At 28.7% G+C, this 121,896-nt stretch overlaps 2 protein-coding genes and 4 long non-coding RNA genes across 9 annotated transcripts; 5 read left to right on the top strand and 1 right to left on the bottom strand.

The window, feature by feature from the left end:
• The first annotated feature begins 2,166 nt into the window (after positions 1-2,166).
• Positions 2,167-2,983, top strand: LOC136077716 (uncharacterized). The gene is made up of 2 exons (XR_010637210.1): positions 2,167-2,254; positions 2,719-2,983. It is a non-coding gene; the product is annotated as an uncharacterized LOC136077716 (long non-coding RNA).
• Positions 2,984-10,536: 7,553 nt separating this feature from the next.
• Positions 10,537-13,063, top strand: LOC136078116 (uncharacterized). 4 transcript variants are annotated; one of them, XR_010637533.1, is made up of 7 exons: positions 10,537-10,675; positions 11,440-11,476; positions 11,975-11,998; positions 12,118-12,269; positions 12,412-12,435; positions 12,533-12,574; positions 12,804-13,063. It is a non-coding gene; the product is annotated as an uncharacterized LOC136078116 (long non-coding RNA). The 4 variants fall into 4 exon arrangements; XR_010637531.1 differs by having other exon boundaries at positions 10,538-10,791; XR_010637532.1 differs by having other exon boundaries at positions 10,538-10,801.
• Positions 13,064-15,836: 2,773 nt separating this feature from the next.
• On the bottom strand, positions 15,837-35,100 carry LOC136078115 (uncharacterized). The gene is made up of 4 exons (XR_010637529.1): positions 34,785-35,100; positions 18,537-18,570; positions 17,153-17,415; positions 15,837-17,068 (listed from the first exon to the last, which is right to left on the bottom strand). It is a non-coding gene; the product is annotated as an uncharacterized LOC136078115 (long non-coding RNA).
• Positions 22,082-47,784, top strand: LOC100213985 (protein SSUH2 homolog). The gene is made up of 8 exons (XM_065793000.1): positions 22,082-22,635; positions 37,423-37,519; positions 38,782-38,905; positions 39,007-39,189; positions 39,417-39,479; positions 46,684-46,910; positions 47,114-47,321; positions 47,402-47,784. Exons 1-8 carry the CDS (start codon positions 22,287-22,289, stop codon positions 47,546-47,548), a joined length of 1,398 nt encoding a protein of 465 aa, XP_065649072.1. The 5' UTR covers positions 22,082-22,286; the 3' UTR covers positions 47,549-47,784.
• A 4,554-nt stretch (positions 47,785-52,338) lies between these two features.
• Positions 52,339-89,334, top strand: LOC100198489 (uncharacterized). Its single transcript, XM_065792999.1, has 5 exons — positions 52,339-52,614; positions 54,272-54,548; positions 65,878-65,916; positions 73,032-73,142; positions 89,161-89,334. The coding sequence occupies exons 1-5, from the start codon at positions 52,499-52,501 to the stop codon at positions 89,254-89,256; spliced, it is 639 nt and encodes a 212-aa protein (XP_065649071.1). The 5' UTR covers positions 52,339-52,498; the 3' UTR covers positions 89,257-89,334.
• Positions 89,335-94,423: 5,089 nt separating this feature from the next.
• LOC136078114 (uncharacterized) lies at positions 94,424-99,941 on the top strand. Its single transcript, XR_010637528.1, has 4 exons — positions 94,424-94,571; positions 94,774-94,857; positions 94,950-95,141; positions 95,924-99,941. It is a non-coding gene; the product is annotated as an uncharacterized LOC136078114 (long non-coding RNA).
• The last annotated feature ends 21,955 nt before the right edge of the window (positions 99,942-121,896 follow it).

Below are 121,896 nucleotides of genomic sequence, written 5' to 3'. Positions count from 1 at the left end.
CTAGCAACACTTTATTATATGATCTGATTGACATCAAAACTTCAAAAAGGTTAAACTAAAATGCTCTTAGATTTTTAATTTATTCTAAAATTGCAAGGAACCTTCTACTACTTTATTTTAATTTGGAAATATCTACTAGGAAATTACTACTATTATTCTCTGTGACAAGGGTATGTTACAAAAATGTTATTGTATCGGGAAGTTGCTGTTTTTGGAAAACCAATGATATAAGTTCTTTTTCGAAAATGATTATAATATAGATATAAATCAATGTAATAAACATCTTTCCATGTTATTGACGCATTTCCGATCGACATGGAAAGACTTGTATTTAAAGAATCTCCACGAATATCATAAATCTTCCAAAGTTAACGCCTCAGCTCTAATTAAAAATTACGATACAGTTTTATTAGACGATTCCCATAGGAATTGTCTAATAAAACTGTATCAAAGGAACTTTCTACTATTTTTTTTCCTTAACTTCTACTAGGAACTATTGTTCCCTTTGACAAGGTGTATGTTACAAAAATGTTATTGTATCAGAAAGTTGCTGTTTTGGGAAAACCATTGATATAAATTCTCTTTCGAAAAGTATTTTAGATGTTATGATAGCTTGTAATACAAGTTATATGTTTGATTTTGAAATTTTGTTTTGAAATTTTGTCAGTATAATGTTTTATTTTTTTAAACTTTGGTCAATATCTCAAATCATTTGAAATAGGTGGGTTAGAATGTCCTTTTAACAATACTGTTCAATGGCTTTTCTTCAATTTGATTAAAGATAAAGTTTATTTGAATTCCATATTCAATACTTTTATGCTTTAATGCATTTCTTAATTGAAATTGAGTGTTATCGTCACAATATACTTTCCTATACCCAAATCAAACAAAGAACTATGTTGTTTTAAAGAAAGAACGACCAAATTAAGTTTATCTTGTTAGGTTGACATTTATTCATTGACACTTTTGTTTTTATTAATTGCTGACATTTGTTGATAGTATCGTTGTTAATTGTAATATGCCTGGAGTTTGATATTTTGGGATTTTAAAAGCATTCCTTATTTATTTAAAGCAATATATTTTTATTGAAACGTTTATTTACTATTTTTTATTTGATTTGAAACCTGTTTCTTTTTTTCATTATTTGACGAAAAGTTTATTTAATGAAGTAATGAAGTATATTATTAAAAATATGAAAATATTTATAAATTGTTTTTATAAATTTATATAAATCGTTGAAGTGTTTATTTTGATTTTCATATATTTTATAAGGTAAGCCATTAAATAAAGTATGTGTTTTAAAACAAATTGTGATTAAATAAAAAAAATTGAATTTTAAACAAATTTAGCTTAAATTTGTCGTTTTTATTTTCAAATATCAACCTCCAATTTTTTTGCAGACCAAAACATTTTAACAACCACAAATATTTTGTTAATTTAAATATATAGATAAATTTATATGATAATGTTTTGTGTATTATTCGGCATAAATACATTGACTGGCAATAGGAATACCAAGAACTAAATTTAAATACATCGACTGAGAATAAGGGTTCGTTAAGGGTTTTAGTCTTGATTAAAAGTCATAAAAAACTATTATTTCGTTAAAAAGTATTTAGTTTAACTAGATAATTTTAACGTCGCGTAAATCAGGTAACGTTCTTCCGCTCTAAACGGACGAAAAAAGAAAGCAGTGTTAGGGGACCTCATGTATCACTACAAGCCACTGTACATACAAGGCTAGCGCAAATGGTGTGTGATTCCCTCCCCCTACCTTCCATCAATGAATTTTATTTCATTATGTCTGCAAATTTAGCTCTTTTAAACCAGCAAATCGGCATATGTAGATCATATAGTACAATCGGCAAACTTGGACTTTTCGTACTGTCGGCAAATGTGAAAAGCGAGGACTTTTTTTTTTTTTTAGACCAAAAAATATTTTTTGGCATTTTTGCTACAGTCAATAAAAATCCTGGATCCGCCCCTGTGTCTAGTGTGCATAATCCAGAATCTTTTGTATATAACTAGTCTAATGGCATAATACTTTGTAGAACTTTATATTTGTTATGTAACAAACCAATAACTCTCTCCACGTGTACACGAACAGAAGCGATTTTTCGGATTGATTCTACATCTAAACAAGATAATTTTAGTTTCCCTTTCGTAAATCCTGAAATCTTCAATTCCCTACAATAAAAGCCAACACTATCGGCAATGTTAAAACCTCTATCAGCTAAAACAATACCTCCTGGAAGTATGTTTTTTAAATGTGATGTGATAGCCCATAAGCGCAAGGAGTGAGTGTGTTTAGCTTTCTATTCACCCGATTTGAAAGTGAACAAAAACATAACAAGACCATACGAGATGACCAAACGGTACATGCTAATGCACTACACCATCACACCTGTAGTCTCTAAAACAGTCACACAGTCTCTAAAATCAGTTTATCAAATATTTGTTCTTTATTATATACTTTTGTTCATAATCTTTTTTTGACCTTATCCTTGTATATTTATTCAGATTTGTGTTATTATGTGTGAATGAGACCGCATATTTGTGGGTAGCATAACAGCGCGAAAATTTTCCACAAAAATACGTATTAGCGTATTTTTATAACAAATGTATTCTTGGTTTGTATGTACAGAACTATACTACTAGATAAGTTTAGACACATCACGAGCTCATGAGGTTTTTTGTTTCTTTTTTGTTTCTATCTAGTTTTCTTGATCGGTAGTGGGACGTCAGAGCGAAAAGTTTAGAAGCGAAAGAACGTAAGAGCGAAAAGTTTTAAAGCGAAAGAACGTTAAAGCGAAAAGTTTAAAAGCGAAAACCGGAAATCGAGTATCGTGATAATTCAGCAACAACAACATCAAAACAACATCAACAACAACAATGTTATTATTGAGATAATTTTTTGTGATTTTGTTATTATTTCAATGTTATATTATAGATTATTTGGCGTTTGAATTTTATTTTTTTTAAACTGTTTTATATTTTTTATTTATTAGTCATCGTTTAGAATTATTTATATATTTGGTATTCTAGCTGAGAGTTACAGTTACAGTTAGAGTTTATTAGATTAAATAAATAAAAAAAATTATTGTATATAGTTTAGAATTATTTATTTATTTGGTATTTTAGCTGAGAGTAATAGTTACAGTGCGACAAAAAGGTATAAAATCTTCCATAAAAGTATTTTTGCACTACAAGTTATCTGATAAAAAATAGACTTGCATAATTTCTTATTGATAATATTTCATTTTAATTTCTTTTTTGATATTTATACATTACATTTCAAGCAAAAGATTGTTTCTGTGTTTAAATAAAAATTATTCTTAAAATTAAAAAGATGCAAATTAATAGTGTTTTTATTTTGATTAGGTATGGTGAGTTAGGCTGTTTACCCTTGATGCTTTTAGAAATGATTAGATAGTTAAACCTCAAGAATTGATGTTTAAATTTTTAGTCATAAACTAAAAGCCAGGGCAAATACATCAACACAACATATTTAAAAAAGAGACATATGAAGGTTAGTTTTTAATATAAATTATTATCAAGTAGATAATAATATCTACAAATATTTCTATTTATGTAAATTAAGTTGATCACTTGTGCTTATGCTTATGATCTATTATAAGAAATAATGTTCTCTTTATAAAATTATTTTTAAACTAATGTATGCACTGACTATTTTAGTCCTAAAGTTGATATTTTCTCTTGCTATTTGATATATTTGTGGATTGGTTAGGTTACATACAGTGAAGAAAATAGAATTAGCCTCACCATGTACTGATTCAATGTTTTGTAAATCTGTAAGCAACTTTGTGCGGTGCATCTTTTGTATCCAAACACATATAATTATTGTTACAAACAACAACTTTTTAGATTATAATATACCATAATTAAATTGCGGTACATTTGATAAAAACATAAAGTGTATAATACTTGATATTTGCGGTAACAAATAGAATTAGCCTCATTAATAATTATTTTCAGTTTACTTGTATATTTTGATCTGGTAATACGCATTGGTGACTTATTTTTTTATTATTATTTGTAAATTAAACAAAGACTGTGAAACCAGTGCTCATAAAGTTTTTAATATTTGGTTTTTAATACCATAATTTGAAATGGAAGTTACTGAAAGAGAAAAGATGAAGATTGTAGAGCAAGATATCGATTGACGGACGACTTAAAAGATTGCAAATTATATGAATCAGGAAAGCAAGATGAAGAAAGCGAATTCCAAAGAACTGATGTTCGAGGAAAAAAACTAGACGAATAAGCGTTTTTGGAGAACTTAGGAACAGTCACAGAAAAAGGATGACTCTTAATTGAATGACGAGTAACACGAGAATGAATTTTAGTAGATGGCACAAGAGACGCTAGCTCCTTAGAGCAGTGCCCATTATAGTATTTGTAGAAAAGAGAAAGAGAAACAACATTACGATGATGTGATAATGGTTGGAGGTTGGCTGCAAGAGCAGGTCTAACTATGTTTACAATGCGTTTTTGCACCTTGTCTAAAAGAGAAAGGGCATTATTAGAAGATCCGCCCCAGATATGGCAACAGTATTCCATACAAGGCCGGATTTAAGATTTATATAGAGAGAGAATAGAATCCAGAGTAAGAAAGTGACGAGCTCGATAAAGAGATGCAACCTTAGCAAATGCTAATTTTGCAACTGATTTGATATATGGTTTCCAAGAAAGATTGGAAGTAAGAGTTAATCCTAGAAGATGAAGAGTAGGTGACTCATTGAGTACATCACCGTTCATAAATATAGGAAGATCTAATCTATTGCGATAACGATTGCCTGAAAAAAATTGAGTTTTATCTGAATTAAAGTTCACCAGCCACTGTGAGCCCCATGATGTAGCAGAAGTGAGATTCTTTTCAAGCTCAAATGCCCCCTCCAAGCAATCAGAGGGTGTTGGTTTCTTATCACGGCAAGAATAAATGGTAGTATTATCAACAAACAATGCCACCTTAGATGTGATAATATCTGGAAGATCGTTAATGTAAATTAAAAAGAGTATAGGGCCAAGGATAGAACCTTGAGGAACCCCTGAAGTTATAGAATAAGAAGAAGAGTGTTGTCCATCGAGGACAACTTTTATGCTACGATTGGAAAGGAAGGATTCAATGATCTTAAAGATGTTGCCGGATACACCATAAGAAGAAAGCTTATGGAGAAGACCAGCATGCCAAACTTTATTAAAAGCTTTTGAAATGTCAAGAGCGATGGCCTTAACCTTTCCACCTTCATCTAATGCACGATAAAACCTGTCAGTTATTACTGTTAGCAAATCAGCTGTATAACGAGAAGATCGAAATCTATATTGATGGTCAGAAAGTAAGTGATTAGATTCAAGATGAGAAATTAAGTGTTTGTTAATTAAAGATTCAAAAACCTTGTTTATGATAGGAAGAAGACTTATGGGACGGTATTTAGACGAATCAGATCGCTCTCCAGAATTTTTGAAGACAGGGATAACAGATGCCGCTTTCCAGCAGGCTGAAAAAAACAAGACTCTGATAAGCACTTGTTGAATAGTTTTGAGAGTATAGACGACAGCTCCGGAGAACACTTCTGCAAGACAATAACAGGTATGTTGTCTGGGCCACAAGCTGTAGAAGAGTCTAGGCAGGAAATCACTTTAGATACAGATGCTGGAGTGATATGAATGTCAAGCAATGGATCAACCTGTTTGTTGGCAATATCAGGTAGAACGCAACTAGTGGAATCAAGAGATGATATTGATGAAAAGTTTTTAGCAAACAGTTCGGCTTTGTCTTTAGGTGAGGTGACAAAGTCTGAACCAAACAAGAGAGGTGGAATTAAAGATTTGCCCTTATTATTGATATTATTAAAGATTCTCCAGAAGTCACGAGAGCCTAATTTTTGAGATGAGATACGAGATTTCATGATCTGAGAATAGCAGGTTTTGGCGTTAGACAAAACCTTTTTACAGTTGTTTTTAGCAGTAATAAACAGACGTCTGTTTTCTGGAGAATTGTTTTGCTGATAAATATGGAAGTAACGGTTTCGATTGGCAATCGCAGCAGCACAGTGTGAGGAAAACCATGGAGGAGAGTGAGGCTTGACCTGGAATTGTCGAGAGGGAATAAAAGATTCCATGCCAGCCTGAATCCACGAAGTTATGTAAGAAGCACATTTGTCGACAGGAAGACGAAAGATTTCTACCCAAAGGCCATCACGAAGAAAATCACGGAAAGAATCCCAGTCAGCTTTACTGTAGTTGTAAAAGGTACAATAATAGGGGTATTCAGGTGATGAAGAAGAATGAGATATTAGTTTTAGAGAGATCAAACTGTGATCAGAGGAACCTAAGGGTGAATGCGGAGAAACTGAGCACTGACGAGGATCAGAAACAAGAGATAAGTCGAGTAGAGAAGGTAAATGATTAGGGTTGTCAGGAAAGCGAGTTGGAAAGTTGACTATTTTAGTTAGGGATTGAGAAAGGCAAAAGTTGTGGGCTTTAATGCCTGCAGAGTCACTGACACTAAAGCCAAGCCATTCAGAGTGGTGAGCATTAAAGTCACCGACAACAACTATATTGACTGATGGATAAAGAGAGAGGGCTTGGTCAATATGATCAGAAATAACATCAAAAAGAGTGCAGTCTTGAGATGAACGAGAGCGATATAGAACAAAGAGAAAGGCAATAGAGTGAAGTGGTGCTAAACGAAAGCACATGAATAGTCTGTGGATTCATACCTAGTTTCACGACAAACGGGTGAATTCTTACGAATGTAAATGTCTAGGCCAAGCATGTGACTATTGGAGTCTTTACGAATTAAAGGAAGATAACCATCAACACTAAGATCACAAGATGGGACAGCCGAACCCAAATTAGTCTCACAAAGAGCAAGTAGGTCTGGTGGACTTTGCAAGAGATAAGACTCAACAGAAGAAAAGTTACTTCGAAGACCACGAATATTAGTGAATGATAGGTTTAGAGAACTTGGTGATGATGATTTTTTGTGTTTTATAGTTTTTCGTACTTTATTCATTTTTAAATTAGATTGAAGAACTTGTCTCAAAGCATAGATAGTACTCAGAACACCGTTTAATAGCCCAAAGCAATTGCCTCATTACTACTAATAAACCCTAAGCCGTAACAAAGGGCTCCAAATGTGGCCTCCGCAATGCACACCAAAAGTACAAACAGGGACACCATCCATGCGCACTGGCACTGTTAATACTTTGATATTTTTCAGCTGTTGATGGAATCAGCATCTCTGAGAGCTACCACAGAGTTTGGGAAACCTGGCTACCAGCCGGCCTCAGAACCATAAAACCATAAAAATAGAGCTGTACCCTCATTAGGAGATAATAGAATAAGTTGCCTAGTCATAAAAACAGAGACACAAGCATTGAGTCAAGAAGATCTAGCATTTAACATCCTAAACTGGAAATAATGTATTAAAAATACATCTGCGCCAGCCTAATAGATGAAGAAGGGGTGCGAGGCTGGTCAACAGATAGAATCTGTTTACCCCTTAAGTCTTTGCCTAGGAGGCCTTCTACAAGACAGTAGCCGAGAGCATTTAACATCTGGCTAAGATGAGTATTTTTATTGAGACACTATCTCTAGCCTTTACTCAACCAAGAGCCCCAAGGCAGGGGGTGTTTTAAATCGGAGTTGGCATCTCCTAGCCTTTGCCTAAAAAGGCGTATCCTACAAAGCAGCAGGACATGAAGCAGATTGTACTGGGTTACATGTTACCAGTAGCAGGATAACCTGATCTGACATCTGATCTGACATCTGACAAGTGGTGGCAAACGTAAAATTGATAATCATACTAAATGAGTTATTGTATGTTGGGCTGCTGCTCAGCACATGACTGCATCTAAAATTTGTGCTGATTTACAATTACCTGTATCTGTTCAATGTGTTAGACAAATCTTACATGAAGATTCAAACACAGTTTGGAAAAAGCGTAAACCAAAACCAAAACTTACTGCTCGTTATAAAGAAGTTAGATTACAATTTGCAAAAGAACACATGTCTTGGCAGGAAGAGTGGCATCAAGTTTCTCTAGTGATGAAAAAAGTTCAATCTAGATGGTCCTAATAGCGATTAACATTACTGGCACGATCTTCGAAAAGAGAAAGAAACTTGGATAAGTTGTAACTTTGGTGGTGAAACTGTTATGGTTTTGGGGGCTTTTTCCTTTGCTGGAAAACTCCCACTGGCATGGATTTCAACAAATATCAGTTCACAGGACTACATTGACTTATTAGAAATAAATTTGCTTGAGCATGGTGAGGAATTGATGGGTGAAAATTTAACTTTTCAACAAGATAATGCTGCTATCCATAATATAAAACTTACAAAAACTTGGTTTAGAGAAAAAAATATTCAGATAATGGAATGGCCTGCATGTAGTCCAGATCTTAACTTAATTAAAAATCTATGGGGAATACTTTCTAGAAAGGTTTATGAAAATGGTAAGCAATTTGAATCCACCTTGGAGCTGAAAACTCATATCAGACAAGCTTGGAATGAAATACCTATAGAAACTATCCAAAATCCTATGACTAGTATTTTTCAAGTATATCATATTTTGAAGTCATTAAAAAATCAGGAAGCAATACTAAATATTAAATGAGCGAAAAAACAAAATATTTTCTGTATTTTCTTGTATATAATGTAGATGAGGCTAGTTTTATTTTCTCCACAAATTGAATACTTTTAATTTTTTTTCCATTTGTAATTAATTAAACATACCAATTTATAAACTTTTTAGTTGTAGTATAAGATAATAAAAAATAAAGTAGACTTAATAATTGTCTCACTGCCATTTTTGTTAAATTAAAACAAAAAATAAAGGTGAGGCTGATTCTATTTTCTCCGCTGTATTGTTCTTTGCTGATTTTTTACAAAAATATTGTAGATGTATGTTTTTGAAGTTCTATGTTTTTTTTAAGTGTACTTTTTGGTTATATGTTGATAGATTTTAATGTTCTTAAGTAAATCTGCTTTATTTTGCGTTTAATTTTGAGATTTCTTGCAGTCAGTAATAATGCGCTTTGAATATGCAATGTGGTTTTTTGGAGTCTTTTAATCAGGTGAATGAGCTAAAGCACTGTCATTATTGGTCTGTGTTTATTTCTACATTTAAGCCAATTTTTATGTAAAGAAGAAGAGGTTAAAAAACTAGTTGATATTTTAATTCATATGTTTAATAAATTATTCTTGTTCAGAACAGAAGTGTCAAAACTTATTATATTGTATTAAAGCTTCTAAACTTATAAACCTTTTTTTAAATTAGCTTTATACAAAAAAATAAATAGAACATAGAAAAAAAAAAGTGTTTACAATAAAGAACCCTTGAAGTATAAATGCCAAATTCGTAGTGTGCAAAGACCTTTTGCTTGTAACAATTGTGCTAAAATTCAGCCTTTGAATATAATGTCAATTTATGATATGTTTTTAAATGTATAAGCATACATCAATGCAAACATCTCTATAAGTATCTATAAATATCTTATCTCTATAAGTCCTAAATCCATTCTTGAATGGAACACTTTCGCCATATCTTGGGCGGATCTTCTAGTAATGCCCTTTCTCTTTTAGACAAGGTGCAAAAATGAATTGTTTTTGCACCTTGACCTGCTCTTGCAGCAAACAAGGAGCTGCTCTTGAAGCAACCTCCAACTATTATAACATTATCATAATGTTGCTTCTCTTTCTATTTTTTATAAATACTACAATGGACACTGCTCTAAAGAGCTAGCGTCTCTTGTGTCATCTACTAAAATTCATACTTGTGTTACTCATCATTCAATAAAGTGTAATTGTTTTACTATGACTGTTCCTAAGTGCTCCCAAAATTCTTATTCGTCTAGTTTTTTTCCTTAAACTTTTTTTTTCACTTGCTTCATCTTGTTTTCCTGATTCATATAATTCACAATCTATTAATTTTTCTATTATTCGTTATCTGGCTCTATAAATTTCATCTTTTCTGTATTAGTAGTTGCTTGCAGCCTTGTTGGAAATAAAGATGTTAAAAAAAAAACATTATCAATGTTAGCCTTTTAGTATGCATTTTACACTTTTTTTTTGTAAAAAAATTCTTTTTTTAGTAATAAAAAAATTAGCAATACAATAAACTAAGTAAACGATATAAAATTTCCAAAGAAGTAAACTAAAATTAGATTCATCTATAGCCTGAAGTAATTTATGTTGAACATCAAACAAATAAGATAATAAAGGCTATTACCAACTAATCTGTAGAAAAAATAATTAAATATTAATGCTAAGTAATGCAAATGAAGAAATAAAAACTTTTTTTACTTAGGTCACAAACAATTCATAACATAACTATTAACAATAACAAATCATTTAGTTAAAGCATAAAAAGTAAATAAGTTCGTCACCAGTCAATCATCACAATTGAAACTTGTTAAACTAATTACACTCTAAAAACAATCCGTTAGAAAAAGCAACGGATTACTTTTTTCCGTTAAATTAACGAAGTAGTTCGTAACCAAAAATCACAAAATTAACGTAGTAAAATAAACTATTAACGGATTCTTCGAAATTTCGTTAATTCAACGGATTAAATATTCAAATCCGTTGAAAAACAACTGAAGTTTTTGTTAAAAAGGGTTTCTATAAGAAATTATGAAGTGCATTCTCTGTAGATTATTTTTTTAAGTCTTGTTTGTTTGATTTATATTTGTCAAGTTCTTTATTTATAAATGATAAATTTTTAAAAGGCGATCTTCTTAAACCATATTTAAATTGTAGATAAAGGTTTGTTGCAGTAAGCTTATTTTGCCATTTTTTAAATAGCTTCACATTTCGACTAAATGTGAAGCTATTTTAAAAAAGCACAATTTTAATTGTGTTTATCCATTTTCTTTTTTTACTAAATTTTAGTAAAGAAAGCAAATGGATAAACGCAGTTTAAATTACACTCTGTTATTTGTAATTTCGAAGGTTGTTAAACTTATTTTAAATTTTCTATATTAAGCATTGAATATATTTCTAATTTTTTTATATGATAAACTAAAGGGTTAGTTGAACAATTATTTCTATAATTAAGACTACATGACTTGTATATATCCTTGTGTAATTCTCTATTTTAAACGTGACATGTAGTAATTTACGGTATAAATTTAAATCAGTTATAAAATTAAAAATGTTAACATTTCTTTTGATGCCATCAAAAGACCCATCAATGATGGGTATCATTATTTAGGTTAGTTGCAGCTATGTTTACATAGAGCTAGTTTATATGATTTTATAATTTGCAATTTTAGACATGTGGTATGCAAAATTACACTGTAAGTTTCATCAGTTGTAAAATGTTTACTTGCATTTTTTTTATGGTTGTTTATTTAGGCTAGTTATAGCAAAGTTTATAAAGGGATTGTTTTAATTTTTTTATTTTTTGTATAGAACTTGCTACTTTATACATGGTTCATTCAGGCATGAGGTATAATTAATTAAACTAGTTGCAGCTAAGTTTACATATAATTTGTTTATATGCTTTTATGATTGACTATTTTAAGCATGCGACATGCAATATCACACTGTAAGTTTCATCAGTTGTAAAATGTTTACTTGCATTTTTTTTATGAGTATTTATTTAGGCTAGTTACAGCAAAGTTTATATGAGCCCCTGAGATGCATAGTGGTATAAGTCACTCATATCTAGTTTTGAAAAGTCTGACTAATATCACTATGGCTGTGAACAAAAACAACTGTTTAGTGAGGAGCATAACAAAAAACAGTTCCAGCATCATTATCAATATCATTAGAGATATACCACTTTGCCATGTAATAGAATAAACAAAATGCTAGCAATTAATGGAAATAACTCAAAATATTGAAAAAAGTGACTTATACCACCATGCATCTCATGGGCTCATATATGGGTTGTTATAATTTATATATTTAAGTTTGTATATGCTTTTATAATTTGCTATTTTAGTCACAGGTCATGCTGTATCACACGGTAAGTTTAAATTAGTTGTAAATCTATTTTTATTTTTTTTTACTTGCAATTTTTTTATGTCAGTTGCAACTAAGTTTATAAATTGCTTGTTTATATTTGTATTAAACTTGCTACTTTAGACATGGTTCATTCAGGCACGAGGATCAAATTTAAATATTTACTTGCATTTATTTTAATGGGTATATTTGTTTAAACTAGTTGCAGCTAAGTTTAGATATAATTTGTTTATATGCTTTTATAATTTTAGGCACGTGACATGCAATATCACACTGTAAGTTTGATCAGTTGTAAAATGTTTACTTGCATTTTTTTCTATGGGTGTTTATTTAGGCTAGTTACAGCAAAGATTATATATGGATTGTTATAATTTGTATATTTAAGTTTGTATATGCTTTTATAATTTGCTATTTTAGATACGTGTCATGCTCTATCACACAGTAAGTTTAAATTAGTTGAAAAACTATTTTTTTTTATTGCAATTTTTTTATGTTAGTTACAAATAAGTTTATATATTGCTTGTTTATATTTGTATAGAACTTGCTACTTACTACTAGACATGTGGTATTCAGGCATGAGGTATCAAGTTTAAATTCTAATATTAATACTTTTAACGTGTTTATTATTATTAAATAAAATTTAGTTTAATACATTGAAATGTAGAACTAATAAAATTACATAATTTTTATTTGCAATTTAGAAATAAAAAGTTAGCAACAATGTTTCTTTCAGGGTTATTAGTAAAAATTTACCAATTTGTGTTATGGTATATCATTTATATTCAATATTTTCTTTTTTGTATTTTAAGGTTTGTTTATCTTTAAATAACCGACAACAGGTTGCTGGAATTGAAATGTGCACACACATGAATTTACAACAGTAATAAAAATTGAAATCTAGAATAGTAACAATTGTATACATGTCTGTGTTTTTTATATAAATGTTTTTTGACCTTGAAAATAATAACTGTATTATTAAAATATATATTAAGAAACTTTTTATAATTTTAAATTTTTTAATTTTTGTTGTAATAGAAAGTTTCTATATTGAATTATATTGTTATAAATATTTAATTAGTTTTCAATTAAAAAGTTAAAACGTTTTTAAAGCTTGCTAAAACATCTCTCCCGATCAAGTTAGTTAGTATAAGTAGTACTGCTTGTATCAGATGTTGAATATCATAATAAAATAATCTATATACTAAAAATAAGGACTATTTTTTAATGAAATCTCAATTTTATCTGGCTTAATTCCTTTCTAATTCTAATGAAGGGAATAATAAACTATTCAATTCAATGACGTAATAAAATTCTTTATTTTACCAAAACAGCAAAAGCCGCCCAGCGTAATAATTCCTTTATTTTAACGAATTGTTTGTTGCACGAACGGAATAAATCCGTAATTTCAACGGATTTATATCGACGAACTTCAATCCGTTAAAATTTTAATCCGTTAACATAACGGAAAACCCGTTGGTGCAATAGCGACAGATGCAGTTCGTTGTATATAACGGATTTTTTCTTAGAGTGTAGCTAAGCACACTTTATAAGCCTTTTTCCTTTAAGCAGAATCTTTTTCACAATTAATGACTGAACTTTTAATTTTTGGATTATTGGCATGTTTTTATACTACAATAAAACGCATAATGCAGAACTGCCTTCAAAAAATCTTTTAGGCAACCAAGAAGAATCCACCCCGTTATTAGTTAAATCATATCCTTGAAGGGTTCTAAAAAATATAAACAACCACAATGCAAAATAAGTAAGTAGTCAAAAATAAAATAATCTTACACTACCTCCTGTAAAATGAATTATAAACAGTTTTGACACAAAAATATTACTGAAATTGAACATGTGGGAAAAAAGTCACTGTGCAGCTTTCTGTTTAAGGAACAAATCAAATCAAAACAACATCATAAAAAAATAGTAGCCAAACAAAATACCTGAAAAGTACAGCAACATATTTCAAGTGTAGCAACATTGATCAAGATAAGGCCATACATAATGGTCACAATATAAGTCTCTATATTATAGAGACTTATATTGTGATTTTTGACTTATAGATTATAAGTCAAAAATCAGGCTTTATAAATACAACATATAAAAGTCATTTTTGACACAGGCGTTGAGATATTATTCATTTTACTAAAGTGTATGTCTGATAACAACATTATTTTCAACACAAATATTAAAAAATTCACTTTGTCTTGCAGATAATTCACCAGTAAATATAACTGGCCGATATGATGGCGCATGAAAGAGAACCACTTCTAACTAACTAAATTTTTTGTGAGGAGACAACTAAAAACTTCACCTCTTATCATTGATATCTCAACTTTTACACTTTGTTTTGGAGCAAAATTCTAAACAATTCAATTTCGCCTTACTCTATCTTCTGTAGAGTATAAACTTCATGAACTTATTTTTGAAATTGACTCACTTCAATTGTAACACCTTTAAGATGACACAATTAAAAAAAAAAAATCCAGTCTTTATTAATAATTATTCCTCTCCTAAATGAAGCTAAAATTTAAATTAGTCAAAGCCCCATGGAGAGTTCGATGCTTTTAATTAATTTCTCTAATTCTATAAAAATACCTAGTCTTCTGTTCACTTATTCTTGTCTACAATATGACCTTTGAAAATTAGCTATTTTAATATAAATAGTCAATTGCGTTTTCCTTTTAAAATATTAACTCATTTATATAAAAATACTGTTACCAATGTTATTAAATTTTTTTCTCGCTTAACCCATCCCATTCGCTTTTAACTTTTTTGCTTTCCCGACCTTTGCTTTTAAAATTTTCGCTCTTAAAAGTTTCGCTTTAAAGACACCGAACCTCTTGATCTGACGTCGCTAAGTTAGTTTGTTGTGGTTTGCACTATACAGAGTTTACTAACGTTCGTTAGGTTGTTTTGTCAACAATATTGTTTTAAAACGTTACATGTTTCAGTGGTTATAAGCTATTAGTAAAAATCGCATTTAGCTAATCATTTTTTAATTAATCTGAGTCTATTTTGTGTGATAGCTATTGTCTCTACTTATCAGGCAAGATTTCTATTTCTCATACTATTGGAGTTACCACATTTTCTACCATATTTTCTATTAACTCCTTTTGTACTAACCACATACCATTTTAACTTAGTTTCGATGTTTATGAGTGGTATTTACTTATTATATTTATAAGACACATTTCAGCCATAAAAGAAACGGTAAGTTACTCATAATTATTAATTACTATTTTCTATTTGCTTTGTGTTATTTCTATTCATTAAAATTGTTTATTTAAATACATACGCATACATGCATGTGTACACGTTTGTCTCTTCTAATGTAAGTGTACAAGATATTTATATGTATTTACATATTTGTTTACATTCACACCACGCGCATCCCTTACCACCCTCATGACATCTCTAAGAATGTTGGAGCTGTATTAAAAACTGGGATAGGGATTGGGATTTTTGGCTTTTTAGTTTAGTCTTATTATATTGCAATATTGACTAGCATGACGTAGAGTGCAGGCGGTGAGATCTGTTGCAAGGACATGCCCCTGAGGAGGGGGATCACCATTATCCACTACTTAATTCTGATTAATTATCATGGCACCAACATTTTTTTACCTATTACACCCACGTATTATAGCGCTTTGTGAGCTTTATAATATGAATTTGTTACATTAACGACATTTATATGCTTTTATCTCACACAGGTGATTATCAGTTTTCAATTTATTATCTAGAGTTTAGAACATAAATAGTAGCACATTTATTAGCCTATTTTTTCTTTTTATATTGCCCGTACTTACATTTTTTATCATTTTACTTAATATTTTGTTATCTACTTATTTAATTATTTTTGTATGGTGCGATAATTTTAGCCATGGTTGCCTTTAATAAACCAGCGGATCGATGTTGACTTGTTTACTCATTGACAATTGTTTTATCATTTGTTTAGTATGACTAGAGCGTGAGTTATTGTTCACCCTATCCCTGAGTCCTAAAATTTTATTCCTCCTACAAAATAGTCTTACATTCATTTATGATTCTCACCCAATGACATCATCTACAATCTGTTTTTATTTTCACATCTGCCAGATCTACGTGACTGGACGGCTCCGTTAGTCACTTTTTGCGACCATTGTGTCGCATAAACAAACAAAATTGAACAATGCTCTGTTAGGTATTTATCACTGACACGTCCTCCCCAAGCCTTAGAAACAAATGTTATCACACCTTGTGGGCTTACACCTATTAAGAATTTAACAGTATTATGATGTTTGTATTGAGACCAAGTTGTTGCTCTTGCGTGTAGATTAGATGGTTTATTTATGAATATTTCCAAAACAATCAATTATTACAGCCACTTTTGTTTGAAAATATTTTTGGAAACATAAAGACGTAGTTGCAATATGTTCATTGCGACCAGACCATTTAATTAAATATTTCAATCTGAATACATAATATCAGTCCACCTTAAAAATAATTTTGAAGAAGTTGATTTTGAAATTTTAAATCTATAAGCAAGGTCTCTGATAGATAGATTTAACCGTAATCTTAAAGAAAATTCTTCAAAGTAGGATAAAACTGAGTTTTCATTTTCGTTGACAATAGGCTTCAAGTTAAACAAACAACATAAAATTTTAAAATTTAGTAATCTAGTGTAAAAAGTTACTTTTGAATCTGCATCAAACCATTCAATAGTTCTAGCTTGTTTTTATATATAAGCTCGCTTTCTATTTGATTTATATTTTCGACAAAATCTGTTTGAACAATAACATCTACCAAGTTTTCGTTATCAATTGTGACACTTTCAGAAATATTCGATCTATTATTTGTTAAAGTTTTATTTATTTGGAAATCTATAAAATCATTTTCAAACGCATCTTTAGAATTGTCTAAATCAAGGGTATTCCTACTACAAGCCTAAAAATTTTTTTGACTTGATAATAATGAACAATTTTTGTGTCGTAAGTAACGTTCTTTAGATTATTGAACTCCAAACTTAAACTTTTTGTGATTTAATGATGAAGCCAATCAGGATCATTTTTTGAGAAAAGTGAAGAAGGTTTTGCTAAATAAAAAATAAAAAATGTTGAGCATTTAATAGCATTATATATTCAAAGTCATAAAAATAAATCAAAAGTAAAAACTTTACTTATAATAAAATGGTCGCTGCAGATTCGCGTGTGAAGCGAAGGACTTCTGAATTACAACCAACTCTGTTTATGGCATTTATCTACGTTCTTTTGATAAATTTTTACCTTCTTTCCCTTGGTTGCAAACTACTTTTGGTAAACGAAAAAAAGATTTACTTTTTTCACGATTAGAACGATTTGAACAGGCGAATACAGCACAAAAGTTCACCATATTATAATATTTTTTTCTCTAGCAAATATTTCCATATTTATATATATGGAACTTTAATTTGAAAAAAAAAAGACATAATTAGATATAAAATTACATATAAAGACATAACAATCAAATAAAAAATATTTTTTTTCCATTTTTTAATATATAGATATATATAAAAAATATATACTATACGATACTATGAATAATAAGAAATATAGTTCCGTTGTCTTAGTTGTCTCCATAATGGCAGAATTTGAATCAAAACAATTCTTAATTATTTCACGACGTCGACCTAGGAACGGTGAATACAACACGCGTGAATGAAAGGTAGGAACAGAAAAACTTACTTCCCAAGCATGCGGACCGACACAAAATATCCTCTTTCGTTTTTTACACAACAGTGTACCTTCTGCGGCCTTGCTAGACAAAAGCAGAAGGCAACAGATCGTTAAAAATAACAAATGCAAAACTTGTGGTAAAATTGAGGACAACCTTCATATCTTTGCCTACTGTCCTTCTTCTGTTAAAATATAGGAGTATTTTAAACATGTATACAACTCCTTGACATCCCAAAAAAAATTTTCTCTTATAAATTCGATTTTCTGAATAGAAATAGCGAATTTATCGGAGAAAAACCCTACTTCGCAGCTACTGTTGACACTCACTCAAACCATCATGAGTGCAATATGGAACAGCAGATGCCACCACATGTTTAGTAACATAAAAATTGATCCAATGGCAGTGATCAGGGTAATAATCAAGAATATCAGAAATATTATTACTTTAAAATATAACTATCATGTCCGTAGAAACACTACGGACATTTTCTGTCAATCTTTTTGTATCAATAATGTATTTTCCAAGTAGAGAACGGGAAGTTAAAACTAAACATATGAGCTAAATTGATACACTGGCTCATAATTCAAAAATGAATGTTTTGTAAAGACCTCCGTTTCTCTGCAAAGCTTTTTTTACAACAAAATTATTGTTATTTATGATTAGAAAAACACTGCCAGCCATTATTTTACGATACATAATTTCAACATATGTGTTACATGTAGCGATTGTAAAGTGGTGTTTGTGTAAAGGTCCTGTAATTTCTTAATTAATAAAATCCTTCTTTACAAAACATTCTTAACTAATATTGAACACTATCTTTTAATATATAAAATTTTTTTAAACCTTACCTAATTCTCGACATCTTTCCGCGCAATGGCTAAACTAATAAAAAATACAAAAAAATATAAAATCGAAAAATACAAAAAAATATAATATAAAATTAATAAAAAGTAGAAAATGTAAATATATACTTTAACAGTTGTAAAACGTATATATTGTAAAACCTTGTAATCATTATAACCTGAGTTAATGTAATATCATAAAATTGTAAATATTTATTGTTTTAAAGAAAGAAAAAAAAAGGAACAGAAAAATGTTTATTGAAAACAAAATATGGTGTTTCATATTGTAAACATTTATGTTTTCGTTTCACTAAATGTCAACACGCAAGTTTACATCCATTGAACATTGACCCCGAAATTGTGCAACTGGATGAAAGAAACTGATAGACCTTCATACTATTGATTTTCTCGGCTTCAAATTAGATATAAGAGATAAAACTTTAGGAATATTTGTTGGAGATAGGAGTAGACACTATGTAAACTTGGATATTTAAAATATTTTGTATAGTTTATCTAAGACGAATGAATATTGGGTTTAAGTTTTTGTGCAACGTTTGTAAAAGAAGTGTTAAACTTTTCAGAGATAAGATTTGGTTCAGTTATATATGTTTCATTATCTTGTAAGCAGTTGGGAGATGAGGGATTAGAGTTTTTGACATGTATTAAATTATTTATCCCTTTCCGGATTTCGCGAAGATTTTTTACATTTTCTGTAAAGAACTTTTTAAAGTGCACTTTTTTACTAAGTTTAATTAAGGTAATTAATATGTATTTATACTGTTGAAAGTAGTTTTAAATGTGTTTACGTCCTAGTATCTTTTAATCTTAACTTTTTTTTTTTTTTTTTAAATGCGTAGTTGAATGGATTTAAAGATTCCCTTTGTAATCCAAGGTTTAAATCAACGCTTGTTCAAAATACTATTTTTTTTTAAGTGGGGCGTAGCGATTCAAAATCAAGGTTGTTTCAGAAATAAACGTTTGGAAACAAGAGTTAACATCACTGTTCTCTATAAGATTATCCCAATTAATTTTTAATAAATGTGAATTGAAGTTTATTTTATTGAAGTTTTTAAAATCTTTGCGATTGAAGGATCGTAAAGTTATTATAAGTTATAAAACATCAAAAACAGCATCGTACTAACTAATTTTTCTTTTTTATAATATATTGGTGTAATTTGTATAGACCATTATAAGACGTAAAATACCATTTTAAAAGCCGTTACAAAATAAAATTTAAAAATCATGAAGAACTCATTTACAAAGATGACGTCAATAAAAATTGTTTTATTTTTTTACGATTTCGTTAAATAGTGGTCTCCAACTATTTAAAGCAACTTTTACCCCGTTATCCCTGTTAAGCAGTACCGAGGATTATTTAACCTCCTGATGTTTGCGCATTGTTAATTTCAAGCGATTTCCTTATTTTCCTTTTATGATAGTTGTTATTTATAGATAAGTTATAGCTAGTTGCTGCAGAAGCCAATTGCCATTCATGCTATTAGTTTGGTGTTCTATGCTTCTTTGCAAAATTATCTTTTTTTTTCCCCTCAATATAAATTCCCTCACACGAATACGTAAGCTTGTACATCCCAGGGTTGCTGTTTGGCATTAAACTAGATTTGTTGTTACAATCTAGTTTAATGCGAACATCTCTTTGTTAATGTATTTTTTCTGAATCTTGTTGTTAATGTGTTTTTCGGAGCAGATTTTGGCGGCTCGTGATACGAAACCTTTTGAAAATGTTATTAAAAATCTTTTTAAGTTGCAATTGCAATGCAACGTTTTCGCTTGTTTTTGATTACGTCGATAATGCGATTTGTCACAAAAAATTGTAAAAATAAATAAAAATTAGCAATAAATGTTCTGTAATAAATTAAAACGGAAGTACAATTAATTTAATTTTTGACATTTTGCATAGCAATTGCAACTTATATGATTTTTAAATTTCACTTTATTTCAATAGTTTTTTACTTTTTTGAAAAATATCTGGATTTCTTGGGTTTGCACGAGATCTCGTCTCGGAAAATATCGTCTCATACGAACCTAGACAAAAAAAAATTTCTTCTGAAAGTATAGGTTCTACCATGGATTTATATTTATTTAGTCAGAAGGAACAAAACGTGACTTTGAACGAACGTTCTAAGTCACGTTTTACCGTATTACCAGTCGCCAGTCTTTTTTTTTTGCCGTATAAATGTATATGTTCCATAAGATATTTACCAGTATATACTGATAGCACGGGTATGGAGAAGACGAAGACGAAGTCTTATTGCCAAGTCCCTAGATAAATTTCGTATAAGTTTTCGATAAAAAGAAAATTTTTTGAATGAACCCTGATCAAAAGTTATTCAAAAGGTATATATTACCAAAATACAGAGAGCCGTGCCTAGGCTTCCCCAGGCCCTCAATTGGGGAGGGGGCAGCAGATTTAGGGGGCTCATTTGCAAAGTTAGGGACCTTTTTGCAATTGTAAGGAGCTTTTTTTTTTTTTTCAGTATTTCTTAATGAAAAATTTTTTAAGATTTCGGAGCCCTAATGTCAGGTTTTGGAGGTGGGGCCTTGGACCCATTAGCCATAGCATTGCCAATATATTTGGAGAACCGCATTAAATCATTTTGTGATATTTTACTCTATAAAATTAATGGATTGTTATTTATTTATTTTAATAAAAGAAAAAAAGTTTGTCCAAAAACGGATAAAATTTTTGATCATCATTTTTGATGGTGCCATTTTGTTGGAAACAAAATATTATGAAAAATCATTTTAAGGCTATAAATGTTTTTACTGCAAAACTATTTTTTTTATGCCACCCATTTTCTCTTAATTAAAAGTTGTTTTTGCCTCCAGCAAGAAAAGTAATAAAACTTTGTAAAATGGTTGATATTGGTAAGTAATTGCTGTTGGTAACGTTAGCACTCCACTTAATTTTAGAAAAAAAACCTCAAAAATAATGACTTACATCTAAAATTACTAAAAATGTGAAAGATTCGAATCAACATTTACCGTGCTGGAACTTAATGAAACTTTTTTTTAAATCATTGAATTACATTTCTTCACTAGGTTTTTAATATTCGAAAAAATTGAAACACATATTTGGAATGTTTTTCTTTTTCACTATAATTATCGTGCACCACGTTGCAAGATTAAAAAAACAAAAACTTTTGTTTAATTAAAAAAATATTGAAAAACACGCTTTATACTTAAGAAAGGTTCTTTAAAAACAATAGCAAGAAAACAAACAGAATAGGAAGAAAACAAGAAGTGTCTAAAGAAATATGCTCACAATGTTCGTCTACTGTAAAAAAAAAAAAGTTATACACTTTAAATTAATTTTTTTTGTTTTTGTGAAGTCATTTTTTAGTTTATATAGCTAAAACTTTACATAAAAAAATTAAGAGGTTTATTAAGGAAATAATGAGAATGATAACGCAATTGTTTGCAAGACATCTTTCTTTTTTTTCTTGCGTGTGTGTGTGTGATAGTCACACAGCGCAAAGTATGACGCTTTTTTTATTAAGATAAAGTGAGTGACAGGTTATGCTTTCGGCATAGGTGTGTTTTTCAAGTCTTAAAAGCGCACGTTTTAATAAAAGCTTTTTAAAAAAGTTTTAATGTGTTTTTTGTTCAAAGCTAATATAACGATTATATCCTCATGAAAAGCTTAAAATTTATTTGGAGTAAAAAGTTCTCGACCGGCTGAACCTATGAAAACCTTGTGCTACAGTATAAATGTTTTGTTAGAGATAAGTTGTCCTTATGGCTGATAATGTAAATCAAATCACTTGTTTAGAAAGGCTTTCAAATAGTTCTATTTTTCCTTCTCTAAATAAATGCTTAGCATTAGATAAAGACTCTGGACAAAGTCCTTCATCGTCAACATCATTGTTGTTGTCGTCATCTTCCTGTAGAACATTGTTTTTTTATAAATTTAATTGTGGGAACGATTCTGCGACACCTAAAAAAGAAGATAAAACTGATGATTTGGAAACTTTATCATCTAATCGCGAAAGATCTTTAACCAATCAAACTATTCTTTTATACGATTCTTCGTCAAAAGTTTTGTCATCGTCAAATGGCTTCTCTTCAGAAAACAATACTGAAAGTTGTAAGTCCTACATTACTTTTTTGTATACACATTATTTAAAATTTAGACGTTTTATTATTCCAGATCAAAAGTTGATTTATCTTAGGTGCCATTCGTAAAAATGATGTCAGTAACTTTTCCCAGTTTTTTGACCCTCTTCTCCTTTGTCAAACTAGATCAATTTTTGGCCTACCCCCTCTTAAAAATAATGTCAGTTTTTATCCCCTTCCCCTCCTCCCCTCCAAAAATAAAAAAATTTTAAATGCGTATACCATCAAATTTTTCTGACAGTTATTCTCAACAGTACTGAATTGACGTAGAAAAAGATAACATAAATTGTTTTTTCAGATTTTGAAGAAATAAGCAAGGCTGTTTCTGAATTTAAATTGTGCTTCCAATGATCGTGGACTGTTTCACCTAAAATTATCAAAGAAAGGATTAAGATAGTAGATTTTATCAAAAAATCAACTTTTTTTTTTTTGATTATTATTATTCACCTCTCCAAGGCCGAGAAGGCCAGTACAATAGAGGAGGCAGAGAACCAATTTGAGCGCGGTACCACCTGGGACGTGGTGGGGACTGAACTCCGAACTTCTCGCTTATGAGGCGAGCGCTCTACCACTACACCACTACCACGTGAAGAAATATTGTTCTCTATCTGTAATATAATTGAAGAAATATTGTTCTATATCTGTAATATAAATTCACTCACTTTCCGGGGGTTGTTAAAGTGATTTTTGATTAAAACAAATGGTAGCGAATGTTCTTCACAAACTAAAAGATCAACTTTTTTTGAGTTACAATCAGATCCGTTGCGTCAACTTTATTATCATCTAACCATTAGGCAGTTTTAGAACTTTTCTGCAGGGCAATAACTGCCTTTTATTCTCGTTGACGTTTGGCTTCGATTCAAGCAATTTGATATCATCAATAAGTTAAGAAATGCAGTTTTATTGACATTTCTGTTATGGATATATAAGTAGTGTTTATATCGTAGTCATTAAGTAATGATTTTCCTGCTGCCAGCACAAGCAAGCATACGATTTTTATACCACATTGTTGGTGTAAATACCTTTCAATTCTGCTTATAGATAGCATAAATGTTAACTTAAATTTTTTTTAATTTACATTGTTTTCCTCTCAACAACCCTCATGCCCCCTTCTCATTGTCAATTATTTTCAAATCTTTCAGCACGCCCTCCCCCTCTATCTACTGATATCATTTATTGATGACCCCTTACTTAAATTATGCAAGATGTACATAACAATATTTCATGAATATTCGCGCGAAATTTTGTTTTAAAGTCGCGTTTTTGAGTGAAAAAATTGTTTTTATTGTTAAAACATACAATATATATATATATATATATATATATATATATATATATATATATATATATATATATATATATATATATATATATATATATATATATATATATATATATATATATATATATATATTCAGGGTCGGATATACTTAGATCAAAAAAGGATGATTTGCAAAAATTTGTGATAATTAAAGCTTGGGAACAAAAAAGCCCTAAAATTTTTGCCACAACTGCCCTAAACGTGAAAGCAACAAGTTTATAAAAAAAAAAAATTTTAATTTTCTCAACTTAATTTATATTCATCAACAAATTTTAAATTTCATACAATTACCTCTAAGCGTTTAAAAATTATGACCTTATATAATTTGTAATCCCCTCAATTTGAAGGGCTGCAAACTTTATATAGTCATAATTTTTGAAGCTAAAAGATTAGTTTATGAAGTTTAAAGTTTTAGGGTTTTTTTTGTATATAAAAATTCTACAAATAAAATGAGGGAAGGGGGGGGGGGGAGAGAAAATCCTTAAAAAGTACCGACTGACTTTTTAAAAAAAAATCCCAATATATATATATATTAGGGATATGACTTTTTAATTTTTTTTCAAATAAAATGTTTCCTGTATCATAAATCGATGAACTTTTACCTAAAATCATGAAAAAAGGCCCAAATAGCTTTCTGCAACAAAAAAAGGTCACCCCCAAAATAAAAATTTGATTTACCATTTTTATACATTCATTTTTGACCGATGTTTTAATCTTAAGCTTAATTCTCAGCTTAATTCTATTTATTTCATTATTTTGTTATGAATTTATAAATATAACGCCACACGTTACCATGGCAACGAAACGGCCGTGTGCCGGCAAATACTTGGAATTGTTATGTGATGACGTCATTGTGTTACCACGGTGATATAGACGACTGTAACAGACTGTAGAAGATTATAGAATTTAGTAGAACATTCTGGAAGCTCTAAATAATTATATAAGCGAGCTGCTGTCAGAGCTCAGTGTTGATAATGTGAATAGTTCTATGAAGTACTCTGCGTGTAACTGAGCTAATAAGGAACTACTGTAGCGAACTAAAGACGCTGTAAGTGTACGAAGTATAAGTAGTTGTAGCATTATCGTTAGGATACGGACTGGATTATCGAACTGTTATCAACATTGACTGGATTATCGAACTATAATTGGATTACTATACAGTTAAAGTATTTTATTAATTAAACGACTTTATTAAACGGATATTTACGCTCAGCTATCCGTAAAGTCGTAACAATATTATATGATGTCTCACAAGAAAAGTCATACCACAGTAACAAAGAACAAGAAGACTTGGACTAAAAATTTGGTGAGATTTCAAGAGTCACACAGAAGAAGAGGAAGCGTGGCTGTAGAAGAACATTCACTCGATGAAAAATCCAGAATACCACTTCAATTGCAGATCGTAGGAAGATACCAGTTTCTCGGAGCATATGTTAAAGGAAGAAAAGAACGAATAGACCAAATTTCTAAGGAAATTACAAAATTGTGGGACAATAAACTGAATTTTCCACGTGTGTCTGATCAAGTGATAAGAGCAAAGCTTATGAAGGTGCTGAAGGTCTATGATGAATGTGTCAAGCGTGGAAAATATGATGTTCTCAATGCATTATTTGACATCACGAAAGTGAATGGCCAGTGGTTATCCTCGGAAGATAAACGTCTATACCACCTACAAAAAGAAAGTAAAGGACAGGTGGGGTACTCAACAGGACAAGTGGCAAGTAAAGAAACCATTCACCCTTCCAAGAGAAGGAAAGTCCAGTCTGGAACAGCAATACCTTCCACATCACAAGTCCTGTCTACCACAGACAGTGGTACTGAATCTGAAAACTGCAAAAGTAAGAGTGAAGATGATGAAGACGACGACGGTGATAAAGACGATGATGAGGACACTCAGAAAAAAACTAGAAAGCACTACAAAAGTAAATTTGCTGTAAGTATGGTTACATCAAGTGGAGTTTCCACAAAGAAAGCTGCTAAAATATGCAATGTATTATCACAACAAGGTATTGATATTCCAACTCCAAGTCAATCAGCAATTTACAAGTCCATATTCAAAGAGGCAGGTAATTTAAAAAAAGAAATGATACAACAACTTAAAATGGAACAGTGGTCCTTACACTTTGACGGCAAACGAATAGATGATAAGGAATATCAGGTAGTTGTACTTCAGAATGAAAGAACTGACGTGAAACTTGATGCACTGCGTTTAAAAGATGGCAAAGCTGAAACTGTTGCTGAAAAAATTGCCAAACTTATTGATGAATACAATTTGTGGAATTCAATTAAGATGATCATTACTGATACAACAAACGTCAATACTGGGAAGAGAAATGGAGTTGTTGTGAAGTTGCAACGTATGTTTTAATTAAAGGGTGTCACAATACCACAATTTATCGGTTGTCAGCATCACGTACTAGACAGGATTCTCCGTCTGGTGATGGACGAAGAACTTGGGGGTGATACCAAATCTCCAAACATTGAATACCCATTTGTGTCTGAACTGTTGAATAAGTATGATGAACTGAAGGATAAGTTTGTGAATGGAACTGTAGAAATTCTTGATAAATCAGGGTGGAGAGACGATATGAAGTTTTTGTACCATTTAACAAGAGTGTTTAGGTTCTATGAAGAACAAAGAAACTTCCCTCTGATTCACTTTCAGAACATTCCTAATATGAGCAATGCCAGATGGAACTCAAGAGCCATTCTCGCCATTCTGGCGTTCATTCTTATGCCTGAAGCGAGAAAGAATTTGGAGAAGGTTTGCAGGTTCATTTCATATGAGTGGGCAGAACATTGGTTTAGTAGTCAAAAGTACAATGACAATGACTTCAAGAATTTATCTGATGTATTGAAGCCTTACAAAAAGGCATTGCAGTCATTAAAAAATCACTGGAAGAAAGAGCCATCCGTCATCGACATACCACGAAGTAATCAGATAGCTGAACGTGCAATCAAGGTGATGCAAGACCTGTATGCTTCCTGCAGAAAGAAAGACAAACTGCAACTTCGATTCATTCTAAGTAATAAGCGCTAGACTCTTTATGAGACGTGAGCATCATGTGACCCATGTACTAAACACAGTAGGCCTATAGACACAGACAGTTATGTATATTGTTGTACTAGACGCTTTGATACTGTTAATTTTGTAATACTTGTATAATTATATATCACATAATGTTTTTTGTTATATCACAGTACATGTTGCATAAATAAATAAAATAACAACAGGAGTATGACTCTTACAACATCTTCAGCCTTTAATATTCATTTACTGTACAAAAGTGTACCTATTGAAAATTCGATTTTTTGGTTTTGGGGTGACCTTTTTTCAAAATATGTCAAAATGAAACATCTATTCGTTCTTTTTACATAAAAGTTCATTGAATTACGATACAGGCCTAGTAGGTTGCAAAAAAGTCATATCCCTAATATATATATATATATATATATATATATATATATATATATATATATATATATATATATATATATATATATATATATATATATATATATATATATATATATATATAATAGACAAAAAACATTATTATTTTGTTGAAAATAATTTTTTAGCTGAGACATATCTAAAAGAATTATATATGTCAGCTAAAAAATTATTTTAAATAAAATTTTGCATTAAAAAGAGTTATTAGTAGTAAAACTACATTTTATATAAAATTTAGTTTACTCATTGCTATACATAAATTTAACATTATATAAATATGAAATAAATTAAAAGAGATTATGAAAAGCAAGTAAGAAGAATCAGTTTGAACAATACAGGCCAAATAAAAATAAAGTTTTATTCGAGTTTAATAATTTTCCTGTCGTATCTTTGCCAAAGTTCCAGATCTATCGCCAAAATTTAAGAAAAAATTATAAAAAGAAGAATACAGAACGATATATAAATAATGATCTAATAACATTACAATAACAACCAACCTGGAATTTACATAATAAGATGCAACTGTTTCAAAGTGTATGCACAGATAAAAAGACCTCAGAATGCTAGATTTTTTTAAGATTCTGGTATCATAAATGGTAGACATATTAAATAAAATATTTGGGCTGCCACCTAGTTTTTACTTTTAATAGTTGACAATATACTCCTGTTAAAATGCCAAAACAGGTTAAATTTTTTGGGGATACCATTTTCATATCTCTTTAGATAAATATTTTGGATATACTTTTTTTAAGAGGGACTTCAGAATGTTAGGTTATATAATAGGTTGTGATGCTTCCAATTTGTTTAAAAAATCATAAATTTCTGCATAAAAGCATTATTTTCCCTGCTGAGTATATTTTTAAATGTTTGATTCACTTACCCTTTTTCTTTTTTTTACAAAGTGCTACGTGTTGGAACCTTAAATTGCTAGGTTAATGAAACTTAATATAAAAAAAGTTAAAAGATATTTTATCAAATTTCTTCTTGAAGTTATTAAATGATTATTTTGCCTACAGTATATTTCTGTATAGTTCTACTATCAAATCTCCTTCAAAACACATTTTAGTCAGTTTTCTTCGTTTGCTTTGAAAATTAAAGTGTGTTTACAAAAGTAAAGTGCGAGTATGAAAGTGTGTTTTGATATTCCTTTGGAGTTGTGAATGAATAAGAAATAAGAATGTCTTTTAATCTTAGAATTAAACCAAATAACAAATCAAGATGCAATTTTCAAAGAGAAAATAAGCAGTTAAAGGAAGCAGTTGAGTGGCGTCGAATCAGCAATAAACATGGTTGGGCCACAATTAATTCAGAAAATTTTCCACTAGTTAAACATATAAGAACAGTTAACTAACAACTTGGTGTTAATGAAATTGGAAAGGAGAAGGAATATTATTTAATTTTTACCAAAGATGGCGAAGAGTCGCTTGTCTTTTAAATAAAAATGATTGAGAAATAAAACTATTTTCTTATAAACTGTTCAAGTTAAAAGAAACAAAACCTTCATTTTGTTATGGTTATTGCATTAAGAAAACTAAATTTATAATGTTTAGTTTTTAGATATTGTAATTTACAATTATGATGAACCCCCAAGTATTTACAAGTATTTACAATTATGATGAACCCCCTCCCCATCCCAGTTTGTAAACTATGGTGTTGATGGTACTCCAAATAGTTTAGTTTATGCTGGGAGTTAGGAAAGTTATTAAAAGATGTTAAGAGAAAATAGAAATGCGTAACTATACATCCTTTTTTTTTTTTTACTTTGGAGAAGATATAGCAATGTGCAATTCATATTGGCTAGTAGACTTTCTTTGACGTCATTTAATTTAGAATGTTATTGAAGGATATACATATTTTTTTCTTTATGACTTAAGATTACATTCTTTGTTCAGACTCAACTTTTTAACTCCGTTTAACTTAACTAAACTTAAATGTTTGTTTTATCATAATGATTCATTGCCTCCATAAGTTTTCTTATTGCAAGTAAAAAAATTTGTAATAAAAATGTTAAATTCACAGAGCTGGGCATCGCCTCCACATATTTAAAAACGCTACCGTTACCTTCCGCATCTTTGAGATGCGGAAGGTAGCGGTAGTGCTCTTCCGATCTTTACCTACTTTATCAAACTTTATTACCTAACTTCATTTCAACGGTAAGAATTTATCAAATTCTTACCGTTCTTTCGCCACTTTATCAAACTTTAAATTAGTTGCGCTAGTCCGCAACCACTTTTTATTTATATTTTAATAAAATAAGCTAAAGAAAAAAAGTAGGGGAAACCGGGGCTAGTCGGCAGCAAGGGTAAGTTGACAAACTGTGTTTATCTTCAGAAAGTGACAAAAATTACACAGAACCTTCCTAATTGACCATTTCATCATTCACTATAGTATTGTTAGGATTCGTGCATGCGCATGGGAGGTATTAGAATTTATGTATTTTTTGGTCAAAAACGTAACTTTTGGAACATCGCTTCCTTTTTACTTTACAAAGAAAATAGTTTGTAGTATGAAAAAAAAAAGTTATTGTAAAAATTCCAGTCTCAATTGGTTTCCAGTCTCAATTGGTTTCCAGTCAGACTTTTTTTAATTGTTGCTGTTTTTCAGGATCTATAGAATGTTTTTTCTGAAAAAATGGCTTTTAGGGTAAGTTGGCAAAATTTTCACGGGGTAAGTTGGCTCATAGTATTTACTATGGAAAAAAAAAATATTTTTATAAAATTAATTTTTTTTTTTCTAACAGTATTGAATTTTTAACAATATTGAAAAATTTATTTTTACAAAAAAATAAATAAAAACTTGTTTAGGTTTTTTTTTACAGATAAAAAGAGTGCCACTGTTTTGATTGTTATACGTACTAATATTTGGTATTAGCAAAAAGTGATATTAAATTTTTAGCTTAAAATTGTTGCTAAAATAAATAGTAAAAAAATTGCTATAAATTTGGCACCTAATAGTACATTAATCGTTTTTATAGTTTGCGCCAACTTACCCCGGGGTGGGGTGAAGCTGGCTAACTTTTTTTTTAAGGCCCCAGAAGGGCCGCAAGAAATTTTTTTTTGTATTGAATGCAAGTTAAAAATGTTACCTAAATTCATACCCTTTAAGGTTGCGCTTTAATATTTACAAAAAATTTTGCCGTTAGGGCTACAGAAAAACGGAGGCAACTAGTCCTCTCACGCTGAGTTTCTGATATTCGTATGTGAAGATATAAAGTGCCCTTTTTTTAGTATTTTACACTTTATTAAATTTAAATTTACTTAATGTTGCTAATTTTTTACGAGTAAATTGTAATTTACATCGATCTATTTGGTTTATGACGCAAAACCTAGTTCTTTGTTTTGATTACATGCAAGAGTTCCATAAATACGCATCTTTTTACTCTATCTATTGTACCACTGTGCTATATTCATTACAAATGCAGCTGACAACTGACATCTTGTAATAGGGATGTACAAAAGAATAGAAATACCGCTCAAATGTAAACATTATAGAAAGTATAGATTGTTATATTTATATACAACAAAAAATATAATGCACTGATTGAAGGGCATTTTTTAGCATCGTAGCAGAAGTTTAGTGATCTTTGGTGTCGAAAACCTCAACGCTGGCTTAATGTCATTTGTCATCACCAATCCTTTTATTTTGGACATTCCATATCCACACAGCCGGTGATTGTGATCGACGTGCTTTGTTAGAATGATGTTATAATTGCAACTTTCTGGAATTTCTTCCTACAAGTAAGATGTTGAGTTGAGCAGCTCAGGACTCTCTGTTTTTCCTACCAAACTGGTTGAAGACACTAACATATTTTGAACAATTGTCGGTAGTTGTTCCATCAACTTGAGCATTAAAAAAACCTTAGTAAATATTAAATTTCAATTGACTATAACACTTCTTAAGTTTGCAAACTATATTCTGGAACTAGAAACAGTCATCAGTTAACAGTTTTTGAAATAAATTGCTTTTACAAACACTCTGGTTTAAATAATATTGTTAATGCATCGACCTAGTTGCAGACATTTTATATAAAGCACACATGCCGCTTCTTCTAAGTTTTTAACTTTTGACGCATCTGAGATTATTTTAATAAAACAGGAAAATTTTGATATTTTGAAAGATTCATTTTCCTTTAACTTCATTTTTAGTAAATAAAAAGGTCTGCAACTCAAACAATTTCAAATGATATTTCTAAATGGTTTTAATGGTAGCGGAGTAGCGCTTTGAATTTTTTATTAGGTACCGACTTCAGACCGATATCAAATTTTCTGAGTGAATGCGCTTTTGCAACTCCGCTACCAAATGGAAAGTTCACATGTAACGGAATTGCGGAGTAGCAGATCAAGTCGCGCTACCGCCCAGCTCTGAAAATTCATAAATTAATTAATTTTTTTTTTTTTTTTTATTACAATATTTACAAATATATCAATAAGAAAAATGCAAAGAAATCGTTTAAAAAAAAAAAGTAAAAAACGCGGATACTCAAAGAAAACCAACAGGTCTTGTCACCGAGAACCGCTGTTGAAGAACTTTGAACTTAATTTAGATTTTAGAAAAAAAATAAATAAATAAATACAAATTTTAAAATTTTATTTAGTCATCTGGTCACGTTGACCGGGGCAAGATGACTTATTTTTCTGTCTCCAATTTTATAACATTTTAAACTCTAACTAAAGTAACACAAAATAAACATTTACTTCATAGAAATCTCTAAAAAAAAGTTACACCTGAAGGACACCATTAACAATACTAGAAAGCGAGGTATTTTTTTAGGCGCAAAAAGTTAACTTATGCGTATAAAATTACGTTAACAATTTTTAAAACTGATTTTACGATTAACTAATTTGTTGTATTAATTCGTAATTTTACAATTGTTAATGGTAGTGGAAAAGATTTACATCTTTGTTGTCTCCCAAGTTTACAGTTTTCTCTCTACTTTTAATGTGACAAGTATTCAAGGGAGTCATTCCAATAAAGGTGATTAATTGGTTTGGCATGTTTTCTACTTTTCCTAAATTCAACAGAAGATGATTTTTCCAAAAAAATCTTCCTTTAACACGATTGCTAGTAACTGTGTAAGTGAATCTAACAAAATATAACAAGTTGTTGTACAAGCGTACAACACGTATACCAGACAGAAAATAGAGCAACATATTTATTAAGAAAAAAGTTAATTTTATAATTGATTTAATAAAAAAAACTTTCTTATGTCTCTTGAAAACAAATAAATCACTAAAAACATTTCATAGCTCTTTTTATGATAAGATCTGCGGCTATGAAAATAGCTGTTTTTTAAGATAAGATTTCATAATTAAAAAACAGCTATTTTCACAGCCACAAATCTTATCTTAAAAAAAACATTTAATAGCATAAAAGATTAGTTACTTACAAAAGAAATAGGTTTTTCTTGATTATAAAAAATTTAAGTTTATTTTGAAGATTTTTTTTTTACATTTACTTTTGTTACAATATAAACAGGCGCCTATTATCCATATTAGATAAATCCTTTTACGACTACAAGTTTTACAAAACTGTATATCTAAATTTTAATATATATATATATATATATATATATATATATATATATATATATATATATATATATATATATATATATATATATATATATATATATATATATTATTTGCATTTGTTGTCATAGTAAATAAAATCCTTTAACAAAAACAAAGTTACAAAGAAGATCTTGTTATTGTTTCAAAGAGTATTTTTATTTTTTGGTTTTACACAAAAGAGATCTTTAAAAATGGATAAAGATAATTCATTTTTCCAGATATATAAAGCATAAAAAATTAAACACATTAAGCTCATATATATTGAGAATTTTCATTGCAACAAAAAAATATTTGGAATGAGTGTATCGATCTGCAAACTGAATTAAACGGATTGCATATTTCTGACTGCTATTACGACATTGTAACTTACTCGTTTGTTCTGTGCTTTCGTGCAATATCAGCATATTTTAAATAAATATGAATAATTGATTAATAAAGTTGAGTTAGACATTTTTATTTTACATAAATATGTTCTGGCAATGTTTTTAGAAATTTATGTGCCAATATGAAACCGCATGTGATTTTGTCATTAAAATTTATTTTTTTAAAGAGTTTTGAAAGCTCTTTTAAACTCTTGATAGTTTGTTCGAACTAATGCAACACTATATTCGAACTAATGCAACACTATGTTCGAACTAATTCAACACTATGTTCGAACTAATGCAACACTATGTTCGAACTAATGCAACACTATGCTCGAACTAATGCAACACTATGTTTGAACTAATGCAACACTATGTTCGAACCACCCATCACTAAAAATTCGTTAAATGTAGCATTGGTATAAGGAATTTTATTTGTTAGTTTCGGATCGATGTCAATAAATGATTTATTAAATTTTTTCAAGTATTTACATACTTTTTCAAATAAGTATTTGTATTCTTTGTATATTTTCTCATTTATATATGATTTTGTTTGAGGATATTTAATGTATAGCTTCCGTTTTATCATTGATGATTTTTTTAAATCCGTTGATTAATCAAGGGAATTGCTCCTGGTTGGTAGATTAATCAAGAGAATGCTCCTATTACCAAAAAAAAATTGTATAAATTTTTTAATTTTACAACCTTCATTGTAAGGAAATATTCGTATTTAGGTTTTCAGTATTGAATTTTTTTTGTTTTCTTTTAATACTTTTTTTAAAAATAGTTTGTTCAAAAAAATAGCTCAAGTTTTCGTTCATGCTGTCAAATGGTTTATAACAACAGCTTAATAATATGTTTTTTGATTGATTGTTTATAATTTCAATAGTTAAAATTTCTTTATCGCAGTCAGAAGCCCATAAATCATTCCTCACGTAATAAACGATGTTTTCACATATATAAGAACTTGCCTGCTGCGTATATTTGTCTTCAAACAAAAATAACTTAAAATCAGAAACCTAAAAGTTTGAACGTAACGTAACAACGTTTTAGTTAAGAAATCCATATATTGAAACAATTTTTTGTTTCCTCTATTAACTCAAGAAGTTTTTCAACATTTGAATTATGGATTTAAAAGTATACGTTTTTTGTTCTTTTGGATAGCGATATGACCAATTTATAGGCGTATCAAGAAAAAAACTTACATCAGGATCTATATTTTCATCAGCATTTATTTCAGGAAAGTTAAAACTTAAGGATTCAAAATCAATAATTCCAGTCATGCTTTCTTTTTTTAATGGCGGAGAGTGGAATTTATTTTTAGAATAATTTCTTTTTAAAACTTAATATTAGGGATGGAGTTTTTAAATGCCCTGCCAAAAATTTCATCATGTTTAATAACAGCATACTTACCTTCACCGCGTAGTCTTTTAACCACAATGCACTTTTTGCGACTATAATCTTATTGCGAAATCTTTGTTAATAAACAAACCAGTTCCTCGCAAGTTTTTTACGGCGTTTATAATTTTGTTCTTTTCCAGATAGTTCAAGAGCTTCAGAACTTCAGTTTTGCCTCGATGTGCTCTTTCCGCAAACACATCGCTGTTTTTTAAGTTGCTTTTTAAAAATACCATTACTGTATTTTACCGGTCACTCTAAGTTTCACTAGGTTTTTTTTACTTCATCTATTCATAGATTGTTTCGTCAAGATCTATTAATTATTCGATTGTTTTCTTTTAAGTGTTTAACTTGTTATCATAACATAATCTAATTTGTAATATCTTTTACGTTAAGTTTATTTTTTGAAGAGTTTTTTAAAATTGTTTAGTCTTTTTAAATATTCATCACATTAGTTTTGTTGTTGTTTACATAAATTTTTTTTTTTCAATTCTGTCGTTTAAGTTCGCACTTAACTTTTAACTTTTAAGTTTTCACTTATTAACAACGCAAGTTTTGTTTTCTTATTTTTTTAACAATTCTGTTTTTTTGATATACATTTTTTTTTTGTCCTTTAATTTGTTGGCTATTATTTTTACTATGTTTTTAATCGAATTTTAACACGCTAAAGAAAAAACGCTTCTGTTCACTTAAAATTTTCACATAATTATACTATTTTTCATACTCATTTGTTGAGAGGATGTCTGGATATTTTTAGGAAGATAATGTATAATACTTTACTTAACAGCTCTATTTTTCAGGATTTCTAGGCTTTTTCTTTTGGGGGGGGGGGGGGGGGGGAATTAAGGACAAGGTTTTTTGGCAAAATTTTAACGGGGGATTAGTTGGCTCATAGTATTTACATATCGAAAAAATATTTATTTTTACAAAACAATTTTTTTTTTGATTTGTAATAATATTGAAACAATTTATTTTTTACAAAAATAATTTAAAAAAAATTCAAAGGGTTTTTTCAAATAAAACGTGGGCTGTTTTAGCTACACTATTATTTGCTATTTTACTACACTATTATTTGCTGCCGGCTTAAATTAATATTAAATTTTTGGCATAAAATTGTTGCCAAAATAAATAGTAAAAAATTTATTTTAATTTGCACTAAATGATACATTAGTTATCAGTTTTAAGTTTGTGCCCACCTTTTTTTTTTTTTTTTTTTTTCTTGAGGCTCTGGAAGAACCCCAAGGTTACTAAAAGTCATACTATTCAAGTTTACTCTTTAATTTTTACAAAAAAAAATTGTCGGTAGGGTTATAGAGCTCAAGAAGTAACAAAAGAGGCTACTAGCTATGGTCTACTACCCTACTTTCTTGATCTTGAGAGTTACATCACGCCTGCATTATTTTTCCTTTCATTTTGGCACATTTTTGGCACTTGTATCAGTCATCTCTAGACTCCTTCGGCAACCACTAGATCACTTGTGTGTTGGTTTTAGTTTCTATTATTTACAAAAAATATTTACAAAAACCTGTTGCATTCGCTCCAACCTTTTCCTACACACTTACCATGGCCATATTTTATGCTTTTCCACATATTCAGTTCTAACTTTACAACGCAACTTTTTTTGATATCTGTGTTCACCGTTTGTCTCTTAGATTCCATTCTTCCAGCACTCACTTCCAAGCATTTTTATTTATTTTTTATTTTGCAATCAAATGTGAGTTACTAGAACAAAACAGCTTTCGTGGTGGATACCACGTGATATATACCAAACTATTTCAGTCTTTAAGACTATGAACAACGGAGGACTAAATTTTTTTTTTTTGCAAAACTTTACAAAATACAAAACGATTTTAAATATAATAATGTCTATTATTCTCTGAGCTTCTTTAAGTTAATTAATTAGTACTTTTCAGTCTGTTTAATGTTTTTTTTTTCACCTCAATAGTTCCGTGTAAAATTGTATAAATTAACATCGCTATCCTAAACATGATACCAATTTTAAAAACCTATTCTTCCGATATATAATACATGTAAAATATTATATATATAATATAAAATAAATAATAATATATTACACATGCAAAAATATTATTTTATAAATACAATTTTCTTTCATTTTCGAGTGGATTCTGCCTCCGCCTAGTAATCCAAGGGTTCCAGGTTCGCTTCTCGGCATCGAGATTATTTTTCTTTTATTAGTTAGAGCACAAAGATTGTTTTTTTGTTGCTGCACACTTTTGTGCACCAACTTAATAAAGTTCAGCACTTGAGCCATATAAATTTGAAGAGCAGAACGTGTACTTCACATACAGCCGTAATAGTGCGTTAACAGGCTGTAACTTCTCCGTTAACGATGTGTACACATCGACTAAGTAAGATTTAGGCGCCGTTGATTTTACAATCAACATGTAGATACATCAGCTGAGGGTTTTGGATTGGTCAGATACTCTTTTGATTTAAAGAGTTTTCTCTAAAAAAAAAAAAACGTTGCGTCAAAAAATCGAGACCCCCTCCCCCTCGTAACAAACCGTTACAGAATCGCCGCCCCCTCCCCCCTTGGCGTGACGTAATTTATGGACGACCCCTATGATGTTGCGTTCAATATGGAAATCAACTGCCATATTTTATTTAATATTATAAAAATTTATTTTAGCTCGGATCCAGCTGTCTTCATGTAACTATGCAAAGTGTGTAAATGAACTCCCGCCTCCATATTCTATTTCCAATAATGATCATTGTAATCAAAATTTGTAAGCATTTTCTTAGTTAATGTTTTTGAAAATGTATTAAACATATGATAAATAAATCAAACATTTGTAGGAAAATACATAAAACTAAAGTTGATTGTTTTATCTTGAGAAGCATATATAAAACATTTATAGAAAATATATTAAGAGTAAATAAAACATTAAAAAGAAAAAAAACATAATAAGGTCAAATTTTTTATAAAGAAATAAAACTTGTTAATACATCATCAGCACGGTTCAGAATAAAACTTGAAATGACATTCTCAGATTTTGAAATTTTTTTGAAATTTGTGCATAAAATTAAAAAATATTGTGGGATAGTCACAAGTTCATTTTAGGTTTAAAGGTATTTTTTTTTAATTTGTGCTCAAAATTGAAAAATATTGTGGGGTTGAGGGGTCACAAGCTCATTTTAAAGGTATATTTAAACTTTATACTTATTTTTATTTCAACATTATGGCATAATCAGTTTCCGAAAATTTTGCAACAAACTTCCAAACATTTTCTTCAAATGAGTTGTCGAATTTAATTTATATGTTAGTTTGAATAAATATGATATATCATGATATCATGTCCATGTGACATCTAAAATTTAAGGTTATTTGGAAAAAAAATTTTTTTTTTTCAACGGTCTGGATGCTTTGAATTTTTTGTGGTCCTAAAGGATAGAAAAAAATGTAAAAGAATTTTATTCCATATCTATAAATAACGCAGAACTTATATTAAACTTACATGAATACAGTTAAATAAAACTTAATTGATTCATTTCCTTTAAAACGGTTTAACTTAATTTAAAATTAAATTTATTTAATTTAAAATGTCAAGTTTGTGACATCTTAAGAGTGTTAAAAATTTAACACTAAACGCTTTTAAAATCTTTTCTCGGGCCGTATCAGCATAATCAAAATTTATCCTTGGGCCGTATTTCCAGAAACAAAATAGTTTTGAACTTGTTATTTCGTAAGGTGACTCTTTATAGCATAATAACACGGAGTAAAAATTAGTTAATTTTCGAATGTTTGCGTTGAATGTTTGTGCAGAAATAGTTATGACACCAAATGCTAAATTGAGAAAATAGTATGTACGTGAACCCTCTAAAATCTATGTGGGTGCACTAGATCCAATTCAAAACTTGTATAAGAAATAATATCAATGGAAATTATTTTAGAAAGATTTATTTTTTTAAACAAAGTATTAAAGTAATACGGGAATATAGCTGTTTTTATTATGGCTTATATTTTTATTTTAGTATAAATTAATTATAGAATGCTATCGGAAGATGAAGCCCTAGATGCTTTCCAAATGTTTTTAACAAGAAATTCTTGCTATAACCATAATATTACAAAACAGATCTCGACCAAAAAAATTGCTCCTTGTCATAGCAACCAGGTGCAACTTTGTACTTCGTACTTCTTCGTTCAATATTTTGATTATTTTATGTATACGTATATTAACTTTTCATAGCAATTTTTAAGATTTTTTTATCGTAGTACGTTTTGGAAACTTTTTATGAAGAAAGAAGTGCCAAATGGCATCAGGAAGAGCTTAATGATCACGTTTGTTTTCAAAATTATGGTTCAACACCGGCTATATGGGATATAGAAGTAGAAGTCCCAACTATGTTTCATCAAAAAGAGATACACTTAGAAATTCCAAATACTGCTTCAATCAAAGTAAGTTTTAACATTTGAGACAAATTTCAGGTAAACGATGCAAGTTTATAGAAAATGGGAACTTTTAAAAACTATTAAATTGAAACAAATAAACAATTAATTGGGATTAAGGAGCTTAAGCATTTTTATAAAACATGAAAACTTTTTTAAAAAAAAATAATTTTTTTAGTTATTAAGAATTTATTTAGTTTGTAAGAAAAAATGTTCACTTTGAAGCTATTATGTAGGATTGTTCAAGTTGTCTTGGAAAAGGATTGAGCCAATGTATTTCTTGTCATGGGTTAGGTAAGGTAAGTTAAATATTTTATTTTTATTTTTGAAAAAAATGTCCTTGAAAAAAAGATTTTATCTATGAATTAAGTGTCATTAATATTTTTAAATTCTGATAATCTTTTTTAAAGTAATAATTTATTTAGTAAAATGCATTTACAAAAAATAAAGTTGTCACTATATAAAATTATGTCACTGTTAGTAAAGAAACCAAAACAAAAAATAAAAGTTGTATGAATAAAAACGCGCTCCAAACAGACGATTTATCCCCCGTTTGATATTTTATTCTACTTTATATATATATATATTTTCAATGTTGCTTACGTTAGATTACCTAATTAGGGTTGAGCTTTTACGGTATTTCTCTTGATGCAGTTTGCTCTCAATTAAATAGATCCTGGGTTGAGCTTTTACGGTAAAAATGGTAAATGCATGTAAAACAGTCGATGTACCATACTGTAACTTACTCTGTGTTACACTAATAAAGGCTTTCCACGTATAAATATAGTTAAAATAAAAATAAAAAACGGTAAAAAACAAAATCAATATTAGTGTTACGCAGTGTAAGTTACAGTATAGTACATCGATGCTTTTCGTGCATTTACCGTTTTTACTAAAAAGCTCAACTCAGAACTTATTTAATTGAGAGCAAACTTCATCAAGAGATTGTTCAATTTTCCTTCAAATCGAAGATTTATTTTATTTCAAAAATTTTTTCAATTTTTTGAAAATGGTTATTAAAAATATTTCAATTTCTTAATTGGTAGGTAACGAATTAATTAATGATTTATAATCATTAAATAATTTGTTACCTACTATTACAAGCGCTTTAATAATTTTGCCGTCTAATAATGTTACCTAGTATAAATAAATTTGCCGGTAAATATCTTGTTTGATTTTAAATGTTTGCGATTAAAACCATTGTAATGTTTACACAATTATTTTATTGAAAAGCAGCAAAAAAAAGGTCGACATAATTAAATTGAATGCTATCAAAACAGTGAGATAACATGAATGTCAATGAGGTTTTTATTACTAAGAGGAGAAAAATATTTTGAAGCTACTTATGATAAAACGGATTAGCTGTGCTCTTGATATGCTTGAACTCATCCACATCATTTATGTCAAATATATTTTTGTTAATTATTATTACCCAGCAGGCACAGACGTCCGTAAAACATTCCTGCGACGTCCAACAAATGTCTTGCGTCCATAAGATGTCTAGCGGACGTTCTGTGAGCTTTATTCCCAGGATAAAGCTAATTAAAATTAACAAAAAGTATGTTTGACATTTATGCTGTGGGTTAATTTTTTTTAACCAAGGCCAGCTTTATGTTTTTTTTTTAATTGTTTGGTGAAAATGTTGTTGATATCATTGAAGCAAATGGAATAACAATGATTTATTAAATAAATATTTTAACAGGGTATACATTTTAGTAATAAATACTGCTATCAATATGTGTCATGGATAAAGTTAAAAAAGTATAAAAAATAGTACTTACATTATTTATTACTTTGATATGATGAATATTTTATAAAGAATTTGAATAAAGTTAGATTATTTGCGTTCTTTACTTTTATTGTTATCATATAATAAAAAACGGCGCCTCGATGAAAAATAGTTTTTTTACGCACTTAAGATTTACTTTTAGATTAACAACAAAGGGTTGTTATTATGTGTGTAATTTGAGTGCTTTTATAATTAAAATTTCAGTACAAAATTACAATATTTTCATTTTCTTTGAGTATTAATTAAAAAATTATTACTCAAAGGTCATTTTCTTATAATTTCTTTTATTTTGTGAAGATCAGCAACTATATTCAAATAATTATTTTTTGTGTGCTGTTCGGACGTCTTGGCTTGGACGTCTAATTTAATAACTTTTTTGTTTAGGATTGCATTTTTTAAATGTATTATAATTCTACAATATGTAATTTTTGGAATTATCGCAAAAACGTAAGTTTTTCTTGCTGCATCCTTAGTTAGCCACAGCCCGTAAACGGATAATCTTAAAACTTTTTGGTGGTTGTTACGAGCCTGGGCCAAAATTTAGTATGGGGACCTTTGTTTTCAGAATAGCTATTAAGTTATTTTCTAACCAAGTGATTTGATTAATGATATAATTTTATAATCAATAAAATAAAATAAACTAACAATAGGAAATAGTGTTCATATAGCAATAGTGTTACATTTTCTATAGAATAATATCAGTTTGTCAGATTTAGTCATTTTATTGTAACAGGAATAAATCAAAAATGTGCTTTATTTGCTTTTCGATTAACAAAGTCATTGATGATGTCATCAAAGTTCATTTCCCTCATGATGTCAATTTCAATACTCCCATGAATCAGGTTTGTTAGCCGTTCTTCAAGCATTAAGTTACGCAACCTATGTTTGATCAGTTTTATTTTACAAAATGATCTTTCTACCAAGTAGTTTATTATCATCAGCACAAATACGGAGAGCAATATCAGTATTAGAGAACTCATGCTGCTCAATTTTCTTTTTTTATAAGTGAATATGGTAGACCGGGGTAATTTGGCCATAGGGGTAGGTTGGTCAGTCGAGTTTATTCAATGACTAAGCTGGGAATCTAGGTGAAGGTTTGTAGTAATTTCACCCTCTTTCAAAAAAAAATCATATTTATTTGATCATATTTAAAAATGGTGGGGCCGTTTTAGCGATTTTTGATACATCAGAATAAATTTTGAACAGTTAGTTGGAAGTTAATATGTTCACTGGTAATCAACAGTATTGCATTATCTAAATATAAAGCTTATAGTTTATGGATTATTTTCGTATATAATGTTAAATAATATTGGTTGATAGTTTAAGAACAAAAGCGTGTTATACTCTAAACATTACGAATAAGCAAGTTGACCCGATGCAAATGGGGCACGTTGGCCATAGGTTAAAACCAATCCTAAAAAAAATTTTTTAGGATTGGTTTTAACCTATTTAATTTCCTATTAATATTTTATGTTTTGAAATGTTTTGAAAAAATAACAAAGTTGGAGTTATAAATAAGAATTAAATCAATTTTGCATTTCTTTTTAATATTTGGAGGGAACTAAGACCCACTTTCAATTTTAATTATGATTTTTTTAAAATTAGAAAATCATAATTAAAATCATAAAAAAATAAAAATTAGTGAAAGTTAATTTTGCTCCCAATTTATATTCCCTACTTACCCCAGACATAACCTCACAAACGCAATTTTAAATATGATAAAAACCGATTTTGAACCTTTAATACTGTTATTTATGGGTAGTCTTGTTAACCTTTTTTCATAACTTCACAAACTCTTTAAATTGCACTAAAAGTCATTCTAAAAGTAACTTTTATCCAATTTTAATATTAATCCAAGTCGTTGTTGTAAGAACGAGTTTGATTTAGGTTTGTCTCCAGCTGACTTAACACTCCTAGAATCGAGTTCCACCAATTTAGAGAAAAAGCCAAAGAGAGATAATATATGATAATAGGCACACATTAATCGGTTTAGTTCAATCACTTGAATGAAGCTCTCAACACCAAACTTCTGAGGTGACATGTAAAATAACTGTGGATTTTCTATGTTTACAAAAATGTAAAAAAAAAATTTGCTATATTTGTTATTGAAAGAGTCCTCTCGAGTCCTCAATACAGTGCGCGGGGGGGGGGGGGGTAGGAACGTTTATTAATTCTTGAAATTTTTCTCACCCACCCTAAGCTTATTAAGACTCCTCCCCCTCCTCTGTTTTTTAATTTTCACTTGTTATCAACAAAAAACATATATCTCAAAACTAAAAAAAAAATTCAGTAATAATCGGTTTTAAAAGTTAGAAAATAATTATTTCAGTTACTGACAAGACAAAAACTTTCAGTGTAAACAAGCTTTAAAAATCGTCAACCAAGTAAATCTCGATTTGTCGAAAATATGTTTTTTGGTTTATTTCTCACCCTATTGAAATTCTGATAAAACAGGAGTTAGAAAATGCGCATTAAACCGCAAGCCATGCTAGAATTAAATAGCTTTGTGGGTGTTTTGTAAGAAATATTAGTTTGGATTTACAAATTGAAATCTTTTTTAAAAAATATTTATATTGTAACATAAAAAAATCCCCACCCCTTTCCCTTTTATTAAAAACCACCCGTTTATTAAATCTGGACTAAAATTCCTATCACCCCCCCCCCACCTTTAATTACCTCTCCCTTTCCCTCTTGTAAAAAGGACTCGAGAATACGCAAACTTGGGAAAATCTAATAGATACTCTGTAATTTCCAAGATTCGAAATTACAGAGTATCTATTAGATTTTCCTGGCACAATTATTGATTACAATCTACAAAATGACGTTTCCAGACCATTTACCCTGGTGGGGGCACATGTGACATGTGAATGTGGAAAATTTTCTGGAATTTAAAATTTGCTGGATGTGAGTTTTAGCGACATTAATTAAAACATCTATTAAAAAAAGAATGCGAGGAAAGCCTTTGCTGCATTGACTTGGTCTTGAATTTAAAAATATTTTGCTCATCTGTAACAGACATTTCTGAACTTGTTTTGGATTCAATCATTCTAAAGGAGTGTATCATCTTTTGGGGGTTTGTAAAGTAAATATGATTTTAGTCACAGGTAAGGCATTGACTTGTAAAGTTAAATATTTAATTGCAGTTTTTCTATGGTGATTTGCAAAAAATGAGTGAAGTAACGTGATAAAGAATGTCGACATACTTCAAAAAAGAAAAAAGTACGATTGAAAAATTTAAGCCCTTCAGAAGCGTTGTTATTTCATGATTTAGAAGAGTATCTAATACTTATACTTGAAATTAAATTTCTAGTATAAGTATTAGATACTCTTGCAAGTATCTAGACAGATATATGCAAAAAGTTCAAGAGTTCAAGCAATAATACCTCTTCATGCCTGTCACTCCGACTTCTAAAGCATATACTGTTTTTATCATGTTCCAGAAGGCATTTAACGCTGTGACAGTTTGTTGTGTATAGTACTAGATTATTTATTGAATAGGCAACAGAACTAATGCATTTAGTATACAAAAATAGCTAGAAAAAAAAAGGAAAAAAAAAATCCTGTTTACGGATCCACGATTTTGCAGTGTATTGTCAACTTTAACAGCAATTATTATTTAAAATAAAAGTAACGTCCCAAACATTAAGTAAAATTTTACAGAAACATCACGTCTAATGAAATATGGAAAAAGTAATTTTAGTGTGTTCCAAATTCTGTTAAAAGAAAAACGCTTGTATTTATATAAAAGTCATCATCAGCACTTGTGTTTTTCAAATAATAGTAAAAAAATAAAATGCTTATTGAAAATTAAAATACAACTATGATATAAAGTTGCTTTATTTTTTTTTTTTTTTTTCTTGTGGGTGCTTAACTTTTTTTTTTCTACTTCTAATATGTATTACTTATTTCTCTACCTGTTCCACATTTTACCTTTGTTTAGTGCATTTCTCTAACTTTTTAATTTCTTTTTTTTACCTTGATATCTCAAGTTTCCAGTAGTGGTTTCATCTGGTGTGGCTTGGACAGACTTCCACGTTCCCGTTTTTTCAATTAATAAAAAATTATTAGAGAAAAAAACATTAGAGCTGAATCAAAGCATTTTTTTTTTTTTTTGCAGCCAAATGTCTTTGCTGGCATTAACTTGTTTTGTAGATCTAACTACTCTTATTGGACAAAGTACTTTTATTTTAAAAATACCAATAGCAGAATTATCATTCAAGGTTTACATGCTCTTTCCCATTGGGCACAAAGACGTCTTTTAGAATTCTCAACAACGTCTGAGATTGACGTCTTAACGGCATTTAGCATTTTTAGACGTCTGAAACATCTTTTAGACGTCTAAAATCGGATGTCTTTAAAACATCTAAGATTAGTCATCAGTAAGATGGCCGCTATGCTGTAAAACGGTTGTAAAGAGTATATTTATTGAACACTAAACATTAAATGTATGTTTTTATGTAATTGTAATCTAACAATCTACTATATTAAATACCGCAGTCGCAGGTAAATATTATGTTTATACAAGGTTTGATTTTAAATCTTGAAAGCAGATTTCTATTCATTGTAAGTAAATTTCTTTATTTTTTGCTTGTGGCTTTACTTTCCTAAATATTTTTTTTTTTTCGTGTGATACTTAATGTGCTTCAAGGAGTCCTTACGGTCTTATCACAGAGCACTGCACAGGAGTTTTTAACTAAGAAGTTCACGCCTTCTTCCTTTATCAATGTCGCTTATGTGACCTTTTGGTATGAATTTTCTTAAAACTCTGAGTCAAAGTAAAAAATGTATAAAAGAGATTCATCAAAGCTTCTTTAAGATCTCTCAGTTTTATTTTGAATGTCTCAAGGACCGGCATATAAATCAGACGTCTCATCTACATCATTTGATATCTGAAAAAAGATATCTAATATATGTTCGTATCTGAAAAAAGATATCTGAAAAAAGACATCTAATATATGTTTGTGTTTAAGACGTCTTTTAGATGTCTTATTTTTATCTCGTAAGTTCAAAAAATTGGATAAAAATAAGACGTCTCAACTGAGTCGAACAGATGTCCGAAAAAAGACATCAATATGTGATCGTTTTTGTGGCGACTTATAGATGTCTCAATTTTATCTTAGTTGTATCAAGACGTCTGAAACACTAAAAAGACATCTAATAGACGTCTCTGATTTTTGACTAGCTAGCTAAATTTATAAAAAAGTATTTTATCTTTGCAAAGCTACAATTGAACGCATGCTCAAATTTACAAAGTCGCTATCGCTAAAATAGATATTTTGTAAAAAAAAGTCGGTAAAAATTTTTTTTTTCAAAGTTAAAGGTGAAAATGGCATTATTAAAAAAATAGTGACTATAAAAAAATGACAATAAGCAGTAATACTTTCAAGCTTGAAATTCAGCACAAATATTCTGCAAATATTTTTTAGTAATTAATAATGATTGACAAATTATTATGATTTTTATAAGTGTTCTTTCTACTATATTTAACCACAATCACATATGTTTAAACGTACCCCATATAAAAATACTGACATTAATTTAATATAGAATAGAGTTTATTATAGTAGGCACCTTTAAATAAGTTTTTAAAAACTTTTTAATTAATGGTTAGATCCAAAAATGTTCCTAATTTTTAAGTCGCTTCAAATTGCTTTTTTATATATAACTTTTTAAAAAGTTTTAGTTAATTTTAAACAATTTAAACGTTTATACAGATGAATTGCGTTGTATGTGATGGATTTGGTTTGTTTCATCATTCTTACCACACTGATAATCGCAGTTCAGAAAAATCATTGTCATTAACATCAGATTACCGACACTGTCATTTTTGCAATGGTGGTAAAGTCAACTGTATTGATTGTTCTAGCAGCGGACGAGCCTCTTGTAAACTATGTCGTGGAAAGGGAAAAGTTAAAATGTACCTTAGGCTTACGGTGAAATGGTAAGCAAGTATTTTTTTAATACCCTCATTTATGAAAGTCAAATTCTTTTTTCTTTATTTTCATTTACATTTTTTTGTAGCCTTTTTTTTACTAATGCTGTATTATCATAACTTTTTTAATTTTACCTTTTTTTACTAATGTTGCATTATCATAACTTTTTTAATTTGAAATCATTCTGCATTTTTATATTACTTTTTTTTAGGAAAACGCTAAAGTCACAAAAAGTTATTGATAATTTGGAACTGCCTTCAAAATGTATCAACAAAGTTTCTGGCGTAATAATCTTTCAAGAACAAAGTGATCGGGTTTACCCTCTGGTTGACTTTCCTGTAGATACAGTTAGAACTGTGTCTCAAAAAACAATAGAAAATCATTTAAAGTTGCTCTCATATGCCCGCATTATAAAACAGGTAAATTTTCTTTAAACCTCAAAATAACTTTATAAAAATGATTGCTTTTATTATTTACTTTTTTTTTTTTTATTACAAAGCGCCATTTTGTTTATGAGATTCCAGTTTACGAAGTACATTCTGTATGGAGAAGAAAAGATTTAAAATACTGGATTTATGGCAATGAAAATGATGTTTACTGTCAAGAATACTACAAGAAGCGTATTTCGTGTTGTAGTATTTTGTAAACAGTAGCATTGTCAAAGCGTTGAAGTGTCAGTCCTAAATATTACAAAAATGAACGTGATGTAGATTTTTATAAACAATGACAAAGTGTCTGAATATACTTTTTGCGAAGTTGCTTAAAAAGTAAATTAAAGTTTATTGTTTCCATTCATTCTTTTTATTTTTCGCTGCGTGAGCAAGAATAATTCACGCATTATTTTGTAATAAATTGATACAACGAAGTGACAATCTTGGAATATTAGGTCGTCTTTTATCGGCTGAAAATGTTGTAAATAGTTTCTGTTCCCGTAATCGCCTAATATCTAATTCATTTCTACGCTCTACTTGCTAAATTCAATGTGAAATAATATCAAAGAGAAGTAATAAATACAAAAATTAGGAGTTGTTTACAACGTAGAGGAGTTGTTTACAAAAATAACATAAGAACTAATAGCGTTCCAAGCACTAATTTAAAGTAAACACACAATTAAAAATTATACAACTGCAAATAAGTAAAAAATAATAACAAATATATAATTACTATAGTAATAATAAAAAAATAAAAAAATTACAACCACAATAGCAAACATCATAGAAATAGTATAATTAATAATAACATCAATATTAAAATAACACCAATAATAAAATAATAAAATATATTGCTATAGTAAATTACAATATAAAAAAATATATATATATATTACTATGGTATGAATATTACTATAGATGTTTAAAGATTAGCTTAAGCCAATTGTGCGTATAGTATAAATTGTACATTCTAACATCTCGCGCAATATCTGTCCGCTTTCTCTATGCTATCTTTCAACTCGACTTTTTCTGACTTACTTCGCACTCTAACTTACTTCGTTCTTCCTAAATTCACTTACTCTTGGTCAGCGATGCTGGTGATAATGCTCATTAGTGAGCTGAACTTGTCTTCGCTGGCCCGGGTATGTGGCCTCTATATGGCAATTAGCTGGAGGAGGATAAACCACAATACCCAAAAATATTACTATAGCTAAGTATAGTATAGAAGTATAAACAAATGTCACCAGCAATGTTGACTATGTTTATACTAATACATTAATTAGGTAATCTAATTAATAGTATGAGTTGCACATTCTAACATCCAATGCTTCATCCATCTCGACTTCTTCAGTCTGTCACTCTAATATTCTTTGTTTTTCCTAAACTCACTTACTCTTGGTCCGTTAAAGCAGGTTATGATGCTCTATAGTGAACTGAACTCGTCTTAGCATGTGGCCTCTATATGACAATTAGCCAGAGGAGGATAAACCACAGTACCAAAAATATTACTGCAGTTATAATATGCAATAATATTATTCTAATTGCACATTCTAAAATCTAGTGCAACGTCTGCCGCTTTCTATATGGGGTAGGATTAAAAAGTCGGATTTATACAAAAGGAATTTCCTTTTTAAACTAATTTGAAATTAAAAAAAACTAAAACATTAAGATGGAGTCCATAATACCTTACATTCTATCTATAAATGCCTATTTAGGTTCCGGTAAAGATATTGTATATGGAATATTAATTTGTTATAGCTATTGAAGTTTGTGTCACTAAAGTAACCTATCGTTACTTTCGTGAAACAAGTTTTAAATGCCTATTACTAAAAATTTAGAGTTCAATTATAACAATGTCAATGTACTCAAAATTAAGTAGATATTTATTGGTAGTATCTAAGGATGATTTATTACACCCTTCTAAAAGTGTATGTATATATTTGAATTCTAAATCTAGTTTACAAAGGTCATTCCTTTTGAAAAACAAGACTCTTCAATCCTGCCTTATGCTATTTAAATCAACTAATTCTGACCTTTACGCTTATTTACTTCTGTTCTTTCTCAAACTCTTGTCGTAGCGGTTTATAATGTTCTTAATGAGTTAGACTTGTTTTTACGTACTCTGGAAGGTGGCCTCTATATAGCGATTAGCCGGAGGAGGATGAACCACAATACCAAACTTATCACTGTAGCATTATAGTATTACTATATTATACTAACGACAGTAGACTAGCGATATTGTCGTATTATAACAACGACAATGATAAGAATAATAGTAATATAAAAAAAGTGAAAAAAAAAAAATGACTTCTAAAAATCAATTATAACAATATCAATAATAACTTAAGGTTTTACATACTTTATATATGTATTAGAAAATAATAGTTATAATATAAAAAGATTATTATAACAATTAAATTATATACGATAAGTTTTCAATAAAACATAAAATCTATTACCCAATATAACCACCATTTTTTTAATCAAAAAAAAAATAAGGAAAAAAATATCCTCTAGCTGATTATTTAATGCTATACAGAATTCACCTTTCTTCTTTGGAATATTAATTATAAAGTAGTTTCTCGGATTTTCCATTTTCAGATATTCTCACCTTTTAAATAAACGGGAAGGTGTGGGTCCTAATAAATGGGAGAGTCGGAAATATTTTCAAAATCACACCATAATCTGAAAGAAGTACGAAATGAACCACCTAAAGAATAAAAAGCACAAGCTGAGCTTGCATTTTTTCTCACCAATTCAGAACAACAATCCAAACGATCAGAGGCAAGATATAAATTAAGGTACAATATTTAGTTCTAGAAAGGGCTGAACATTGCTTTATTTAGTGACTTTATTTCACTTGGTAAATTGTTCATAAGTGAAATAAATCTTGCATTTTTCACTATTTGACAAAGCTTACCCATTAAAGAATTGACATGTTTGTCTTTTATATTAAAGAATTGACATGTTTGTTTTTTTGTCACAAACAGTTATGTGTAATATATGAGCAGAACATCTCGTGTTCTCTATAGGGAAAAAATCTCAAATAAATCTACAGCTTTATTGAATTTTAAATCAAAAGCATCTTACTTCTATTTTTAGAAGCGTTAATCTGAGAAATATCTTCATCAGTCTTACATCACTATTCTCTTTAGGAAGGCCTAGATTAACTTATCTATTACCTCCAACATAACTTATCGTTATGTTGGAGGCATTAACAGTGACAACTGATTTGACATTTGATAAAATATTTTTCTTACTTAAATCAAATTTTTTCAATTAAAGTCAGTCATAGATTGCGCTTCAGTATCTTGATCTATTAAATATTAATAGATCAAATATTGGAGTACCTTTAACATCAAAAATGATGTTAAAGGTACTCCAATATTTACAACTAGTTGGATGATATATTTTTTTGAGTTTCTCTAATCTCTAATCATTGATTTTGGAGCCGTGGCTAGGCTACTTGACGTCTAGCCACGGCTCTACTTTTAGTATTTTTATATTTAATAAGTAACTCTACTTGCAATGTTCGACAGTGGCCCTTAAACCCACTAGCCACGGCACTGATTAATATTGTCACTTTTTCACGAAGAAAGTGTTTTTTAATGAATATCTTAAAGTGGATATTTCATTTGTAACTGGGTTAACTTTAACTTTGTCTACGCCTTCCACAGTTTTGTAGGTACCCATATGCTTTCTTTCAAAATAGTGTTTTAAATTTTAAATAGGTTTTTGCACTAACTTAAATTTACAGATGACACCATCTTTTTTTATTTGACAAATAAAGTACTTTTTACCTTTTTTAATATTGAAACTCTACTGATTTGTCTTTTTCATCGATTTTACTTCTGTTGACATTTTTTATTAATTTATTATGAAACAATTATTATGGTTACCTCTGGAAAATGAAATAATAATATTATATAGCCTGAAAAGAAATATTTAAATTTATTGCAAACCTTGGTGTATAAAAATAAAATTTCATTGGGTTCGTTATGCATGAAATAAAATCACATTGCACACACTAACAAATTTATAACATGTAGTATGTATATATAAGGGGAAATTCTAGGAATAAAATGAGGAAGGAGGTAGGAGGAGGGGGGAAGAGGAGGGGGATAGGGCGAATCCTTAAAATCTGCATGACGCTTTCTAAAAATATATATATATATATATATATATATATATATATATATATATATATATATATATATATATATATATATATATATATATATATATATATATATATATATATATATATATATAGGTAATGAAATATTTAATAAAAACAGCAACAACAGCAACAACAAAATTATAGCTTGTATAGAACTACAACAGTTCAATATATAAAATAGCTCAACAAAATTACGTCAAAACAACGTAAAAGATTATTATTACTTTAAGCGATATTTTTTCTCCGTTTGCGTTTTCAGTCTCCGTTTGCGCATGTTAAAAAAGCTTCAAGGCATTGTATTGTAGATAACATTAATGTATTGTAGATAACTTAATTGTATTGTAGATAACTTAATTGTATTGTAGATAACTTAGTTGTATTGTAGATAACATTGTATTGTGGATAACTTAATATTGTATTAAATACATTATTATACTCTACTTTGTTCTCCAAACCTTCCTCAATTCGAACATTGAAATTACTACTTTCCTTTGAAAGAAGCTATATATATTTAGAATCAGGGTCGTAGGAACAATAATTATATTGGGGGGCAGTACTACTCCGAAATAGTTTTAAGGACCTTTTTTTTTTGAGTCATTTTTTCAGCCAATTTTTTCAAAATTATTTATTTTAAAAATAATTGGGGGGGGGGAGCAAATACCCCTGCTGCCCACCCGGTTGCTACGGGCCTGACAATGGAGAAGCTTTAGCCAATAGGATTTTCATGGCTCCGGATGGGATCCATGAAAATCCTGCTCGTGTTCTCCGGCGCCGGCGTTTAGGTCCTGAGTTAAATGAGAAATGCCGAAATACCTAAGTACTGCCGAGATATAAAAAATAGCCAATGTAATAACGCAAAATTATTATTAAACGTAAACATCTAAACGACTTAGCTATTTTAATTGCTAAATTAACGTTACGTAAATGTACTAAAAAAACTAAGACTTTGCCCAAGTGGGTATTGAATTTTTTTTGATTTGAATAAATGCTTCGTCCTGGGCTTCAGCTAGTTATTCTTTTTTTAGCTGTACCTACACAATATTTGATATCAAAATGGATGACTCCGCAACAAGAGTATGAGCGTCAGTACTTGACTAGTAGGTGTGTTACATTAAATTTCGTTCTAGTGTGTAGTAAAGGTTAGCATAAAAAAGCTTTTTAATGTAGTTGTTTTTAATAAACGATTATTTTATTTACAATAAAAGTTAGATATAAAGAAAAAATATTTCGGGGGTGTAAAAATTTTAAAACCCCGGAAAAAATCTTAAAGAAATTTTAACAACAGTTGTTGGTGTAGATTGCCATTAATAAGTTTGGTATATCCCCTTCCCTATTTTCAACCATCAGGAGGAACAGTTAATGCTAAGATATACATAAAGAGTATATTAGGAATCATTTAGTCCAATATTTATTGACCACACTCTATGATGAACATAATTTGTTTTGGTCTGATTTGGCTACAGCACACTATGCACACTAAACACAAGAATTGTGTTTAGTGTGCATAGTGTTTAGCGTGCTTTAGTGTGAATTGTGTTTAGTGTGCATAGTGTAATTAACTTTGCTAATTAGTGGTAAGCTAATCATTCAACTAATTAGTGGTAAGTTATCTCATTCAACCTCATGAGTGTTCCCTAACTCTGTCTGGCTGAGCTATATAAGGCTCTCCTAAAAGCAAAAGTGTTCAAAAATAGATGAAAAGTAAAAAAACTTGTCACAATTGCAGTAGTTAAAAATAAAATTACACAAAGTTACAAATAAAATTGCATAAATTAATAATAGTTTAGACAATGTGCAACCTAATGGAGGATATGACATGAACTCATAAAAATAAAGACCTCTTGATTCAGGATTTTTTCAATAATAGTATATCAATCTAAAAATACTAGAGTTGAAGTATGTACATACCAAATAGTTCAAAAACAACAATATAAAACACTATAAATCACAATAATCTTCCCATCTATAAATAAACAAAGATAAACATTTTAGTTTCATTATTTTGATTTAAAGTCATCATATTTTACAGAAACTTTGTAAGTTCCTATAGAATGTCACAAAATGTAAGTATATAGCTCATTCATTTCCTTGTACATAGTTCGTACATAACTAGCTAGTTTTTACATGGCTAGCTTTGTACATAGTTAGTTTGTAAATAGCATAGTTCGTACATAACATTAGTACATAGTAAGTTCGTTAATAACATTAGTACATAGTAAGTAAGTTTGTATATAACATTAGTACATAAGTAAGCTCATTTATTTCCTTTCAGATGTTATTTAAAATTATTTATTTCTAATGTTTCCATTCTTTTGAAACAGTTGGTACATTATGATCAAAATTGATTCTTGCCACTTTTAAGATCTTTGACATATTCCATTAGTTTTTTTTTGATGTTCAATAAATTGTGATAAACTCATAAAATAAAACAGTATAAGCACTAGAAATTAGTGAGTTGTGAGGGTGTCAATGCAATCTTGATTCATAATTGCATATTGTATGTTCTTATAGCATTTCCTTCTAAAAAGCTATCAAGTTTTTATTTCACCCCTTAATTATAAAAAAAAAAAAATAATCAGTTTTCGTTTAATTTCCCCATATTTTAACATTATTATTTTTACCTCATAATTTTTTTTTTGGAAATAGCAACTTTAGTTTTATAATAAGATTCATGACTGGCGTAAAACATTAAACAAAGATATATTTTGTTTTTAGTAATAAAATTAAAAAATTGTTTAATTTAAAAATTGGTATTTAGATTTCTTCGTGATAGTATTAATCTGTTTAAAAAGCTCACGAATGTTTCTGAATGGAATAGCGTTATTTCACAATTGCATTACAAGCTTTTTTACTTGGAAAATGGTGAATGTCCTGCAAAAGAAGTTATGCTATATAATGAACCAAATGGTTATTTTGCAGAATCACCAGAGCCACGAACAGATCGTGCTAATGTTAAATACCGAATTGGACAGGTTATAATTCATAAAAATTCTGGGTTTAAAGGAGTTATATCAGGTTGGGATTACAAAACAAAAGTAAGTCATATTTTTTTAAAAAATGATATAATACTGAGTGGATCATGGGATAAGATTAAAAGTACATCTTTTACTTTTTTTTTTTTTTTTTTGTAAGTAAAAAAGATATTTTTAATTTTAAAATAGTTCAATTTTTTTTAAATGGTGGACATTTGTAAAAGTATTGAATTTTTTAAAAGTGAAGATAAGATGACTCCCAGATGTGCTTTTTAGACTACTAATTAGTTTTGGAACTTAATAATTAGTAATTAATGGGATTACTTTTTTTACTATTAACTATTTTGATTTTTTACTATCAACTAACTTTGCTTGAACTGGTATTACATTCTTATTTCAACATAAAACTTTCTAATCTCCTAATTCAACTGGCCTATTAAAATATATGAAAATATTAGCAAGATTATTTTAATTTTTTTATTTTTATTAACAAAATAGTAAGTGCATTGATGGTTGTTTTAATATAAAAATTTTATTTAATAAAAATTTAAAGTTAATATAAAGTTTTGATTTATTAAAAATTTGGTTTTAACATAAAACTTAGTTCACCGGATCTACATTCAAAATAGCAAGCTTTTTTTATATGTTAACTAGATTATCCTAACTTTTGTTTAATAATATAAGAATAAAATTAAAAATTGCAAGCTTTTTTATATACTAACAAGACTATTCTAATTTTTTTTTTTTACAATTTAAGAATAAAACAAGAATTAGAGCTGACCAGCTTCTTACACAGTTTCTCCTGCTTATTATTTGCTAGCACTAAGTGCAAACTTTATATAAATGTATATGCTTGTGTATATATAGTGTAATTAACAACACACAGTAAAATAAATTAGTTTTTTGATAACTTTTTTAAAAAACTCTTTGATTTTTCTAAAAACTGTTGCATATTTTTTAATTTTTTGAAAATTTAATTGATTTTATACTTAATGTTTAATATGTTATAATTTTTTCAAAAACCAAATTTATACTGTTCAATAAAGTCTTGGACTTGAGCTTTTTATTATTTCAGTTTTGAAAAATTATATGAGAATGGCTGGACTCGTCATCAATATATAAAGTAAAAACTATATTTTTTAAGAAGAAATATTAATAACTAATCAATAAATTTATTGAAGAAATATTAAAATTAGCCGAAGTAAAATGTATAAAACCAATGTTTGTTGCATGTGGTGTTGAAATACTGAGTAAACTAAACATGTGGTGTTGAAATACTGAGTAAACAAAACAAATATATATATATATTTTTTAGAAATCATATTCAATTTTTTTTTAAACACAATATTTGGAAAGTCAGTTTATAATGGTTTTTCAAAAAACCAAAATAGGTTTCTGAAAAATTTTTATAAGTTATGAACATTGCCAAAATTTTATCATCTAATTCAAAACGGCTTCAAAGATATGACTATTCAAACTTTGCCTTGAACAAACAAAAATCTGCCTTTTTTTTTTTTTTTTTCAATCCATTTATTCAACCAAAAATTGAAAAATTACAAGTTTTTTATAATTTTACAAAATTAGGTTAGGTGTCACTCATATAGTTAAAAACTAGTCATTGGAGTGACACCTAAATAAAATAAACAAAAATAATGATAATAATAATAAATAAATGCATGTGTAAATTAAGTTAATTTAAAAATAATGATAATAAAGATAAAGCTATAATAAAATTAATAATAAGACAAAAAAATATGAAAACACTCAATTAATAAAAACAGCAAACAAAAATAAAAATAATTAGCAAAACAGCACAAATAAAAACAAATTTTACGCATACGAAAAGGCAAAACACAAAAACTTCTACATTAAATTAAAAAACTAAATTAAAAATAGTAACAATCTTCATTTATTTTTGGCAAAAAAAAATGTGTTGAAAAATTTGTAAAATAGAAAAACAGCAAACAACAATAAAAGTAATCAACAACTATAGCAGAAATAATTACAAACTTTACACAAATGAAAAGCCAAAACACAAAAACTACAAAATGAAAGCAAAAACTATAAAACAAAAATGCAAACACAAAAACTTTACAAAATAAAAAAAATAAAAATAATTTTTTGTTATTTTTGGTGAAAAAAAAGTGTAAAAAAATTTGAAAAAATGGTTTTGGTCATTGTTTATGTTCTGTGTGCAATAGAAAGCTGAAAATGTGTACACTTACATAATTTGATGCAAGGAATCCAATAAAACAACTTAAGATATTTTAAAATAAACAAAACACCTGTAATTTTGACCTTTATCACAATTTTACAGGGTCAAGTTTGATTTAAAAATGCTGATGTAGCTTGGTTTTTTTTTTAAATCTTGTCCTGAATAGTTTGGTTAGAGTTATTATATAGGGACATTATCATAATTGGGATGTACCGGAATTCCGTTCTGGATGGAATTTGTAACTTTTAGGTCATTCTGGTTCCGACTGGACCTAGAATTTTTCAGGCCAGAATGGCCGAACTTATATTTTATCTTTATTTTTTAATGATACAGATCTGTAAATTAAATCAAAAAATCCACAAGGCAATGGAGAACTATAGGTAAACTTAGGTAAAAACAAAGTTCTTAACAAAAACTATGTAATTTTATTTGCAGTAATCAATTATGTAAGGATTTTTAGAAGTTTATTGTGGTACAAAAAGAGTTGCTATTTAGTTTGGGCAACAAACTAGATCAAAAATATTACCTGTCTCTGAGAATAGTATAGCCTCATTTTAAATGTTACTTAAATTTTAAACAATTAAAAAGTATAGGATACCTAATATAGAAAATATTTCAATTTTAATCTAAATGGAAAAATAGAAAACAAAGAAGTAACTTTAAATATAAATATTATGCAGGTTAAAACTTTTAATAAATAAAATTATGTTAAACTAATAAAAGCAATGTATTAGATTTAAATGAAACAAGAATCAAATCAATGAAATAGGTCTTTATGTATATATACAGAGCCGACTCGTAGCATGTGCGAAGTGTGCGAAACACACAGGCACAGCATTAAAAAGGCGCAAAGTTAAAATTCTGCTTAGAAACAAAATATATAGGCCTTTCTAGATCTATAACTAAAAATGCAAAATGTACAAAGTCCATTTTTGTAAACACTGAGTTATGCCCCTTGTCCAATCCTAATCAATTTATTTCAATGTTTTCTACTAACCAAGCAGAAAGTTTACATTTTGTGTTTACTTCTGGAAAAGATGGCCAATATTGATACTAGCTTTACTGAAATAGGTCACTGCCTTAAATTTCTATTGTCAGTTGTGAATGACATATCTGCACCTTATTTTCCAGATTTAAAAAACATTTTCTTAAATGTTTTTTTATAAAAAATACAAGTATCCTTGTTAGTCTATTATTTATATAATTATTTTTACACTTTGTTTTGGTTATTTTTTGTGCATAATTATTTTTTGTTAGTAATAGTAGATCTAGCTAGTAAATTTGAATGCAACTAGAACTGCCTATTTTGATGCAGATAGTGCGTTTTCAGATTATGATGCATTGCATAATGAGTTATTTTTTGCATACTTTTGATAGTTCAAATAAATTAAATTTAAAATAATGTTTGTTATTGTTTTATTTTAAAAATAAGAAGGTATTAAAAAGGCATAAAATATTAAAGAATTTGCATTAAACCAAATGAAAAATAAATAAAAAACCCTAGCAAAAAGTTCTAAGTCTGTTACACTTTATTATGCGAAAGTTATCCTTATGTACTATTTGGAAATTTTTTTTTTATTGAAAGGTGATTCAAAATAGCAACAACATATATATATATATATATATATATTTATATATATATATATATATATATTTATATATATATATATATATATATATACACACACACACACACACACACACACACACACACACACACACACACACACACACACACACACACACACACACACACACATAGTGTCCTGAAATAAAATGGATCAAAAAAAAATTGTCTGGTTGCCAAAATAAATTAAAAAGAGAAGAAAAAAAAATCAGAAGCTTTCAAAAAGCAGAAAACTCTTCATAATTTTCTACTAACAGCTGTAGAGACTGAAATTAAATATGAGAAACCAAATGAAAACAAGAAAGAAAGTTCAAGTGAAAAACAAAGTGAAGGAGAAATTAACATAATTGGAATTGAAAATATTAATCGAGGGTATAGTGAAACTAATGCAATTGTGAAATTGAATTTGAAAATCGAACCTTCAAACAATAACATGAATTTGGCTGTTGATGTGATCGAAAATAACTATGACGGTTTAGCGAATTGGCCAGAAAATTTGTCCACAATATTAATTCAAGACATAGTTACAAAAGAACCTTCAAAATTTTCTGTTACTGCTTACCCAAAAGATGATCAAAACCAATCATTTAACTATGTACATTTTTATCACAAAGCTCCTAATGAAGAATTAATCAACAGATTTTGGCTTGTTTATTCACTTAAATCAGACAAAGTATTTTGTTTTTGTTGTAAATTGTTTAGTAACGTTACTTCTTGTTTAGTGAAAACTGGAACAAATGACTGGAGACACATGACACTAATTTTAAAAAGACATGAAAACAGTGCAGAGCACTACGATTCATTTAGGAAACAGATAGATTTGAAGAAAGTACATCTCAAACTGTTGATTGTCTTACTGAAAAAATGTACCATACTGAAGTACAACATTGGGACTCTGTTATTAAGAGAATTATCAATATAATTTTGATGATGGCTCCTGAAAATATGGCATTCCGTGGATCATCAGACCAAATTTTTTCAGAAAATTATAGGAAATTCCTAAAAATTGTAGAACTACTTTCAAAGTTTGATCCAGTGATGGAAAAATATTTAAACAGAGCAGTTGAGAACCCTAATCGAGCACATTATTTGGGAAAGACTATTCAAGAAGAGTTAATTCAATTAATTAGCAAAGCAACAAAAGATAAGATTAAGTATGATAAAATGGCTAAGTATTTTTCCATTATTTTAGATTGTGCACCAGATAATAGTCACCAAGAGCAAATGTCTATTATTTTACCTTATGTTAACATTGTAAAACAATTGGATAACCAGGTTATCAGTGTCACAATTCAATAAAGTTTTATAGGATTCATAAATGTACTAGATACTATTGGATTAGGACTTACTAAAGAAATTTTGAATTCATTGGTATCAAATAATCTATCTGTCATGAATATTTGTGGACAAAGATATCGTAATGGATCCAATATGAAAGGTAAAAAAATTGGTGTACAGAAGCGTATAACTGATATAAATTCACAAGCCTTTTATATTCTTTGTGTCTGTCACTCCTTGAATATGGTTGTTGCAGATGCAGTCAAAGAAAGTTTTGAAATTATAAAATTTTTTTCACAAATTCAAGCTATGTATAATTTTTTCTCTGGGACTACAAAGCGTTGGCAAACTTTTGAATCAAAATGTTGCAAATTAACAGTAAAGTCATTAAGTACTACCAGATGGGAAAGTCATGTGAATGCTGTTCGTGCTCTAAAATTGGGATTTAAAGAAATTTATTGTGCATTCAAAGAAGTTGTTAACATTGTTAAAAGATTCTATTATTATATTAACTGCTGAACCACTTGCATCAAAATTAGACTGTTTTGAATTCATGTGCTGTTGTGGTTTGGCACAATGTATTAACTGAAATTAATTGATCAATTAACTATCAATTTTTTTGTTACTAAACACACGGAAAATTCTTTCAAAATATATATTTCAAAAGCCAAAATTCTAGCTAATGATGCAAGTTTGACTGATGAATTCAGTTCTATTTCGCGTGAAAGAGCAAGAAAAAGAAAATGATTTTATGATGATGAACCTTTTGAAGAAGATGGTGATATAAAATCAAACCAAAAATTCAAAAAGCAGTTTTTTGATGTTCTTTTTAAAATAGCTAAAGAATCGGTAAATGAAACCGTTTGAGTTTTTGTATAATATCAAAGATATTGATAAAATAGGAGAAGCAGACATAATTACAAATGCAGATTACTGGAAAAAGTATTGACTCATGGTGAATCAAAAGATGTGTATTCAGAGGATTTAATTCTGGAACTTAATTTGTTACGGAAATTAGATGGGGAAAAATCACAGGAATCTTGCTTAAATGGATCTATGATAGTCAGCTTGAAGAACTGTTTCCTAATGTTTGTATTTCCCTACGAATATTATTAACACTACCGGTAACAGTGAGTACAGGGGAACGTAGTTTTTCCAAATTAAAATTTATAAAAAACTATTTAATACCAACAATGGGCCAGAAATGTTTAAACGGTTTATCAATAATTTCCATTGAAAACAAAATTGCTGAATCTGTGGATATTGATATTTTAAGATTAACTTTTGCAAAATCTAAAGTTAGACGTGTTCCGTTTTCTAACTAAAAATATGTTTACAATCAATAAAATTGTCAAGAAAGTTATTTTATTTGTAGTATGTATTGTTTTATCATTTTGAAAAAAATGAATTTTTCGCGAGCAAGCTAACGCTTGCGAGCTCACTTGAAATTTAAATCTAAACGGCGCCAAATTTATTCTTGCACACATAAAAAATGTTTCACGAGCCGGCTCTGTGTGTGTGTATATATATATATATATATATATATATATATATATATATATATATATATATATATATATATATATATATATATATATATATATATTATAGGTTATAAATATATATTATGTAGCCACTATGCTGAGTTGCAGGCTTTCACTTTCAATCTTGAAGGTTAAAATGTACATAAGAGGTTGTCGGTAAAGTACGCACGCTTTTACTTCCAGCGCCCCCTCCCCCCATGCATTTTGCTATACGCTTTTTTTAGTACCCCTCACCTCCCTAAAAGTACCTACACTATTAACCTACCTACCTAACATTTTATGATTTTTTTTTTCAATTTAGTGTCTTCTTACTTTTATAATTGACCCGCTCCCCCCCATCTCATATACACCACTTGCAGACCCCCTCTTCCCATCCGAGCATACGTACTTTATGGGCGATCCTTAAGTATAATTCTTGTTCCGGCTGGAATTTTATTAACAATTCCGGTAAATCCGGTTCCGGCCGGAATTAAAAATTTCTGATTCGGTACACCCCTAGTTATTTCAAAAAATTAAAGAGTGGTCTTTTCTTAAACAAAAAAAAAACATGGTCAAGTTTACATAAATTTGTTAAAATCAAAGGAAAAAAAGGTGGTACTCATAATTAATGATAAAATCCACAGGATCTATTTTTTTGACAACTTAATCTGAAATTCAGGTGTTTTTTTATTTTTGTTTGACCAGATTTAAAAATAATGATTTCAGGTTGGAAATAAGTGACGATTTTTTGAAAAGAGCCACTGGAATAGATTTGCTAGATCAAATTGTTTTGTTAATATTTCTAAGTGATTTGCTTATTAAAAGCAGATTGGTGTCATCAGCAAAGTTGTAAGAAGTGGAAAACATCAGAAAGCTGATCATTGATAATTAAAAGGAAGAGCAATGGTTTTAATACAGAATATTGTAGGACACCATTTGTTGATTTTATCAATTCAGATTCCATAAGCACTGAAACTAAGCAGGTCTCGTTGTATATTAGCCAAAATTTGACATTATTTGAATCTTGAAACATTCTTTAACATATATCATATAGTTTTTGAATATCATATCAGATATACTTGTCAAATATATTATATACAAACCAAATCTCAAACTTTCAACATTTTCAAACTTTCAAAACTTTAAAACAAATAATATATACAAACTAAATCTCAAACTTTCAACACTCAACCTAATTGTTTGTCTGGAAACTTTTTCCATTTACTGATATTTTTACTTATGAAAAAAATATTCATTTAGTCTTTGAACAGCTAAAAGCTTCAAATTATCTGTACCTAAACATCAAACTGTTTATTGATTAAATATCCGAGTATATGCACATGGAGTAGTCTCCCCTTACAATTTAAATCTCTCCCTACATTTTCCAAATATAAAAATGGTCTGTTTAATTTCTTATTAAGTATAAGTATTTTTCCTATGCTCCTCTAATGCTAACTATTTATTTTAACTTTGTACACTGCTGTTTAATCTATTATATATACTCTATTACTCTCCTTGTTTCAATGCTGATTTAATACTGCTGATACTTGTTCTTTTTAATTTTTTTATAATTCTTTAAATTATCATTTTATTTTTTGTTCTTTATATTACCATTTTATGATGAAATCAATCACTCTCGTCATTATTGATATTGTTATTCATGTTATTATTCATTATTATATTATAATATTAATTTAAAATGATAAGTTTAACTGTTTTTTTTTAACTTTAATTCTATTTACAAAGCAAAAAGTGTTTGTTTACATTTTTTGTAACTATTTTGTTTTATTTTATATTTTAATTTTATTTTTGCTTTATTATTATTATTATTAATAATTAATTTTTTTTTTTTACAGATTGACTGATTTGAATAGGTAGAACATGTGCAGCGTCAGGATGGCCATGCCTCCGAATAAATCCTCCTCCATGCCTCCTAATAAATCCTAAAATATCCTAGTATTTGAAGAACCTAAAAAGACCTAATTTTTCCTAAAATATACAAATTTTAAAAATATTTCTAAAATATTCTATTTAAACTTGTTTTTTGAACTTTAGGTTTTCTTTTGAACATTTGAACTTTCAAATTTTTTAATAAAATTTTTGAATAACATTTAAATTTCTAAAATAAAAAATTTTTTAATTCTGCTAAATAATCATAATTTTTTTTATTCCGTTTTTCAAGTTTTCCCATAAAATCACCTACACAATCCTTTAAAATCTCCTAAAATCTCCTAATTCTTCTAGTTTTTTAACTCATAAAAGTGTGGCCACCCTGGGAGTGTACATTCAATGACTAAGGGTTTTTGATTGAACAGGCAACCTTAATGCCAACCCAAAATGTTAATTAAAAATTGTTCAAGCACTAAAATGACATTCCAAGTGATAAAATACCAATGTTTATGAGTAAAAATGACAAGATAGATTTTACCGCAGAAAAATCAAGTGAAAAACAACAATTATGTTTAGAACAATTAATTCTGTAAGCAGTCACTTGCTTGATGAATATTCAACATCATTAATAATGGTCAAACTAATTATACCAAGACAAATTTTTAAAAAGTCATCACTTCTATCAAGTCCTAGTTTAACCAAGGCTAATGCGTTAAACAACAAGGTTGTTTAAAGCATTTTATTAGCTTTGCTTTTGCTCATATCAATGATCCCATCAATAGAGATGTGTGTGTAGTTGTCTCTCATAGGTTGATCATCTTTTAGTTAAAAAATTTTGATGGTTTCTCCTGGTGCTGCATCCTTTTTTACAATCAAATCTGATGCTATTTTCTTTTTTGTAATCAAATCTGATACTGTTTGCTTATTGCAGCTATAACTAGTGTGGCAAGTAGCTTAAGATTTTCTTTTAAGGTTGATAGTTTGCAATCATGTTGCAAGCTCTTCCCCAAAAGGGTTAGGCAGTCTGTACACCTCTTTTGTGTTCTTTCTAATGAAATTTTAGCGGTCTCTTTTTCAATCAGCTTTTAGTGCCTTATTAAAAGAGGAGACAGTATGACATCTTTGCTCCCATCTTTTTTACAAATGGTTGATTGACACAGCTCACAAAAGCCCTAAGGAACTCTTTTATCAAAAACACCAATGTTTACACCAAGATTTAAGCAATTCTTTTTCCTTAAGTTGATGTAAGATGTCTTGTGCAATTTTTCACAAAAACGGCATTCATACAATTTTTCTATAATTATAATTAGACCTAGCTTTGGCATTTCCAAATCAACTTTGGAAATGCCAAAGCTAGGTCTAATTATAATTATAGACATGCACTTTTAGAGGAAGCTGTGCACTTTTTCTTGCACAGCTTCCTCTAAAACTGCATGTCTCAAAGAAACCTTGCACAATTTGCTCTAAGAAGTGCACACAGCTTGCTCTAAGAAATGCATGTCTCAAAGAGACCTTGCACAACTTGCATTATAAAGTGCATATAACTTGCTCTAAGAAGTGCATATCTCAAAGAGACCTTGCATACAAATACAAAGCATTAAATTCTTCAACAAAGGCAAAGAAATTATCTTTCATCTAAGTAGCTATGTGTTTAGTATATTTTACTGCAGATTTCGCAGTTCTCAGTTATGGAAGTGTTAAGCATATATTGCCTTTCACTTCTTAATACTGTTACAACAGATCATATTTTTACATAATTCAAAACACGCTGAATCTTATATTAAATTTATAAACAGTAAAAATCTTGATGGTTTGTGTGTCTCTTCCAGTTTTAGAAATTTTTTAAAAAGTTTAATTTCTTTTTGGCCATCAAACTAATGTTTTTGTAAAAGCCAATAAGATTGTGCTAGGAAAATAGCTGTTTTAATGCGAGCTGTTTTATTTAATTTCTGTAGTACAAGGAGATATAAGATAATTTTTTATCAAATACCTTTAAAAGTCAAGTTTTTAAATTTTTGGACATTAAGAGAATAACTTGCAATTAAAGGAAATATTTCTTGATTTCTAATAGTAATATCATTGAAACCAAAATTAATAAAAACCAATATAAAACCAGTAAATAAATATTGGAGTGTTTATTTAGCTGCATAGGTTTTAGTAACTCCATTTTCAGTTATAAATGTTTGTTTAGCTGCATAAGTTTTAAATAATTCGTGTTGTACTGTATTAGAAGTGTATCATAAACTGTTGAGACAGCAAAATCTTGTAAATAATTAAATGGGATTTTTTTTCTATCGCTTAAATGTTCTGTATACAAATAATTGTAAGTTAAAATGCAAAAACCTTTCGATATTTTTACTGTTTTTAATCTCCTGCTTCATCAACGCAAAATTCAAAATAAATTTAAAAGTTACTCAATTCTAGATAAAAAAAATTTTAAATACATGGTTTAATGTAAAGATAAAGAAGATGAAACTTTAACAAGCAGTTTATTAATAAACAATCAGAAAACTACATTTATTGATTGTTTATCAATAAGCTAGTTAGCTTTTATCTAGTGTCCATAAAAATCTATTAAATAAAAAAAGTGGCCTGACTATTTTTTATGACTATGTGAAAATGTACATTCTTTATGATTAATAAAAATGGCTATTTAAGTATAAGAATTTTTTTGACTATATAAGTATAAGAATTTTTTTTCTACTAAAAACTTATTCAAGTTTAAAAAAATAAAGATTTTAATTCTTGTTTTATTTTATTTAATGCAGTTATTATTTTTTTTAAACTATTTTATTATTTTTTAATGTTTTTTTTTTACATACATATAAAGTCTTAAGAAATTCCTTTTTATTTTTTAAGGCTCCAGATCTTTGGATACAAGCCAATAACTTGGATAAAGTTAGTTTTTTATTTTTTATATCAGGTTTTTATTAAAATTTAAAAAAAATAAAAGTTTTATACAAACTTTTTCTCAAATTTTCAAATATATTTAAAGATTATTATATGGGTTCTTGAAATTCTTAACATTTACAAATAATTATATGGTTTCTCAAATTTTGTCAACATGTATCAATTTTAATACACATCACATATGTGACGCATCTGACCAAAACCAGTCGGATGTCGCGTTATGTTATATTGAGAAAACCATCAAAACATCTCAAAAATTCAATTTTTATCATTATTTATTTTTTTGCATAATTGTTTACATAATTATGTATTACAATTGTTTCTATTGCCCTTTAACAATGGGCAATAGAAACATTTTCTAAGTTATAACAATTTTGATCTTTTTGAATTTAAATTTTTTTTTATTTAGTACAAATACTTAAAATTAACTGTAGTTTTAAACAGTTTACACAAACAGATTTACCTGAGTTACCAGTTTTTCATCACCTTTCACATTGTACTTGATATTAATGTACTTACTGAGACTTTTACTTACAGATTATATATGTAAAGATTCATATTTACTTACAGATTATATATGTAAAGATTCATATTTACTTACAGATTATATATGTAAAGATTCATATTTACTTACAGATTATATATGTAAAGATTCATATTTACTTACAGATTATATATGTAAAGATTCATATTTACTTACAGATTATATATGTAAAGATTCATATTTACTTACAGATTATATATGTAAAGATTCATATTTACTTACAGATTATATATGTAAAGATTCATATTTGCTTACAGATTATATATGTAAAGATTTATATTTACTTGTATTAATGTGTAGTTGTATAGTAAATATGAAAATATTTACTTGTATTTATGTGTAATTGTACAGATTCATATGTACTTGTAGTCATGTTTAGTTTTATAGATTCATATGTACTTGCACTGTTCAAACATATATGCACAGGTTAATACATACTTTTTTATTTTTTTTATTTTTTATTTAACATCTTCACTTCCAACAAGGCTGTAAGTTAGCACTATTACTATAACTTCATCTTTTACTGGGAGAGAAAAGATAAAGTTTATAGAGCAAGATAACGATTGACAGATGACTTAAAAGGTTGCAAATTATGTGAATCAGGAAAACAAGATGAAGAAAGCAAATTCCAAAGTGCTGACGTACGAGGTAAAAACTGGATGAATAAGAATTTTGAGAGTACTTAGGAACAGTCACAGTAAATTGATGAGACAATAGAATGGCGAATAACACGAGAATGAATTTTAGTAGATGGCACAAAAGAAGCTAGTTCTTTAGAGCAGTACCCATTATAAAATTTGTAGAAAAGAGGAAGAGAAGTAACATTGCAACGCTGTGTAAATGGTTGGAGGTTAGCTACAAGAGCAGGTCCAACTATGTTTAGAATGCGTTTTTGCACCTTGTCTAAAAGAAAAAGGGCATCATTAAAAGATCTGCCCTCAGATATGGCAACAGTATTCCATACAGGGACAGATTTGAGATTTATAGAGATAAAGAATAGAATCTTATCAAAACTGTTTGCTGTTTACACTTTTGAATAAACAAAAATGCATGTTTTTGTATTTAGACACTTTTTTGAAATCCACGGTTATCTTTAAATAGTAATAAATAAATGGATAGGATGAATGCTCCTTTGTGCATGTTTAACACAAACTGATTGCATCTATTAAAAAAAAATTAAAAGAAAAAAAACTGATAGACAAGAAAATGTTCTTTAGCACCTTTTTGATATCGAAATGTAAGAAATTTACTAACATAAGTTTAAAATTATGTATATGTAAAAGTTATATATATATATATCAGGCTTGGACAGGAATAACGTGCGATTGCACGTTATTTAAATAAGATTTGTTCATTAAACAATCATTACAAGTAATTTGTAAAAACATTTTGTGTAACTTAAAATGTTTCAAAAGATAAGTTTTAAAGTATTTTATTTCAAATGCAATTAAAACGTAACAAAAGTGTAATTTTCGTTTCAAATTTGAGTTTCTTGAGTTTTATTTTGAAGCTTGTATATACATTTTTTTTCCGTAGGGAATCGTTTCCTTTTTTCTTTAGTTTTTTTAATTTTGTTCCTAGTTGAAGTTTATCTTAGCTTTTTTTTCTTCAGCACATTTCTGAAATCAAAACATCTAAACAGTTGTTAACAAAAAAAATCATTTGTATGGTCAGCAATAGCATTCGATCGCATGCCATATATATATATGTGTATATATATATATATATATATATATATATATATGTATATATAAATAAATTTATATATACATATATATATTAGTCTTCTCCATTTAAAATTTGATGCCAGCGCACAAAATCCTCAATCCACATGTTAGCCTCAAATGACATCCGTGCTGGATGGTCATTTGAGGCTAACATGTGTGATTTTCATCTTTATTTGCTTTTTAATATCTTTATTTAAGTTAAAATAAAAACAGCGAATGGAATGCTTTGAAAAATTCTAAATAAAATAATTTTAAAAAACAACAATATAAATGTTTTATTTAAATTCTAAATAAAATAGTCAATATAAAAACATTAAAATGTTTTAAGTTCTAAACTAAAAAAATTAAAATAAATACTTAAAAAAAAAAACTTTATTTAAATTCTAAATAAAATAATTATATTAAAAAAAAAAATGTTTTATTTATAGGAATCCCGAAGTGCCAAGACAAGTTGTGTTCATATTAAAGAAAAGTTTATAAAAATGTTTAGGCTAATATTTTTTGATTAAAACAAAATAATAAATGCATGCCAATAAAATTAAAATTGTTGTTTTGGTGGAAGCTCGCCTTCTCTATTTTTTTTTATTCTCCGAATCTGTATAATGTTAGCTGCAATCTGCAGACTTGTTAATTTATTTCATGCGTATTTAATTCATAACAGTTTCAGTATATGATGTCATCATAGAGATTTTTTTTCAAGATATTGTATTTTTTTTTTTTTTGCCACAATCACCAAATCTTGTTCATTTGTATAACTTTTTACTAAATCTCAAAAAAAAAAGTTTGTAATGAAAAATAAAATAATATATATGGTTTTGGTATTTGAGTGTCACGACTTGTTTTTAATGATTGTAAGTATTAATCTTTATCAACAATTTTAATTGAACAATGACAATTTGCTCTGTTATTGGGTGCCGTAGAAATGCAAGCACATTGGGTTCTTGGATATACTTTCATTGATTACCCTTAGATCCAATGACTGCAGCTTTATGGAAAAAGGCAATTGGTATATATAACTGCAACTAGAGTGTAACTATATGTTCTTTACATTTTGATGGTTTATTGTTTTTGTCAAAAAATAAATGACAAAAATAATCATTCCATATTCAATGAGAGGGCGGATCCATTGTTTGAAGGTGGAAGTAAATTAGGGAGACTGTTGAAAAGTGATAAATATTTCTTTAAAATTGCTTGTTTTGAGGATGCTACCCCAATGGAGATTTCTAGGAATGAGCATTAAAACATTCGAAATGTTACATACCAGAGAATCCTTAAATGAGCTTTAACTAAAATGAAAATATTAATTTTATTGGTATGCATTATTTAGTTTTAATCAAAAAAATGTTTGTTTTTTTAAACATTTTCTTTAATATGAACACAACTTGTCTTGGCAAATACTAAATAAGTTAAAATAAAAACAGCAAAATGAATATTTTATTTAAATTCTATAAATAAAATAATTCATACATAAAAATGTTTTTACAATTTTTTGTAAAAGTATTTGATAAACTAAAAAAGATTTAGTGCAGTTTAAAAAAAGTGGAGAAGACTGATATATATTGCGATATGCAAACATTTCTAAGTTAAATTGAGTTTAAAGATCATATTTATTTTTTATTAAGTATTTATTTAAAATTGCATAGTATTTAAATGAGTTTTTAAATTTTTTTCGTCATACATTATATATATATATATATATATATATATATATATATATATATATATATATATATATATATATATATATATATATATATATATATATATATATGTATATATATATATATATGTATATATATATATATATATATATATATATATATATATAAATATATGTATATATATATATATATATATATATATATATATATATATATATATATAAATATGCATATATGTATATATATATATATATATATATATATATATATATATATATATATATATATATATATGTATATATGTATATATATATATATATATATATATATATATATATATATATATATATATATATATATATATATATATATATATATATATATATATATATGTATATATATAATGTATCGGGAGTATTATTCTCTTAAGTTAAAAAAATGATAAGTGGAAGATGCACCGTCAATGTTTTCAAATAAATATTTGAACAAACATCTCGAAGTATATGAAAACTGGACAAACATTTTTGATACAATGTAGTGTTAGCAGTATATATATATATATATATATATATATATATATATATATATATATATATATATATATATATATATGTGTATATATATATATATATATATATATATATATATATATATATATATATATACACATATATATCATTTTTTTAACAAATAAATTAACAATACATGTTTGACTATTATATAGTCATCTTCAATTGGGTTAAAAAAAAACTTATTTAATTTTATATACAAGTATTCTACGGTAATAAAATATAAATTACAACTTTTTATTAATTATAACAAAATAGGTAATAGCAAAAAATATAATTTTTTGCTATTACCTATTTTGTTGTAATTAATAATAAGTTATTAAATTATTTAATAAAATATTAAAAACAAATTAAATGGTAACTATTATGTGAAAAGTGAAATTGTAATATGGTTTAACTGTTTGTTCATAACTGGATTTTTCCATTAAATGAACAAACTTTCCTTAATCTTAAGCACAAATTTATTGGAGGCAGAACCCAATTTGAAAACAGAATCCTGTTTATCAATATTTTGTAAGATATTATGAATTAATCAAGAGTATTATTGCATATAGGTATCAAGGACAATTCTATTTTGTGAATTTGATGTGAGTGATTGAACATTTTTATTTGATCAAAAAAGTACGCTAAAGGACTGACTTTGCAGATTTACAAACCTCCCAAGGTTGAATTTTGTAGGTAGAACAAGAGATGATAACTTGAGCTGAGACAATGATGATATTTATTGAATAATATCAAACCTCACAAAAAAATGACAATAGCTGAAGCTAAGCTGTTAGAGCATAGATGCATATAAGAAGGCAACATAAGCAAATCTGGTGTTTACTAATGATTGACCAAGCATACTGTTCAGTTCCTGGTGGAACTAAAATTTTAGGTGTGGTTCAAACTTGAATAGAGATTTTAGTTTTTGATATAGTTTTGGTTCAAAAGACTACTGAAAAATTGTATTATGTGGCATAAGTATTATAAGAATTGAAAATATATGATTTTTAAAATAATAAAAGAAACAAAGAAACAAGCCTTACTTTTTTAGAATTTAAAAAGTTATGAAAATGTAAAAGAAAATCATTTTTCAGCAATAGAAACTACAGAAAAACTTCAGTTGCAACAGTTTAGTTGAACTAAGATGGAAAAGTTATTTATTTAATTTGATGCTTTTAAAAAAAATGTAAAATGGATTGTTATGTCCCAAATGGAAAAAATAAAATATTCAATAGTGAATTGGCTTCAGATATGAAAATTTTATTTTGTGAAAGGAGGAAGTATGCAAATTTTTTGTACATGTCAAAAATTGTTGAAAAAAAGAACTTTCTCATTTACAGGGTCAGTCATTCTTATATGCGTGTCTATTCATTTTTATATGCATCTCTATTTATTTTTAAATGCATCTCTATTCATTTTTATGTGTATGTTTATTCATTCTTATATGTGTGTTTATTCATTCTTATATGCACGTTTACATGCAAGTCAACTACCCATAAAATCTCAAATATAATTTTATATAAACAATAAATAGGCTTTTATGTTTTTATATAGATATATTCAAAATATAAATTAGGTTGCTGCCATTGCTATTTATTTTGTTTGTAAGTATGCTTTAAACAAGAAAAATTGATACCCCATCCATATTTCGAGGCCTTTCTCCCTGTTTGTAAGTATGCTTTAAAGAAGAAAAAAGTTCTTCTATTGGATTAAGCTGTGGCTTGTATGCTGGCAGATACTTAACAGCTATGCCATGAAAGGCTAGTTGGCTGGAATCTTTTTGTTAGGCTTTGCCTAACAAAAAGATTCCAGTGGAATTTACAATAGTTCATAACAAGCACCTGCGCTTCCACATCTTTTTTTTTTATTTGAGCATTTTTAGGTCTTGAATGCAGTCATGTCATTGAATTCTCCTCTGTTTAACATAACGACAAGATTTTGAACTGTGCGCTTAGATAAATTAAGTGAAATGGAGCTGCTTGTTGTAGATTAATTTCTTTCAACTAAATGCTTAAGCATTTCTATGAGCTATTTTGTAACATTTTCCCTTGTTTTTCGATTGCCACTGCTTTTTTCTCCTCCATCCATAGAGTAAATATTTGTGTATTAATAATAATTATATATAATTAAATTTAAATCTAGATAAATGAATAATTAGATAAAAATAGTTTAATCAATCAATAAATTTAATAATAAAATTAAACAAACATCTAATACTAAATTAAGTAAGAAAAAGAAGGTAGTTTGTACCTTAAATAAACCATCATTAAATGTAAAATGTCTTTGTCTTAATTATTTTTAACCTCGTTTACCAGGGAATAAGAACAATTTGTTTTGAAAAAACTGGGCTTTTTTAAAATACATGTAAGAATGAATAAATATTCATATAAGAATGAATAAATAAGCATATAAGAATGAATAAATATGCATATAAGAATGAATAAACACGCATAGAAAAATGAATAGACGCACATATAAGAATCAATAACCCTTTAACTCAAAATTATTAGTGTTTAAATTAAACTTAATATTATTAGTAAAACATATTAATATAAAACAAAGGTTTTATGACACAATATTCAAAGTATTAACCTTTAAAATTTATTATTAAAACTAGTTTTTGCTGAATCAACCAAGCTATGCTATTTTGGTAGACACTAAATCTCGAGTAAATTTTAAGATTGCTTATGTTGTTGAAGACCAGCTAGAAGTTGTTTTAAACCACGAGGTAACATTTATAAAGCTATATGGTTTTTTTATTTTTATTTTTTTGTTGATTTCTTTTAATGAATATTATTTATAGATGTATTCAAATGTATTATATATTTGATTCTGCAATAGTTATAAAATGTTTTGCAAGCAAGAGGTATGGAGTTCAAATCCACCACCTCCTTTAACTTATTTGTAGTGGTGTAGTGGTGGAGCGCTCACTTCGTAAGCAAGATGTTCAGAGTTTGATCCTCACCACAACCCTGACAGTACCGTGCTTAACTTGACTCTCTGTATAGCGGCCTTGTTAGTCAAAGTTTGTGTTTCAAAGTTTAAGAGTTGAGAGAGAGAGTTGTAACCACAAGAAGTAGCCTCCTTGACTGTAGTGGCCCTTTTTTTGATGACTTTTAATTTTATATATAAATAAATGAAGTTTAAAAAAAAAAAAATGCCAAACACAAAATAAAAACTTTTAAAGAAACTTGTTTGCTTTGCAAAGGTCGTGAATCTGATGGTCAAGTAATTGGAAAAAACACAGCAATGATTTTATATATCATTGTGAATGTTTTAATCACAAACATGTTGATTTTGTGGTATAATGTTTTTGACACAAATTGACAAAAAGAATGCTATAAGTGGATTGTTGAGATTCAGTCACCACAGACTTTTTCATTGTTTCTTTCATTGTTGACATTTTCTGGCAAATTTCGTTTTTTTGCTAGTGAGGACCAGGCAACATCATCATGTCATGGAGGGATCAGGACTGATTACTTAAATTTATTTATGCAAGTAACTCATGCTTATAATGTCTGGTAAAGCAGTAGCTAATGCATTATGAACTTCTTAGTTTAAATTGCATTGATAAGCGCTTTTGACAGAGAAATTACTATAACTGATTTCTCTGACATTTTTATAATTACTGATTACTCTGACGTTGTTATTTTGGTTTACATGTAGAATCAAAATATGTGCGATCTTTTTTTTGCTCTGCAAAGCTAAGAAGTGTATTTTAAAAATATGGAAACTATCAGTATAAAGAATTTTGCATGTAAAGTCATGTGAAAAAAATCTGTTGTTTATCTATGTATGGGTTGTAATACAACTTCTGTTCTTTTTTTCAAGGGGAAGGTAGTTGAATTGATCGTAATCACAAATAATACCGATTATGTATTATAAATTATATGTTTCAAGATCAAATTTAACTGTGTACATTGGTTATATAACTTACTTATTAAGTCAACATGTAAAAATAATTTACTCTATTTATACAAATGCTTAAAATCATTAAAATAAGTATTCTAATAATGAATGTAATTGGTTTTTTAATAATCACCCAATATCCGATTTATAATTGTTAAGGCCATAATTGTGCCATTTAAATAGTTATGCCCATAATTAAGGGATTTGATTGTCTGTTTATATACCAATTGCCATGTCAGTTGAATTTGACTTAAATTAAGAATTTCTTCTGCTCATTGACATAAATGTAATATTTCTTCTAATCAGTAGTTATTTATTTACAAATTAAGTAACAAATTTCAAAATTTATGTATATTCTTTACAGAACCTAACACATCACCAAGTATCTAGTGTTAAAGCACAAGTGTATGGTATATACTGATCATAGACTTTTATTAATACTGTTATTATTATTATTATTATTATTATTATTGTTATTACTGTTAATTTAGTTTTAATAATTGAAGTTTGTTCCTTACTATTTTCTAATAAACCAGTATTTACACAGTATATAAGATTGGTTGGTCAAAATACTAAAACATATAAATCAATAATGGAAACTTTGCATTGTATGAACTAAGCTTCATACTGCATTGTTGATGCTTTTGTTTTGAATGCGCATTCCTGACATAAGATGTAGCTGCAGCACAAAAACATGGAAAACAATATTAACATGAAGAAATGAAATATCATGACTGCAGGCAGTGTCAAGGTCATAGTGCACAAATGCAACAAAAAATGGCAATAATAATTTGATAACAGTGAAAATGGCAGGAAAAGTAACAAGGACGGAAACATTTTTGAAAAATTATTTGAACTTATTTTTCAGTAGTTGCATGTAAAAATCAAAAAATCTTTAAATCTTACTATAATAAGTAAAAAAATTTTCAAAATTAGTTAAATGTATATTTATTGGATTGAGGTGTAATTTGAAAATATATATGTTTCCAAAATGTTGCTGTTTCTTCTTTAGATAAATTATAAACAGTTTTATTAGAGGCTCAAATTCCTTTTTTTTATTTATAATTTTTTTGAATAAAGGTGTCTGATTTTTCATAATTTGCACACGTTAACCTATATTTGTACATATTAGGCTATGAATGGAAAATTTTGCTCAAAATTATTTTGGTATCAAATTCATTTAATCCAAATTTTGTGCCGGATTGTTCTTATTTTAGAAAGACTAGGGATTTAAAAGCAAGAAAAACTGCATGACAAAAATTTTTTAAATGAATGTTAAAATTTTGAGGCGAATGAATATTGAATGAATAGTTTGAACATTTTAAAAAGAGTTAAAATATTTTTTGTTTTTTTAGGTAACTAATAATTAATTTCATTTATGATTTACTTATATACAACCTATATATTGACCGGCACAGTGAGCTAGAAATCACTTTTACTAGACAAAACTAATAACTTGTCAGATAAAAAAGATTTAAGAACCATTTTTTGCACTGTTTACTAGTTTGAGGATTGCGGTTTCAATTGTGACACTAGTTTTAATTTTGGGTTGCTATGGATACCTAAATTGCTCAGCAGCCACATATTTTATTAACTATTCAAACATAAACTAAAAAAGTAATAACTTTATTGTATTACTTCCATAATTACCACATTGAGTATTTTTATACCACTATTTTACTACAATTATTGTAGTGGTACTATGGATTTTTTATTCAGTTGATAGTGACACCTGAAATGCCTGGCAACAGTTTATTTTGCATAGTTACTCGCTTAAGTAACTTTTCTTAAAGCATCAATGTTATAAGACATATATTAATGTGGAAGTCTGATTAAAAATTTATTTATACATTTGAAAAATTTAACACATTCCCAAAAACTAATTATAAGTATTTTTTCCAGGACTCTATTTTATATTTCATAAAACTACTATATAATCCATACAAAGAGGAACCTAAAGGTTAAACCTGTGTATATAATAATACAAAATTTTGGTTTAAAATTATTTTTCGAACCAAAACTCATATATTCTGATAATTGTGAAACAGCTTTAGCTTTTTTTTCCTTACCATCTTGGCGCAAACTACAACCTGATGCAAACAATAGTTCTTAAGATGAATATGATGCAACTAATCGCGTCAATCTTCTTTTCTTTGTTTTACTACTTAAAGTATCAAAATTTACCTGGAGCCTGCCAGATACTACAGTGATAAGAGCAAAGTTTTCTTTATCAATGGAAGCAGTTAGTAGAATTTTCTGATCAATTTCAAATTGAACTAATATTTGTTCATTTTATAGTCATTAGTTGTTATTCTCGTTAAAACGAATTTTAGAGTTTTTGCACATATACCTTTGTCAAAGATGCTTTATGAAATTAGACAGGTTATTAGTTGCAGTTACGTTTATGCCATTTGCAACTGTATCCAAAATATTAGGATTAGCTAAGTTCAAGTTTTCTTGTATTATATATGAATAAATAATAATATTTTTCATGTCTTAACTATATGAAAATATGAATTATTTACAAAATCTTATAAATAGGTATTTTAAGAAAGTATAAATATTAAAACAAGTTTGTAACACTAATCTAGTCTTGCTAAAACCCAATTATTACTTAACCATTTAGAATAAAATACATATGTTTTCGCCACATAAAATTGGATACATCATTTAACTTGTAAAAACCATTTAGAGAACAGGCCGGTTATAAACTAAATTTATATTGATAATATACATATTGAACAATGTATTTCAAGTCTCAAATTACTGGACCGCTTTGGACTGCTAAAGTATTTGACTATGTAAGTGAAATTTTAATTAAAAAAATACATCAAATACGCTATCATTTAAAATCATTTCATTTGACATAACTTTCGTGCAAAATAGTGTTGTAATAGCTCATTTAAAATAATACTTGATTTTATTAAATGATGCAATAAAAAGAAAGGTTTTAAAACTAACATCTATTCCATGCTTATTAGTAACACGAAAAATATTATCAAATTAAAAGAAAATTGGAAAAATAATTAAAAAAAAAACAGCTTTTTATTCTACAGCTTAGAAGTATACGGCATGATAATTATACAAAAATATATACATTTTATAAAAGCTGAATGTTTAAGCTATAAAATGGTATATAGTAATGTAATTTTTGAAAATGTATTTTTTTTACTTTTGTCCACCACCTGGCCCAATGTGGGTGGTCCAGAAAGTCCTTTCGGTTTTTTGCAACATTTATTTTTAGTAACAAGTCTTGTGAAATTGATGAAAAGCTAAATGCACCCAAAACAACTGTTGATAATCATTTTTGAAAGCTTAGGTGTGTAAAAAAGTTTAATGTTTAGAAACGCATCAACATATTTACATTTAAAACGGAATCGAAATGATCCATTTTTAAAGAGAAATGATAACTGGCAATGACAAATTGATTATATACTCTAATACTCAATGTGAAAGGTCATTGGTCGAAACTCCAGTCATCTTGATCAACATCAAAAACTGACATCAAACTAACGTTACGTTGTTGGTATGGTGGGAGTATTTTGAACTTTTGCCACCTAACAAAACAATCAACTCCACTGTATACTGTGAACAACTACAAAAATTAAATGAATCCTTGCATCAAAAACGTCCTGAATTAGTAAGTTGTAAGGGTACTGTGTTTTACCGTTGATAATGCATGACCACATACTTTAATTAACTATTGGAAGTTAGCTGGAACATACAACCTCACCTGTTTTACTGATTGTGTACCATCAGACTACCATCTATTTTGTTCATTACAAATTTTTTAAGCTGGCAAAACATTTATCAGACAAATTAGTTAAAACATAACTCGAATATTTTTTTGCTTCAAAAGATCAGAGGTTTTATTTTTTTTTTATCAATTTATTCAACCAAAAATTGAAAAATTATAAAATTTTTACAATTTTACAAAATTAGGTTAGGTGTCACTACTATAGTTAAAAAGTAGTCATTGAAGTGAAACCTACATAAATTAAACAAACAAACCAACAAAAATAATCTTCAGCAATATTAATAAATAAAAGTAAGCGTAAATTAAATTAATTTAAAAAAAAAATAATGATTAAGCTATAATAAATTAAAGTTTTGTCTTATAATAAATTATAAGACAAAACTCAATAACAATATGAAAAAACTCAATTAATAACAATAGCAAACAGCAATAAAAAAATCACTATGTACCAGAGTGACCGCCAGGTTAAGTTGTTCTCCAGGTCTGATTTTTTTTTTTTCAATAGTTAAGTATACATTAGTAGACATCATTTAGAATATTTAGAACTTCTGGGCTGTTGGAATTTTCAAAAAAAAAAAAAAAAAAACTAAGACAAAAAAATCAAAAAATAGCTATAACTTATCAATGTTGACTTGAGTGACCACCAGATTAAAATTTTTCCCAGGTCTGATTTTTTTTTTTCAATAGTTGGGTATACATTAGTAGACACTATTTGTAACATTTAAAACTTCTGAGATGTTCAAAAAAAAAAAAAAAAAAGTTAGCTATAACTTATCCTATACAAACAAAAGCACAAAATAAGAAAGCTTTATGTTAATTATATTATAAGTCCAAATGCTATAAATAATATACTTTACAATATATACTTGAAATTATAAACATTAAATTAAAATATATAACTATTCAATTTATTTAATGTTTTTTGATGCAAACTAAACAACTCTAGATTTTAACCATTTTGCAAAATCTATGTTTATCTCTTCATTTGTATCTATTCCGTGTTTTTTTGAATTCATGATGAATAGCGAATCCTGTTCTTCTGAGCTCGATACCCTCGAATGTGGCATGCACGTATTCAATCAAATCTGCATAGTACTTTTTAAACTCCAGAACAGCAGTGCTTATGTTATCCCCTGGTACCATACTAAACGCTTCTGCTTGAAGACATTTAAACCTTCTAAGACAGTTTACTATTAGTAATAAGTCATATTTTCCATTGTTTATAATATCTCTTTCAAGTATATCCACCAACTTCAGGAACTTGCTTGCATTGTTTCTGTAAAGTCCTACGCCTTGGTATCCTCAAAACATGATGTAATTTGATTGTAACCACTTCTCAAACAAAGTTCATACACTAGCTAGAAGTACTGCAAGTTTACTTACTATTCCCATTAGAACATGGAGCTAAGGAACAGGAACCAACTCCTAAAGAAAAGTTTTAGTCTTCCTCTTTGTACTTAAGTCTTGGATTTATAACATTTTCAAAGTGTGACATTTTTAACTTCTTCTTTCTGTCAAGGGTAAAGTTGTTGTAGTGCTCATCTAAGGACCTAAGTGTTCTCTTGATACCAGGCTCAAGACTGCAGGATCCCTCACAATATAAACAACTGTATTTCCCAGCATGATAACTAATTCCAAACACTGAATTTATACATTTAAGATCAAATGCAACATAAAACTTTACATCGTTTAAATTCAGAGGCTCAATAAGTTTCCAAAGATTATCGTTAGCTTCAGAAACCTCCTCAACAATTGCTATAAGAAAGGATATCTTTACTCCAGCATCATCTAGCTCTAAATCTAAAGAAGATTTTTTCAGGGGATTAAAAACATTTACAGTAACTTTAAGGAATCCCTGACCTGAATCCATAGCTATTCTCAATAAAATAAAGAGAAATGTGGATCTATTTCTCTTTCTGTAATGATGTGCTGTATAAATGTAAATGTATCTATTACATGAACCAATGTTCTAGTAATGACTTCTTCTCCATCAGTTATAGCGACCTCAACTTTCAAAGATTTTTTATTTTATTCGCTTCAATACAGGTTTGAGTTCCTATACTAGATCCATATTTTGAACAAAAATTCTTTGTTTTATTTTTTGAAATTTAACCAACTTCATAACAGTACCAAAGGACACCTGTTTTAGATCAATTCGGTCAGTTTTTTTGTCAGGTCCCAACCACAATGTTCAAAGGAGACCCTTGAGTAGCCAGCTGAAAGTTGTGTCCTCTACAAATATTTTCAACTTCTATCTTGTGCTTAAGTATACCTGACAATATACTTTAATAAAATATTTATTATTTAGAATTTTAAAATGTGTATTTATATTAAAAGAACAGCTTAATATGCTTGCCTGAGGCTATCCATTCTGAATATTTAAGTCCAAGCTGTTCTGCTGCTTCAATGAGATTGTTGACAGCTCTGCTCTCTGTACAGATATGAGCCACTCCTTGCACTAAATATTTTTATTTAAAAACAATTGAACTAAATAAATATTTTATTAAGTACAATCAATTTTGTTATGCATTTATATATGAAGCATTGTATATATGAAAAAATAAAACAACAATAATATAAAATTCTAACCTACAAAACTAAAACATGTTGAAGATAGTCCAGAAGACTTTGTGCGTTCAGAATCATTAGAAGCATTGATTTCATCAACAATTGATATTTGATGATCTTCTAAGATGCAATCTATCAATCTAAAATAATGGAAGAAATATTGGCCAGTAAGTGATATTATGTTAGCATACTAAATGGTATTTTAGTCTATTCACACTATGTAAGCCTAACATTTAACTATATATACTATATAATTAAATTTTAGGCTTACACTATAAACAGTAAATAGTTGTTTATCTTATACAATATCTTATATACGTGTTTTGTATAACTTATATGTATATACTACATACATACACATTATACTCAAATACCTCAATGCATGTCATACTTATACTAAGTATATGTGTATACATATACTTATAGTGCTGTATATATAATGTATAAAGTTATACGCATACAATAGAAAAACTAAAAGTTTTTTAATAACACATTATTTTTTGTATATGTATAATAAGATGTATTACGAAAAAAATTATATTCTATTTTTTTCAAAATAAAACAAATTATTAACTAGAAAGTAATAATAATTATTATATATAAAAAACAGATTAACATGAATTTTACCTTGGATATCTTCCCCACCTTCTCAATGCAACTAAGGCATAGAACAAAGTCGAAAAAAAAAGCCAATAATTTTAAACAAATCTGACTGGTTGTTAGTGGCAAACAGAGCAACTTTTTATTTATTGGTATTTAATTTATGCGAACAAAGAATTCTTAAATAATGGCAAAATAATATAAACAACCGAAGCGTCTGTTATAACAGTTTTGCAGGAGATATATCAATATAATTATAAAGATATTTATAAGTGTTTGTTTGACATAAGTATAAGTGTTTGTTTGACATAAGTTATAAACCCAATTACAATGTAATACATTTGTGTTGGTTATTTAAAAAAAAAAATGCTACTTTTAAAAGCAATTGGAATGAATTATGTAATATATATTTCATTTTGCGCTGTGCTCACAACAAAAAGTATTTATCTTAATAAATTACTGAAGCCATAATAGCTATTTGTATCGACTTAGTATTCAAAGATATAATAGTTTTTATAACAATAAGTTGAAAGAAAATTAAGTTACTTTTAAATTATTGTTATAGAAATAAAAGAAACCAAATGTCAATTAAAGATTTAAAAACTGATATAAAAAAGAAAAGAGTTTGAAAATGAAAGTAATTTGTTTATAAAGTTTACCGCTTCTGTTTTTTAATTGTTTACGCATTCTGAATGGAATGAATTATTTTTACAAGTTGGACGAATAAGTTCCGAGTATTTCAAAAAATGATACTTAATACCGAAAACTGTTTTTTGAATGGTGCTAAAAGTTATGATTATTTATGCAAAAACGGCTCTTGTAGAAAAAGTAACACTACCATAGTTTATCTGAATCTAACGTGACATTATTGTCAAACATACTCATTTAGGTGTGGTATTGAAAATAATAACTTCAATTTTCATAAAAAATGGTTTTTCATGGATAATTTTCCCAAATAATGTCTGATTATAAGTGTCAAGTTACATTCATTGAAATCAAACACCAATACGTGCTTTTATGAAAAAATCGAATCCATAGACTTATTTATAGCCAAGCCCCAAGGTGCTTTATGGTAAAAATTACATCTTTTCTAAATAAAACTACGCTTGACGATTTTTTATAGTTGCATTACTTTTACCAGATTATAATAGTGGTTAAAATAATCTTTCCAAACATACCAAATATGTCATACTTTTTGATGAAAAAACTTACATATATAGTAATTGACAAAACTTATATTTTTGTTCGGAAAAACCATGCCTTAGTTGCATTGAGTTGTTCTTGTCGAGATCATAGAGGTTTCTGTGGCAATTGTTACAAATAACCCTGGGATAGTTGGTTTCATCTAAGCTATACTGGCTCCAGACAAAAGTTTTTATCTTTGTTTTAATTGCTGGAGTGATCTTTTGATTTTTAGATGACTTTTTACCAAACTGTGTAAGACAAACAGTACACGTTTTATGTAAACAGTCTGCCATTGTATACACAATTTAATAATTTTGCAGACTTTAAACCGAGTTTTCACCTAATTTATTAAGATTTTTATTGTTAAAAATAAACATTTTTGAGCGAATTTCTTTTGACTTAGTCCAATCACTCAGAAGTTTTTAATGTCATAAATGGTGTCTACTAAAGTATACCCAACTATTGAAAAAGAAAAATCAGGCCTGGGGAACAACTTAACATGGTGGTCACTAGTCCACAGTGAAATAGTTAGCAACAACAACACAAATAATAACAAACTGAACGCAAACGAAAAGGCAAACTTAATCAACAAAAAAATATTTTTTTGTTATTTTTGGCGGAAAAAGAAAGGCGCAGAAAAATTAGCGGTGATATATTTTTGTTTTAATTAGTACTTTTTATTATTATTTCAAACATTTTTCGAATTTTTTTTTTTTCTATTAACTTGGTACTTTGCTTATAATTGTTGTTATTTTTTATTAAATCTATTTGTTCGATTTATTCTTTTATTCTTTTTCTTGTTTGATTTTTTCTTCAATCTTTTCATTCTTTTATACCATTCAATATTTTTCTTATATTTTTTTTATTCTTAGATAATCTTATTCTTTAAAGCAATTTCCTTCGTTTTTTCTTTTCACTGTTAAATAACACTTACTCTAAAATTTGTACACTTATGATTTTTTAAATATCAAAGTAAATGATGAGTTATGTAGATTTTCCTCATATTTTATTTATTTTTGCATTGAGTTAGCATTGTTCATTTGATCTGAAAATTTCAGATCAAATGAACAATGCTATTAAAGCTAAAATATTTTATACCTTACCATGTAAATCAAAATGTCTAAAAACACTAATAACACCCTTTGCACCATCATTGTATGCTAAAATAGCTGAATACGTTCCCATTTCCAGTCTTGATTTAGAAACAAAAATGCTTTTTGATATACGAGCCCAAATAAGTCCATTAAGTGCCTCATTAGCATTTTGTGTGTTTCCACGTAAACATTTTGATAACAGTTCATCTGATTGTAAATTTATAATTATTGGTAGAATTAAATCTTTTATCCGCAGAGGTATGGTAGATTTGGGTTTATAATTCTTTTGATTTGGAGTCCAGTATTTGCACCAACTATATTTTCCACGAGGACAAAACTGGTGGCGTGTGTAGGAATCAAGAAAATCGGTGAAGTGGAAAAGTATGGCATAAACTGCTTTCTTCATTGAATACGAGTTTTCCACATTAGATCTGGTTGCAAGACCATAGATATTTTGCATTGAATTAATGCAGTTTTCAGTGAGTTTACCTCTGCCTGATATTGGTTTTTTAGCACCTTTTTGGGCTTTGACAAGGTTTCGTAGACATGTTCTTAACCGTTATTGAACATGTCCAACACATTCCAGTTTTACAGCCATAATACGATACTCTTTGTAATGATCTGCTACTATTACATCATTAAAATAAAATGTATCCCCATCTCCTAGATATTCTTCATATATCAACTTATTTTTTTGTAAAGATCTCTTAAACATAGCCACAGCTCCTACAGATTCCATACTACCTGATGAACCCTTGTGATTCGATTCACACTGGTGATCAACCAACCAACACATACTCTGGAGTTTCTATTTTAGATCTCCACATTTTACATCCATTGCAATGTTTAGTAAATATCTCTGCATCAATACATTTATCACTACAAACATCAGTTACAACACCATTCAACGAATTATGACCTCGCTTTTGCCATGAACCATCAATAGAAATTCTAACTTTTTTCATTTCAAGAGAGTTGTTTATTGATTTGGTTTCAAAAGCAGCTTTTTGCATACTTTCCTCAGCAGCAATTTTGTATACTAACATGGCAGTTTTATTTAACTTATTAAAGCCATTAGGCGACAAACAATAAAGATTCATACAAAAGGAAGAAGTTTTCATCGACTCATGACCAGCACCTATTTCTCGCAATCCGATGACAGCTCGCAGGTTGATCTCATATGGTGATTCTAGAGATGAAAGTTCTTTTTTAACAGTATCAATAGGAAACTCATTTGTGTTTAAAGAATTCTTTGACTTTGGTGAAGTTCTAAAATTTTTAGAAAAGTTACGCTTTGTACCCTTCATCTTAAGTAAATGACAAAAGCCCATGCGAGAACCAACGTTATCTTTGATTAAAAAATATCCAATAAAGTAATTGGGGCAAACAGTGTGTGCAATTCATTTCTTTAACAATAAAATAGTAATAAGTATAAAATAGTCGTCAGATTCACATTTATCCGAGCTGAATGATACATCTAACTTTCTTGAGGTAAACAAGAAATCTCCTGATCTGCAGGTTTTGATTTGAGAATATCAGATGGTTTAAACCCATTCCATTTTCTGCTCTTCTTTCTAGTACTATTTTGTTTATTTGGCATTTCTTTTATTGAATTTATATATATATATATAAATATATATATATATATGTATATATATATATATATATATATATATATATATATATATATATATATATATATATATATATATATATATATATATATATATATATATATATATATATATATATATATATATATATATATATATATATATATATACAGTATCGGACAAAACGAGTGCAACCAAATAATGCTAATTTAGTTTCTTTATAAAAAAGTGCTGCATTTTTTCAATTTAGAGAAATAACTATGTAACTGTTTAGAGACAAAGTTCTTCAAGTTTTATTCATCACAAAGTTCATTATTTGTACACGAAAATAAATAAATTAATCAAAAGTATTAAAAAAAGTTGATTTCCTTCTGGACAAAACAAGTGCAACTCGACAAAATGTTGACCAAGCTGTATTTCGCTATCAATATTTCGTGGCGAATCCTTTGTTGTTGATCACAGCCTTGCATCTTCGAGGCATAGATTCGATCAGGTGATCAATGAAACTTTGTGGAATCGCTGCCCAGGTCTTTTGGATTTGTTCAAACAGTTGATCCTTATTACGAACACCTTCACGATTTATTCTGTGGTTGACGATCTCCCACAGGTTCTCGATAGGGTTGAAATCCGGAGATTGAGGCGGCCAATCCATCACCGATAGGTCGTTGTCTTGAAACCACTGCTTGACTACTTTTGCAGTGTGTTTCGGATCGTTGTCTTGCTGAAAAACCCATTTTATTGTCATATTCCATTCAGCATGAGGTAACATAACATCTTTCAGGATATTTTTATACATGAAACGGTCCATTATTCCATCGTTTCGATGTATTGGACCTAGACCGTTAGCAGAAAAACACCCCAGACCATTACATTGCCTCCACCATACTTCACGGTCTTATGGCAGTAACGTAAATCGAGGCGTTTTCCGGCCGGTCGACGTACACGGTAAATGCCATCGCTCCCAATGATGTTGAACTTCGATTCATCACTGAACAGGACAGTTCGCCATTTCTGCACATTCCAGTCAATATGATATGTAGCAAACAGTAGTGATTTCGCCGGTTAACCGTTTCAAAAACCGGATAACAGTTCCCATCATTTTGCGGTTAACCGACTATTCGGTTACGGAGGGGGTTAATAAAAGGAGGGGGGATTTTTTATAAAAAATTTTAATTTATAAATTCAAATTAAAAAGTTTTTTACAAAACACGAATAAAACTTTTTAATTCTAGCGCGGCTTGCTGTCAAATGCACATTTTCTATCAGCCGTTTTATCATAATTTCAATATAATTTAATTTGCTTTTACTTTGGTGAGAAATAAACTAAGTTCGACGATTTAAAGCTTGTTTTCGCTGAACTTTTTGTTTTTATTTGTAACTGATATAATTATTTTTTAATTTTTAGGCCGATTTTCATAGAGTTTTTTTTTTAAATCTAAGGATATAAATTTAACTTTGATAACAAGTAAAAATTAATAAACGGGGGGGTCTTAATAAGCTTGGGGTGGGTGGGAAAAATTAACAACCACTATCAAATATATATGCACTATAATTACAAAGCCACTTGACGTCACGGAACATTCTAACGTTTAACTTAATATAATTACAATTTATAAGCCCTGCAAATTTTTTTATATCAAAATGTTTTAATATCAGCGGATTTTTAAAAGCATTCTCTCATATAAAAACATTTGATCAGGAAAAGAAAGATGTTATAAAGTTAAATTGCGTGTATTTAAAAAACTTATTGTTATGCGGACATAGATTGAAGCATGGATAAACTTGAATGTTCTCAAAACATCTTGGTCCGGAAAAATAATTTAGAGAACATTTGATAACACTAAAATACCGCCAAATCTACAAATAAACGAATTCTATTGGTTCAAAAAACACGCTGAGTGTAAGCAAAAAAAGTTCCAGAATATTCCGAAAAATCTTTCTTAAAAATGAATTGTTAAAGTTGCATAGGTAATAAGTAATACTTTGAGATTTCTATTGTAAATTGTTATAAGAATATATTATCAAACAAAACTGATTAAATTAACATTTAAATTAATAAAAGAAGTTTATAATCTTTTATCAATTAAGATATGTCAAACAATATGCGTCATAAGTAAGTTGTTACTTTCTATAAAAATTTTAAGTCGGTTTTTATTATTCGAAAATAGATATTTGATATTCGAAGAAAATCCGGTTAACCGAAAAACCGGATAACCGGCGAAATCACTAGCAAACAGGAGTCTTTTCTTCTGGTTTTTTAGTGAAATCAGCGGTTTCTTTGCAGGGCGTCGAGAAAACAATCCGGCTTCAACAGCACATCGTCTGATTGTTCGGTCCGATACAGGCAGCTCTAATTGGTCTTGTATCTCGACTGATGATATCCAGGGATCCTTCTTGACGGATCTGACGATTATAGAATCCTCTCTAGAAGTGGTGGAACGCGGTCTTCCACCTTTGTTATCTGCTGCCAACTTCCCCGTAGAACGATATTTGGAACATAGTCTTGATACGGTCCATTTTTTCACGCGATATTTATCACAAATACTTTTTTGTGACATTCCACTTACGTAATCGCCAATAATTTTCTTTCTTAGTTCCAATCCAAGACTGTCGGGAGCCATTTTTGCACTTGAAGTCATAAAAATAATAAAAATAATCACGCTTCTCAAGGCTTACCGTGTTACATTTACCTTGTGATGATACAATAATGCTCTGTGGAACACAACGTCTTGGTTGGATGTGGACTGTATTGATGTAATGAAACACTTGTTGTATTTCACTTCTTGTATTGATGTTCTTCGATAAAACTCACTTCGATAAACTGTCTTGATAATACTGACTGATTGACTTCCATATACTGACTGAATTACATGTCGATTTACATGTCTCTTATATAGTAAAATGAACCTGTGTGAACCTGTTCTGGAAGATTCTAGATGCTTCTTTTCGATGCTTCTGGATGCGTCTGGATGTTTCTGGATGCTACTGGATGCTTCCAGATGCTTCTTCTGGAAGCTTCTGCATGCTTCCGGAAACTTCTGGATACTTCCTTTAATTATTAAAAAAACCTCCGTGACGTTGACACGGACCAGACTTTAGAAAATGAAACTAACCAAAAAAGTTGCACTTGTTTTGTCCGCTGCAAAATGGCACTTGTCAACGAAATTCTGCCTGTGTGCTGTCACCTGTCAGCTGATTGCTCATGTCATGGCATGCTAAGACTCCAGACTCCTGAACTGTTTGCTGTGGTAGTATAGTTCGTTTCGTTTTTAAGACATGTAAAATTAGGAACACTTTTTAGCATTGTTCGATGTTGGTTGCAAATGTTTTGCCCAATACTTTATATATATATATATAATATAATATAATATAATATAATATAAATCCAAAGTGTAAACAAACAATAACACTCCAAATCTTTCAATTCTGTTAACTGTTACAAAACGTGTTTAATGGTTAAGAACAATGACTTTTAATTGAATTTCAATTCGGAAAACATAGAAGTGACATCAAGCTTACAAAGCTTGAAGACTTCAGTAAAATTGAGCTTATTTTTAGGGATATTTAACATTAAGAGATACTAAATATTTAACAACCATGTTAAATATTTAGTATCTCCGTTGCTAAGGAAAAAAAGATACTTAGTGTTCTAATAAAATGCTCATATCTAAAGAAAGATAAATTATTCAGCTCTGAAACTTTGGCTAAACGTTCTTTGATTAATTTGACACATATTTTATGCAAAATTGAAAAATTAAAAAAAAATTTTTAGTTTCCTAGTTTTTAGTACCTAGTGTTGTACCACCTTAAGTAAATTTTTTTATTTACATTGATTTAAATTGCTTCACGTAAAGTATTAATTCAATTTGAACATTGTTGTATTTATATAAAACATAGGATATAGTTTATAATGTGCGAATATTATTTTGTTCAGAAAAGAAAATGTTAGTTTTTTGTTATTTTTGTTTTTTATTTTCAAATAAATTTTTTTTTTTACTTTACTAACATTTTCTGTTTCAGGTTGATCATCCAGATATAATTGACTATTTTGAGTTATTTGATGGCTCTCAATATCTTGCTCGTCCCTGGCTTAAAGAACTTTATCCTTTAGACTGATTTTTTTTTTTTTTTTTTTTTTTTTGAATAAAATTGGTTTTTCTATGTTATGAATATTTAAAAATGTTCTTTATTAAAGTTTCGGTTTAATAGGAAGCCTCCGCATCCCGAAGTTATAAAAACTTACTAAGCAGAAAAATGTTTTCAAAAAAAAAAAAGAAAGCATACTACACTTTATAAAACAAAGAGTTACATATTGCATTAATAGTGAAATATATAAATCATTACGCTAAAAAACATAGGGCTAAACAGTACATTTAGTTAGGGTTTAAAAACACCCTATCATTTTTCACTCAGAAAGTGGGATACTGATTAAAAACCTTTATTGAATCATTGATGAGTTGACAGTTCTCTCGACACAACAATTTTCTCAGACGTAACATTAACCAAATCCCCAAGTTGATTGGTAGATAGTTGTTTGTTTCGCTTTAGTTAATATTAAATATTCGTACTTTAACTTTTTTTCCCATGCATTAACCTTAGCTAACACAAAACGTTCATCAAACGTTGCGAACGTTCTATGACGTTCATAGAACGTGCTCAAACGTTCGCAACGTTTGTCAAACTTACTTGAACGTTTTGTGTTAGCTGGGTAACATACTTACATGGTATTAAAAAAAAAAAAAAATTACCATAATTATCCAAAATACCAAAATATAGAGTTAAAATAAATCACTCACAATGGTCGCAAGGGGTCACATAAGATTCAAAATATAACTCTCCATAACCTTTTTTATTTATTTCTGTTTAATTTTTTTTTAATTACTGGTTTAGATTTGTTAACCGTATTACTGTGCATATAAACAGGATCGTCCACAATTACGTCACGCGATAGAGACGGGTTAGCGGTTTTTGACGATTTGTTACGGGGGAGGGGGGTAGGTATTCAATTTGTGACGCAACATTTGTTTTTTATTATTAAGTTCTTAATCTTGAAAATCTTTGATTTGAAAAGTGTCTAGCCTAAAACATAGACCTTCAATGTACACTCGACTGCGGCTACTCCAATTTAACATAAATTGAAATTGACGTTTTACATTGACTTAATTTTATTGAAATTGACTATTCAAATTGACTTGAATTTAAGTAGATTAATTTAAACTCTGCTGCGTCATATTTTATATTTCATCAATATATGATCAATGAAAAAGTAATAATATAATTATTAAATAAAAATACTTAATACGCATTAGCATTAAATATAATGTTAACATAACCTGCACCTCGACACTAACTTATTGCTAAAGAAGCTATTTAAATAGTAGATTTATTAAAAATTAATCTTTGGAGGCTATTCTCTAAAAATTAATCTTTGGAGGCTATTCTCTAAAAATTATCTTTGGAGGCTATTCTCCGTTTAGTCGCTGTTAATTTATACAACTTTATATCAAACTTTAGGAGTGCAAAAAAAGAATATATTTATACTAGGGTTATGACTTTTTTTCAACCCCATGCTCTTTTACTGTAGTTTATTGAACTTTTACCTAAAAAGTACGAAATGAACTATTATTTGCATATCTTTTGAAAAAAGTTCATCCCGCCATTGAAAAGTTGATTTTGACATGTCGATTTTTCAATTAAGGGGTAAATTTTTTTCAAAAGATATGCAAATAATAGTTCATTTCGTGCTTTTTAGGTAAAAGTTAATCAAACTGCAGTACAGGAGCATGAGGTTGAAAAAAAGTCATAACCCTAATGTGTACACTCCACTTTCCTTTACCTATTTAAGTCAGTTGATGTATGTAACTACATTGTGACTACGCGCGTATTAGTTTAATTTATGTACACAATGATTATTATTCTGTGAAACTTAAATAAAAAATATAAATAAATATAGAGACAATTAAACATCAATAATAGCTAAAACATATAGAACAACTTTCAAATAAAATATATCAAAACTAAAAAGTTTGTTCTCTATAAGAGTTAAACCCTCATTTTATTTAGCCGCGTCTCAAAATACAGAAATTTAACCAATCACGGCTCTACGCCAGTATACTACTGTTACAAAAATAATTTAAACATTTTTTGCACAAATGGTTTTTTGTGGGCTTATTATTTGTACGAGCGTACAAATAATGATTTTCCAAGTAACATTGAATAATCGTTAAATGTATTCATTTGATTTGGAGGAGAAGAGGGGTTATATTTTTTCGTAATTTTGGGAGGGGGTCAGTAAACGTGACTGTGATTAGGGTGTTAAGGTTCAAATTTGTATGACGTAATTTACGGACGACCCCTAATAGTATATTAATAAAAGACAAAATAAACAAGGCATCTGGCAGAAGATTGTTTAGATCCAGAGACATAGCTACCGTGGAGCAGTTGGAGCAAATGCTCCAGGCGCACAAGTTATTAGGGCGCAAATTTTTTTTGATACTTTTTTTCAATAATCTTGGAGAAATTTACAGGGATCTGGTCATTTCTCCAGTGGTAGCTGTCAGAAAGTCTGCCAACAACCCCAATTCAATTTATGGACTCCAATTGCATAAGTACCGAACGAGACAACTAACACGATTAGAACCCACTACGCAGGAGAACATAGTTTTCAATGAAATACCGCGCAATCATCTTAAATTAAAGTTATTCAATCACACTCCCTTTTTATTAAAAAAAATACTATTAATTGACATATTTGTTAGTTCAAGTGTGGAGCGGGGAGTGTTTTACTGGTTATGCCGATTATTCCTTAAATTCTCTAATTTGCCGACTAGAGATAAATAGTCCTACTTCGTCTACTTATTTAAAAAAGGTTAAATTCGAAAATAAAACAGTCCCATTTCGCCTATCTATTTAAAAAGGTCTAAATTTGCCGATTAATTTATTGAATGGGGTGTGCAAGGGTGTCACTCACCCTCGCACACCCTCGCACACCCCTTTGTGCAGTCTTTGTTTTTGGTTGTTTTTTTAAATTGTCTTTTTCGAAGCAACTGTTATTAAATGTCTAGATTAGAATTAAATTGATAAATTTCTAGATTCTAATTGTTAGTATTTTTTCAGGATTTACAAACAGGTATTTTATATTTAAAATATTGCTGTAACAGATAGCAGATGCCTAATTGCAAAAAACTATTACTAAACTGTCATTACATCATGGGTGTTGAAACAGTTGTTAAAAGTCAATCCAATCAACTTTTAAGAAAGTCATTTACAAAATTAATGCTTTTAAAAGCTTTCAAATCATATGTTAAAAACTTCCGATTTTCAAATCTCAAAGTTACGATTTTGACTTACTGTTGGAATAATTATACTAGAAACACATAACACTATTTAAAACTACTTTCAGCTTCGTATTCGTTTTTACCTAAGCTTGTCTAATAGACCTCTTTGAAATAATATAAGTCATGAACACTTTTTGACTGTTTTGGTCCAGTTGACATGGTAATTTAAAAGATATTCTTTCTCCATTAAGAACCGTAAAGTACCATGTTCCGTTATTTGATAAAAAAAGATGAAAATGAAAAACCAGCAGAGTCGCAAATAAAGGTAACTTTTTGTGAGTTTACTCGGGTAACTGATCAAACAGAAGAATCAGAAATAAAAGTCTTGAATTTATAGAAAATTTCACAGATCTATCAAAAGTACGCTCAATCACTCTTACAAAAATAATCAATCACTCTTACGAAAATTGGTTCTTCATCGGTTATCTAGAAAATCGATCGGTTTCACAGAAAACCCAAAGGTTTTACGGCATATCCAAAAAATTATTTGGTTTTTTGCAAGAGAAACGAAAATAAATTGGCTTTTCCACAATTTAAATTTGAAAAACTATTTGTTTTTAAAAAAATTAACGCGGGAATTTTTTTTTATATTGGTTTTCTAGAATTTCATCTATCATCTTTAAATTTAATTGGTTGTTGGCTTATTGCTTCCATATTTGTTATAAACCGGCGCGCAACTTCATTTCTGTCATTTCTTCGTTAATTATAGTATTGCTGAAGAGTGCTGTACTCTAATTTCATTTTACTCCAAGCAACTCGTTCGATTATTTTATTAAACTAATAGCATCAAATATCTTTTTACTAATTATTCAAATTAATTATTGCTTAGCAATATATCATAATATGCTTTCAACGTTTCAAAAAAAAAAAGTCTGAAATAAATTAAACTATGTTTATAAACTGTTTGATGATATAGCCAACATATATATTATATATACATATATATATATATATATATATATATATATATATATATATATATATATATATATATATATATATATATATATATATATATATATATATATATATATATATATATATATATATATGTTGGTTATATCATTAAACACTAAAATAGTTTAATTTCTTTCAGATTTATTTTATAAATCTGAAAGAAATTAAAGCAGAAATATAAAAATGTACCTTGATACATACTTAGTAATGTTAAACAATTATTCAGATTTTTCAAACCTTTCATTTCAATTTAAACATGGTGAACATTCATTCAGTAAGGATTTTTTTTTAGTATTATAATATTGTTATACTGGAGAAGATATTGATGGTTTGGTTATCAACGATATAGACGATTTCACGTTAAAGGAACTAATTTCTCCAATTAAAAACAGAATCGTTTTTAAGAAAGAATTAGTATCAAAGAACCTTATATGTGTAAGATCTTCATCACCTACATTAAACTTTTGTAATGTAAGTTTTACAATGTCACTTGTTTAAAAAAATTTATTAAAAAATGATTAAATTGATACAATATATTTAGCCAATATTTTGTGTGTGCACACATACTTTGACACTATTAGGGCTCTATAACATAAAAAGTTTGTGCATAATTGAAGACTTTAGTGCTAAAAGTACTTAAGTCACAAAAAAAAAAGTTAAGAGAAAACATTGTTATCGTTTTTTTGGATAGTTTTTTTGTTTTTAAAATTTAAATTTATGAACAAAATCAATAAATAAAAATCAGTAAATGTAATATTTAAATAACTAATAAATGAATTATAATTTAATTAAATTTTTATCAATTTTCAAAAAAAAAAAGAAAATATAACAATATTGATTGAAATATATTTTCTTTCAACTTTTTTGTGTGACTTCTTTCAACTTTTTTGTGTGACTTCTTTCAACTTTTTTGTGTGACTTCTTTCAACTTTTTTTGTGTGACTTTTAGCACTAAGGTCTTCAATTTAATGTCTTGAACTTTATTTTTAGTATTCCGTCAGAAAAACTGACATTGCCCCCTCTTCTCCTTGCTGCTGTGGAAAAAAAAGAAATTAACTTTAGTCTTCCAAAAAGATCAAAACCAAAGAAGTACATTATAGATTTTCTTTTTGATATCATGAAGCAACAGTATGGGTTGTAAGTATTTTGATTACTGTTTAAATTATAAATTAAAATAGTATAAATTTCAAATTTTGAACGTAAGCATTATTTATCATCAGTATTAAAGTTGGCGAAATGTTACTATTTTATATTTCTTAACATATGACTACCTCTTCAATAATAATAAAAATTGAAATGAAATATTTTCTTGCTTTTCACCAAAGTGAATGCTTTATAGATTTCCAAGTACAAGTAACTTCTACTAAATAGCAAATGAGCTTTTCCTAGGTATCCTCTAAAAACTCATCACTGCAATGGCTCTGTGAGTATTTAACTGTATAATTAAAACTAATAATATCAATGATGTTATAAAATTTTATAGCTAAAGAAGTTTTTCTTTTATTCTATTGTCAGGAACTTCTTGTGCATTTGTTAAAGCCAAAATTTAAGTGAACTAGACACCCTTTTCTAAATGATGAGCAAGTTGCACAGTTTAAGATAAAGTATTCTAGAATTAATTCTGGTCATAAGCGTAACTCTGATTTGCTGAATGAGTCTACTAATCTGTACTCAGCAAAACGTCACTGCCATCATTCAAGTGATAAGGTAAGCATGATTTCGCTGCATATATAATACATGTTTATATGAAAAAATTACTTTTCATGTTTTAATTATTACATTATAAAATGTGGATGATGGTATAACTCAAGATGTTATAAAAAGCATGGTTGATGAGTGTCAACTGTAACCTGATAAAAAATTTTGGGTTCACAGATTGTCTTGTCAATTGAGGCATTAAAATATACATGCCAATATGAAAAAACTTTTGATGTCCTAAATAAATTCCAAGCACTTTACCATGAAAAAGTTGTAAGTAGTTTATTTTATATTTTATATCTATATTGCTCTGTTAATGTTGTCTTAAAACTGCAACGTTCATGATATAAGCAATGATTATCCCATTTAAAATTAAAGTTATAATAAAACTAAATAAGACCATTAGTTGGATTTTTTTTTTCTTCGTTGGCGTGGGAAAATCAAGATTAATATTTTTGTATTAATTCAATTTTTTATTAGTCTGCGTTTTTATCCAACCTGCTCTGGGGTATCGCTTCCCAAATTTTTCTAGAATTGCCCCTGCAATGCTAGGGTGGGCAGCGCCGTGCTGTAACTTTTGGGGGACCTGTGCAGAAACTAAAAAAGTTTTTTTTTTCTTTTAATTCCTAGTAATTTATGGTATTGGAGAAGTTTTTCTAATTTATTTAATAGGGGGCCCAGTGCAATTGCACTTGTTGCACTTGCGATAGTACGGCGCTGAGGGTGGGAGTAAATATATTTTTTCTTTATTTAGCGGCTTTGTGATATCATTTTCTTTGTTTTATTTTTAGCTTTTTGCAGCAGCAAGAGCTATTACAAATAAAGATATTGATAATAACTGCTTGTTATTATTGGGTAGAATGAAAGAGGGAATAAAGAAGTTGATAGATTTAAAAAAACCTTTGTTAGATAGAAAACATTGTGCAATGAGGTACTGTATGAGATTAGTGATGGTAATAATTGTTAATGTTGTAACGTTAATAAATACCAGAACTTGTAATGAAATACATATATATTATAAGTAAGCCATCTTTACATGCATAAATCTCTTAACTAAAAAAACGCCACGTATATACATAAACATTGTTCCTGCTCGTCCACATATAATTAAGCTCTACGGCTTCACATCCCGGAAACGTATTGGCTTTCGTCCCCTCGTCGACCGAGTAGTTCTTCAATTCTGGATATGTTCTTCCTTATTTACAGGTAGTTCTGGCATATCATGTATATCAGATCTATCACTATTGGAAGGGTCGAGTTTCTCATTGTTGATGGGATTATCATGTATAGCGTCTTCATTATTCATACGTGTGTTAGGTTCATTTAGGCGTTTGTTTATTTGATCACAGTGTGCTAATGTACCGGAAGAGTTATTCCTCAAAATGATTGCAGTGTTAAGACCAGCCTGAGATATGAATGCAGCAAGTTCAGGTTTGGAATCTGGTTTTTGTCGATACCATAATGGTGTTCCACTTTCAAAACTCATAGCGAGAGGAGATCTTAGCTGTTTCCCCATCATCTCGGAAGGACTTCTTGATCTCCCTGCATGGGGTATTGTCCTACAGCTTAAAAGCATTCTCCTTAAATATCCACATAATGAACCTTTATCTGGTGAATACGCTTTTAACCCCATCTTTACTGTCTCTACCATTCTTTCGGCCGCTCCATTAGATTGAGGGTGATATGGCGGGGTTTTATACGGCAAGCAACCTATTTTCTTTAGCCACTGCTGCAAGGTGGTATCATGAAATTCGGCAGCGTTGTCGGACACCAAAACTTCCGGAACTCCATTTCTCGAAAAGACATTTTGTAGTACTGTCTTCACTGTGGCAGCTTCACGGTTATTTACCTTAATAACTTCCGCCATCCAGAAAAGGAGTCTACTAAAATTAAAACAGTCCTATGCCCTGCATATGGGCATGATCCATATGTACTCTACACCAAGGTTTACTTTCATTTGGCCATGTTTGTAATGTCCTCTCCTTCTTCATTTTTATTTCAGCACATTTTTCACAGCTTTTTACGTATTCTTCGACATCTTGACAGTAGCCAGGCCACCAGGCTTCCAACTTTAATCGACATCGCGTTTGCATTGTGCCACAATGTATGTCATCATGGACCGATTTGATGAACATCTTTCTCGTCGTTCGAGGAGGTATAATGAGATCTCCATTACATATGATTCCTTTTTCGATAGTCAGTTTATTTCTAATAGATTCATATGTTCTTTCTGTTACAGAGCATCTGCCCCAATGTTTTTGCTAATTTTGGTTTTGATGTCCATCAATACTCTATCATTTTCCGTTTCTTTCATTATTTGATCAAGGTTAACAATATCTGACTCGACTAAGTGTATAAATGTCCCTTGGTCCTTCTCTTCATCTTGTGATAGAAAAGACAATCTTGATAAGGCATCGGCATGAGGAACATTCTCTCCCTTCTTATAGTTTATTTCGTAATCGAATGCCATTATTTGTATGGCCCATCTTAAAATTCTAGCGGATGTGACTTTGGGCAGTTCTTTATTACCATCAAATATAAATTCTAGTGGTCTGTGATTGGATGTTAGCTTGAATTTTCTACCCAGCAGAAAATGCCTAGCCCTGCGAGTAGACCATACAATAGCCAAAGCTTCTCTTTCAATATTAGAATATCTTGTCTCAGCGTCTGATAAAGTTTGCGAGAGATACAATACAGGATGGCCATATTGTGAAAGTATTCCAGATATAGCTTTAACCGACTGGCATCGGTTGTCAATTCCAGATCTTGGTTGATGTCATAAACCTTCACTACAGGTTCTTCGCTAAGGTTCCTTTTTAGCAATTCAAATGCATGTTGATGTTCCTTTTTCCATTCGAATACAACCCCTTTCTTTCTTAAATTGTTTAAAGGTAAAAAATTTTCAGCATTTTTGTGTATATGTAGACCATAAAAGTTTACTAGTCCTATGAACGACTCATGTTCTTTTTTATCCTTAGGAGGGTTTATTCCGAGTATTTTGCTGACTAGATTACGATCTGGGGTAACTCCCTTTTCTGACAGTTCGTATCCTAAAAATGAAAGACATTTCGCTTCATTCACTGATTTTCTTGTATTTATGCTCATTCCAGATTTCTTCAATTTGCTCAGAATCTTATTCAAATTCGATTTAAGTTCTTCAGCATTTTCCGCACCGACACATATATCATCCTGGAATATAATTATGTTAGGGATAAGATCACCTACAACAGATTCTATCGCTCTCTGAAATATTGCACTCGCTGTTTTTATTCCAAAGGGTAAACATGTCCATCTTAATAGTCCGATAGGGGTATTAACTGTAGTAATTTATTGTGCCTCTTTGTCCAATTCAATTTGATGATAAGCTCCCTTTAGATCAATTTTAGCCCATATGCGTAAGTCTCCATCTGTTTTTCTAACAACCACAAGTGGTGATGCCCATTTGCTTCCACCAGGAGGGACCCTTTGGAGCAAACTTTGTTGTATCATCTCATTCAGTTTATCTATCACTAGTGGTTTAATGTGAATAGGGAGGGGTCGCGATTCAAAATAAGTCGGTTGTATGCCGTTTTTTAACAGAATATTTGCTCTGTAATTAATTAAACACCCATGAACAATAGGGTCTATACTATTAATTAATTTTGTAGCATTGATATTTAATACATCCATACCAATTAGGCCATGATTTTTATTACAGTCTGCAACGATAATTCGTACTATATTCATTTTTGATTCAGTTTCCAAAGTTGCTACACATTCGCCTAGGACTTTTATGATTGTACCATCAAACTGTTTCAGACGAAGATAGCATTTTTGTAGTTTCGGTCTAGACATAAGTTCCCAAAAATTCTTTGGAATGATTGTGACTTGACTCCCGGTATCAATTTGCATTTTCATATTATAATCGTTTATTTTTACATTAATCTCTGAATTTGTACCATTCATGTTAATGGAGTATACACTAGTATCATCGTTCTCTATTTCCTCTACTGTTTTTTCATACTTATTGTTTGTTCTGCATACGTTTTTAAAATGGTTAAACTTTCCGCATTTTGTGCAACTTTTCCCAAACGCTGGGCGTTTCCTAGGTGGGTGCTGAAAGCCACAATATTTGCATTTAAATTTTTTTTCTTTGTTTTTATCAATATGATTAACTAAAGGTATGTCTATGTTGCTTCCAATGTTGTTTTGTATACTAAAACATAATATTTGCTCCAGTTGTCTGATAAAATTAATACATGCTCCTAATCTAGGCGAATCTCCACTTTGTAACATTTCTAGGGCTTTAATTCTCTGATCAGGAGACTAGAGGCTATCAATCAATCTCATTTGAATTAAATCATCTCTTGCACTTTGGCCATCTTTTCCCAATTTTTCGAAGTTGCAAAAGCTTGAAGCTTCGCGTAATCTTTGTGCATATGCTACAATGTTTTCATTGTTTTGTTGTTTTGATGCTAAAAATCTAACTCTTTCAGCGATAATTAAACGCTTCTGAGGCCTCAAATGGGCCATAATAACAGTTTTAATATCATCGAATATCATATTTTCTAACTCTCTAACAACTCGAGTAACAATTAAATATTTTTTAACATAAAAATTATTTAATTGTTACTCCAATTTTGTATTTTATTTTCCTATTTTTAGCAACAATGAAAAACCTTCATGCATTAATTCTTCCAAGCATTTTTGTGGCAAGAAACAATTTTATTCACTATGACGCTAGTATGTTTTGTTGATCCGTATATTCGTTTAAATGATTGTATATCATTATCATCTAAATCATTTTAATATTCATTATTTTAATAAAAATTGATAGAAAAAATTCAGTTCACTTTTTATTAAGCGATTCTGTTACTGATATAACTTGTGGCTTGAGTCTTGTCATCTGTTCATATTATATTTTTGATATCGCATATCCAAAGAAACTCCAAAAAACCTTGTCTTTTCTAGAGCATTACGTTTTGGAACGAAATAGTAAACTTCCTGGCAACATTCAAAACATTGCTAGTTGTATGAACTTGTAATATAAATTATAAAACTCAATAATATACTATATTAATTTGTTTCAAAACCTTTTTTTAAATCAAGTTTATTTTTGAAACTCGCTTTACAAACTTTTAGTTGTTTTTATAGAGAATTTTTTTCTTTTTCAAATGATATAGTAGTATATTAATATGTTCCATAGCACAAAAATATTTCTATATAGAATACGATTTATATATAACACCATTTATTTATATAATGTATATAAATACGTATCTAAAATATATAAATATGGTAATAAATTATTAAACTTTAGTTTTTGTATTAAATTGAAATCTCTGGCCGAATATTTTTATTCTGCAAAACATAACTCATGAAGTTAAGTTTTGTAAAATAATCATAAATGCGAAAATTGCGTTTCGTGTTAAGCATTTTGACATAAAATATTACTTTTATCGTTATTGCCAAAAAACCAATTTTGGGTTTTACGGCTTGTCCCAATAAACAAACCAATTTTGATTATCCAGAAAACCAAATATCGTTGGTTTTCTAGAAAACCAACTTAATTTGATTATCTGGATATTCAAATTGGTTTTTCAGAAAACGTAAATAATTTGGTTTTCTGTAAAACCAGAATAAATTGGTTCTCTAGATATTCAAATTTGGTTTCATTTATTGAGACAAGCCGTAAAACAAAATTTGGTTTTTTGAAAAACCGATTTTCGTAAGAGTGATGTTACGACGGGGCTACAAATGTTAATGGTAAGGTTACAGGCAAGAATTAGATATCAAAACTCCACTGCCAGATTCTTTTCCTCTGTTTTCATCATCTGAGTTTAAAAAACAACGACGGTATAACTAATATACATGCAATTTTATAAACAAATGCAAAAAATTTACATTTTATTCAGTTCTATTAGGCGTTTGGCAATAGTAATAGAAACGAGTCAAACCAACTTGGCAAAAATATTAAAAAGAGTTCGTCTAACACGATGATCGTCCCGTACCTCAGGCTCTTGATAGCCCATTCGACAACTATGCACACTTTTAAGTGCCTATTTTTTGGAGTCATCTGATAAAGATATCCGAGTATTGTATTTACATAATTCTTTAAAAAATTGACTGAATGTTAAAAGAAATGATTTTTAGAACTGTTTAGGACACAATGGAGTACTGTTCCACAGTTTTAGCCCCCCCCTCCCACCAATTAACTTCGATAAAAGAGGGGACGCACCAATTTTACTTGCTCCAAGCGGTAATTATGTAGCTACGCTACTGCTTAGATCTGATTGTCAGAACCATATATAAAGTAAAAGTTAAAAAATAAAAAATGCTATAAAAAATAAAGAATGCCGCAAAACCTAAATGCTCTTCAATACTTTTTTATGTGTTAATATTGCTCTAAAAATATATAAATGTATTATCGAGTGATGAAGTAATCTATTCAACTTTATTTTTAAAAATGGGTAGATATATGAAAAAATCAAAATTGGACAAAACAATTTTAATCCTATATTTGGATTAAAATTGTTTTGTCCTATATTAAGTGTGCGGTGAGCAATATTAAACTTGCTAAATTTGTTTCGTTTAAAGAGTTTGTTAAAAAAAATTTATTTGTAATGTTGGCCTGCATAGTTTTACTTTTTGTTTTTAATGTAAAAAAAAAAAAAGCCTTTAAAAGTAAGTTTGTTAACTACGAATTGTCGTTTATTAGTCGTAAGCATAGTGGGCCAGTAGGTGGACAAAATGGGAAAAGTTTTAGTTGTCTAATCTCTAAAACTTAAGTGAATTTAGTTTCTATAAATCAAGAGAAATTTATTGATATTTCATTTATATTAAATTCATTAGTCACGGGAATTTTGAGGATTTGAATATTAAAATTGGAATGAAAAAATTAATAGTTATCTATAAGTAATTTCGGTGTGATATTTCAATAACATATGTGTTCTCAAAACACCAAATTAGTACATGTTATTTTAGAGTATTCAGAAATGAGAAAAACCCTTTTGTTGCAAATTTGTCATAGCATGTTATCTCAGTAATAATTTAAAGATCACAAATTTAAAAAAAGTATATTAAAGAAAATATTTTTTTGTTTGTTTCAATTTGGTTGCTATGGTACCTAATTTTGCATAGCAACAACCTATTTTTACACTAACGTAATTTTAACAGTTTTTTCTTAGCGCTATGTACATTATATTGAGCATGTGTACTAAAATGAGGTTCACATTTTTTTCATTTGGTTGCTATGGTACCTTACTTTGCATAGCATAGTAACATATTTTTGGCAGTTGTTCTCGATCTTTGCTCGATGAAGATCAGTCATTAAAAGTAAGATAGTAAGCTTGGATATGATTTATTAAAGTTTTAAAATCTCCTATTGAAGTGAATTGCGTTATTGAACCTACAATAATTGTTAGGAAGGTTTAAACAAAGTTATCTGGAACAACTAAATCATCTCAATGTTGTTCAGTGTGTAGTGTCTCTCCGAAATTGTAAACAGTCTTCTTGTGAACAAAATTTTCAGTAAGTATAATCTGTATAAAGGATATCAAATCCTTAATATAGATTATACTCACAGAGAATCCAAATATGGTCTTTCCAGTCTCCATGCAAGGGTTCAATTTTTGAGATGATTTTACATATTGCATATAAATAAGAAACAAAAAACTGGCAAACTGGCAAGCAAGATTGAAAAAACACTAAGAAAAGATATCTGTGATTAAACAGATTCAGACTGATTTTATGAACAAAATGGGACTTGTTATTGATTTCCCCAAAAGTTGTGATTTTTGAAAAAGCAACAACGGCAATACTTTGAGGCGTGCTTTTGCAGCGTTCGAACTGAAGCTTTGGGTATTGATCAAAACCTTATACTTGATTTTATATTTTCATGCAAACACTATCTTCAGGATATGAAAGAGACTGCCTAAAATTCAAGGGTTATTGTTTTGACTCTGCCGGACTATATGTGTCCCTTTATTAATAGTATTGCATGGCTCAATCTATGCATAAATTGTTCATATATAGACACGACATAGTCAAAGACTAACATTACCCAAAACAATTATGTCAAAAGAGAAATAAAGACTTTAAAACTTGTCGCAAAGATTTCAATCGAAAAACATCCAGATGCACAAAAAATACTGATCTGATCAATAGATTTCTTGTTTCCAGTGACTTCGTTATTTTACCACTGCGTAAAAAAACATCAAACCGAACAAATCGTAAAATATTTTTTTAGATGTTTTATAATTACTTAAGCAATCTTCAAAAACTATAAACAATAGCTTTTATTCTTATTGATTGATATTTTTTATTATTAGTATTTAGTTCTGACAAGAAATCATAGCTTTTTTGAGTCATTGTTAATCTGAGCCACGTTTTGACCCTCCTCTGCATTGATAAAGAGCGTTCTAGTGTGGCCGATGTAACTCCACTTGTTGACACAATTTGGATAATGATCCAAATATTCTGATCATTGGGTGATTTTTTTATTCATATTATGAAGTGTCTTGCATATGTTTCGAAAATCAATTAATAGTTTGAGATGAAGCTTACTTTCTATTAAGTTTCGATTGAAATCACCATGGGAATCATTCTAAAACCTTAAGCTCCTTGATAGATCCATCTTATCAATGATTTTCTTGAATGCTGGTTGTTCGAATCGATCTTCTACTGCATTAATAATTGTGTCAAGAGCTTTAAAATATATTGGCTTAAAATAATCATCGGCTGTTTCTGGGTAATAGGCATTGCTTTTTTGTTCTTTGTAGCCAATGAGTACTAAAAAATGGAATAATTTGAATTTTTTAGTTTCCTCGCCCAGGTAGGTTTTTTAATTGATTTGATTGAATTTGCTGCTTTCTTAACCACCACAAAAAATAAATGGAAGTAATCATATTTTTTATATTTTTTGTTGTACCAATCACTAAATATGCAGATTTTCTTCTACTGGTTGCCGACAATTGAAGCAATTTTGACAAGTATGGCGTAAAGAGAAATTGATGCCAAAAAAGAAGTAAAAGGATTCCACCTGGCTCTTGCAACCACGATTTTTACTTTGTCTCTTGGTAAAGTTTTTCTTTCATACATTCGTCCCAAAGTTGCAAGAGTGATTCATTATTATCGATAACTCTCTTAATACATTCTGCCCGAACAGCCCATTTTGTTGTGGAAAGTTTCTTTAGCTTTTTGAATGGTTTAGAGTCTTGTTTCCGTTTCGGTGAAAACTGCTAATACGTAAATTTCACTTAATGCATACGGTGCATATAGTTTCCTCTTGAAAAATTATGCAATTGTCTATCTTATGCTTTTCAGATTGTTGAACAGCAAAGTATTTGACAAAAACTCATTTTATTTAGATTATGGGCGTATAAAAGTTATAATCTTATAATATAATATACTGTATATAATCTTATACGTTCACGTTTAAATCAAATATTAAATAAAATATTTATTATACAGTAAACTGGCTTCAAATATTTTTATCTTTTGTATTCGAAATTCATTTGCACGCATTTAAAAACGAGCGTAATTTTTTGTTTTGTGAATTGTAATTATTAGAAAACCATGTGACAGGAAACCATGATTTCATGAACCATGTGGCAGGAAGCATGATTTTTTTTTTTGCCAATAATTTCTTTCGTTATTTGCTACGTGCGCTTTGTGTCGTTTTAAAATGATTGAATAATTGGGAGTAAAAACTTTTCTTCATGTTTTTGCGAATTTTTTCAAATAGGTTTTCGTAGTTCTTATAAATTTTTTCGCTTGAAGCTGTTTTTGTTTAAAAAAAATATGTATATATAAAACATTTGTTTTATTCTGGGTAATTTTTTAAAACCTTTTGTAATCCAGGGTGTATTGATATTCTTAGTTGTTATTGTTTTTTCTATGATTGGGAAATTAAATTCATAAACAGAAATAAATGTTTTGAAAAAAGTTTTATAAATATTATTTGCTTTATCATCAAAATTTATGTTTTTCCAATGCTGTAATGATATTTGGTCTTAAAATAATTTAATATTAGTCTCATAATAAATGCGTTTTCATATTACTTTTTTGGTATTAATTTTTCTTTCTGGATTTGTTTTATAAAGTTTCAGGAATAGAGGAAAATGATCTGATATATCAGTTTTTATGATACCTATTTGTATATTATTATTGAAAATATCAGTAGTTATAATATTATCTATAAGAGTTGTTGTGTTTATTGTAGTGTTAGGAAAATGTGTCTGCGCAGATCTGCGCAGATAAAATATGCGCATATCTGAGCAGACGTCGCACAGTGGAGTATTTCAAAGTAATAGTCGATCAAAAGTCGATTACAAAAATTTTGTAAAATTATACTATTAACTATATATCATGAAAGATTTATAAAGGCTACATCACTAAACAACAATTTTAGTGTTGCCCACTCCCCCTTCCAGGTATAAAAAAATCCTGTCAAACACAACTTTTACAAGTATTATTTAAGCTTGTATGCTGTAAAACCTTTAATAAATCACGATGAACGTTGAATAAGAAGGTATGTACATACAAAATAAATGTATAGTTTCTTCATTTTACTTAACAAAGTGAGATTTTTTTAAATATATATTCGAGACTAAAATTGTTAGATTTTTTTTTGAAAATACTATATTCAAAATTGTTTTCGTATATGAATTAAGCCGAATTTAATAAAGATTTTTTATGCAACTTAAACATTAGTTATTCTAGTTAGCATTTTTGAAATAAAATGTTCCACATGAATCTTCCATTTTTTAAAATTTAATTTTGTATAAATAATACGACAAAAACGTTGTCTTTTGAATAAAAACTTATTTCATTTTTTTTTCAGAATCCCAACCAATGGTGAAAGAGATGACTAGAAAAGAACTCTACGATGTTATGAAACAATGCCCAAAGAAAAAAATTGATGACAAATTTGTGTTTTTAGAAGATCATCTCAAAACTATTACAAAATGTACTGAAAATGAACAAAGTTCACTAAAAAACGCCTTAAATACTTTCAAGTTTCATTTTAAACAAAAATGGATAGCTGCTAACTACATAGAAGAACGTTTTTTGAAGCACAATGAACTATGGCTCAATGCTATCATAAGTTTACCCACCTGTATAATAAAAAGGCCTGGTCGACCATCAAAAGATTTCGAGTTGTTGAGTTTGTCAAGCAAGAGATGTAGAACAAAAGCTTTGAGAGACCAAATATCTTATGCACAACTAACATATGCTGCCCAAATGAGTCAGCGTGATGCAGGACAATGTGATGCGTCTAGAATAATGAAAGATATTAGCTGCTCACCGGAAAAAGCAAACAAATATAGAGAAAACTTAAATTCCATTCAGACGAATGTTATAAAAAAACACACACCATCGGAAGCATTATCAATTTTTGTGGAAGCCAATATGACAAGGAGACAATATGAAATAATTCATGCAGCTAATAAAAATATTTATCCATATTATTCGCTTTTGAAAGAATCAAAAAAACAATGTTATCCTCCACAAGAGTCAATGATAGTTTCAGAAACATGTTGTGAAATTAAACTACAAGATATTCTAGACCACACAACTAGACGCTTGTGTGAATATTTAGATGAAGTTTTGGAAACCTTAAACGAAGAAGAAAGTAGAAATTTAGAAATGTTATCAAAATGGGGTTGTGATGGCTCACAGCAGCAAACATTTAAACAAAAATTCCAAAATAGTACAGATAGTGACTCTAACATTTTTCAAAGTTCATTTGTGCCTCTACGGCTTATATGTCATATTGGTAGCCAGAAGATTATTTGGCAAAACCCTGTGCCCTCTTCTACAAGATATTGTCGCCCAATTAGAATTCGTTTTATCCATGAAACTAAAGACATAAAAAATGAAGAAATCTGCTATGTAGAAGATCAAATAAAAAACTAAAAAAACCCTGAAATATCGAAGTTTTTAGGTGATATTATACATATAAAGCATACCTTGGCATTTACAATGGTTGATGCAAAAGTATGCAATGCTGCAACCAACACGACATCTACTATGAGGTGCTATATATGTGGACTAACATCAAAAGACTTTATTAATTTAACCATAAAAAAAATAGATAATCCAGATGCCCTTAAATTTGGTTTATCGATATTGCATACAAGGATTAGGTTTTTCGAATCTTTACTACATTTATCATACCACATTCCCATAAAAAAATGGCAAGCGAGAACACAAAATGATAAAATAATTGTAGCTGAAACAAAAAAAAACATTTGAAACAAATTCAAAGAGAAAATGGGGCTGCTGGTGGATATTCCAACTGCAGGTTTTGGGAATACTAACGATGGCAATACATCAAGAAGATTTTTCTCAGATCCTCAAACCCCATCCTGCATTACAGGAGTTAACATTGGATTTATTAAAAATTGTAGTATCATTTTAGAAACCTTGTCAAGTGGATATAAAATAGATATCAAAAAATTTGAAAAGTTTGCAGAACTGACAGCAGAACTTTATGTTGAAATTTATGGATGGTATCCAATTGTTGTTTAGTTTTTTTTTTATTTTATTTTTTTAAACTTTTTTTTGTATGGTTTATATGCAAAAGTGTGTTTTGAGTAAAAAAAAACTGCACAATTATTTTCAATATTATATTATAATTTCAAACTGCTTTTAATTGTTTATCTAATTGTTAAAAGCTATAAAATAATTTTGATCAACTTTTTACCATAAATACTCCACTGTGCGTCGGCGCCGACGTCTGCGCAGAAACTTAAACGGAAACGAAAAATTTAATTTATCTGAATCAAATGTCTGAAATTATTTTTGCATAATTTTAATTATGCAAAAAAAATTTCGGACATTTGGAAAAACTCGTAAAAAGTAGATAATTATGATAATTATCTACTTTTTACGACTTTTTTATTACTTATCTTTTTCTTTTTGGTTCGAGCTAATTGTAATTAATCGATATAAACTTTTGTTAGTGTTTCTTACTACAGTTTAAAGTGATTTAGAATCAAGAAATCGTGTATTTTCGTTCATCAAAATGTTTAATATGGAAAACATTAAAATTTTGAATTATTTGATAAATCTTGATCGAGAGAAGCGTTCTGGCACTTGTTTAGCATGTAACAAAACTGTTGAATGGTCGAAAAGGAACGCCTTGCAGCGCTTAAAAGATCAACATGTCCAAACGCCAGTGTCGAGGAAAAAAGATTGTTTTCTAAGCGTAATTATGAATCGTCACATCTAATAAATGGTTCTCAGCAACTTCCGTCTACGTCTGATTCACCGACGCAGCGTGTATATCCACCAATTAATGAAGAGCTCAAAAATGATATCGACACGAAGCTTGCTAATTTCTTTTACCGTACGGGTATAACATTTTGTTTAGTCTAATTGGAGGCTTTTAAGGATTTCGTTAAGTCGCTCAATCCATCGTACGCATCTGTCATCCCGAATGCTAAAGCCTTATCAGGATCTTTGCTCGACAAACAATACACAAAATGTTTTACTTCTGTAAATGAAATTTTGAATTCTGAAACAAACTTAAAACTGATGTCTGACTTTGGACGAACATAAGAGGCGATCACATAGTGAATTTTTGTATTAAAGCGCCCGATCAGAAGCCTTTTTTTTATACCTCGATAAATACATCCGGAATCATTCAAAATTCATCTGCAGTTGCTACGGCAATCTTACAAGTTATTGGGAAGATTGGCTCACAAAAATTTACCAGTTTCATAAGCGACAACGCTCCTGTTATAAAATCAGCATGGGGAATCATCAAGGAGAAATATCCACATATCTCGGCTAGTGGATGCGGAGCTCATGGAGTCAACTTGCTTGTGAAGAACATAGTTTCTACAACTGAGGCCACAAAAACAGTCAACGAGAAAATTATCAAATATGTGAAAAATCATCACATCGTGAAAGCAAAGTTTGATGAAAGACAAATTGCAGCAAATAATTCTCTTTCATTGTCCATGCCTGTATCTACACGATGGTTTAGTTATTATAAATCAATGAGCAGTCTCCAGCTATCAAAATACGTTCTTATTAAGTTGGTAGACGAAGAAAGTACATAGCTGAAGGAAATTCAACCAAAGAATACATCTGCTGATGTTATGGCGTTGATAAAATCTAACCCATTTTGGGACCGTCTCTCTAAGCTTGTCAAAACCATTGAATTTCCTTCCAACGTGATCGCAAAGCTAGAAAGTGATGAAGCTCCATTGTCTCTCGTGTATTATTACTTTGATCAAATGTACAATTCATATATGGACGATAAAGACATACTACAAAAAGTGCAATCTTGCCTCGACTTTCTCTTTACAGCAAGTATTGGAATTGCTTTCATATTAACGCCCAAAAATGCCGCAGAAGGTTTATATTTGAATGAAGATAAAACCGATTTTATCACTGCTACAGTTGAATTCGCCAAAAAGATCAAACCTGAAATTGCTGACACTGCTGAGGATGAATTGATTGTTTTTATAGGAGAAACGGCTGCGCTGCCTGAAAGAAGAAAGGAAACAATATTCAAGATGAACGCGCGAAATTATTGAAACATTATTGGTCGTTATAAATATCCTGCTCTTAACGAAATTGCAAAGCCTATTAACGAAATCATCGGCTACAGCAGAAAAAGCTTGGTCGACCTTTCGATTTATTCACTCGTGACTAAGAAATCGTCTTACAAATGAGAGAATTGAAAAGCTGGTATTCTTGTATACCAATAGCGTGCTGATGGACACAAATGACAAGACTGATTACATTCTTGAAGAAGGTGCAGTTCTCAATGAAATTGAATGTCAAGAAATCACCGAATAGGCGCCTGCATTATATTTTTTTATTACTGTAAGAATCTTTGAAAACTCCTATTGTTACTAATCACTGAATTTATAATAAAGTTAAAATATTACTAAAAACATTTTTTAAGTTTAAAAATTTTTTTGTTGATGTCAAAAAATCGTCTGCAAAGCAGTAAATTTTGTCGTCGCCGACGTCTGCGCAGACAAATTATACTGTCTGCGAAGACAGTCCGAACCCTAATTTGTTGTTACTCTAGTGGGTCGATTTATTAAAGTAACTGACTCTGTTTCAAAAAGTTTCCAAATAAACTTACAAAAATTTTTTAGGGGGAGAGAGTACTGAACTGTTGCGTAATATTCGGGGGGGAGGGGGAGGGACAATAAAGTGTTACGGATGCGTTACTAGGGAGAGGGGGAAGGGTCAAAAAATGAAAAAAACTGCGTGACGTAATTTATGGACGTTCCCTAACACACAAATATATAAAACATATATTAAAAAATTTCTATGATATTTAATGTTACTATTACAATATTAATAAATTACTCAATTAATTTAAAAAAAGTTATAGCTTTAAGTTAGGTAAAATAATCACCACCGCTGACAATTCAAGTAAGTAATGTTTTTTTGTAACCTATGACTTTTTTTATGGCGTAAATTAACAAACTATTTTACTTGCATAGTTAGGAGTTGTCTATAAAGTATGTACGCTTTTGTTTTGAGCCTCCTCCACCCCTCCCCTGTATTAGAAAGAAAGCATAATGGAAGCGGACAGATATTGAAACGGATGTTAGAATGTGCAAATATACTAATAAACGGTTATAACTAAATAATGTATTTAATTTATAGTAAATTAGAAGTGGCGAAATCTAAAAAGTGATTTTAAGTACAATATATTCATCGATTTTATAGACATTAGTTATATTTGATTTGCCAATGGTTTGATATTTCATTATTCATGGAAGATTTTATTTAAGATATATAATTTGCCTTCGCAACGTCGGATAGTATACATCGGATCGTTGCGTTGGTTAAATATTTTTTTTTTTAAATTTCTTAAAGTTGAGGAAACTTCTGGTCATGGAGTTTATCATGACACTAATATCATGGACTTTATATGAGCACCAATATTATAGCATCGTTTATCCATAGCTAACACCAGAGGGATTATCCATAACTAACATCATAGAACGATGCTATAATAGCATCGTTCTATGATGTTAGCTATGGATAAACGATGCTATAATATTGGTGCTCATATACAATAGCAAGTTTATAGTATCCATTCAAGGTTACTCGGACAAATTTTTCAAGCCTATTTTGAACCATGTGAACGTCATAGTCTCATATTAGTTTAGTGCAACAAGGCCAAATTTTCAGTAGATGCCATATTATTTTTTGGTTTATATCAAAACTATACAAAAAGTTGATTACATTGCTATCACTATAGTCAAATGCAATGTCTGTGTTTGAAATTATAAAATTTATTAATAACAACTAGCAAATAGATAGTTTTAAGGACAATGCCAGTAACTGAATCAACAGGGAGAGGAGCTTCTACATTTATAAATTATTTAAAAATTATCTCACACCAAAAATGTTTAGAATATTTGATTAGACTTGCTACCTTTTTAATTGAGCGAAAAATAGCCTTGTCATTACTATATGACGGAATTATTACAGGATACAGGATTACATCACATAAAAATATTCTATAGTTGTCAAGAGAGTTCAATATATCATTAAATAATATAAAATCGCTTTATAATGAACTCTTGGAAATGCGTATTTGTTAAGAAATACTTATTATTAGGCAATATTATTATTGACATCAATTTCAACCAGTGGAATTTCATCATATTAATAATACTGATATTACCATATTCTCCTTCAATTAGTGAAATTTATTTGGCGAAAAAAAAACTAGTGTAAAAAATTAGTTGAACAGTTTTAAAATTCGGTTCAAAATTTCTTTGACAACATCTCGACATGTGAGCAGGAAGCTTTTTTTCATGAACTATAAAATTAATAAAATAGTTTAGTAACCATAGATAAAAATCTAGAAAGACAAAAAAACTTAAACATTTTTTTTTTCAAAAATAGCTTATGTTTCTATAGGTTTTTAAATAGAAATACCTCTAATAAACGTTTGTCTTACACTACCTAGAAAAATTGTTAAAAAAACGTGGTACACAATTTTAGTACAAGATTCCGTTCTATAAAATGCAATTTCCGTGTACTTATTTCGCGTAGTATGGGGATATTATTTCCATATTTGTAGATATGCGGAAAAGAAACGAGTACGCAGAAATTAAATATATCCAAGATGATAATTTCCATGTGATAAATCAGTAGTCTTGGACATTTATATTCACATTTTTTAAGTAAAAAGGAAGAGTTTTTATCTTTTTCTTCTTAATCGTGAAATCTCGCTGAAAGCTGTTTTGGTGAAAAAAATAAAAACAAACAGAAATTTTTAAAATATTAAATATATTTAAAATGATTACAAAAACTGTTTTTCTCTCAGTATACTGATATAAATCAAATCACTTTTTCACACTTCCTAAAGATATTTTAGATGAATAAAACATTTTAGATAAAACACATTTAATAATATTTTATCGATCTAAAATATATACTCAATAGGTATTGAAGCAGTAAATTTTCCACCAGAAGCAATGTATATATCTTTAACAAAAATTAAAGCTTGGTCCTGATGGCATACCTAACATACTTCTGAAAAAGTTAGCTCATTTATTGTGTATTTGCTTTCCTTTATATTTGATGCCAGTTTTAAGTCAAGTTTTTTACCTATAAATGGCGCCATGCTTTTGTCTCTCCAAAAAAAGGAAAAAAGGAGCTACTGCGGATCCAAATAATTATAGACCCATCTCATTGACATACACTTGTTGTCGCGTCATGGAAAGAATGATCAATGTGCATGTTATAGAGTACCTAACTCAACGTAGCCTAATAGCTCATTATCAACGTGGTTTCCTGAACAATCACTCCACCTGTAAAAATCTCTTAGAATCTGCAAACGATTGGAACACCGCACTTGATAACTACCAAATAACGGATGTTTTATATATTGATTTCCAAAAAGTATTCGACTCTGTTTCGCATTCCTAATTATTAGTTAAACTTGCACCGTATAACATAAGTGGTAATCTTCTAAATTAGATTTTCGCATTTCTTATTGATAGATATCAACAAGTTAAGGTCGGTAGTTCTCTATCAAACTCAATACATAATGTTAGTGGAGTTCGACAGGGTAGCGCGTTAGGTCCCACATTGTTTCTATTATATGTTAATAATTTAACTGCTATAACTAATAATCTGGATTGTCGTATAAAACTTTATGCAGATGATATAAAGTTATATAGTTCATACCGTGACATGGAGCTAAGCCAGGATTTAGTTGTTGCTCTAAATAGACTCGTAATATGGGCAGATTTGTAGCAACTAAAAATTGCTGGTAGTAAGTGTTTTTCACTTAGAATAGCATTTCCCTCATTATGCAAAGGTATAAAGTTTAACTTTAAATTAGATGAGTGTACTTTAGCTTGGTCCTCCAACCCAAATGATCTAAAATGGATTAAAAATGGATTGTAACCTTATCTATAAAAAACATATTTCTTATGTCATCCATCAAGTTAACTCTAGAGCATACTTAATTTTGAAATGTTTTAAAACTCGTGACCCTTGTATCCTAGTTAGAGCTTGCACTACCTATATACAACCAATTTTAGAATATTGTTCTCTAGTTTGGTCGCCACACCAAATCGGATTGATTAAATCAGTTGAAAGTGTCCAATGAAAATTTACTAAGAAAATTAGGAACCTTAGAAATTTGTCCTTTCATAATAAACTACAGTTGTTTGGTTTGGAATCGCTTGAAGTTCGGCGCCTTAAAATTGACTTCGTAACGTGTTTTAAAATTTTCCGTAAACTTATTTGTACAGAACAATCTTTGTTCTTTGAGATTAACAACAATAGCCACACCCGGGGTCATATTTATAAAATACGCAAACAATTTTGTCGCTTGGATTCATGAAAATATAGTTATTTTTTTACGAGTTTCTGACATGTGGAACAATATGACCTCGGATGCTGTGAATACAAAAAATATTTTACCATTTAAAAATAAGATTAACTCTTTTGACTTAAATAAATATTTATTCTAAAAGGAATAACTATTTGCTTCTTTATAATTTTGTTTCTTTTGCTTCGTGTCCTTTAGAACATGTATTTGATGGTTCTAATAAATATCTATTTATCTATATATTGTACATGTATTAAGTACTTTAACTTTAAAACAATAAAATGATCAGAACAAATATTAAAAATGATCAGCATAAGTATTTAAAATAATCTGCATATATTTATAAAATTATATGCATAAATATTTAAAATGTTCTTAATATTAATTAATTTTTAGATTTTTTTGACAACATTACTAAATAGATTTACTAAATAGATTGGTGTAAACCTATTTAGAAACAAACATTTATCATAATCATTATATCCACTGCATCAAAAATATACCTTAACCATTTAGTTATTGTACATGTCCTAAATATAGCGTGGTGAAAGTAAAAATATCAACTGAAAAATATTCGTCGAATTCTTAAAAAATTGAAATAATTAATAGTGTAGATTAGAGTAATATGAACAACTCTGTAATATGATACCAAAAGATTTCTAAGATGTAAACTGTGAAGTTGAAGTTGCTTTGTATTTTTGTATCGACTTTATGTGGTGATTACAGAAAGCTCTTATCTAATTAAAACGTTATTTTTTTTTAATTTTTATAAAGAAAAATGTGTTAGCTAGAAATCTGTTCCATTTTTATTTGAAAAACAATGCATAGAAACATTTAATTTTGACTTTATTTAAAGATACAATTTTTTTGTGACATGAGCATGCCAAATTTCTAAGTGTTTTTCATTGAAATGTTTTTCATTGAAATACCTAGTTTAAAGTCCTAAAATTGCAGTAGTTTAAATTGCTTATTGAAAAAAAAATATTAAAAATTTAATATTTCAACAATACTAAATATCTTTTTGTAATTTAAATTCAAAAAATTTGTAATTTTATCGTTTAAAGGTTTGAGAATAAAATTGAAAAAATAACGAACTAAGTTTGTTTTTTTTTTGCGTAAAACATAGTAGTAGTGTTTTAGTAAAAAATGGCTTGAAATTTGGTCTTTTAATGATAAGTTATATTAGTAACGAAAAATAATTTTTTACCTAATATTATTTTTTTGAGCTAATTTAAAGTGCTCGTAATAACAAGTGGTCTGGGTAATATGAGCATTTTTGCTACTTTTTTAATACCTCTGTGTTTTTAAGAAAAAGTTTCGGGTGCCCAAAAATGGATCATGCGTAGTGTTTCCCAAAAATTGTTTATTCGCAAAAATTTTGTATCCAACATAATTATTTTGAAAAAAATTCAATTTTTGCTTGAGGCGCACATAATACCCTAATTGGTTTATCAAACTGATTTAAAAAATCATTTAAAAAGATTTTTTTTTTTTATTGAACAAATAATAAAACTTTTGAGCTTTACCAACGTAACAATATTATTACATTGTCACATTACATCCGAATAATGCTAGATGTTTCAGTATTTCCTCCATCATTTAAAATGTAAATTTTGAGTATTTTCTCGGAGGCATTTTAATAGCAAGGAATTTTTTTTTATATTTTCATTTACAAAGTTTGTTATCAAACTGATCATTGTATCAAACGGTGCTAGTTTCAATACAAATTTACCATTTGTTTGTCAAGGTTCGTGTTTTGGAGTTTGTTAAATTAATCTTCAAATGTCAACTTTTTTTATAATTGTCAAACTAAAAGTTTTTTTTTGATGAATTTTTATTATATAAATTAGTTTTTTTTTTTTTTTTTTCTAACCATTTTTTGCCGTATGAAAATATAAATACAACCAATATTTCCAATATACAGATAGCCGGGGCAAGAAGAAGACACAATTTGTCTTATCGCCAAGCCCCGAGATTGATTCCGTAAAAAATAAATAATTTCGTATAGAGTATATAAATGTTACCAATATATATAAAAAAAGACTTTATTTTAAAAAGATAAAACAAAAACTAAGAGTTACAGGGTCATAGAGAATTTTTTTTTTTTTTTTTTTTTTAAATTTAAAAATCTAAAAAAAAAAATTCATCATCTTTTATTAACTTTATACATAAAAATTAAAAGATGAAAAATATTTATTTGGTAGACATTGAGTATATTCAGCTTTATAAATAGTTCTTTGGAGTGAGTAAAACGGCCTACATTAGATATTATTTTCATTGCATGTTTTTGTTTATTAAAAAGTTTTTTAATTTTGTTTTGATTTGTGCTACACCAAGCAATGTTTGCGTAATTCAGATAACTATGAACAAAGAAGAAATATAATTTACTTTTAAGATAATGAATATGATTAGTCCTAGTAACGTTTTCGTCAAGGAGTACTCCTAAAAATTTTAATGATTGTTCTCTTTTTATAAATTAACTGCCAATATAAAGTTTTGGAAGTTTTAAAGGGATTATATCGCGTTCATGAAAGCGATGGAAAAAAGAATACTTTGTTTTATCTAAATTAATTGATAATTTATTTGCACTAAGTAGGGAGTTTTGTCACCTGACATTTTATCGCGGAAAAAAATCGTTAATATATTTTTGAAAAACTTCGTCCAAAAAACGCCAGAAATGATTTTATGTAGGTGTTGAAAAATAAAAACCCACCCATGAAAATAAATAGTATATACGTACATGTAGATGTTATTTTTTTTAGAAAAGGTTGTACTACAATAATTTGTTTGGGGACGACGTTTTGGGTTAGAATTGATAAAGTTATTTAGTTTTAAATCTTTCAGTTTTGTTAAAATACAAGTAAGTTAAAATAATTCCTTTGTCCCCACGTAAAAACAAATTCTGCAACTATTTATTTATTAAGTGAATAAGTTTTTTTTTTTTTTTTTTTGTAGTCTTATAGGGTGGGTTTTTTGTTTTCTAAGTAAAGATTATTATAATTTCCCCCGTCTTTAGACATTTTTGGTAAATTCGCCGTTTCTTCTTTTACTTGATTAAAGATTTTTGCACACGTTGAATTCAACATTTTATATAGCTGAGATTTTATTATAAATTTTTACTAAAGGTATTCTAAAGTGAGTTTGTTTTGTGTTGTTAATGTGGTTTTTGCTAACCATTTGGTAATTGAATCACAGCAGTTTATCAGTAAGTCTTATTTGTAACTTACAATTTTCTTTTTATACAATTTACTTAGTTTTTAAGTTTATATATATATATATATATATATATATATATATATATATATATATATATATATATATATATATATATATATATATATATATATATATATATATGTACACATATATATATATATATATATATATAATATATATATATATATATATATATATATATATATATATATTATATATATATATATATATATATTATATATATATATATATATATATATATATATATATATATATATATATATATATATATATATATATATATATATATATATATATGTACATATATATATATATATATGGCTTGAAGTTTCACCATTGCTGGATCATCAGGAAGAGTTACTAAACCTCAAAAAAAATTCAATTTATAGAAAAAAATATTTTACAGGAAGTTATAAATTATTATAAAAAATTTTTAATTACTATATTTTTTTGTTAACGGGAAGTTACAGAAAGTAATTATGAAATAATTTTCTTTGGAATGGGGATAGTTTAATTTGGTCATTTGTTTTTATAATTTTTTAAGAGGTATTTATTTTCGTGCCTACATTTAGAAATTAATTCAGATTTTTTATTTAATAAATTTTCTTGATTTAAATGAGTAATTATTTCAAATTTTTCTTGCAAACATAGCATACATTTTTTGGAAATGTTATTATAGGCAGAGGCAGATTTTAGAATAGACCATTGTAAATTAAAATTTTATTTTTTTTCTTTTAAATCCCAAATATATTTTGACAGCATAGTCTCTTTTGAATATTTTTTGTGTTTAAACGATTGTTTTTGGTTGGCATAACGTTTTTTCCATTCTTTATATTCACTTATATATATATATATATATATATATATATATATATATATATATATATATATATATATATATATATATATATATATATATATATATTATATATATATATATAATAAGTAAAAGACTTAAAATAATATATTTATATGTTTATATACTTTTTTGAATTGATGACTGGAAAATCTTTATTTATTTAGATAAAATGATAAATAAAAGTATTTATGATTGGTATTTGGCTTTAAAAGATACATCTTATGATGCAATATATTGTAGATATTGTGTGGATTTTAAAGTTGAACTGTTCTGCTGCAAGAAAGCTTTAGCCAAAAAGATAAATAGATTAGTTGACACCATCAGAAAATTAAAGAAACAACGAAAAAATAAAAAATTAGCATTGTTATTAGGTAAAGCCTTTTTTCCACCTGTGGCAAATTTTTCTGATAATAAGGTGAATGCATCCGAAATTCTTAAAGAAACAATACTGATAAGCGAAAACAAAATGCTTAAAAAAGAAAAGAAAATTTTAAAAAGGAAAATGGAATCTATGATGGATTTACAAATGGATTATTTTACACATCTAAAAGATTTTGAAGATATGTCAAACAATCTAAAAATACTTATTTAAAAAAACTCTCTAATAGAAGCTGAATTAAACTTTATTAAAAAGTGTTATTGTTAAAAAGAAGAAAAGCTTAATAATATCGAAAACAAATTAGAGCTATTAAAGTCAAAAAAAGAATCATTTAATGTTAGAAATTTGAATAAAAAAATAAAATATCGTGATACTCAGCTGGAAATAAAAAAGAATAAAATAAATTCGTTAAAAAATGAAGAAAAAAAATAATATTGCAATTAAAAAATAAAATAACAGATATTAATTCAATTCTTGAAAACTCAGACATAAACATTTCTGAATTAAAAAACGAAAAAATAAAGCTGCAAAAAAAAGTGAGTAATTTAAAAGTTATTTTGCAAAATATAACCAACTATACTAATGACAACAAAATGAAAGATGTTATAAGTTTAGAGAAAGAAGTTGTTTCGTTATATAGTAAGACAAACATTTTAAAAGAGGAGAATCTAGAACTTCAAAAATTGGTTTCTTTGCTGGATGATGACGAAGTAATAACATTTGAAGATGGCAGATACAGTGATGACATTCGAGAAACAATGAAACTTCTTTCAATGAACGTGAGTATGAATAGTGTCAACGAAGTCATAAAAGTAGTTTTAAACAAACTAGCCAAAAAGAACATATCTAGACTGCCATCAGCCACTGTAAAATGTAGGTTAATGCAGGAAGCTTCAATTTTAGGTCAATTTCAAGTTGCGGAAGCAATGCTTGAAAATAATTTGATAAATAAAAACTCTAATATAGGCAATTGTTTGCATGGTGATGGTACTCAGAAATGCCATAAGCATTATCAAAACTTTCAAATTACTACAACTAGTGGGAAAACTTTATCTTTTGGTCTGTCAGAAGTGGTTGGCAAAGATGCAGCAACTGTTTTGCAAAACTTTACTAATATAGTAGATGACATTTGTGACGTTGTTAGCAACTCAGCTACTGAAAAAGAAATTAATTTTGCTAAACTAATAACATCAATAAAATCAACAATGTCTGATCTTTCTTCAGTTAATCCTCTTTTTAACTCACAGTTAAAAACATTAAGGGAAAAACTTTTGCCTATTGCAATTAGTAACTGGGATTTTCTTTCCTCAAACGTCAAAGACAATATGAAGGACATGAGTAATTTTTTCTGTAAACTTCATTTGCTTGCTAATTTTGCTTCTGAAACTGATAAAGTTTTAAATTCTTTTGAAAAAATTCTGCTTTAAAATGATTTTGAAACTGTTTTTGCTTTTAGTGGTAAAGAATGTGGTGCTGTACGGTTAGTTCGTACTACATGTAAGGCATTTCATTCAAGGGGTAGTGAGGAAGCTGGTGTTGCATCATGGTTTAATTCTTTTCTTTCCTCTCGTAACGATAAATCTTATTTTGTTCCATTTATTGGAAATCGATTTAATATTTTGTATTACAATGCAGCTGCCCTATACTATCATAAGAATTCTATAACAGAATTTCTTAATGCTTGGCCTAACCCTAATAATTTATTAAAAGCAATTAAGGAAGATATCACAAATCTTGTATTCATTGCTGAAGTCCGTGCATTAGGTATTATTGACAAACTACTTACTGGTCCAATGTGGAGAATTATCGAATCACTTGATAGTATATTATTTTTAAACCCCTACCTACTTCGCTTGAAAGTTAGACTTTCATCTCTTTGTATCGATGCATCTTCTTTATTGTTTGCTAATGGAAAATTTTTTGAGTATACCAATCTTCTTCATCAAGATGTGGTTTACACCAAGCTGTTTGAATGCACTCAAAATGATGAGTTTGATTCTTTAACTGTTCAATCACTTGAAATTATTTTCCACTCAATTCTTGTTATTTTGGAACGTCAGTGTGCTGATCAATTACCAGGTGGTAAATATTGGAATCCATCTATATCAGTTTCTAAATCTGCTTCTAATGATCCTGTCACTAACAAAGCATCAGAAAGTGACTTTGCTATTTTGGATTTAATGGTTTGCACAAAACCCGATGCAAATGTTCAAACTATCCAGGCTTTAACAATGTGGTCTCAGAACCAAACATTAGAATGGCTAAATAATAAAACAGATGAAGAAAGAAAACAATTGCTTGAATATTCAAGAACTAAAGTAACATTAATGAAAAGCAAATATGATGAAAGAAAAGAAGCTCTTAAAAAAGATAAAGCTATGCACCTTCTAGCAAAGCAAGAAGAAAAAAATCGAGAAGAAATTAAACTACAACATAAAAAGGTTGCAGCTTGTAATGATTTGATAAATTTAAATGTAAGGGCATGGATATCATTAGAGGAAGCAGAGAAAACAGTTTCTAATATAGAAGAGCCATTGAAATCAAAAGTACTCCTTGCTCAACTTAATTTTTATCGCATAATCTTATGTGTTGAATGTGACAAAAAACATTTTTGTAAAACAAAAGTAGAAGGAAGCAAAAGAATAAACTTGTCTTCAGAGGAATTATATCAAAATCTTCTTATTGTTATTCAAGCAAATTTAACACCAAACAAACAATCTTTAAGTAATAATATAAGTAATAATTTAAAGCCTCGTACAATACGTGATGCAGCTGTTGAAAACAAAAAAAAAGAATTAATGGAAAAAATTCAGGATGCAAGACTAAACAAACTAATAGAGCAACAAAAGCACTCCTTATCAAAATTTATTAACAATCCATCTGATTTTGTAGGTTTTTCTATACAACATCGTGTAAGAGAAGAAGATGCTCTTAAAGTATCTTGGGAACGTGGGCAAGTGGTTCAAATTGATCAATTAAACGGTAGAAGAACTACATACCTTGTTAAGTATGATAACGAACCTGATGAAGTATGGTCATTTCCTTTATTGATTGATTTTGAAAAAGGTGATCTTATTCTTTGTAGCTAGGGTTGCGAGGTAATTTTATTTAATGTAAATTTAGAATTATGTTACAGTATATATTAATCTTATTTCTTTTATTGTTATGTTCCAATAGTTTGTTTTTACTGCATTTGAGTTCAGTGGTTTTTATCTTTACAAATAGTATGAATCATATCTGATATGTTTATCTGTACCAATTTTGTTTATTTGTTGTTTATTTGCAGCTTAACTGCACATTTTTATTATTAAAAAAAAAAAAAAAAGATTATGCAAAAATACTATTACTTTTACATTAACTGCCTATCAAGTAAAGGGAAGAATCCAGAAATGGAGGGCTAACCTTAGGCTAATTTACTATTACTTTTACATGAACTGCCTATCAAGTAAAGGAAAGAATCCAGAAATGG

This window comes from Hydra vulgaris, chromosome 03 (genome assembly GCF_038396675.1).
Source record: "Hydra vulgaris chromosome 03, alternate assembly HydraT2T_AEP".
Classification (NCBI taxonomy): Eukaryota; Metazoa; Cnidaria; class Hydrozoa; order Anthoathecata; family Hydridae; genus Hydra; species Hydra vulgaris.
Note: the sequence above shows the minus strand (reverse complement) of the source record. Positions and strands in the feature narration are given on the sequence as shown.

Excerpts from the sequence above, each read along its gene's own strand:
- LOC100213985 (XM_065793000.1), top strand. The coding sequence starts at position 22,287 with ATGGCTGATAATGTAAATCAAATCACTTGTTTAGAAAGGCTTTCAAAT. Across the intron at positions 22,636-37,422 it reads AGAAAACAATACTGAAAGTT|CTCGGATCCAGCTGTCTTCA; the intron begins GTAAGTCCTACA and ends AATTTATTTTAG. Across the intron at positions 38,906-39,006 it reads CTCCTTGTCATAGCAACCAG|TACGTTTTGGAAACTTTTTA; the intron begins GTGCAACTTTGT and ends TTTTTATCGTAG.
- LOC100198489 (XM_065792999.1), top strand. The coding sequence starts at position 52,499 with ATGCTTCGTCCTGGGCTTCAGCTAGTTATTCTTTTTTTAGCTGTACCT. Across the intron at positions 54,549-65,877 it reads GTTGGGATTACAAAACAAAA|GCTCCAGATCTTTGGATACA; the intron begins GTAAGTCATATT and ends TTATTTTTTAAG. Across the intron at positions 73,143-89,160 it reads AAGTTGTTTTAAACCACGAG|GTTGATCATCCAGATATAAT; the intron begins GTAACATTTATA and ends TTTCTGTTTCAG.